This window comes from Oreochromis niloticus, linkage group LG10 (genome assembly GCF_001858045.2).
Source record: "Oreochromis niloticus isolate F11D_XX linkage group LG10, O_niloticus_UMD_NMBU, whole genome shotgun sequence".
Classification (NCBI taxonomy): domain Eukaryota; kingdom Metazoa; phylum Chordata; class Actinopteri; order Cichliformes; family Cichlidae; genus Oreochromis; species Oreochromis niloticus.
Window position 1 is genome coordinate 11,898,525 of NC_031975.2, and position 115,242 is coordinate 12,013,766.

The following is a 115,242-nucleotide window of genomic DNA, read 5'->3' on the forward strand; positions in this document are numbered from 1 at the left end:
AATCAGATTACTAAAAACACGTAAAAGTATGATGATAAGGCAGGAAGAAATACACTCGCCAGCCAGGTCATTAGGTACACCTGTTGTTAACACAAATATCTAACCAGACAATCACATGGCAGCAACTCAGTGTGCTTGGGCGTTTAGATGTGGTCCAGACGACCTGCTGAATATCAAACTGAGCATCAGAATGAGGAAGAAAGCTATTTAAGTGACTATGAATTTAGAATGCCAGATAAGCTGGTCTGAGTGTTTTAGAAACTGCTGATCTGTTGGGATTTTCCCACACGTGTTTACAGAGAGCAGATCCAAAAAAAGAGAAAATATCCAGTAAGCTGTGGTTTTCTGGGCCTTGTGGGGATGCTAGAAATCACACTAGGAAGCAGGTAGACAAGCAACATTCGTTAAAATAACCACTTGTTACACTGAACGTATGCAGAAGAGCATCTGTGAATACACAACGCATCAAACCTTGAAGCAGATGGCTACAGCAGCAGAAGACTGCACCGTGTGCTACTCCTGTCAACTAAGAACAGCTCACCAAAATTGGACAATTGAAGAATGGAAAAAACTCGCCTGGTCTAATGAGTCTCATGTTCTGCTGTGACATTCAGAGGGTCGGGTCAGAATTGAGTGTAAACGACATGAAAGCATTGATCCATCCTGCCTCGTATCATTGGTTCATGAGGATGATGTAATTGTGTGGGGGATATTTTATTGGCGCACTTTGGCCACCTTAGTACTAACTGATCATTTAAACACCACAGCCTATCTGGGTATTGTTGCTGATCATGTCCATCCCTTAATGACCACAGTGTACCATCTACCGATGGCTGCTTCCAGCCAACATGCCAAACCACAAAGCTAAGGAGAATATCAAATAGCTAACACAACAGAGCATTCATGAAAAGTTCTTGATAAATTTTTGTGTTATAAATCTATCTGTGTATTCAGAAGCAGTATTTTGCATCCATAATAATGTTCTATATCTGCTGTCTACAGTGTTGCAGGTAATAGTTGAGGAGTGAATCCATCCTTTTTCTGGAAAAGCATGATTTAAAACACCATCACTTTGCACTGAACACTAAAACCATTTACATCAGAATAAAATGTCTCACATCAACAGGCAACCAGAATCAGTATGATAGTTTTATCAAACTTTTATTCTATTCACAATAATTTAAAAAAAAGTTTCTAATAAATATAGCATCAAATTATACAAAAAAATATAAATAAATAGATATATACATGTATATATATGCATGTGTGCTTATTGACTGCACAGGTTGGATATTGCACAGTTTAGTGAAAGGACACATGCCAGTGTTCATTTATTGTTTATTATTTATTACTGAGAACAAAAAAGAATCATTACACACACCTCATCCTATGGGTCAGGTGCAGAGCTGAAAAATTGGGGCAAAGAAAATGAACGAATGGTTTGCACATTGCAGAACTCCAGATTCCTTAATTGTTGTATCTGGTGACATTTGAAGCACTTCTGCTATTCATCAGACAATGAAAAACCAAGCAGCACCATCTTAAATCACAAAATCAATGAGATAAACACGTGCCTTGTTTTTAGGCATTTGTTTCCCTCAATATGCATCACATTTTTTTACTTATTGTTGGTCCTATATCCTCCTGAAAACTGCAGAAAACCACAGACACGTTGACACTGAAGTATTTTAGCATGTGGAAGATCTGTGACCGTGACACTTGACCAACTTGAAAATGCATCCAAGAAACAGACAGCTTAACTTCCTGGTTGTCACTTGGATCAGCTGAGCAAGCACCGTGCGGTGACAGGCTCTGGCCCTGACAGTTCAAAACTCCACCATAACAATATCAGCTGGCAAGTCGGGGCGCAGTTTTGTTTGTCGAGATGCTCTCTGTCATCACACATCCCACAGGGAACTGAAAGTGCTGACAGTGTAAACTACACCGCATATTGAGTTTAATCTGGCTCATGTTTTGAAATAACGAGACCACATTCGCACTTTCCCATAACTTTCCTTCCTCGCGAAGGAGAAACAGCACATCCAAGCAGACGAGCATGTTATTGCTAAGGAGGTGTAATGTTTCCCAAGTTCACCATGTTAGTTTAGCAAGGCAGCACCTCCTAATGAACACTCAAGTGCAGATGAGGCTGATGAGCACACCCATACCTTTGCATTTTTATTCGTTAAATCGGTTTTATGGCAGTCCATTCAATAATTTCTGACACATCACCGAAAGCCAGAAATCAGACAGCATTAGAGGAACAGACAGGAGATTGTCTGGCAACCACGGGTGTGTTTTCCACATTTCAATTCAATCCAAGGAACATTTTTAATACTTCTGTTGTGATCAAAGTGCCGAGCTGATTAATGAGCCGAAATTATCATGCCTGGACTCCCTGCTGCACTCTTCACAGCGCTTCTCATAATCAGCTGCTCAACATGTTACCAGTTCCTTACACAACACCAAAAACATTCCCCATAAAACCTTGTATCTTTATTTATTTAATTCAGGATGTAACTATCATGCATTTAGGTGACACATTACAGCTTTAATCCTGATTTGCTGCACATTCCCGTCTCCCTGAACTGATGCAGGGTGAGCTAAGACATACATTTTCCACAGCTTGCTCCACAATCATAATACAGCACGACAACATGATACAAACATTTCCCAGGACTTTGTCCTCTGGAAGGCTTTCCTAAACACCAGCCTGAGCAAAACACTTAATCTTCCCTGCTCTGACACCAGGAGGAGAACTGATGACAACAATGCGCTGGTCTATGTCTTTATTTGGGGTTGGAGAGCAGGAGTCTTCACTAGGGGCTACGTGTCACAAACAGCTCAAGGGCTTAGCGCCAGTTTGACTCATCCGTGTTCTGTAAATACAGAGGCGGCGTGTGTGTGTGTGTGTGTGTGTGTGTGTGTGTGTGTGTGTGTGTGTGAGAGAGAGAGAGAGAGAGGGAGAGTGAATGTGTGCGTATGCTGTATATTGGATTTTAAATGGCCAGGCCACAACAAGTACATGAAGCCTGCTGTAAGTTTGCAATGCCCGTGTAGACTTCCTGCCATTAGTTAAACTAAACTCACAATAGATGAGTCACATTCAGTAGATTTGGTGATTTGCTATCCATCTATAAAAACAAAAAATAGATGGTTTTCTTAAAATGTGTTTTAAAATACACACAATAGTTTATGTAGGCAGGCTAATGTGAGCCAGTCTAAGGTTAAATGGAGGATTTGTGTTTTGGAAAATACTCTTGCTCGGTTGGATTTCACTTGGACAGTAAGTGAAAACACATATTTTAGGGGTATCTCTAAAATAAAATCTAAATCTTAACAATTTAAAATACTAGATTTACTCAGGTTGTGCACTCCATTCTTTTTTGATTTAATGCACACATATGGACAAATGCAGTAGTTTTGTAAAGCAAGCAGTCTGTTAATAAGTGATATACCTCATAAAACAACACCTACAAGTCAGTGATAAACTAATCCGAGTCCTGCCAGCCTGCCATAAACTCTGGAGTTAAACATTAAAAATGAAAAACACCAGGGCGCTGCAGGCTCTCCTTTTTTTTTTCATTCTCCTGAAGTGAAAATGGGTCTTTTTTTTAAGGTCTTAATTTTTAAAAGAAGACATTAGCCAGACCGCTTCTATCGTACAGTCCATCCACATTTTACGCAAAAGGGTTTGTGTGCTTTCTGGAAACCTGGCAGGGAGGATTACTAGCAGACCGGACTGCAGGAGTGTTTCTTCATCTTCACCCTGTTTCTGGAAGGTCTCCATGTGACAAGTAGTCTTTGTTTCTGCATACAGAGGATCCATGCACACTTCTGTCATTTTTATTTTGCATTACTTCAAGAACTGGGAATGAGAAAATAGGGAAGAAAAGAGAGAAGTTAAATATGTTTTCTTTTTCAAATTCAATCTTCGTCAAAGCAGAAAATCTGAATCTGAAGTTGAGTGTCCTGAAATAAAATTTATGACTTGAGTCGAGTTTTTTGGTGTTGCAAACGAGCCACGTGACTCTTTTGGCTGACTTGTGCTAATAATAACAAAACTATATTATGTGACTTGTCAGGGTGGACATTTCCTGTGAGAGCGAGTTCGCTGGAGAAATGAAGCTTCGAAATCTCCTCCTGCCGCTTGCAGTCGGCAGGAAGTGGACACAAGGAAGGCAACATCTGCACAGCACAATGCAGCTTAATTAGTTAAGAACAACAAACTTTATGGGGAGATTAGCAAATAGAGTAAATGACTGCAGCTAATTATACTTTATTCAGTGAGGTCTCCAGTATCTCACTACCTTTATCTGGATGCTGTTGTTAGTGAGCTGGCCAGATGCATCACTACATGGCACTGGTATGGATACAAAAACAGCAAAAGCTGATACAGTGAGAACACCCACACACACTCCAATACACTTCTTAATTAACATAATCATATGCATGAAACCATTCTCACCTTGCTTTGTTTTGCAAACTCAGATCTTTGCTTTTAGTTTTATGTCTTTATGCTTTTTATAATTTTACCCAAAGGCCAAAAAAGAAAAGAACAAAACACCTGATGATGCTGAGGGACACAACTAATGATTTTTACCATTTAACATCTGCTGGCAACTCGTGGAGAGCTGATCTTGTGTAGAGGACCTTCAGAGTTAATGGGATTGTTACCATCTTGTTCTGTTATTTGAAATCTTTCTTCTTGTGCAAAGTTCACCTGGGGTATAGACTTAATATTTTCCATGATGGGTGTTGTTCTGGCTGGTGTGATCAACTCACAACATGGTCTCTGGTCGGCTCCTGTCATTGTTTGTTTGGGCTTTTTGGCATACCTAAATGTTTTACAAGGAGGGAAATGAAAACATTTGCTAGCCTTGGATATAAACACATTTTGTTCTCATAAGAAACATTCTGATGTTTTATTTAAAGAAAACTTTAATGGTAGCGGAAAAAAACACCACTTCTGTCTTTAAAAAGTTTTCTATCCATCCATTTTTTAATATCGTATCCAGTGGGGAGAAGGGCTATCCCACTTTACAGAGGGTACCTTGAAACAACCACATCACTTTAGCATCAATTTAAAGCCGTGAGTTAACCTAAAATTGCATTTATCTGGCCAGGAGGAAGCTGGAGTAGTCAGAGAAAACTCATCAGGTTCAAACCTGATTATATAAATGATGGATGTGATGTTAACCACTGGTCATCTGGACTTGGGTTTGGCATTTTGACTATAGCCAACTTTCTTTTCTCCTTCTTTTTTTAAACCAGACAGGATAAGTGAGGGGTGGATCTGAAAGCCGACCGCTCTGCATGCTGATACGATAGCATGAGCATCGAAACGATTCTTTAATTTCCAATTGTATTCTAAATGGGAACATAGTTTACAAAATGAGCATTGTGTTGTATTATAGAAGATGTGAAATAAGGGATAGAGACCATAAGGTCATAAGATAAGCATTTGCTGAGGTCATATATAAGGTGAACTTTCCTACAGACTTAAATACAACTTGACCTGTTTTGTGCAAAGACAGAGTTGCCCCCTGCTGGCTGTTTCTGCACTAGTTGTGTCAGACTGCTGATGCTTGTGGGTAAGGGGTTAAAAGGAATTTATGAATGATGTACTATAGAAAATAAATTACCTATTTTATAAGTGTTCTTGTGAGTCTGAGTCTTGCAACTCAACTGTCTTGCAATATTTTTCAATCTGATATCTAAAAATCACATTTCGAAAAACTGATTGCAGCTTCTACTCGTAAACAGAAATGTGTTTTCTGTTTACAAATAACTTAATATCATGCATGAGAGATTTTTTGATCGATTATAGGTTAACAAGTCATTTACAACACAAGCAATCGTTTTATGACAAATATAAATCACTGTTTTGCAAGTGACGGTGGTTTCAGAGTGCAGTGGTTTGAGCATTAGCTGGTTTGAGTCAAGTAGGATGTCTGACACAAACACAAACAACAACAACAAAAAAAGACAACACCAAATAAAACCCAACTATCAAATCAAACATGCAGAGCTACCTGCTGTGGTGACCCTTTGTGTCAAGGGAGCAGTCGAAAGTAGCTTTGTGCTTTTTGCCAGGTTATTACTTCTGTTGAGGCCTATCTAGCTCCTCCCTGGCTCCTAAGGAGGAGCTATTTAAAATATTAAAGGTAGTGTAAGTCATTTGAAGAGGTTATTTAATATAAAGATGCTGTAATGCATGATGTAGGTATTAAAGGTAAATCATATTTAATCTAATCTAAATCTATCTCGGCAGCACAATGGCATGGTGGTTAGTACTGTTGCCGCACAGCAAGAAGGTCCTGAGTTCGATTCCACCATCAGGCCGGGGTCTTTCTGTGTGGAGTTTTGCATGTTCTCCCCGTGTTTGCGTGGGTTCCCTCTGGGTACTCCCGCTTCCTCCCACTGTCCAAAGACATGCAGCTTGTGGGGATAGGTTAATTGATTAGTCCAAATTGCCCATAGGTGTGAATGTGGGAGTAAATGTGAGCGCAAATGGTTGTCTGTCTCTGTGTGTTAGCCCTGCGACAGACTGGCGACCTGTCCAGGATGCGCCTATGACAGCTGGAATAGGCTCCAGTGCCCCCCACGACCCTGAAAAGGATAAGCGAATGGATGGATGGATGAATCTATCTATTAGAGTCTACTTTTTCACGTAAATGAGGAGTCTTCCTCACAGCTTCTAAGTTCAGACAAAACTGAGGTTATTGTACTTGGCCCTAAAAATCTTAGATATATGGTCTGGATAGCATTACCTTGACCTCCAGTAACACTGTGAGGAATCTTGGAGTCATTTTTGACCATGATATGTTGTGTACATATTAAACAAATATGTAGGAAGGACTGCTTTCTTTCATTTGAGCAGTATCTCTAAAATTAAATCCTGTCTCGGAATAATGTTGAAAAACTACTTCATGCATTTATTACTTCTAGGCTGGACTACTGTAATTCATTATAATTAAGATCTCCTTCAAAATCCCTGAAAAGACTTGAGTTGATCAAAAATGCTGGAGCAAGAGTACAACAGTGACTAGAAAGAGAGAGCATATTTCCCTTCGTTGGCTCCCTGTTAAATCCAGAATTGAATGAAAAATCCTTCTCATCACATACAAGGTTTTGAATAATCAGACCCCATCGTATCTTAAAGACCTCATTGTATTGTATTGCTGCAATAGAGCACTGAGACCCCTGCTCTGAGACCTCAGGTTTACTTGCGGTTCCTCGGGTAGAATGGGAGGCAGAGCCTTCAGCTTTCAGGTCCCTCTTTTGTTCAAGCACCTCCCATTTGGGATTCGGGAGGCAGACACCCTCTCTACTTATAAAATTAGACTTAAAACTTTCCTTTTTGATCAAGCTTATAGTTAGGTCTGGATCAGGTGAAGCTGTCCCACCTTAGTTATGCTGCAATAAGGCTAAGGTGCTGGGGAGGTTCTTCTTTACTCACCTTTTTTCCCCACTCACTATGTGTTTATACACCACTTTGCATTTAATCATGAGTAGTTGTTAATCTCTGGTTCTCTTCCATAGTGTGTCTGTGTCCTGTCTACCTCCCCTCATCCCCAACTAGCTGCAACAGATGGCTGCCCCTCCCTGAGCCTGGTTCTGCTGGAGGTTTCTTCCTGTTATGAGGGAGGTTTTCCTTCCCACTGTCACCAAAGTATTTGCTCATAAGGGATCATCTGATTGTTGGTGTTTTCATTGTGTTCTCTCTGTTATTTTAGACTCTTTACCTTACAGAAGCTCCATTTCCACTTTATCCTTTTCCTCCTCACTTCAAGCCTCATCTCCTAAACTGAAGACAGAGCTCTAATACACCAAAATGTGTATAAACATGTTTATTCATTCCCAGTATTCTTGCAGTTGCTTGCAACCTTGATGTATCTGGACAGCTGAAAATGAGCTGGCTAGACAACAACAACAGCTGGTTATAAGTTAGCACCAAATGCTAACTTATATAAGTTAGCCTAACAACTAATGTTAGGCTTGAGTGTCATAAAAAGGACACTTTCCCTCTAATAAAGAGTTTGATTATACTCTCACATCTTAAGAGAGTTTATTCACTAATTATCCAAGTCTGAAAATGTTATATCCACTTCAAAGAAGGATATAACATTTTCCCCTTAGCATAAACAGACATGGACACTGGCTGAATAAACAGCAGACCTAAAGCCTACATTCACCAGATTTGTTTTTCCTAGAGCGACTACTGTAGATAAGATTATGTAACTGAAGTGAGAGGAAAACAGAATTCAGTTGACTGCAATCTGCAATCTGCAATCTACTGACATCTAGTGGCGAAATTTTCCACAATGTACCTTTAAAGAAAAATAATTGCATGTACAGTATATGCGATGTGTTTGTTTCTTCACTTGTTATTATTATTATGTGTTAAATTTGTTGTAACTTCTGCTGATTTCTTTGCCAGGGCTCTCTTTAAAAAGAGATATTAATTTCAATGAGACTTTTTACCTGGGTAAATAAAGGATAATAATAGTAATAATGATGCATGCAGGCATTATGGAGTGTTTCACATATATTACCGGTTTGGGTTTTTTTGCACATTTCAAATTATAAACAAGTACAAGAAAGAAAATATTTAGAGCCGCTTAAAGGTTCCCTGGATGTGAAAGTGATTATTTAAAATACCATAACGCATTCGGCTCCAGTTTCCATCATTCCCGGCTTTGCACCCCCGTAATTAGGTGAACCAGGTGCGCTCAGCCAATCAGGTGTAGACAGAACATTTCCCCAGGGGACGTTAAATCATGCAGTTCTTCTGGAGAGGTGTCCGTCACACCTTGCAGTGTTTTGCTTTAATAAGCCACAGCTCGCAGCTCGGAAAAGTGGAGATATCAACCACATGTCATCTGCTCGACATCATCTGCGTTTGTCGTCGCCTGGTGGCCGCACGGGGGAAGCCCACAGCGTGAGCAGACAGGCAGAGCGAAGGCACACAGGGCTCAGAGCATGTCGCCTCCTGTTGCTGCAGCTCACTGTGGGATCTGCTGTCGACCTTTCACACTGTACACATGAAGGCAGAAAGCTTTTTCGCGCCTCTCCTCGCTATGTGCGACCCGGACCTTTGGAGGAGTTTACCAGCAAAACGTCTCCTCTGAGCGTGGAGGGGGGGAATTAACAAAAACGGGTTTGTCGTTTGCGGGGATTTTCTTTTTCTTTTTTTTGATACAACTTGTCAGAGAAGTCGTTTTCTGCTCTTGCTACTACAGGCGGTTTGTTCGGAGCTGCTTGCGGTGTAAAAGTGTGAAACAAGTAAAAGAGAGCAACAGATGTTTCTGGTGGATATGCGGCCGGCTGAGGAATGAAAGCAGCAGCGAGGCACCGGCGGCCCTTCCAGCGGTTCTGCTGCTGTGGAGTCGGGCTGGTCGCCGTCATTTGGCTCGCGCAGGTCATCCAGGCACCAGGTGAGACCTTAATATAGACACAGAGGCTGAGCGCGCCTGCGTGCGTCTACTCTATAAATCCGTACAAATATCAGCTGTAGGATATCTGTAAAACACATTCTTTCTCTTCACATTTGCAGTATAATGAATCTGACTTTCCACGCATGTGTGTTGGCCCTCAAGAATGAGAAATGCCGCTGCTGTGCCCACTTAGATGCTGAATTATTATAATCTCGTTCTTATATAAAGATATATGATGATTAACTCCCTGCATCCTGGCAGCGAGGAGGAGAAACCAGAAGGAAATTGTTTAAAAACGCAAACACACGCACTTAGATGTGTATAAAGGTAGTGCTTCTCTCAACTAGAGCCACATGAAACTAGTAGAAATGCTGCATAATTCATGTGTTTGGCTTCGAGAAAAAATAAAGATGTATGTATTACATATGTATACCTGTGGTACAGCTGCAGATGCACGTGTGTAGAAATACATGTACATTATTCCAACACTTAATGATGATGAATAAGTAGGAGAGCAGGCAGGTGCGCACTGGATTGATTGTCAAGTTGAAATCTGCAGCAGGGTCTGTTCACCCTGAGGGAAGGTGACAGTTTGATGATTACATAAAGCAGTGACAAACTGTGGCATGTTTAAATCCAATCACTGCGGATAAGGTCATTTATGGGTTGGGCGTTCAATTTATATTACATCTTCATCTCTGAAGAATTACTGTATACAACAGGGCATGTTTAATTTTTCGGGGCATATTTGCCTCATCCCCAAATAGACCGCCTGCCCTGTTAGTTTCCTCCTGTTCCCAGGCAGTTACCCGAAAGCAGCCAGTGTGGCTTTCAGTAGACAAAATAAAATGTTGCTAAGTGTTCTTAATTAATAGTTAAATTAATCTAATTTGTCTCGGTTCGTTTCTTTTGGCAACATGTGACATAACTCATATCCCCTAGGACTGATGCCTGCAGCCTCCAGGGTAAAATAAACTTACATCTATAAAAGGACATGTAGTGAAGGAAATGTCTAATAAGTAATTGGCTTTATAATTTGTGTATACACACACACCTCCATCTTTATGTGCTTCCGTCTCCTTAAAACGCAACCCCTCTAAGATTATGCGATACTTCCAGTTGCATCAGTAGCCGCTAAGTTAGATGCGTTATTCTTATCTAACAGCATTGCACCTAAAGGCATCACCCCACCCCCTCACCCTTGTCCTCCTCCAGCTCATCATCATCATCCCCTCATCGCCTTTGCTGATGTGATCACTCACTGTCACGCACACTCATCAGCACCAGCAGCACCAACTGCGTCGCACCCCTCCGCCACCCTTTGTGCGGATAAAGATTTGAATAGATGAACTTTTTGTTCCATCACTAGTGTTTTTTTACCCTTGGGCTTCATCCCGGTAGCGCAGGACATCCTTGGTGGAAGAGTGTCCTTCTGAATGAGCCGTGTCATTAATATTTATACTTCACCTTTAAATTATGAGTGTGCCCATCAGCTCTGAAGAGGGTTTCCGAACTGAGACCAAGGCTGCTCAACTTAAAAACCATATAAAAGCACAAAGCGCTGGGCAAAGCATGTGTCCTGCTGTTTGTAATGATGACAGGCAGGTTACTCTCACAATAGTTGGAAAATATTACACATACTGTAGCATCCTGAATACCACTGCTCCTATAACCATTTATGGATGTGTAGCTCTGTTACTATCAGTCTGATACTGGGGTGGGGAAAAGAGAAGCTTTACATTGAGGACTGGAAGAATGCATTACAATCAAAAGCAAACTATTGTCATGTATTTCTGTGCAAAATCATGTTTAGTGTGATTTTTGCCAAAGAAAAAGATTAATGGTAAAATATGTGTTGTTTTTAAGCAATGCAAAACACGAGAAACACCCTTCAGACACCAATATTACCACATGAGCAAGACACTTCCAACATGGGAGCTTGTCTCAGTTTCTGGGAAGATGTAAATAAGCTTAGCAGGTTTAGTGAAGTTTTTCTGTCAACTTTGCAGCAGTAAACATAATATGTAAGCATAGTACACACATGGCTGTACCAATACTGCTAATTTATGTAACCAGCAGACATGAGGCAGCTTTGGGATCATTTAGAGCTGTGTTTGTGTCTACCTGATGAAATTCAGCCTACATGTGAACTTTTAACATTACAGAGTTTCTGTAAAGTGAAACACACATTTTGCCCTTGTTTCTGGGCATCTACTGCACCGTGGGTTCATCAAAGCTATGAAAATGGCTCTCTGTTATGGCAGAGGCCATGGTGGATGAGAGCACTGAGAATCAACCAATCAGTTTTTTTTAAGATGCATAAACCTGACAAAATGCTCAGGAGTCCCTCCACATGAAATCTTCATGCTTTTCCTTCAACATCTGCACGAAGATTACAATTCAATTCAATTTTATTTATATAGCGCCAAATCACAACAAAAGTCGCCTCAAGGCGCTTTATATTGTACAGTAGATCGCACAATAATTACAGTGACACATCCACGTATGCAGCTCTCGAAAGATTGAACAGCTCAAGTATTTGGATCCTTTACGTAAGTAAAGGTAGCAGTACTACGGTATAAACACAGATAGTGATGTTGCTGCTCACACAAAATAACGGTGACATTTTAGGATAGGAACATTGTGCACACGTCCAGATGCCTGTCGTTGAGGTGCTTAGAAAAGTTTGGCACGTGTTCTTCTGTTATAAAAAATACTGTGAAGCTGTGATCATCCATGATTTGTTCCTAACTGTCCAACTCTAAAATGTCTCCATGCTTTTTTTAAATTTTGGATTTGGTGTTGTCTGCACTCAGATGTTAATCAAAATGTGGCTGAGGAATAATTCAGGTCAAATTTAATGTTTATCAGCTCTTTGTTTAGCGACACAGGACACTTACTAAATGTGCAGTGTGAATGTCAAAGAGACCCAGAGGACTACAGCATTATCTACGTGGAAACATTGCAGTGTTTCTGTGTAGATAACAGTGTTTCCATGAGAAGATTGGACTGCAGATCTCCCCCCAGACGTTTTACCTGTATTGCTACCTTTTGAGGATTTCACTGTCAGGCACATTTACTACTGCAGACTGCTGTCGTCTGGCCTTGTGGAGGCAGTGAAGGTGTTTGGGGTTAGATCTCAGGAAGCCAGCCTGTCAGTCATTGTGTGATTGATGGCATCAAATGTCTTGTTTCCGCCAAAGAAGGCGATACTACTAGGTTTTCAGAGAGGGAAAGAAGATAGCGTAGGGCCTTGTTCATCGGTATCCTAAATAACACATTGTTGTTTCAAGCCAGACAAAGGGAGGAAAAAAGAAGCTTTAAAGATTTGTGCTGTAGTTACACCATTAATCCCAGTTTAGCACAAGTTACGATTCAGAATATTTGATTTCTTCATCACATTAAGACTCAAACCAAAAATAAACAAAAGAAATCATAAATTATGCTGACATAACTTGCTTGGACATTTCCCACAGTCTGCACTGTCATACAGTGAGTTATGACCAAAATTATGTATTTAAAGGTTATGTGTTTATACTGGGCCATTTCTCAGCAGGATAAAGGTATTTCCATTCAAACACCTCATTTCTTGTTCCATCAGCTTTCATCACTGATCAGTCTGGTTCCTCCTTCCTTTATTTACATGTAAATGTTAGGGCCTCTAGCAGACAGTCTTATCTACTGTAATAGTAAAGTTGTCTGAATTTAACACCATTGATCGTTAAAGTAAAAAGCACCTTCTGTCGAAAGGTCAGCGTGAAAGTAAACGCTGCGTTCTTAATGCGTGGAAAGTGTGTGCATGTGTAATTTCTGTTACAAAACTTGTAACTTCAGGGTTATCTTTAAAAAAAACGTTTAAAAAAATGAAACACTAGAATATTGAGGTTTAGCACCTTAGAAAACTTTACAATATAGTGCATTGAAAACTGTCCATGTAGTTGGAATGTGAAAATCTAAAGTGATAAATTCAGAGGCTTAATCAGTGTTTGTTTGATTTAATTAGAGTTAGAAATAAATTTGCTTTTAGTTATATGAATGCTTATATTTAAAAGTTATATGCGCTCATTGGCCGCTTTGTTAGGTTCACCCATTCAACTGCTTGTCGGCCAATCACATGACACCAACTCAGTGTATCCAGCAAGCTGCAGTTCTGGGGTAAAAATACCCTGTTGATCTCAGAGGTCAGAGGAGAATGACCAGATTAACTCAAATAACTGCTTGTTACAACCAAGGTATGCAAAACACACACTCAACACATTAAACCTTGAAGCAGATGGGCTGCAGTAGAAGACCACAGCACATGCCACTCATGTCAGCTACAAACAAAAACACTAAGGCTACAACTCACACACAGGCTCACCAAAATTAGACAGCAGAAGATTAGAAAAGTGTTGCATGGTCTGATGAGTCTCAATTTTCTGCTGCCACATTCAGATGGTAGGGTAAACATGAAAACATGGATCTATCCTGCCTTGTATCAACAGTTGGTGCTGCTGGTTGTGGTGTAATGTAGTGGGGAGTATTTTCCTATCACACTCTGGGCCCGCTTCTTATTGTTTAAACACCACAGCCTACCAGAGTACTGTTGCTACACACGTCCATCCCTTTATGAGCACAGTCTACCCTCCTGTGTACCATCACGTACAGTGTATATAAGATTTCTGTAGTTACTGGACATTACACCAGCCTAATAAAAGGTCTATTTGTAGTTCATTTGTTTGCATTTGGTACCTCAGCTCTCCTACACTCCATAACTCGTAACACTTTTGTTAGACCTGATGTTTTTATGATGTGTGCTTGATTTGATGCCCTAGTGAACTACTTTGCAGGGTAGATTTTGAAGCTTGCTTAATTAATTATTATTGATTTGATGATTTTAAAAGCATACTTTTATAAGGAATTATTGACCATGTACATCTGTTTTCCTATAATATAAACCTATTTAAAAGTCATAGGTTTTTCTTCAAGGTTTATCTAACCTGGGTAATCACCCTTGTGTATCATCCTGTATTTTTCCAGCAAAATAATGCACCGTGTCACTAAGCTCAGATAATCTCAAAGTGGTTTCCTGAACGTGACAATGAGTTCAGTGCACTCAAATGGCCTCCACAGTCACCAGATATTAATCCAATATAGCACCTTTGGGATGTGGAGCAAGCAATGAATAAGCAGCTGTGTGGCCAAAATCTCAGAGGAATGTTTCCAACACCTTGTTGAATCTATTTATGAAGACAAAAGGGAATCTAACCCAATACTAGCGAGGTGTATCTAATAAAGTGGCGAGTGAGTGTATTTTTCCCCACACTGGAAGCGATTGCTTATTCAGTATTAAAGATAAAACTGATATTTGCTTTCTGGTAAGGAGGTGTGACAGTTTTTAGATTAATAAACGGACAAATTAATTAGTTCTACTGTAAACGGCTTTTAAAATACCTACTCTTCAAAACCCAGATATATGATACAGTTAGTCAAAGAGCCATGCTGTGTGCAGATCATAGCATGTTGAGATTACAGGAATAAACATCACATATTTATGTCTCCTTTTTTTAATGAGCCAAAATGTTGGTTTAGGCATTTATAGATGTGTCCCAGTCAGACGTGTGAAACGCGGTACAGAGCCATCTGTGGCAGAAACCTATTTGAATTTCACACGAGGCGAGCTCCTCTTGATACCTCAACATGAAAGCCTTCACGTCTCTTCTGAGCCTCGACCGCTGCCCTCGTGAAATGGGCTCATTGAGCTGTAAGGTACAAAGGGACACGACAGCACCCGGCAATCACGAAATGCATCAGAGGCAGACGCCGAGCGGCCTCATAATAAAAGGACGGCGTGTTGTAGAGAGCGTAATAACTCCCTCGCTATCTTCTCAGCCTGTAGTGGACAGCTCTCAGTGGGTGGTGGTGAAGGAGATCTGTATATATATTTATATATATATATATATTTTCCATATATATAGATTGTAGAGGCAGATTTATCTGATGGGACTTATTCAGCTGTCGCTCTGCCAAAGCTATAAAAGGAAACCCACACATTTTAACTGTTGAGGAATAAAATACACAACAGAAATAGACACTGTAAAGATTTCAGCACTGATGGCTGAGAAATAGTGAACATGCTGTTATCTCCCACAGACAGAAACACAACGCTACAGTGATTTTTTATTTATTTATATATTTTTGCTAGACCCCCCAAAAAAACCCTCACAGTGGAAATTACAGTAAGATTGCTCGTCCAGCTTCCGAACTGTTCGGAATGATGGTGGTTGATAAAAATGAACAGTTTTTAGGCAGCGCACACGCAGCTCTGAGAAATTGCGACAGGTATTTTAATTCAGCTAATTATTTTCGTTATGAACTCTGACTATTTAGTTTCATTTTGGGGAAAAAAAATATAAAATTCCAGGAATTGTTACAGCTGATAGATGTAAACCAGCAAGTGTTTGACATTTTTGCTTGAAAAGATCAATAACCAGTTTGTCCTGTCGTCGGCTAATTAAAGAAACAATCCATCCACATGCAGTGCAAAACAGTAGTGGAAATAGTTTTCGGTATTCACTCTAAATCAAAGCACCTTCTGAATCTGGAGTCCTGTGAGGCCTGTTCATTTGGCTGCTTTTGCACTAAAATGGCTCGTGTTGTTTTGCAACAGAGACAGAGTCTTTGGGGTTTCAGCCAGGCGTGAATGGTGAGACGCTACAATGGACACGAAGGTTAATGCAGGAGAAGTCAGACAACCAGAGCCTGGATCTGGATCAGCCCCGAGCAGGTGAGTCACCATTCTTTTCCTAAATAGATGCCGCTTGTTTCTCCAGGACACACCAGCAAGCTCCACAACACTGTCTGCACTTCCTTCCACTTATTCCACGTAGATAATGCCTTAAAAAACCCCTATATGCTCTATAACAGTGAATTTTTACATTTTCTTAAAACTGAAATAATACAGTTTTATACACTGAGTCATTAGTTAGTTAGGAATATAGAGAGCAAGCTATGCTGTCTGATTGTGTATGAGGGGCGCCCGCCCCACCTGAACAGTGACCACCACCACCTCTGATTCTCCTGCTCCCTGGAATTCCCACCTTTCCACCTGGAGGTGCATATTTGTATTGGCTACTGGATCTCCTAGGATGAAGTGAGCCAAAACTTGTAGGAAGTACAGGTTGTTGGCGCTGATTGTAATTTTTTCAAACAAAAACATGTCTTTTCAATGAGCTGTGTGCCAGCACCACAATTCAAGTCATTTGAGACAAATGTTCTCCCAGACTTCTTGGGATGTTACAGTTGTGCTCTGTGTTGAAAGTGTGACCCCCTCTTTTGGTGTGGACACTCCCTGATCTTTCAGGTGCAAGTTTGAACCCTGTGTTGAAGTCACAGGAGGTCAGAAGAGGACTTCAAGGAAGCAACCCACAGTGAAGGCTGTGTATTACTGCAAAAGCCAAATTAATTTGGGGTTATGGATTTTGTTTGGTTATTTATAGGCACAGTCTCTGATCTGTCTTTATTTATAGTGTGCAGTGTGGAATTGCAGAGTTCATTTGAACAGTCTGAAAAGTAAGTCCGAAAAGGTTCAGCAGTTATTGCCTGACAGGAGTTCTTATGTATTTGTGTGTGTGTGTGTGTGTGTGTGTGTGTGTGTGTGTGTGTGTGTGTGTGTGTGTGTACGCAGCAAAAAAAGAAGTCTACTAGAGATGTGCTTCTCCCCTGCAGGTGAACTGAAAGGTCACACAGAGTAGGCATTGTGTTTGTTGTCATGAGTGTGTAGTTTGCGTGTCAAGCTCGTGCACTGAAAAGAAGAAGAGATGGATGACGCCCATAAGAAGACCGGCAGAGTGAAGATCCGATTAGATTTTCTGAGGTAGTCTGTCTCTAACAAATGCCCAGTTACTTTCTTTGCTTCCTTAGCTTTGGTCAGCCCTGAACACTTTGGATGGATTCAAACTGCCCTTCATGAAATTATTACTGAGACATGCAGCCGCTGAGCAGCCGTAATGGGACTTCTGCTTCTCTGGTTCTCAGGCTGATTAGCTGGCTGGCTGACATGAGCTGCATTCATCACAGCTGACAGTTTTATTATTAAAAATTCAGATCGGAGAGGAAATCTCTTCATTGTTGTGTGGGGAGAATAGCACAGAGTAGATAGAATAACACGGCTGCTCAATGAAAAATCTGTTGCCCTTCTGACAGAATACAATTCAGTATCTCTGTATCATTTGCATTCCCTCTATGGCTGTTCTAATATTAGGCTGTCAGTCACAATCCTGTATTGTATGCAAACTGAACAGTTATTGTTGAAAGCTGAGGACAAAACTTCAAGCTTGGTCTTTGGGCAAGTTATGCTAATAATATTCCATGCAAATGGCCTGCCAAGACCACACTCCTCACTAAATGCCACCCAAAAACTGTTCTGCCTAATCCGGATGTGCAGCTTAAAAATAAATAAACACAGTACAGGGTCATGAGTAGTGGGCCACACCTCTTCATCTTTGAATTCAGGTGTCATTGCCACAGGTGTATAGGGTCAAGCACCTGGTCATGCAGTCTGCCTTCACAAACATTTGCAGAAGAACGAGTTGTTGTAAAGAGATCACTGAATTTGAGTGTGGTGCTGTAATAGGATGCCACAGTTACAACAAGTGAGTTTGTGAAATTTCTTCTCTCCTTGCCCGAGGAGTTCAAACGCTCCTCTGGCACTGACATCTGCACAAAACCTGTGCTGACCAGGGGCAAGACTGCTCCTCTGAAGCCATGTTGAAACACCTCTAAGCAGCAATTTGGGAAATTATTTTGAAACAGTAATTTAAGATAAAAACAATATACCACCAGTTATCGTCTATTTATTTTATAATGTCTCTGCAAATCCATAATAAGTGCAAAATCTCATCTTAAATACACCCGTCAGTATTTATAGCCTCCAGATTGATAGTTAACCATGCCTTCATCCCAGGCTGTCAGAATTAATCAACGCCCCCAGCGGACAAGCACCCATCAATTTACATATAAGAAAATTTTTTTAAATTCATTCAAGTTTTTTTTAAACCATTAAAATTGATTTTTTTTTTTCTTTGTCGTGATGATGAAAACAGATATACAGGTGAGATACAGGTAGCTCACTGTCCCTCACTCTGCCACACACCCTCGTCTCTGATGTTACAGTAGAGGTGCTCATACTTCGCACTCCTGAGATAAAATAATGAGACTCATTGTATCTCCACCCCAGTGCTCCGTTTGGTCTTTGTAACCATTTTTGTTTTTTTTAATCTGATGACACATGACCTTTATTGAGTTCCTGGCTGCAAACAGATCTCCCTCATTATCTCTTACAAAGGCACAAGTGCGCATGGGGAAGGTACTTGGCTGTGCTAATAGACTGGAGACATGAAGATGTAAAAAGGCTGGACAGGTAGTATAAGGCACAGCAGTGAGCACGGCCCGAGCCTCAGGTTGCAGTCCTCCTTCTCAGCCGGCCGCTTGACAGCAATTGCATAATCTGGAGTGTGATTAAAAACCCTGCCCTGGACCTCGGGGGATATTATCTCGGGGATTGCACAGTAACGTTCAGCCCTCCGGCTCTCTTTTCATCCCTCTGCTTCTTAGCAAGATGGAGACGGTGTGATCCGGCTTCAGCTGACAAGCCTTGAGGAGACTGTGGTTGCTAGGCAACTGAATGCTAAATTTTGAAACCCAGACAATTCAGTCTTTCAAGCATTAAAAGTGCAAAGAGCTAAAAATAGACAGCTGGCCTCGGGTGGGGGTTTAGGGTTCAAAGAATCCAAACGATGTAAATGAAGTAAATGGCTCAGGGTGCGTTGTTGTCGAGTTTTGTTATGTTTGTTTTGGCAAGCAACAGTCGGCTTAGAATAGTATTTTTCCACAGCCATTTTTGGAGAGGTTTTTTTTCAAGAGGGAGGAAGTGTTGAGAAAGAAAAACTGGCAGATAATCCAACTCAAATTGTCTTCAAATGGTCCTGGACTGTTATCAGGGCGCTTACATTATACAGTCGCTAATGAAACTGGAGAAGAAGCTTTGCAAAACAGCAGATATGGTTCCTTGTTCCAGTTCATCTTCTGTACATTAAACACTCAGCGTTTTAGGGCTGAAAGTATGTTCATCACACTCTCCTTTAAAAGGAGCTGTTTATGTCTCAAATCAAATTTGCATGTATCCCTTCAAGTCTGCAGAGCCAGTTATCCATCTGGAGTGCTCTTGAAGTTGCTCAGTTTTGGAGATGTTGACTGCAAGAAATTTGTCTCCTTACTTTTAAATATATTGAAACTTTGTAGATACTAACAGGCATATATATACATTCTCACATGAATACTGTGTAAGTATATTCGATTGTAATTATTTACATGCATAACTGCTTACGTATATACATACTTAATTACTTACATACTTACTGGCATATATGCTGGCTTAATAGCTTACTTACATGCTTAATTTCACAGATACATACATAGTTAGATGCATACTTACATACATACATGGATGCTTGCATACTTGCTGAAATACATACTTAACCCGTTGAAGCCTGAACCATGAAATAAATAAATGCAAGTCTCATAAATTCTCAAAAACACACAAAAACCCATGTATCAAATATGGTGTACTTGGCTTTAAAGGGTTATTTTCTTACGTACATATTACATATAGTGACATACTTACTTATTTGCTTGTTTACTTACTTCCCAAATGTCAAGAAAAGGTATTACATTTCCTTTCATAAAATCAGTACCTACCTAGTACCTAAAAAAAAATCAAACACTCAGTCCTTGTTGTTAGCACCTTTGTGTCTTTGTACTGAGCTACAATCACCAACCATAGGAAGTGTGCAGTGAGCTAACAGTGCTGCTCAGCTCAGAGGAACTCACAGGGCTCTAGACTAACCTTTTGCCACAGTTGCACTTGTGTGCCTAACTTTTTTTCTTAGGTGCACCAGCACAAAAGTTAGGTGCACCCAAATTTATCAACTGCATTGCTTAACCCCACTGTTTTACATGTTCACTTTTTTTTTTTTAATTGCTGTCCATACAGACAACATTGATTTGTAAATGATTAACTAACAATCTTGTCAACACAAAGTTCATTATTTGGAGCACAGTTCTAAAAGAAAGATAAGTTACTGAAAAAGTGCTTGTGCTTAAGTGCGTTGGCACTCTTTGGCAATATTGTAGACAATGTTAAACTCAATCATCACATCAGCCTCCCCTGACGACCTCTTCTCCCCACCGCTCAAAGGCAGTGGGGAGAGGGGACACTTGGGCAGTGCATTTATCGCGGTATATAATGTGTTTTCTCGATACACTGTGCTTTTTCAGCGTTCAGAAGTTGATGGCTCCATCTCAGAGCACTGGCTATGAATTTCAGATGGATCAGGGCTTAACTTAATGAAAAAGTTATCAATCGTTCTTTTCATCTTTTCTCATTACCCACAGCTACATCCACTTCTGTCGGGCCTAGGCTGCTCACTAGAGCTGGGTATCGTCACTGATTTCTATAATCCATTCGATTCCGATTCACAAGGCCCCGATTTGATTCAATTTTGCCTCAGACAGTCAGAAATATTATAATTCTGATCATTTATCAGTACTGATACATGTGAGACTTCATCAGAGCATCACAGCAGATGCCTTTGTGTCAAAGTAACTGAGGATAAAACACAGAAAACCATGAAGGAGATTTCCCTGGCCTGGCTTTTTATACCAGATAACCGCCTTAAAATATTCTGCAATTGAACAAAAACTGAAGAAAACTACGAATTGAAGTGAAGCAGAGCAAAGTTGCAGAGGTTTTATTAGAGACACAGCTAAGCGTTTTGCAGTCTGGCATAATTTTAAAAAGTTTTAATTTCTTCTATATTAAACAGCAGAAATGAGGCTTTCTTGTCAGAGGTCATTTTTGGAAAACAAAAACAAAAAAGAAAACAGCGGCCGACAGCACTGTACATGACTTGTGTGTAATAAGCCAACAAATAATGCAGAAAACCGAGATTTTAGATGGGAAACTGTTCTTGAAGTACACTGAGAGAGAGTAAGAGCTGTGCAGGAAGTGTGATTTTTATTGTGGTGGAAGAAAAACAGCAGAAGTAAGAGGGAATTCATGACGATGTTTCTCAAATGTGAAGCGTAGTTTAGATCTTCTTTTGCTGTTGGTTCAGTGAATTTTGGTTGGAGTGACAAAACCATCAGAATGTAGCGCAAAAAAAGATGTAAACACAAACCGACGCATCAGAATCTGTGAGCTTTCAGCTTGCAGCCCCGACGGCGTGTCCGCGTGCGTGCCGTCGGGTGAGAAAGCTGACATCTCACTAATTCTGATGCGTCGAGTCAGCGCTTTGTTTTTAAGTCTGCAGAATCCGTTTACCTGCTCTCATTTGCTGTTTTTGCTGTTTGGTGGTTGTTGAAATAGTTTTGTGAGCTTTAACATGAGATTCAGGTGTTTCTGGCAAAATACATTTATATTTAAAAGTTGATTCAGGATTTAATGGATGGATATCGCTTTATTCCTCTCTCTATCCACCTGCACTTTCAAACGAACACTAATGTAGGACTACAGGAATATCTGGACCGCGGCCCATCACAGAGGTCCCGCCCCTGACTATCTCTGATTTGTTTAGACCACGATATGAGTATAATGGCCTCCCAGTCTCCTAGTTGCGGAGACTAGGATTTTTTTTAGGTCTTCTTTCGAGTTTAGTAACTAGGTCATGATTTCTGGAAACTCATTGCTGCAGTTTCTCAAACACTTTTTGATGGTTTGAGCACCACAATGTGAATACCATTTACTTTTACTGTAGAGAAGCAAAAGCCACCATCTCTATGCCATGGATAAAATGTACTAAGACCACATTTTACTGTGGGGGTTGACCGGGTTCTTTTAAAATTAGTGATTAATTTGACGTTTTGTGTTTCTCCATTGAGTTTATTGTCTTGCTAATGATGCATCGTGTTGTAATTTTATTGAGTGAACGTACACCCCACAGTTTTCTTTTGTTCTCTGCTATCAGAACAGCGTAAAATGATGTTCAGTGTTCATTGATGCGAAAGGTGGTTGTTGCAGCTTGAAGCCCTGCTGCTGTTTCATCAGCTTTGCATTCAGTCTGCCTCAAAGGAAAGAGAATCAAAGAACAAATGCATAATTGAATTTACTCTACACACCTGGATAAAATATTTATTTTTCTGATTCCTCATGAAAAATGCAGCTGTTTTGCAGAGTTCTCTCTCTCTCTCTTTGTTTGTGTGTGTGTGTGTGTGTGAGAGAGAGAGAGAGAGAGCAAGAGACTATACGCCAGCGCCAGTCTGGTTGGTGCATGATATGACTTTACTCGATATGCTTGTCAATACCGTAGCTTGACTCCAGGACACCCTGCAGACTTGCAGATCGATAACATTATCCTGTACCGCCCACTGTCCATCCATCGACTCCGCTGAAGCTCCATGGAAGTTTGATTTTTAAAGCCTTGTGCAGAATTTGCTCGGCACTGACCTTATGCTTCAAGATCTAATCTGCATGGCCTGTTTTTGATCTGGAGCGAGATAAAATACACATTCAAGAAACAATCTGTCCTCTCACAATGCAGATTTAAAAATAGACTAAGGTTGTCATCTGATGTCATTATGCTGTAAAGTAGCAACTGGATGATTCGTCCATTCAGTTTGAAATGGAAACATTATTTTATAATGGCTGTAAATCTTGTAGAGGACTCAACTAAAAGCTAATAAAGTTTTATGCTGTAGATATTCAGTGCGTTGAGGATGAAAGCAGACACACTAGGGTCAACTTGCACTTGTCTCTTTACAAACATGCTAAACTATACCTCCTGGTTTTTATTGTGCTTTAGAGTTAATCTTTAAAATTTATGTGCTGACCTTTTTCTTTAGCGACTTATTTTCGGCTATAAATGATTGCGTTTTCCTTCTATGCCAATCTCACTCTGACAAACTTCAACAAAGCAAAACTGTCGCTTTAAGGTCAACATAAATCTCACATCTGCTGGATAGTCTAGAGCACACAAAGAGTGATGAGTAGATTCATGGCACACAATCAGAGCGTACACCTGTCAGCCACAAGATTAAAACCACCAGTTTTATAGTGTTCAGCCAGATTAGCTACGGGGGCGGGTGGTGGACCAGATCTACCAGTTCTTTTGGGTTCTGTGCTTTGCAGGATAGAGTGGCCAGCCATGTGTGGCCAGGAGGTTAGACACACACTCATAGACCTGGCTAATGATGATATTCTTGGTAGTGGGAAAAAACGACAAAAGAGAACATAAATTTCTTTGCCACCCCAGTGGAGATCCCTAAAAAATGATCTGACTCTGCTGGTGCCGCCCTGCTCTGTCAGCAGTTTTGTAGCGTGATGGGGCACATTGTCCTACGAGAGAAGGCTGCTGCCATCAGGGAGTGCCATTTGGGTGTTTTGGTGGTTAGTTAAAGTAAGATCCAGATAGATGCCCAAACCCAAAGTCTGAAGTTGCTGCTCATCTGTGGTGTATACTGTATAACACGGGGGAAAATCTTTTGCAAAAAAAGGTTTTAGGTCTTGAATGACCAGCGTATCATCAAGTTATTGTTAGGCTTGAATTTGAGTTCTGTCAGCGTACATAGCTCATCTAAAGCCTCACTTGTGTTTTTTGTTTTTTAATGTGAACAATTTATGTATTTGTATTTATACAGAAATTTGAATTGTCCACCCATAGCATATCATTTGCATTTGTGCATCTGAAAGTAGAGAAATGTTTTGTTGATATGAGCAGTTTTTAATTTGCACATAATTTAAATGATACTCGCAATCTGATATTTCCAATTGCCACAGATCTTTGAAACGCGTTTGGTGATTAAACACATTTTTGTCATTAAATTGTATCCAGTACAACATATAATTATTATTTTTAGAATGTATTGGTCCCTGTTAAGATTTGGGAATGATCTGTTTCTCTAATGCGTCGTCTTTTGGACTAGTGGAAATACACATCTATTGTTTTTAGTTTACAATTTATCGCTTGGATTTTATAGAAATAGATGCATACTCAAGGAGATAACTCACTTCATTCAAACATCCTAAATCAAACAGTAATTTATTAATCTTAGTAATATGGTAATGACTTTTTTCCGGTAAAAATGTATATTTTTTGTACTTCAGAAACATCTTGGTGTAGCAGTAAGGTGTCATAGTAAGGAAATTTGTTGCAGGGTTATTTCTTTGTTGTAGCAATGCTCCTTGGCAATAAATATTATACCGTCGGAACGCCTGTTCATTTCCCTTTAAATTGAGCCACTTTTGTAAGGAAAATGCATTTATGGGTTGAGCAGCAGAGTTGAGCGTGAGGGTTACGCCCATGAAAAACTTGGCAAATCTTCTCTGTCAATGCCAAACTGCTTATTCTGCTATTGACTCTTAATTGGTGTCATGTTTATTGAAGAATCTTCACCAGCTTGAAGTTCCCCTGTGGCATGGGTCCTTTTTTAAAAACAGTCAGACATGGTATGCTTGGAGCAGACACCAACTGACCACTGTAGCAGGATCCATGCTCACAGGTGCTGACAATCACCTGACAGCACCTGTGGTACCAAAAGCTCAAAAGAAGACTCAATAGCAGAATAAGCTGAAGATTTGGTGAGTTTTTTATGGTCAAAACCCACATGCTCAACTCTGCTGCTCAACCCACAAATGTGGCTCTGTTTAAGAGGAAATAAACTTCCCAACTGTATAAGATTTATTACCAAGATGCATTTTTACAACAAAGAAATAATCAACCAAACACAAATCTCCTTACTTTTTATACTATGTTTATGTACCAGACTTTACAGTTTCATTCATGTTTGTATTCTCAAGGTTTTAGCTAAAAGAGTTTGTCTATATATCAGTCAGTTTATAGATTTATAGAGCATTTTATCCCTAAAGACATGGCTATTGACAGTATTTTCAGATTTGACATATTTATGCTGTGTTTAATACCCCACTTTTAAAAACCCTTTGGCTCTAATATGCCAACAAAATGTAACAAACTACCAACCCACCACATTTCTGTTCAGCAAAAAGGAATAAGTTAATTTTATACCCTACTTAGCTGTAAAGTATTACAAAAGCTGTTTGGTTTGGTTGTGCTAGTTCAGGCTGTGAAGAAGTCCTTCCTGTCAGCAGTACAATGCATACTCGTGTTTCTGACAGTCTGTCACTTTACCAGCAACCACACAGCGAACTGAACAGATCTGAAGAGAGTCTGTTCTTTAGCAGTACTGCTTGTGGAGGAGTGCAACAAAGATAAGTGAGCTGCTGTGAACACTGTGACAGACAGAACTGGATCAGAGGTGAATGAGCTGTGGGAGCTTCTTGTGATTCTGGCAATAAAAAACACTGAGCCCAGAGAAATGATATATAGACTATATATTCTCAGAGTAACCGCACACCAGCACTGCTGTCCACATGTTCCCGAGTGATTAGTAAACTTGTGACTTTACTGCTCTGACGGCGCAGCTGGCTCAAATGCCCTGATTGGGAAAGTTGCAGATGTGCGATCATCTTCGACCCTCTGGTGTTTCCGTTTGTGGCCTTGCACTGTGAGACCACAGTGTAAGACTCTTGGCAAAAGCACATTCAGCAACCTTGAGGAAGCCAGTAGACTGTTTGTGTCTCTGTGTATCTGTGTGCCGTGCCCCCCCTCGCTCTCTCAGACCTCTCCTGAGGGTTTGTAAGGAAAAATAAATATTTTTAGACATTACAGTCCAGAGCTGCTGTCACTTTTTTTTTTCCTTTTTTCATAGACCCCAACCATGGGAAACACATATTCACCTCCCCTTTTCTCACTGCTCACTCAGTTGCCTTGCCTATGGCTTCCTACTGCCACCCATCAAAAAAAAGCTGCCCCCAGGGAGCAGGTCGCCATAGTAACTACCTTCACCAGAGCAACCCCTCAAAGGGTCCGTCTGAGCTACATGTTGAAGCCCCTGCGTTTCCATCCTAACCTGAGAGTTTGTGTGTTAGAAGTCCTCCAGAGTAAAGAAGGCGGACGAAATACAGCACACATGTCCGACAGCTGACAGGCCGCTTGAGAAGGTGCATGAGGAGCTGCTTCAAATCCAGCCTCTTTCATTCGTGAGATTGGGTGACAGAAAGTTTACGTGCTAAGCCTTGACAGTTTATTGGACGAGCTGTGCCCCGCAGTAACAGCTGGACCACAAAGGAGCTTTTTTACCTCAGCCCGTCCACAAACTCATCTCGACTCTTAAAAACGATGCACAAGAAGCAGTTCGTGGCAGAAAAATGCAGAAACGTCACTGCACAAACATTTATTTTTTCAAACTGAACAAATTTCTGTCCCCTTCCTCGGGACCATATGGCCTCCTCCTCCTCCTCTCGATCTCTGCCGCAGCAGAGTCAAAGATCAAATCTCATATCCCTGATCACAGGGGACCCTCTTTTAATCCATGCAATCTGTTGTTCGGTTTCCATGCAGCCGAGGTGCAGCGTGTATCGTGGCGGCTACGCTGTGCTTATTGTGTGCTTGTCGACCCGCTGTTGTCTCACAGAGCAGAAGGGCTATTAATAGCTTCACGCTCCCCAGTAGTTTAAATTCATCCAGCTCGGCTCAGAGTTCTAAATTGGAGCTGCACCACACACTCAAGGCTTTCTTTCGCAGTGTCGAGGGAACAGAGGGGAGCTAAGCTGTCATTAACAGTTCTTTTTTTCCCCTTTTTTTTCTTTAAACTCGAGGGAGGACAGGAAGCAGCTGCCAGTTTCACTTCCACCTCACTTCCTGTCTCATTTGTCACTGCAAAACGAACACTGCGTCTCTGTGATGCTGCAGTTTGTAGCTTGTCTGTCAGAGATCTTACCTGAAATTGGTGGCACAGGATGATGATGATGATGATAAAAATTATATATTCATTTAAAACGTGTTTACAAATGATGATTAATAAAAATAGACTCATCTGGGGGGGGGGGGGGGGGGGTTTCTTTCTGTTTTTTGTTTGTTTTTTGTTTGCAGGTTGCAGGTTTCAGTTTTTAGTTGGCATTTATTTAATAAAACGTGTGTACCTTGCAGCCATCCATGAGTTTCCAGAGGACATCTTCACCAAGGAGCAGAGGAAGAATGGGGCTGTGTGTCTCCATGCACTCTGTGTGAGTATTTCTTGCAATGTGGCCTCAAATCTGCACATTTTTCCTCTCCATTTATAACCCTGAGTCATAATGCTGACACCTGACATCAATACAGAATAAACGCACACAACAGGACGACATATATAGCTGGTTTATGTTATGTAAAGGCAAGGTGTGTATGGGTCCCTCTCTTCCAGGCCATCTACATGTTCTACGCTCTGGCAATTGTCTGTGATGACTACTTTGTTCCTTCCCTTGAGAAAATATCTGAGGTGAGGAAAACCAGCCCCAGCTGGCCTTCAGATATAAATTTATTATTTTAAAATATTATTATCGGACTATTCAAACTGTTTTTTAATTTAATTTTCCAGAACCTTCAGCTCAGTGAAGATGTAGCCGGGGCCACATTTATGGCTGCTGGAAGCTCAGCTCCAGAGCTTTTCACCTCTCTCATTGGTTAGTAGCTCAGCCAGTCTTAACCAAGTAACAGCTCTTTCCATTCAGAGAGAGCATGTCAACACTTGTTTTCACTGCTTGTCATCAGATTAAATGAGAAAAAGTGATGTTTGTCAGCAGACACTGCCAAAACCTGGTGAAGTGGAGCATGGGTAAAAGAATTGCTTAACTTTCAAAATAAAGCAAAGCTTTTGGGAGAGGATTGGCTCTCGTCAATGCTCTCGTGCTTTCAAAGGTCCTGATCTAAGTAGGTACCGGACATATCCAGGAGATGTCAGCAGAGTCCAGTTTAAAGCAGCACAATGATTTTTCTTAGTAGATCATATTTTAGCTTGTCGATTCTCATCTGGAGTTTACGAGCATAAACAGCCCCTAAAAACACAGAATGACAGACGGATTTTATCTGACGTCAGACAGATCCTCTGCACTTTTTCAGGTGTCTTCATCACTAAAGGGGACGTTGGCGTCGGCACAATCGTGGGCTCAGCTGTCTTCAACATCCTGGTCATAATTGGTTTGAGTGGAATCTTTGCAGGCCAGGTAGATTAAACTAGTGACTCTTACTCACATCTTACAGCCAGATGTTTGTCACATGTGGTGTAACTTTTCTTTTTCCTGCTTGTTTAAAGGGAAACTGTTATGCTTTTAGATATTGCTACAGTGGTGATGTGTTTGTTAAACATTATTAAAGTTTCAAATGAGTTCAGTTTATGTGTAAGTAATCCCCGACTTCAGACTGCTTTAAAGGTTCGGTCTTCCACAGTTTTTTCCACTCCACTGCCAAACAGAGGGGTTTAGTCTGAGCGTGGTCATCTCAGGACAAAGCAACTTATCAAACTGGCATAAAGAACCTTCATTTAATCTGGCTTTGAAATGGAAAATTGGCAAATGTTATTAATAAAATTTAGTAGAAGACATTGCAATAGATGAAACCTGTTCACACGCAGCTCTGAATAATGCTTAATAAAATATTGTAACACTGGTATCTGTTCTCCACAGACGGTGGTTCTGACATGGTGGTCTCTCTTTAGAGATTCCTCCTACTACATCCTGTCAGTACTGACTCTCATCATGGTGAGATACACATTCAAACAATAAAGATTAGTTCCTCTGGGCTCCGTGTCATCCTTTTTGCTTTTAAACTGTCTTTTCTTTCTCCTTAGGTCATCTATGATGCCACAGTCGTCTGGTGAGTCCACACAGCTTTTTCATTTTTAACGGTTGTTTTAAGAAATGCTCAACTCCCTGTTTTTGTGTGCGAGCCAGTACTTTACACTGTTTTCACTGCTTGTACAAATGAGCTCAGTTTGACCTTTGAGACTCGGTGTGTTTAAAAAGTCTGTCAGGAATATGATTAAATGGGTTGGATTGCAACAGGAGCTGACGTTCCTGTTGACATGATTTTATTCCTCGTTTGTGGTTTACTGATGACGAGAATTGTAAATGTCACAAAAAATGAATTTAAAGCGCATTCTTTCATGCTCTGATTGATGTCACAACCTCTTCCTCAAGTGATTTTTATTACTTTTTATTAGTAGTAATGGCAGCATTCTAGTTGTGATAACGGACCGTGGTAAATCTAATACGTTTCTGATTTATTCTTGAAAAATGATAACATCTGAACAAATATTTATAATCAGAGGCAGGAAAGGAAAATGTTACTAAATTAATTGGGATTGATTTCTTTTGGAGGTTTATGCCATCAGTGGCACTCATTTCAGTCATTTGCAGCTTATTTGTAAGATGGATTTGAGACTGGTTGTTAGATTGATTTCTTTTGTGTAACTCTGCTGTTTTTTTCCGCTCTGGATGCCTTCTTCACTTCTCTTCCCGAGACCTTTAGAGTAAAAGAGCTTTCCATTGTTCGCCGTGTTGGGATTTTATTGAAAGGGTAGATTTATTCAAGGATCTAATGTCCACTGTGGCGCTGAATTCCTTCGTGATATATAGCAGGCTGTTTATTGAGTCCGAGGCAATCTTGGTGTATTTCACCTCAACGCTGTTTGCAGCGGCGTCTTTTACTGTCAGTCCTGTTTGTTGGTACGGATTGTATTTGAACTTGTTCGCTGGCATCCTAGCGCTCAAAGTAGTTAAGAAAGGACAGAGCAGACTGCAGCACACTGAACTTATTGTGCTCTCTGTGTCCGATTCACTGTTGTCAGTCATAGCTTTATTTATTCGCAAATCTGGGAAAGTAGAAGTAACTTTATCAAATATAAAATAATTTACTGGTATCCTTCTGGATTAAACAAACTGGGTTTAATTAAGGATGCTATATGCTGCGAATATAAGACAAAAAGAGGCACTTATGTGCATGCACGCGAGTGTGCTAAAGTTCTTCTGTTTTGGAGAGATCTTTATGATTGTATGGGCCAATGGTTGAAGTGTGATTTGCCTAGATCACCAACACTGTGTCTCCTTGGAGACAGTGGTGTCATGCCACAGCTGAATAAGTATGCAGCGGGCCTATTGAGGGTCGGGTCAGGGATTCGTGCCTGACTAATTCTCAGGTTTTGGAAAGAATCTCAAACTGTGACAGTGAAAATGTGGCAGTGATGTTGGGAAAGCTTAACTGTAAAAAATAGAGATGGCCAAGGAGCAATGGGACAGTTTCAGTGAATTCATATTCAAAGACAAAGAGAAAACATGCATAACCTGAAGTGAACTGGACAGTGCGTACTAGACGTTTGGCAGCTTATTTTACAAATTGCCTTGTATGACTCACTCTGTGTCAGTGTTTCTGAACTGCCTTGTTTTGTGTTGATGTTTTTATATATAATTCAACTAAATTTATATCCCTATATAAAAAATTATTCACAAAACACTTCTTCTCTTTGACCTTAATGGGAAAAAGCCATGGGGTCAAGGAAAGATATGAAGGGGAATTCATAAGGACTTAGCAAAAGAGAAATGCAGTGTTAGGGTGACTAACGGCAGGCTTTTTAAATGCATTTTTAAAGGATTTATATTCTAATTTTTATATACAAAGTGAAATGCAGTGCTTATAAAATTGAGATTAGTTGCTCGTCTTCTCTACTCATATGTTCTTGTACTTTATTTTGTATGCATTTTTTTTATCCAAGTTACGATCTTCTCCACCTTCATGTTGTAATGTTCATAGCTCATGTGTGGGTTTAAGAACCTGTTGAAGGTTCAGATTGAAAACATTTTTATTAGTTTCAAGAAAGTTGATTCACTTTATCCAGATTTAGTGTTTTCAGTGGGAGAAACTTTTCATCGCTCAACTAAGAAGCAGAAGCTGCAGTCAGGTGAACAGAATGAACTTTATCAGGGTTTCTTTCCCTGGATTAGTGAGCATGCATTGAGACATATCAGCAGAGTACGGCAATGAAATGGAAAATGGAAAATAGGTTGGATGTTTGTTTGCACACTCCATCACTTTGGATTGCAATTTAATAAATGATGCCCAAGTGTCTCCTCTGCTAAAGGAGGCATTACAGGAAGCGCTGAAGTACCCCTTCTTAGTATTTAGAAGATCTGCTACTGTCATGGCCTCTGTCCAGATGCTTCTGGGATACCTCACTGAGTTTGGAATCTCTCTGAGCAAAACTGACTACTCAACCACAAACTATAAAAGACTATAAGAAGTTGGTTTAGAGCGCTCCTATGTTACTGAGTCCAAATGACAGTCTGTAGGTAAAATCTGAATGATAATGGACTTTTAAAGCCATGTTTTTGGTGGTTTCTGGTAATTCAGAGGTTCAGAAGACAAAGGTGACTTTCATCATGGGCATCTGATCAAAGTTTTGGAAATGAATGAAAGCCTGAATTTACAGTTAAACACTTTAATTTTCAAAATTCTCATAAATAAATAAATAAATGAATACATAAATTTATAAATAAGTAAAAAAAATATAGTTATAAATATTCAAACAAAAGGGGGAAACATAAAAGATAAATGCGTCCCACATTTCTATCTTTAAAAAAAGATTTAATAAATAAATACATTTCTTTTGTAAGCTACCAAAGACTGAACTGCTACACTGTGACAGAGTGAAACTGTGAATAAAAGGTGACCAAAGAAGAACACAAACCAATCAGTGAAGAGGAGGACGTGTGGTCATGAGAGCTGGATAGATGTAAAGTTAAATAAACAGCAGTTTCTGTTTAATCAAATTATCCTAATTAAACAAAGCGATCCAGGGTCAAGAGACTTTTCACGCTGAGGAAAAAAAAAAAATCAGGGTAAGGCACACTTCTTATTAGGAATTATGGAGAGTTTGAGGTCCATGCTGTCATTAGTTTTCTAAAAAAAAAATAAGAAGAAGAAGAAGAACTTGGGGATGGGGATGAAAGTAGGAGTGATTATAGATGCTTTCATTGTATTTAGCAGGGATATTTAAATTCCATTATAAAAAATGGCTCAACTGCTTGAATTTGGTCCTCGGTTTTTAATATCACTTAATATCTAAGACTGTGGGTCTGATAATATGGACTCCCTGGAGTGTAGTTAACATAGAAAGTTTGAAATCTGTATGTGGCATCTCTGGCAGCAGTTTTTGAGGTCTGTAGAAACCACAGAGTTTTATTACAGCTTGAGATTTTTTTTTAAAGAGTTTAAAACAAGTGAAGGATTTTAGGGATATTAAAGCTTGAATAAAACACACTCAACATTTTCATCTGAAAATAGTGTGATAGTCCTCCTCAGGCAAGAAATCTCTCTTTTTCAAAGTTTCCATCAGTATTATATGAAGTATTTGTAAAGGTGTTTTCTCCATCATTTTCCCAATATGAATTTTTTTAAAAATAGTCACGTTACTGTTCACATTTGGAATACAGATTGAATAACCCCCCCAGAAAAATGCAGTGTACAGCATTAGCTAAATCTTAGCTTTAGGTCCTCTACTAATTGGAAGGCTGATGGTTCAATCCCTGGCTGCTCCAGTCTTTGGGCAGGATGCTGAACCCCCAAGTTGTTCCGAATGCATTCATCGGAGTGTGAAAGTTGGGCAGAAGGCACATGCGTGTTGTAGGTGAATGAGGAATGTTGTATAAAGCACTTTGACTGCTCGAGTAGAACAGCGCTCTATAAGAACCGTTTGGCCATTCCTCTGGAATTTTGATCGTATTTCTATATATTCACATTCACATGCCTGCCTTCACACTGATTTTGTGAAGTTCTACGCGGCAGACTTACATAAACGTTCTGCTCACTGTGCAGGTGGGAGTCCTTACTGCTAATGACCATGTATGGAATCTACATTATCATCATGAAGTAAGTTTCCTGAAGACAAAACCTCCTCATCAGTCAGTAAAGCTCCATGTGTGTGAGTTGTAAGAATACTTGGATGGTGTAAGATGGTGGTTTGCTCTGTCACAGGTTCAACTCCCAGATTTTTGTGTTTGTGACACGTCGGTTGAGGAGCATCAGGCCGTGCTGCCTCCGATCAGAAGAACGGCGAGACAACAAGTTGGGAGAAGACACCTCGGCGTGCAACACATCTATGGTGCTTCTCAACAAAGGTTTGTTTTTGTTCTTTTAAAAATGATTTATGTGTCGAGTGTAGTAGTTTTATATGTTGTGCGTTTCATTGCCAACATCTCATACACAGGCCAAGCCCATGGTCAGGAGGCTTCTCCAGTCGTCATGGTAGATGAGCTTCTCATCCTCAACCCTCACAAACTGTCCTTCTCAGAGGCCGGCCTGCGGATTATGATCACCCCCCACTTCTCACCCCGCACCAGGCTCTCCATGGCCGGACGCATGCTCATCAGTGAGGTATTTAATGCTCACATACTGTGACAGACTCACCCACAAGAAAAAAAAATTCTAAAAAGTCTTTTTTTTGACCGCAGAGACAGAGACTGCTCCGTATTTCAAAAAATCAACGGGACGTTGACGCCGGACTCGGGTCAAGAGGGGGGTCCACCAGCAACAGTCTGAAGAGGACAGCCTCCTGCAGTCTGGAGAACGGAGGCGGGAGACCCGGGATGGTCGACACAGAGTCAGGAGACAAGCCAGGGGCCGAGGTGTGCCAACAAGAAGAAGAAGATGAAGACGAAGATGGGATTTTCAGTCCAGTGCGCATTCCAGGTGAGGAATGTATATTTTAGACTGTATAATCAAAACAGATATAAGATATAAGATGAGCTAGATAGGGGTAGGACTTCATAAACATTTGCTTCCTCCTCCTTTTCAAAAAGCAATTGTTCAATTCTGTTAACACCAAATCACGACAACAGTTGCCTCACTTTATATGTAAGCTAAAGACCCTACAATAATAACACAGTATTATTAGTAACATAGTAACAATGATGATGATAATAATAATAATGATGATAACTAATAATTAAATGCAGAGTGGTGTATAATCACATAGTGAGTGAAAAAGAAATGCACAGTGCATCATGGGAAGCCCCCAGCAGCCTAGGCCTACAGCAGCATAACTAAGCATAACCCTTAACTATATGCTTCAGCAATAAAAAAGAGAGTTTTCCATGTGAATATGATGGCTCTCGCTGATTTTGTGTTCATTTTTTAATGTGTAATAAAACGTGTTGCTTCTAAGTTCGGCATAAAGATTTGATTGATTAGCTGATTGACGATTATGCTGTAATGCTCATTTCTTACTCCATACTCTTTTGCTCTACTAGAGAAGCGCTGCACGATTCAAGGTTAAAAATAATCCTTATTCATCTCTGTGCAGCCCCTGAGTTTATCCACTTACCTCCTGCCTGTTTAAGGCCACCCTGCTTCTAAATCAACTTTCTTCTGATTGGCTGCCCCTTAAAAACAGAAGGTTTAAACGCCAGATGGGGTGGACAGAGAGCTGTGCGCCTTAGATAATCATATTAAGGATATCATGAAGCCCCAAGAGTAATCACAGGGATTACTTGTGCTTTCGTTGGCCTCTGAACAGCCTTCAATAAATATAGCTGGAATTTGTCAGTTTATTGTTGCCTTAAACTGATCTTACTCCTCTATCATGTTAACCCCTTGATTGCTGATACAGTCCAAACACTGTCTCATCACAGATGGCTGGTGTGCGCGGGTAAAGTGGGTGATCACATGGCCTCTGGGCCTCTTGCTCTACTGCACTGTGCCTAACTGCATTCTGCCACGCTGGCACCGCTGGTTCATGGTCACCTTTGTGGCCTCCACTTTATGGATCGCTGTCTTCTCCTACCTCATGGTGTGGATGGTAAGAGTTGGTCTTCTGTCTACAGTATCTCTTGTATTCTCAGACACCTGCTGAAACTGATGTGATGTACATCTGCATGTTGGTTTGTAAATTAAAACAAAAACAAAAAACTAAGCCAGTTTGAAGGTTTTATAGGCCAGTAAGATAACTTTATCCTGATATTTTCTATATGTTTCTATCAGGTCACCATCATCAGCTTCACACTAGACATCCCAGACTACATCATGGGCATAACCTTCCTGGCAGCAGGGACAAGTGTGCCTGACTGCATGGCGAGTCTGATTGTAGCTCGACAAGGTAAATGTGTCCAGCGTGATGTCTCTCTCTTTCATTTTTATGTCTCTTTGTGAGGCAAGTACTTAAGCATTTCTCTGTCACGTTTCCTGTCTTTACTCAGGCATGGGGGACATGGCAGTGTCCAACTCCGTAGGCAGCAATATCTTTGACATCCTGCTGGGTTTGGGCTTCCCCTGGGCTTTGCGTACACTTGTGGTGGAACACGGATCAACAGTAATGCTTACGTTCATCTTTATATAACACCTATTCAAACTTCTTTCTTTCCCGGGTTACTAATTTTTCTGTGCGAGTTATCAGAGCGGAGGTTTGCAGCTTCTCACTTCTGCTTGATGGTCATAAAACTGATGTTTTTCTTTCCCACAGATATCCATAAATAATAAAGGACTTGTATATTCTGTCATCCTGCTGCTGGCGTCTGTGTTTCTGACAGTAAGTAAATGCTAAATACCAAAGGTTGCACAGATATATGGGTGTTGATGTTCAGAAAGGTGTAACCAGTATAAAGTGTACAGCAGAGAGCTCTGCCAAATTTGGGTTTTTAAAAAAATCCCACCCAGTACATTTCTATATCAAACAGATTTAAAGTCATATGAATCAATAATGCTATTAGATCATTCAGCCAGCTTTGGGGCTCTTTGAGTGTTTTGGTTTGCAACATAGCTGCAAAGTTAATATACACTCACCAGTGTGTGTTTGTTAGGCTACAAAATAACTCTGTTAAATCAGCCGTGCATTGGGTGCTCAGCACCAGTTGCCACACTAACAAAGTTGGCAAACATGTGGAGCAGCTTGCAGCTAATGAACCAGATGTTTCCCTCGGGATGTGGTGGAGAGCAAAGCTTGCAACATGTTGCACTGCCCCCTTGGGGTTGAAACGTATATAAATAGAAAGCTGTCCAGTTATGTATTTTTTACTAAACAAAAACTAAACTAAAAAGGTAGATACATTAAAGACAGTTTTATTTAAAATAAATAGACTCTAGGTGATTCTGTCCCTGATCAGCATGTCTGCATGCTCTGCGTCTGCTTGCAGGTGCTGAGTGTTCATCTGAACCGCTGGAGACTGGACCGTCGGCTGGGTCTGTGTCTCTTGTTTCTCTATGCCATCTTCCTGCTCTGCTCTATCCTCTTTGGGCAGATGTGAGGCTTACAGGTCAAAGGCCAACCCAACTCAGACACCATGCTGAGGATCTACCTTTCTACCACACGTCCTCTTTCCTGAAGCCAAAAGAAAGTGACGGCATTGATGTGTTCCTCTTATTGATTCCTCTGCACCTCAGTGGGACTTTTTAGGGTGATACTGTACACATGCAACTACACAAAAAGTTGTAGCTTTTTTTTTTTGTCCTTCTTGTACAGTGGAGTGTTTAAAAGCAGTCTTTAGGTATTAAATTGGGTGATCTAGCAGAAAATGTAGGAATGTGGCAGATGGAGGCAGCAGATCTGTTGGGCCTTTGGTAATATTAAAAAAACACGCAGAAGTTATGTAACTTAAAAAAATGTTGAAGTCCTGCTGTTGCACAGTGGTGTGGTTATTTAATGGCCAATAATTTGATGATAATTCTACAGAGAACTGAGCTGAATTTTTGTTTTTCTGTTACAGCAGCCACTCTGCTTTCCTTTCCTGCTAACGTGCTATTACAAAAGCTTTATGGTCGGTGCTTGACTGATGATTGGCTGTTCTGCTGTCAGGTGATGGATGAGGCTCATGATTAGGTCATGTGGCAGCTAAATTTGTCAGCTGTGGACTAATTTGCTAAATTGCTTTAAAAAACATTTTAAATTGGGTTGGAGACGAGGTGCACCAAAGGCCTGGGTTCTGAAGCAAGTCCACCTTAAAAGGGATGTTTTCTTATCTGGCTTCAGTTATCCTAACATCAGACAACCCAATAAATCTGACATGGTTAACTGAGAAAAGTCAGCCCAGGGTTTTTTTAAATTAGCAATGAGTGAGTTCACGTGAGAGGGACTGTGTTTGCAGATGACCAGTCATAAACATGGACAAGTGTATTGACACTGTTGCCACGTTTTACAAAGATTAAAACTGTAATATTAAAAGAAAAAAACAACCAAATCAGATAAGGTCAGACTTGATAATGCTAAATGACCTAAAGATAAAATGCTTTATGAGTATAAGCCATTTATAGCTAAATACAAGATACTCAATCACTGCTCGATCATGAAGGTAGAAAGGGTTTGGGTGTAATTAGGCTACTACTCTCCATTACTTTAAGGTGCTGGTTGCCTAAATGAAGGTTCCTCTGGGGTTTAGGACAGTTTTGGCCAAAGTCCTTCAGTTGCAAACTAGTCATTGTTACATGTCTGAGAACAACACTGGCTCATCACAGTGTAACACAAAGTCATTTAAACTTCTGGTCTATCGCTCTGTCCAGTTAGGAATCACTGCGAATACATTTCACCTGTTTTGGTGCAAATGAAAGTGACAACAAGAAGATGATGCTCAAAGAGCGGCTCTCTCTCCTGACTGATTTTTCTCTAGATTCGCCTTTTGCCAACTTCCTTGTCACAGTAGTTGCAGCTGCATTCAAGGTTGTCCAGCTTCAGCAGGATGACACATTGTTTGGTGCTTTTGTAAGGAAGGAAGTGGACTGTTGCATGAGAGAGAGCACTACAAAACTCATCAATCCTGCTGCAAGACTGCTGTCTTCTCCTTTATACAATGAGGAAGAAGAGTACTTCTACAGCACTGCAAATGACCTCCAATGGGTTACGCTTGCATGTCTCTGACCAAGCTGTCTGAAACAGGTCTCCTTTAGCGGGACCTGTGCTCACAGACCAGCCCCATGTAGCCTGAATGGGCTTCAGGTATCATCCCATGCTACCACTAACAAAAAGGAGTCTAGCAGAAAAGCAAAACTAGAGAAAAAGCCCTCATGAGGGGTAACCATTCATCTCCACTGCACTGGTCACTTTCACCAAAGCAGATTCACAGCGGTTTATATTTATGACTCTGTCATACTGGGACGATTAAGCGTTCACTTGTTTTATTTTCTCAAGCAGCGTATGAAAATAATTCAATCCAGTTAGTAGGCTTAGCTGACTTGCAAATTTTACATAAGGACAATAAGTACAAAACTTAGCTATAGCTATATTAATAATTATAGAACAATGAAAAATGTTTAGATTTGTACAAGTTACTCCTGCTAAGAAGTGAACTGCCTTTGTAAAACTAAAGACTCAAGACCTTAATCCTGGATTATAGTCCAGGACTCTGAGTCATGAAATATCCGTTCATCTCTAATTTGAAAAACAAAATAACAACAACAACAACCCTAAAAGAGCAAAGTATTAATCTCTTAAGCTCTTAGTACAATTTTTTATGTCTGTATTTAGTCTGAAAATAAACTCAGAACTAAACCTGTCAAGAAAACGCAGAGACGTAAATACTTTTCTCTGAAATACAGAGGTGTATAAGTGCAACTTGTCAAAGTGGAAATGCTGACAAACTGCCATTGATCTGGAGTTTTGGTTGGCGCACTCTGAGGGCATCGCTTCAAAAACCCTCTACTCTTAATGAGACTCCTACGCACAGTGAAAGGGCTAACAACCAATCACCTCCCCCCAGCTGATCCAGTCCAGCACCAACCAAGATTTATTTGGAGATAGATGTTAGCGACCCTAAGAGCAGAAAAATCTGCCAAAATTCTCCTAGATATTTTTCAGATCTCACTGTTCTCCATTCATTTTAGAGCAATAGTAATACAGCAAATTTACGTTCTACTTTTTTCATTTGTTTATATTCTCAATGGTAATTCAACCAAGCTAATTCATGACAACATCACTACCTAGCTGACTTCACCATCGCAACAAGCACAAATGGTTTCTGCGAGGGTTCATTTTACTGACCTGCGTCTGATACTGAATCCACATATTTTCACACAGGAATTCAGGGTTTTTTTCTGACTACAAAAATCAAAGCGGCTGAGAAAGGTGTACACAGCTTGGATGGAGGGCAAAAATGATGCATCAACAGTAAAAATCCTACTCTGTATACAGTACAGAAAAATGTCTTTATAATACGGAGTAAGATATGTTTCTTTCCCCACAATAATAGGGAGAAAACCCCAATAATCAGGTGACCCCCTCATATGAGCAAGGCGATAGTGGGAAGGAAAAACTCCCTTTCAATAGGGAGGAACCTCCAGCAGAACCAGGCTCAGGGAGGGGCGGCCATCTGCCACGACCAGTGAGGGGTAAGGGGGAGGGACACAGAACATTAAAGTCACTGTGGAAGAGAGGCAGAGATTAATAACTACTGATTAAATGCAGAGTGGTGTGTAAGCACATAGAGAATGAAAAAAGGTGAGTCGGGAATAAAGACTCGGTGCATCATGGGAAGCCCCCCCAGCAGTCTAGGTGTATTGCATCATAACTAAGGGAGGCTTCAGGGTCATGTGATCCAGCCCTAACTATATGCTTTATCAAAAAAGGACATTTTTAGGCCTAATGTTAAAAGCAAACATAAGCAGGCAAATAAAAAACAAGAAAAATGACTGCAGTTTTGAATCTTACCAACAAGAAATAACTTTTCAATCACATCACAGCCAGTTTCGCATCATATTGGCACAATTTAAGCAGATCATTTCAAGTCATTTTGTCCGTGCTGCGAAGAGATTACGAATAGAGATTTTCGAATAGCCTCGTATTTTCTGAATGTAGCTGACGTTTGTGTGAAAATATTTACATGCATTCAAATGTAGCAGCTGGCACTGAGTTACAGCAGAGCACGTCAGACGAGAAAGTGGGTGCTTTTTAGTCCTGCACTACAGGAAACCATACATGCGTCAGACTGTTTCTAATACAGCCAAAATGAAATGCACAGTTTCACAATATTTTGACAATTTTGCCTGACTATTCTAAGCACCTGTTGCTGCAGCTTACTGTAAGTAAAAAGAGTAGCAGTAGAACTACGTTTTGGGGTTTGTTTGTTTTTTCATTTTGAGGTCTTATTACTATGAAATCTAATATATATAAAAATATCAGTGTCACCGATTTTAATGACTTTATGTGCAGGTTACTAGTAAAACGTCACGTTTAGGTACGACTATCGATGTTTGTGTTTCTTGTACGTTTTATGCGATTGTGTCACTTTGGTGGAACATTGTGCAGCAAAGCAGCCGATCGGGACAGACACGAAACAGCGCGCACACGCAGAGACGCATCTGTGTATTTATCGTGGCAAAAATCGCCTTTGAGTTAAACAATATATACTCAGATACTCGCACAGTGTAATTGTTGGTTTCTGAAGGACAAACTGTCCTGTTTTAGCTTGTTGTGTGAATTCAAATCTTAAATGTTCCAGCAAAGGGATCCAGGTGATTTTTTTTCTTCCTTCAAATGGCTGTACAATTATTATCTTTGTCTATTCGACAATACTTTTTACTGTTTGTAAATGTTAAATAATTTACATAGTTTTACAATAATGAATGTCCTACAGAGACTAGTTTTGTGGTGTTTTTAAATATATTTTTTAAATACATGATGTAAAGTTAATTGTGAGTTATTGTAATGGAAACGAATGCGCGTTCTGACGGTGCGTTCAGTGACCTTTTTATGGTGGTAATCTTTTGTTTCATGGCTGATTCACTGACACGGCTGGACTTCACGTAAGAGAGCAAAGACGACGACGCTCCCATTTACAGGTTTAAATTCAGTGAGGATTTTGAAATTTGTGAGCAGAAAACAGTGAATTTCTTTTATCTGTGCCAAGTTGTTTAGTTGTTTGTGTGCAGTGGAGGCAAATGAAGCTTATTTTTAATTAACTTTAATTGACTATTAGACTTTTTACTTTGCCTTTTAACTAGTTAGGTGTGTATGATTTTGGATGATGACATTGTTTTTGTAATTATGCCTCTGTACACGACCACGTCTGCAGCCAGACATTGACTGCAAAGGATTTTCATCCAAGTATTGAAAAAAAAAATATTTAAAATGCTGTCCAAATCATTTTAATATTTATAAATACAACTGTAAAAACCCTGTTGAATCAAAGCCTAAAATCTGCATTTTAATCACATCTAGACCGTTTTCACAGCACCACAATGGATTTTACATCAGAGGTGAAATTACAAAAAGTGTCAATTATCCAAATATTTATGGGCTTAACTGTATATTTCAGATCACAGTAACAGTCTTGCATGTTATCAAAGTCTGTTTTTAGATTGATTTGCTTTGATATTTTGTCGAATTAATGAGCCGGTTCCAAAGATGGTGGAGTGCAGTCAAGGTTCAGAGGTCTGTTTTTGTGCAACACTCACAGTGAAAGGGAAACGTTTACTCAATGCTGAAACTTTTTGTTTAAAAAAAAAGAAAAAGAAATTAATCATCATAATAATTGCTGACATATTAAGCTGCTATTGCGTATTCATCGGCCAACACTGGCCTTGTTCACTTTTGTTGGCATATCAGTAAATAACATGTCATTGGCTGACATTAATGTTATAATTTTTGTGCAAACTTTCAAAGGTAGTGTGATGAAGAGCCATGATGAAGATCTTTGTTCTTTTCACACAGGAGGGACAAATATGTAACTAAAACTACAGAAACAGGTGATATTTATAAGGTCAATGATTTCCTCTAAGATTCTGATTTTGACTCTGTGTTGTTTGTAATGTTTTCCCAACTCAATCTTAATCCATTCTTCTTCTTCTTATTATTATTATTATTATTATAGAAAAAGGTATAGATAGGCTTTCGTCTTAGAGCCACTAAAGGCAAACAGGGATGAAATGTTGGGTGAAAATTTGCCTCATAAAGTGGCCGCCCCCACAGTCTGAGTATCACTATACTTAAAGTTTAATTGCCAATATGAGCACAGAATATCAGGTACCGAGTGCATTCAACTTTTTCCTATCATCTCCATCCTTCATCCATCATCCATCATAATTTGTCATGTTTTGCCAGCAGTTTACTTAAAGCAGTGTGTGACACCAGTCTTTTTTCACTCCGCTGTAAGCTCCTGATACACACCTCATAATAAGCAGCGTCAGAACTGCTCGACTTGCTGCAGTACTTGTTGTGGTTTCACCGCAAAAAAGCAAAATTTAAAAAAAAAAACAAACAATGTTCTGGTTATTCAGCTGTGATGTTGGAAATAGAAGATATTTTAGACTACAAATTTACTGCTATAGAGATTGTATTGGATCATAGAAGACTGTTCTTGTATCTTGAGTGCAATAAAAAAAATGTGCAATAACAACTGATTTGCTTAACATTTTTTTGTAAGAAGCAGTGATCCGCAAAATGATGAAGGTGCCGCTTTACGTGGTCAGTCCCACTGGACGTCTAGAAGGGAAAAGGTTTAGTGTGGTGACCAGCGTCTAATGGAGGAAACCAGAAAAGAAATTGGGCCACGGCCAAACTAGGTGATTAACACAATTTTGCTCACTTATTTAACTGAGAACTAAACTGAAGGTGAATTCTGGAGAAATGTTTAAGCTGAAATAAACACTAATACCATTTTCGAATCTCCCAGCTTCCATTACTTTTTCCCCATCCGTCACAGTGAATCTCACAATGTAAGAGGAAAAGAAATAACAGCAGACTATAGTGCTTAGTATTTTTATTTTCCTGAAGATAAATTTTCATACAATAAAACATTCCATCACAATCCAAATCAAAATCCACCCTATGAGAATTCCCCTACTATGTAAACCTATGACCTCGATTTAACCCTTTCATGCACAAATTATGGGAATTGTGCTAAAAGTTTTTCCTCTTATTTTTAATAAAACCTCACTGCCCACACATGTGGACACCATGCAACACAGGAATAAAAATGGGTAAAAGCCAGCGCCGACAGCATGCATGAAAGGGTTAAATATGTTATTACTATAGTTGAACGCGTCTCACCCAAAGCTGGAAGCAAGAAAACCCGAGTCTGATATTAAAATGACACAAGATCCGTCTGTGACAACAAAAGCCGAACACGTGCTTCTTGTTTATGTCAGTTTAGTTTGGATGTTGGCTGCTTAACCGCTGAACGCCGTTATCCTCTTAATCACATTATGGACTTTGCTTCTTGTTGTGGAGCTTTGGAGGAGAGCGGCTCAGTTCAGACCTGGATCACAGGATTAACTAAAAAACAACTTCCGCTTAAGTCCCAAAATGTCCCACACATCAGGTATGCAAACATCACTGATGAATACAAAAACAAACACAAAAAGAAAACAAAAAACCAACAAACAAAAGGAAAAAAAACGACCAGCAAAATATCCTAGTAGCCACTGTCTCTCTAGATAAAACAGTAAGTTTAAAACGTGATGAGAAAATAAACCAAGTTATACTTGTGTAATGCTTTAGTAATTGTTAGTTGGCTATTGAAACATGACAGCATGGTTAATTTATATTACACCACTTCCCAACACCTTTGTCGGCCTAACTCTGAGACAACTATGGAGAAGACGAGTGCTGACAATTACTGAACATGCACTTGTTTAACTGTAAGATTATGCAGTTATTGAAGCAGATGCTGCAGCTGTCATGACTATTTATCCCTCGGTCTTTGTGCCATCTATCTACAGCATGTTTCAACCCCTAAAATACTGTTTCTGTGTGAGGTAAAGTTACTGCTTTTAGCAGTTCAGCCAGACTTCCTCTCACCTTGACACAGAAGGAAACCATTGCATAATCAAACTATGAAAGCAGTGACAGAAAGAGCCATCTCCCCACATTATACATATACACATTATAATCTCTTTTCTACAGTATGGAGCCATCCATAATTCTTGCCACAGTCCACTATCTGTAATAGCATTTTCTGATAAAGAACATTTACAGTATCGCACATTATCTCGCAACAGAGCCTAAACAGACTCACCCATGAGTCCCTGTCATCCCTCCTTAAAAGGGCTCTTCTATTGCTTTTACATTGTCAGCAAGTGACCATAATCGAGGTCACATTGTCCTTAGATTAAAAAAAAGAAGAAGAAAAAAAAATCTAGTGGTGTCACAACATCAACAGAACGATGGATATGGTGCATCATCAGCAAACTGCTAGAACACAGCGATTATCCCTTTAATCGGGCTGATAATGCAAGCGGGATTTGTATTTGACTCGACTTTATCACATCTGTCTAACACAGGCCAGATGTGCAGCCCGGTGAGAGATTCAATATCAAGTTTGCTTTGGAGAAGAGCTGACAGGTTGGTCTAAAAGCCCCCAATGCCTGAATAAAACTAGCACATTAGTAGGTCTTTCAGCAGCTCTGAGTGCAGCACAAACACGAGTCCGTCACTGGACTTCAGTCTAACTAACGTCCCTGAAGTCCTTGAGCCTTTGGAGCCACCTTCAACGAGCAGTTTCTCTGTGTACCTTTATGTGGCCGCAGGCAGTGGATGACATGGAAAAATTATTTACAGTCTCAGCAAATCCCTTTGACTCTATCGAATGACCAGCCAAATACAGTTCAATAAAACAACACCTGGTGCTGGATGAAATGGGCTCTAAAACATATCATAACCATTCTGTTTCCAATTTGTACACACTCAACACTAATATATATATATATATTTATACTATAGAAATATATAAATATTATAAAATGTCTTTTTTTTACACTATGAGTGAGCATTGGCATGCTATTTGATATCAATGAGCTCTATTTATGCTCTAGTCATAAAATCAGTACACTGACAAGGTTTTAGCAACTTTGCATGTGTAAAAAAAACAACAAATTAAAAAAAAAAGCTGAACATGAAGGGATTATTTGGCTATTTATGCTTCTATCTGTGAAAATGATTGGTGCTGAAATTGCTTATGTGGCAAGGCGGTGAAAATAAAAATCTGTGGGACTGAATCTGAGGTTGGAACTGTGTAACAGTCGTATCTGATGGTAACCGAAGCCAGTCTGGTAAAGGTATACCTCCCTTTATCCATGTCCAGAACACACTCTCTCTGAGGTCAGCTTGTCGGGGAAGTCTGTCATCTTATCTTGAAGGGTAAACAACGCTGCTGCAGGACGGCTGGGTGATGAGTGCGTGCGGGCCAGAGCGGCCATCACGACGGTGGGGCGTTCTGGTTTTGGTATATAGATGCCTTGTCTTTCAAAAGGTCCAGACATAGATGACAGCTCCAGCTTCCTGAGTACCCAAATAACAGAGAGAGGAGTTAAAATCTGATGTTAAACTGCATTTAAACAGGAGAACAGTAGAGGCCTCTAGATCAGCGGTATCCAACCTTTTTTGTGCCACGGACTGACAATATTTTCACGTACCGGCCTTTAAGGTGTCGCAGATAAATACAACAAAATAAAACCAGTACCGGTACCAAAAAAAGAAGATTTATTCATAACACACGGGAAAAGACCCAGGGAAACTGTGTTAACGATAAAAACGATTTTTAAAAAAACAAACAAACAAAAAAAAAAGCTAAATGCTGAAAACTATAAATTTCACACCAGAGCCTCAACTCATGCAGCCCAGTACCAAACGACTCATGGACCGGTACCGGTTGGCACTGAATAAAATAATAAAATGTATTTTTTTTTAATCAAACAGTACCTTAATTACAAAAGACTTGGTGTTTTCTTTGTTTAATAACAATGAAGAAAAGCTCACAGAGACACAACAGCTAGCTTTTCAGAAGCTGCTGAGAGAAAAACTCGATAAAAAAGCAGACTTATTTCAGCTTTGTCTGAAGGCTTCGTCTGGGTTGTGTAAACTTGGCTCCCTAGGTGCGTGACCGAGATTTGCAGATATTTTATGTCCTTTTGGTCAACCTTAAAAAAAAAAAAAATCAACTTTGTTGGATTTTTGCCATGTTCAGTTATTTAAAAATCAATACCAATTATCCATTACCTACTCCTACATAATGTTTGTGTAATCAAAGCAAACATCTGTCATGCTACCCTAAAGTAAACAATGCCCAGAGAGTGAGCTGCCTTGGCGGAGGTTTGTGCTCTCTGAGTGCTGCTTATTATCAAGTTCTAAATTGTAAATAAAAATAGAAAGCAATGATTTGCAAATCACATGAACCGTATACTTAACTGAAATATTACATGGCACTGAAACAGTCAACTATTTTTTAACTGGGCTTCTACATTTCAGTAAGATTCACACATGAACTTTGGACATGTGTGATTATGAGAGAATCAGGATGTGACATTTTCCACGGCTGTCCTGTCTACATTTAGCACACAGCAGGAAATAATCCACGTTCGCATTACTGGAAATACCCTGTGTGGTAAAAGCACTCTTCTATTCACACATCGGCACAATCCGACATCACGGAGTCGTTTTGCACAACGCAGCTGACAGGTTAAAGACGAGCTCATGTCCAAAATAAATGCCTCAGACATGTAATCTCACATTCACCACCTTTGAGTGATGTCTAGAAAATACAGCTGCAGGTCATCTGTGAAAAAGTGCTTCAGATTCATTGTTTTCTAAGAAGTAGAAGGAAAAAAAGGGGTGGACTTACCCTCTGGAGGTTCAGACATGGGGGGGTTGAGACAGTACATGTGATAGCCTCTATCGCAGTCATCGCAGAACAGAAGCTGATCCTGGAAAACAAAAACACTCCAGTTCTCTGCACAAACAACCTAGATCCCACTTTAACCCAGAGACAAGCAAACAATCTCTGAAGACGACTCACATCATTCTCCGATGTGCCGCACATGTTGCAGCATTTGCACTCTATGCACTGCCAGCGGTACGTCTTGACGGCGGCCATCATTACGGGAGTGAACTGCAGGCAGGAGGGGTGGCCTGCGTTGAGAAAAGCGTTTAAACACGTTACATCTTTCCAAGAATACTTGCTGCGTGGCTTTTCTCATATCGCTACTCCTCTTTACCTGAACGTCCACAGTCAGAGCAGGACACCAGCTCCTCTGATTGGCCGGTCTTGTGATTAGTTTTGGAGTCTCCCAGGCAGAAATCACAGTAATTATTAGGCAACGCGAGCCCATCTGGACCTTTCTTTGGAGCTGTAAGGGAAGATGAGAACATGCAGACCAATATCAGTGTTCAGTTACACCGGCGCTGTGACCTCAGCAATCAACTGACGACTCCTCCGAATCGACATCGCGCCGCTGTCGCTTACTTTTCGGCTCCTCGGGCAGCGACATGGCGGGCTCGTTCATTTCCATGTCGTCTTTCTCCTCACCCTCCTCCTCGGCCAGGTGGGAGTGGGTGTAGTGGTAGCTCAGGCCAGGACGGTTCTTGTAGCGCTTCCCACAGACTGCCACCAAAACCACAAAATACGACATGTATGATATGAAAACAAAGAACAGACCAGTCAAATCAGGTGTTTCTACCAAGTCAGTGGAGGAAGGTGAGGGTGACTCATGGAAAAAAGGACTATTCTTTACAGTGCTATCATGGGACATCTTAAAGCTGATGAGGATGGTGAAACCCTTCCTACTGTTCACATTATCATAATTAGCATCTTTAAAAGTATCTTAAGATGATCAAAGGACTCTTGCAGGAGTGTCCTACTTACAATGTAGCCTCTTATCATGTACATATTTAACTGCTGTAACTGAAAAACAGTTACTTTGCAATTATTGATACAATTATTAGTATTTCTATTTTTTTTAACTGACACAATGCCTTTGACTATGTGAATAAAGGAAAAAATTAGACACAACATAGACTAGTGACACAGCGAGACAGAAAGTTACGACTCTCGTATGGTGGTTTCTCTCAATACATGTCAACAACTTTTTATGTGGTAAAGTGATGATGGGGGAGGGAGAAGAGAAATCACTAAAGAACCCACCAGGTTCCTGAGGTCTCCTGCTTTCTGTTGAGTATCAAAATCGGCACAATGACATGATAAACTGGCGGTGAAATAATAGGAAAGATGAACAACATGCTTTATTTATGTATTTATTTATTTACTTGAGACAAGCTTCCTCTTTGCTCGAAATCTACAGTAAAGCACAATAATAACACAGCATCTCGACCACTCCTGCTGCCGCACAGCTGCAGCTAATATGCTGGAACTGCTCTGATCTTGGCTTTAGCTTCTTCACTTTAAGGGTCTTAGAAGCATTGACAGTGTTTTGACTCGAGACCTCACTGCACTGAAACAAAACTAAGAAACGCATGTCACTATTTCGCAAAACATCATGTTTCTGATTTGAACTAGTATTCTTTTAAAAGTTGAGAAAGCCAGTGGGATTGTGCAAGGAGGATTTACTGACTTAAAGGAGAACAAAGATGGCACTGTGTGAAGCCGTTGTCACAGGGAGGGTGTGATGTTTGTCATAGCAGTCAAACACAGAACTTCTTCTTTCACTTCCACACTTTCTCTAATTTTCATTTCCTCAAAAGTCCAGCAATCCTAGGTCTTCGACTTTCGGGAAGCATCTAACCAAGAGGCTAACAGCCAAGCATAAAATATTTTTTGGGTGGGTGGGGTTGGGGAGGAAGAAAACAAAATACTCCCCATAAAGTCAAGCAGACATTAAAGTGACTCACAAATCAAGCGAGGGGCATTTCTAACACATGGAACATGGAATGAGATTTTACAGGATGCAGAGGTGGTGAAGAGGAGAAATGCAGTCAAAATTTACATAACACAGGGGAAAAAAACAGCACACACACTCACAAAAGGGGAAGGAAAACATCAGCAGCAGGATCTAGCTTCCAGTTTATCTAAATCTGTAGGAGGTTCAAGCCCAGATTGGGTGGAAAAAGTTACTTTTAAAGGCCACTGCTAATCTTCTGTAAGCTGAGATGGCTCGTATATGTGGCTGATTACATGATTACAAACTACACTTTAGGTAAAGCATATAATAACAGGGCATTTACGCTCTCCAAATGTAGTTAATTACAATTCAGTACGATGTGTGTAACAGAACATTTAATTTATGAACTGAACTACACAAAGAGCAAATCTACTTGGTAACAGACAGAAAATAAAAACAGGCAGCAAAGACAAAAGACACGGCAGACTGGAGTGAAAAGGAATGAAGAGAAGTATACCTCTTTCAGAAGGTTTTGAAATATGCTTTTGTTTGAGAGTGTCTGAAAGAGAGAAGAGAAGAGAAGGAGAAGAGAAAGCACAGACAGAGACTCAGAGACCGACAGAGGATCAGTCAAGTCAGTCGGCAATGACCTACTGAGCACTGCAGCTCAAAGTGAAAAGGCTCCACAAAAGAGGAAAAAACAAAACAAAACACATCAAGCAGTCTGACAACACCAAAGAAGAGGAAGACATTTTTTTCTCCCTGCACATGGAAATACCTGTAAATTAAAGTATGACATCATAGTGGCAAAAATACAGATCGACTAGCGTTGTAAATATCAGATATTAGAAGTCTAACGAAGAACAGAGAAAAGATGGAACACATGAAAAGAAAAAGAAGAGGGTGAATTAAAATGTGATAGATAATGAGGACTCGAGCTAATATAAACATTACAGCTATGAACACCTGCGGTGACCTTCTACTCCGAGCTGTATTCACATGCTCTACTCTCAGCCAACAGGACTCACTGTCACAGGCGTACGGCTTGTCTCGGTCCTCCAGTGCTGCCGTGTCCAGCTTCTTCCTGCTGCTGCCCACTCCTCGACCCTGCGCACATTTTTAGACTCAGACGGGCCCTTAAACGCATGCTTGGGATTGAGAAATCACATCAATCGACAGACGTTATTTACCTTCCCTTTCCCTTTGCCTCTTCTTTTAGGCGTGTCTTCCTCATAGTCTTCATCATCAAGGTCGTCCAGGAAGTCGTCCGGCTCGAGGATTCTCTGTGTTGACAGGGATGAGGAAGGCGTTACAATGGGGTGTATTATATTTCACTTTTCCATCTACAGCAGCTTTACTTCAAATCCCAAAACAAGAACCTTTCTGATCCGGGCGGCAGGGTTCAGGCCTCCGGTGTAATCACTCATGTTGGAATCCTCCTCAGAGCCTCGGAGGTCTGCGGATGTCCTTTTGTCCAAGGACTCCCCCTTCAGCAGGGCCTCCAGGCTGCTGCCATCCGATGACAACAGAGCATCCTTCTTCAGTCCTAAATCTAGCTCTATGAAAAACAGGAAGGGCAAAACACAATATAGTATACCAGAAAATGTTAGTGCCAGACATTTAAGCCGGTTAAAATAATTAGTGATATTCTAGTGAGGTAAAACCAGCGTCTTTTGCAGCTCTCTCTCTCTGTGTTGTGGGAAACAAGATGATACAGTGAGATACCAGCATGAAGCAAGTTTCTGCACTGATCTAGAAAATGAGCGGTTGTGTGTACGCAATGTCAGAGTAAACTGCCTCAAAACCAGCCGTCTGAACGGTGTGTGACCACATTCTGCACAAGCACGAGGATGTTAAACCACAAGGAAAGAAAACTGCTGGTGCTAGCACTGCTAATGTCAGCCACACTCAGCAAACCAATCAGATATAAGGTGTAAGCTATGTTATGCGTGGCACAAAGAGCCACACATGTCAACGACATTCAAATACTTGTTTGCTTCGTGATTAGGATCAATTTTGAGTCTTTTCTGACTTTTAAACTAGTCGACATAACATGTTTTCTCCTGCTTGGTCAACAGGAACAACACCAACACTGATACATACAACTGTAAGCACAGGTACAATTCAAGTTGGACTTAATTATTGATGGATTGCTGTTACAAGATAGCACCACATGTTCATCCCCACAAAGCCTTTGATATCCACCTTAAATGCTGACACAGTAAAATAGGAGAATAAGCTAAGCTGCTCAGAGCTGCTGTGCTACCTGATTTAACCGGAGGGAAGATAAGCCGGGGGTCTTCTGGAGGATGAGATCTTCGTTTCTTCCTCCACCTCCTGGCTGGGTAAGTGTACAGCTGTCCTGGAGCCATGCCTGAGGGAAGGCAGAACAGGAAGGCGTTCACAGTTATCAGACAGTTCTGACACACTGGCAGGGGGAAAAAAATCCACAGGCTCTGTTTGAATTTTCTTAGACTGTCCTTTTCAGAATCGGTTATTTTTGCATTTAAACACGAGCAGGCACCACCTGGCTGCCAGGGAGTTGCATTAAGTACACCAGCTCTGTTTGTTATTTTAAACATGCATGCATGGTGTATTTAGTTGTTTGTTTTGAAGGTGTTGAGGTTATTTGTAGCTCCTTCGAGAAATTCTGATAAACAGCGGAAATGATGATTCATCTTAATCACTTAATTACTCATCTTAATGACGAATGCTTCACAGCGTCTCTGCAGTTTCCTTTGAATCACTTCTCTACTGCTCATTTTGTCCAGCTCTTAAAACCTTAAACCAACTTTAAACGCGTTTAGTGCAGGTGAGCAGTTCGACGCTCACGTATGGTGCCTCACCTGGTCCCCTGTGTCTTTTCTCCATCCAGATATAACAGTTGCTCTGAGCCACACCGGTCTGCGAGTCGAGGAACGGCATCCGAACGCTCCTCTCGGCGCACAGCCTGGCATTGTAGTTGTGACACTGCTCCATGGCATCTCTGTAGTACTGCTCTCCCAGCCTGATGAAACAAAACCGGAGGCAGATGCTGGTTATTAGGTCTATTATGGTTCCAAGACAGAAATCAGCAGCTGTTGCTGCTCCAAAACAAGTGCAGTCTCAGTTTATTTTAAAACTGCTTGTGTTTTTCTGCTCTGCTGCCTCCTACTAAGCAGTGTCTTCGTGCTTCAGACTAAATGTTTAGGGAAGGGTGCAACAGCAGGTGCTCTTTTGTTGGTGCATCAACAACAACAACAACGAGCTTTGGTAGAGAGCACAGGCACAGCCAAGTGTTCAGTGTTTATAGCATAAATATACTGTTAGAGTGCTGCATGCTTAATCTCTTTTAAAGAAGCTGAGGGCTGAAGCTACTCAAACTGAGACAAGAAGACATCTTACAATTCCCTCAAGCTATCAAGTGTCAAAGAAAAAAAAGGGGGTGGCACAAAGAACCTCGTGATGCAACAACTGCACCTCTTGAGGCTGTCAGGAAGCCCCAGAGGGCAGCGGTTCAGTCCTGATGAGATAATAAACCATGTAATTGTGTTAAACCTTAAAGAAGCTTTTCAAAGATTTCAATCTCCAGTTAAAGACTTCATTATTTAACTTGCTGTAAGGCCATAATAACATTGCAAAAAGCTGTCTGTGCTCGGTGGGGTCCAGCCGAAAATGAACACTTGCTTTTCTTTCCAGAGACATCATTTCAGGCATGGTGAATTAACTAGAAAGAAGCCGTCACATATGCGTGAGAGCACAGCAGATACACACATGGGTTGGCTAGTACTGATATATTCTAGTAGCGGCGTATATGTTGTCTGATTATTTATGTAAAAACGACACCATTTTCTGTGTAGAGTTCGCATGTTCTCCCTGTGTTTGTGTGGGTTCTCTCTGGCTTCATCCCACAGCTCAGAGACATGCACAGAGTGGGTTTGGGTTAATTGGTGAGTCAAAATTTTACATAGGTATGAATGTGAGTGCGGTTGTCTGTCTTTCTGTGTTGGCCCTGCATCTCGCCTTATGGTAGCTGGGATAGGGTCCAGCCCTAATTGCGACTATGATACACCACAGAAATGAAGAAATACTCAGAGCAGCAGAGTGGCTCTGGTTGTATTATGTGTAGCAGGGCACTTGTAACAACTAATCTGATTGATGTGCCTTATTCCTGCAAAGGAAAAATTAAACAGCTGTGGAGTTGCAAAAAAAGATATATTTATATAGCTCCATTTCACAAATGTTATCTCAAAGGCTCTTCACATGGTACTGTAAAGAAGAAAGCCAATGACTGCCTATGAGGATTCACTTGGGGTCAGTGGAAAGGGAACAAAATCTCCCCTCACTAGGAATAAACTTCTGATGGAAAAGGCTCTTTGGGTGGGATGAGGGGACAGAAATGGACAGAAATATATTCATCTGATTTTGTTAATGTAATAGTGCATGAATAAAGGATACCAGCTCATTCAAATCAGCACATCTAGCATGTAAACAACAGTTTATTTATATGCTTTTGGCAGCACAGACTTGGTTTCAAGATTACATCATCTTTCGTTCTTTGTCAGTATTATTTCACTTGGAAATTAAGTTTGGAAGCAAATTAAAATATTTTGATGTGTGTCGGGTAAGTTTTATATGTTTGTGCTGCCACAGTTATCGCAGGTAGAGGTGCAGCGTACGCGCGTAAAAGCTGCCGTGTGACATTAACCCCGAATCGGGCTGTACGGCTACACGATGTAAGACAACGGAAATGGAAGCACGTTAGAGCACAATACAGTGTTCTGGTCTTTGAAACGTTAAACTTTATAAGCGGTTCCTTTATGTGAATCGGAAACACCGGCTATGGCTCCGGGCTCTCGAGTTCAAATCTCCAGCGAGGGATTTTCATTCATTTTAAACTAGTCGCTCCAGCCACTCCAGCCTTCGCTAACGACGTTAGGCACAATTACACTCTCTTTAGCTTGTTAGCGTGCGAGACACCTAGCTGCCATACTCAACTGACGTTAGCACCACGGCGTTTGGTCACAAAAACACAAGTGACCGCCACACCGCCAAAAATACACGAAGGATTAAATGAACACAAGTTCTTTTACATTGACTCGTGATTCATGTTTCAGAAACGTCAGCTGCGTGTCTGCTAACTAACACTTCCATTCCAGGATGTGAACAGACACGACGGTCCGACACCTCTGGCTAACCTTACTAAGTCAACTGGAATGCTGCTAAGCTAGCTAACGACAGCGGCAGCGGGTGTACGATAGTACAGCCGTTACGATGTGATGGCTGTGTGTGTCACCTGCACACATGTAAGGTAAGTAGAAAAGTCCAACACTTACAGTTTGACAACATTCTCAACAACAGCTGCCATCTTGCTTCGATACACTGGGAAAGTGGCTGCCGGGTAATGTGTGCCCTCTGTCAGGACTTGTAGGCAGATCGTGGAGTAAGGTGAAACACATTGCCCCCTACTGCTGGCCCTGTGCCATTGCAAGGGGTTTTATTATTCTAAACTGCAAATCATGTTAGTAATGTTTTAAATTACTTCCAAAGCTTCCAGTGCACAAAATATAGTTCAGTGTTCTTTATACACTCATCAGCCACTTTATTAGGTACACCTTCATTCAAATATCTAAACAGCTAGTCATATGGCAGCAACTCAATGCATTAAGGCATTTAGAAATGGTCAAGACAGCCAGCAGAAGTTTAATCTGAACATCAGAATGGGCAAGAAAAGTGATTTAAGTGATGCTGAATGTGGCAGACAGACAACCAGGTTTACTGGGAGTGGCAGTTTTCTAGGTAAAAATGCCTTGTAGATCCTGGTGAGCGGTCAGAAGTGAATAGCCAAACTGACAGGATAGCAACAGGAACTCAATTAACCACTCACTGCAAACAAGTTATGCAGAAGAGCATCTCCGAGTGTCAAATCTTGAAGCAGATTGGCTGCAGCAGCAGAAAACCACACAGGTTTTTTTTCTCCTGTCAGCTAAGAACAGGAAACTGAGGTTAACAATTTGCACAAACGTGTCAGTGTCGTATGAGTCTTGATTTCTGTTTTCATTTAGATGATAGGGTCAGAATTTGGCCTAAACAACATGAAACATGATTGTGTCAACTGCAAACTGAGCATCATCTAAACACCACAACCTATTTGAGTATTGTTGCTGACCATGTCCATCCCTTTCTGTGTACCAGTCTTCTATTGGCTACTTCCAGCAGGATAAAACACCACGTCATAAAGCTCAAGTCATCTCAAACTGTACTCACAAGGCTTCCACACCCACCAGATCTAAATCCAAGAGAGCCTTTGGGATGTGGAGGAACAGGAGATTTACATCATGTATGTTCAGCTGACAAATCTGCAGCAACTGTGTGATGATATGTCAACATGGACCAAAAACTCTGAGAAATAAGAATTAGCCTTTGAGGTGAATGGTGTGACATGTGTAGCAGCGAGGTTCAAGATCTGCTGGAAGAGCAGAGTACAGTCTGCTGTCACTCCAACATTAACATTTATTCAAAGCAGTTATGTGGGGAGGCTGTGTGATAAAAGTGACGGTCAGTTTTCATGTTTCATAGAAGCAAAAGGTCACAAAAGAACATAGCAATTGTGCTTTTGTCATAATTATGCTGGTGAAATCACTTTAACATGCTCATGATTCAGTACCAAATCGATATCAAATAATAACAGGAAACAAAGCCACACCTAGGGTGGCTGAGTGGTTAGCACCATCACCACACAGCAACATGGTTCCTTATTTAAACTCTGGTTGGGGAATTTGCATGATCTTTCTGTGCCTCTGGGTACTCAGGCTTCCTCCCACAGTCCCACAGTCAGTTTAACGCATGATTCTAATATGAATAACATACTTGAAGTGTAGCAGATGAAGTACTGTATGAATATATAGTTTTTATTCCTTAAACTCAGCCTAACAAAAGCACAATCTGTCTAAACAACCTGCAGTCATTGAAAAAAGAAGGCTTTCACGGGAATCTGTGCATCTTCAGTGAAGCATTATATTTGCAGAAAGATGGAAAAAAGGCTACAAAATATTTCTGAAGGCCTCTGTGTTCATTGATCCACATTAAAACTCATTTCCTACAAAAGAATGACATTCAAGACTGTTACTCAAAGGTAACAGCAAAACAGTTGCAGAGATGTCTACAACTTGATGTTCATGTGTCTACTGAAAGAAATAACACTGAATAAGACACTGCAATTCCCCAAAGCTTGTTATGAAGCAGTCTATGGCCAGAAGCTTTGGAGATGGTTAATTGATGCAATGAGGAAACAAGAAAAACAACAGCTGAGTGAAGAACTTGCTGTTACATGAGCAGAAGATGTCTGTTAAATCAAGACATGCCAGAAATCAGTTAGATGAAACTGTAGCAGCTGCACGACATGTCTGATGGTTTTTGCTGCTAAAGCAAGATCTGTGAGTTGCTAAATAAAGACTTCATGCATGCAAAACTGTGAATGATAATCCTACATATTCAATAAAGACAAAAAAAGGTATAAGTGAGGTTAGTCAGACTGTGTTGTGACAAAAACAATCAAACATTCAATTCACAGCGCTAACAGAAAATCATGCATTTTTTTTCTTAACAAAAAAGATTCAAAAGCATCACGTTCTTGATTAAACCATGTTTTATTATTCCTAATATTAGATGTAGATACACAAGTCAACAAACATTATCTTCAATTTGTAATGAAAATGCTCCACAGCACACTGACATCGTGTGGAAAGGTCTGATATTACAGACACGTACCTGAAAATGGACAGCAGTTATAATTTTTGCAATAAGTTGCATTAGTAACAGTAGTAGTAATAGTAACAACAGTAGCAATAATGATAATAATAGCAATTAATAATAGTAGTGGTATTAACAGCTCTGAATTACAGAGGAAGGAACAGACATTCGTCAAAAGAAATGAAGGTAGGTGGACAGGCTTATCAAATGCTGCAAGACAGACCACTGGATGAAAAAATACAAGCTCCCACTAGACAGCAAAGATCCTGCCTTCTTCTAAAAAAGGAAGCTCAAATTGTCACCAGTCTGTTTTCAATCATGTGTAATACTTAACAAGTTGGTTTTCTGCTTCATTAAGTACTCCATCGTTACAATACTCTTAGAATCAAAACGTAACTCTTTGACATCAATAACACATACTTCTCATGTTCTGGTCAAAGCTCACCAGTAGCACAATGTTATTTTAAAAGGATGCCATTTGCAACATCAAATCACAGCCAGCTAAGGACGTTTCCACAAGACTGGTTTGCCAGGGTCATTCTGCATTAAATATACAGGGCAGTATCAATGTGTGAGTGTGTGAAAGAGAGAGAGAGAGCTTGTGTACGGTATGTCAAGTATGAGAAATATTTTTGCTTCACATGACCAATTTGGCCAAACTGGTTTGAATCATTCACATTCAAATGAGCGGATAAGAAAATACACTGTGTGACCTTTGAACTTGGACCGCCTAATATCTGATGGAAGCTGTTCAGAGCGGTCGTCGCTGGGACAGCTCATCCACTGGAGGGGGAAGGACTCCTTTATTCAAAACTGTGCACAATGTCTGCAAACTCCATTGGCTCGCTTATGTATGCAATGACTTTATTCACCTGGATCCCACATTGTAGTTCAGACTGAAACTAACTGGGAGCTCCACCAATCACTCAGGAATGCAAACTCTCACAGTTAGAGACGAGGCAGGTTTGATAAATTTGGACCGCGTGCTGTTAACTGAACCCAGACTTGTTGCGGCATTCCTATGAACGGACCACTCTTTTATGAAACTGTATAGCCATCCAAGCAATAATCAGCTTTAATAAGCTACTTTCAATATCAGTGCAACACAAATAGTTACTTGCAGCTCGTTTGCTTTTATGGGACTCCATCAGATGTTTTATTGTTAAACCGTTGCTGAATCTTTGCTGTTATAAGCAGCTCATTCATGCTTGGTTATAAGTAACTGACTACACCAACCAATTAATATGAAGACAGAATGTCAGGTTTTAGTGTCTTCATTTCAAATGTACAATATGTGAGGAGACTAGCAAACCTAACACCTATCATTTGTTTACATTATCTGTAGTAGGTCGCCATTTGATTTATTTTCACCGCCAACTGATTATTACTTGCTCTCCACTTATGAAGTCCAATGTATGTGTATATTAACACATGTAGATGGCATAGATTGGACACTTGGAAGTATAAATCTAGCTGAAATCATGCCACATATTCAAGAGTGCAAGGCTGATCAGAGAGTTGAGGGCATTCTTCTATTTCTGGGGTTGGTGCCAAATCAATCCACTGACATACATGAGGTCATTGCCACAGGTCACTTTTTAAACAAACTTTCGTATCTTTTTATAAAACTTCCTTGACAACTGAATCGTTTGGTGTGTAAAAAAAAGAAAAAGAAAAAGGGGGTTTAGTGTATTTGTAGTGGGTTCAAGTAAGGCTCAGGCTCATATCTCTTTGTTGTAAAGCACACAAAGCGCATTCCTCAGTGCCTATCCAGTCTCACCTTCACGCACCTCACTTCACCCGTAAAGCCATCTGTCAACCGTCCTTTTGTCCTGCTCAGGTCCCTGTGCTTCAGTTTTTTATCTATCCACACTGCCCCCGTGCCTTCACATCAGTAGGTGGAGAACGGAAATAGATATCAGATGACTAAAACAAATAACAAATTGTCTCGAAGATCATCGTTAGTGATGTCAGCTTAAGATATTTTAAAACCGAAAGAAAAGCAAAGCTCTGGGAAATCATTCCAGTGATATTAATTTCTGTTTCTGCCCGGTTTACCGATTCTGAGTACCGAAAAGCAGCATCCATCTGGCCACGCTTGATCCGAAAAAACATAAACATGCAAAGTCCACAGCACCACAACTCACACACACGCACCCACGCACGCACGCACACACACACACACATGCACACGCTAGAAAACTAATCTTCTCTGCTTTGTACAGAAACAAGAAAGAAAGATGAAACTCAAGCAGAAAAGATCACTCAAAAAGAATCAAATACAGGCAAAATTAGAGATAAAAAAAAATAATAGTAAAACCACTTATTAAATATATATATTATTTTTCCAAGGAAAATTGTGATCACTTACTGCACACTGCTAAAATTCAATGAGCTTTATTTTCCTGTCAGAACACCTCATAAACTGTCATTCCTAAAAAAAAAACAAAGGAAAAAAGGAAAAAACAAAACAAAGAAAACAAAAAGATATAGTACATACAAGGGCAAGCTGACATTCTCCACAAAACCAAATTTGCTTCTCTCAACAACATAAATCAAGATTATCTACCATCAAATTAGTCTTTGTCAAGCCAGCAACTGAAAAAGATAAATAGTAATAATGATATCAATTATATTGAGATTAATAACATCAATACCAAGAACAGAAGAAGAGATGTAATGAGATCCTTCCTAATAGAGAGCAGTTGAAACTGGGCAAATGAAATCAAAATGCAGCAGAGTGGAAAACCATCATGTTTTTTTTTCTTTTTTTCTTTTTTTAGAGAAACAGTATCACAACAGGGTTAGCTAATCAAGACTCACTGAAGAGCAAATATTCCTACAGAGGAGAATCCGGTTCGCTAGACTGGAACTGCACCGGGACTGGCTCCCTGCTAATGCCATCCAGCCCCGGTTCTGACTCAGACTAATGACCTCTGTTGGTCAAAACAGGGTGAGGGCTCTGATTGTTGGGTGCAGTTAAAGTGAGATGTGGACTGGATGAATAATATAATAAGTGACACATAAAACCAGCAAAGAGGGAGAGAATAAAAGAGAGAGAAAAAAAACTTTTCTCAGCTACATGACGCAGCTGTTGACAGATTCCTCGGGGCTTGCACAGAGAGCAGTGTGTTTGTATGACCTGTTTGTACTTTCCTTTATATCTGCCTCAGTTTGTTGAAATTGTGACAAATTAAGTTCCCATCCATGATTTTACAAATGTTTTATTTCTTCTTGCCGAAGAAGCTGAACCTCTTCTCGCGATCCTTGTCTTTCCCATCCTTGTTGCGCATGGTAACGCCTCCAGCTTCACCTGAGCTGGGCGAGATGGGAGGCATCGTCATGGCACGGCTGAGGGGCCGTTGAGCTCCAGGCGAGTCTCCCGATCCTTTTGGAATGGCGCTAAGGATGGACTGAATCCACGAGCTCATCTCCGCCTTTCAAAACACAAAAGAGGTTGGTTATGTTTTATATTCCCCTAAATGTGTATTTACTGATCTGAGCAACATAAACCTGTTATGTACATCTCACCTCATCCTTTGCTTGGAACAGGTACTCTTTCCCATCCCCTAACCTGCAGTCACAGGGTTGAAAGGGTCAACACTTTGTCAGGGGTAAATTTAACGTCTAGTACACCAATCTTACTATTTCACTGTGGCCTTTAACTTTCAGACACCTCATGCCGTCCGTCTCCTCACCTGAGCTTGAATACATGTTTCCTCTTCTTATAGTCATGGGCTATTTCACACACAGCCTCTCCCAAGCTGATGGGAACTTCTCCGTGGTATGGAATGCCGTTGCTAGCACTCTTGCCGTCTTTATAGAAACCAATACTTCCTTTTCGTAGGACACAATACACATTCTGCCAGGACCTGTGGGAACAAATGAACATGATAAAAGTTAAACTGTTCTACATACAGATTGATACTGCTAACTAAAGCCACATCAGCATTTGTCTGCATTTCTTCTTATAATGCACGTGTCCAAGTCTTCTCATAGCAACCCTCACCTGCTAGCTGCCTTTTTGCTGTGAGACTCCATCTCCTGTTTTCGACAGAGCATCCCCTCCATGGTCTCTGGCTCCGAGTCTGCCGCGCCTCTGCTCGGTAAAGTGGCAGACGGATCGACGCGAGACGATGCCAGTCCGCTGTCTCTGCCCGGTCCGTTCACCGACTCAGACTCTGAGCCCTGTGGTTAAAACCAGGACATGAATGGTGGTGAGGGGGGCAGGAAAAAAAACAAAAAAAAAAAAACACAGCTGGATGGAAGTGGTGATTAGCAAAGCAGCCATTCACAGCCATACACGAAAAAGCCATGATGACGTCTGCTTTGACAGCACTGTATGATTACCTGAGATAACAGCAGAGTGAGGGTTCAGGAGGTCTACATAATCACACAGCATTCTGACATTGCACAGACAGATTATAGTCGCTCTTACAGGTAAAACACACAATTAAAATAACCAAGCATACAGGAAACACGCATGCTACACTAAACTAGATTTTCAATTAATTTAAACTGCTCCAAAGAGACCTAAAATCCAACTTGTGAATACATTTAAATATTATCTGATGGTAATCTCAGCTTCTTCAGTCAAATAAAGAATATAAATAAATAATTCTACACTATTGCTCAATTACAGTTCACCTCTAAGACTGGAGATGTTGAGATCTTAGAAATACTGCAGCTCAAGTGTTGTGGCTTTAATTTATCTTATAAACCTTAAAAAACATCCACAGACAACAGGATTTCGCTTCTAGTACTGCGACTATAGTAGGAAACGGAAACTCAGGGCACCTTTTGTGTCACGTACTTTTCTACAAAGGATTCTCACGTAACTCCATCAAAAGACTGACACTTAAAGGCGACTCACACACATGGATAAAGACTAAAACAAACTACATATAAATTAGCTTTGAACAGCTACATTTATCACCACATTTACTTTGGGCTCCACATTTACAGTCACTCCTGTCCTGGTCAATATGAGCACATATATATATATAACTGCATATTTGATCCATGAAAATAGTGTGTTCATGAATCTGCATCATGCCTTTAAACAGCGATGGGGCTCGTTAATGATAGCTGTAGCTCATGAATCAATAAAGCGATGGTTGCATCTGTGACAGAGAGCAATGGCTTCTCAGTAGAAGGAAAAAGGCACTGCAGTTGACCAGGAGCTGAGCGGAGGCTGTGAAGGGGACGAGGGGTAGCTACAGAGCTGACCGTGACTTGGTACTCACACGCTCCTGCTGCTTTGGCTTACACACACGTTTAGGCTCTGATTTCTTTCCCACTGACAACGATAGCGATAATGACTGCTGACAAAAACGCAATAAGAAATTGTTAAGAAGTCTGGGGCAAAAAGATGAACGTCAGGATACGGCTTGCACTTCTAGAACTGCAGAAACGGTTCTGGTTCATTTAGTGATTCTTCTCTGTAGTATCAGTTGCAGAGGTTTGCAACAGTGCTGCCCACAAGCAGCCAATCCATCACCTCTGACACATGAAGTCACAGGGTACTTGTTTTCATCTGCCACTGAAGAGAATCACTCATATAACATGTATGAATTTAAAGTGTAACACAGTTTTCTTTCCAGAGCCTAACCCAAAGAGTGGCTTCATATAATAAACATATTTGTCAAGCAAAACACAACTGCTTGTTAATATAAAGCTTGGCATTACACTTCATAAGTTAGATCAAACTATCTGATGGATATGAATTTTAATGACCTATCTAATAATGTGGGAGATGAAGGAAGACAACACGGTGGACTACATGTTAAATTATGCTGGAAACTTGGTAAAATCAATGAAGCACTTGAAGCATACACACACAAAGCGTATCTTACTTGTGATGTGTCATTGTCGCTGTGTACTCCGTTCACTGACACGGACTGATTGAGAGTGGTCTGGTCCAGACTGGTTCTGTGTTACAGAGGGAAAAGAAAGCATGTTAAAGTGTGTTTTTGCTTTACACAAACACTGTTGTGCTCTACCCTATCTTCTCTTTGGTGTACCTGGCTGCAGAATCATGTGGTTGACTTTCTGTCTCAGACTGTGGCACTTCTACTGGTGGAGGAGTAGGAGGTCGCCTCGCTCTCTCCTCTTCCTCCCGCCTCCTCTGAATTTCTTGCTCTTCAAGCTAAACAGTGGAAAACCAATAGTCATTTTTCAGTGTAATACCCAGGGAGTCAAGTTTCTATTGTCTAAATTATAGATGATGCAGAATGTACTAATATCCTACACATCCTGGATTTACCAGTGTACTCCAGAACAAGCCAAATCTCTCTACTTACTGTAGTGAGCTTCTCCAGCTGCACGAAGCGCTCTTCCCAAGCCGTGGCGAGTTTCTCAAAGGCTTCATGGCGCTTAATTAGGCTCTCTACTTCATCCACATTTGAGCCCAACTCTGCTGCGCGCACCAGAGGTTCTTGTCCAGCCAACCACGACTCTGCCACATAAGCATCACGTCCGAACTGCAACACCTCCAGCACTGAGATGAAGATGACCAAAGGCCACAAAATAGAGAGAAAAACAAAGAAAACACAGAGAGGATGAGGAAAAAAAAGAATTATAATTCAATGTACAATGCTGCAGTTGCATAAATAGACCTTTAAACCGGAGTTACCGGTTTGCATATTATCTACCATCTCTTGCGTGTAGCAACTTGCCTACAACACCATGCACTTTTGCCACGGCTCTGTTAGCCTAAATGCACCCGTGTGCAGTCCAAAAATGTGAAGCATGCATACCAATTTGTAAATGGTCCATCTTGTCTTGCCATTTTTTGTTGATCTTATCTCTTTTTTCCTGGAGTTGAGTCAGTTTTTCTCGGATCTGTAAATAGGTGAACAGGTTCTTAGAAGACTGAGCACTTTAAGTAGACATCAGTTCTTGAGTCAACATGTTTATTTGTTTTTGTAAACATGCACTGTTCTTTCTCAAGACAACCGTAAATGTGACCCACTGCAAAATACCTCATCAGATGCATAGTGGTTTTTGTTGATCAAAGTATTTCCCATCTCAATACAAGCAGTGAAGCTGTCTGTCCTAGCATCAATCTCTGATCTGATGTCTTGATGATTGGCAATTACCAACCCTGCAGAAGATACATCCCTATAAAAAAAAAACAACCCCACAGGAGATAGGAGAGGCAGGTTAATATATGAATAAACAAGTTATTTTTGAAGTTATTTTATAGTAAGTGGAAATTTAAGCAAAGAATGACATTTACCTTGGGCTGTCATGTGCATCAATCTGCAGGTTCACACCATCCATCCAGAGCATGAGGTCTCGCACCATGTTGAAGAAGCGGAATTTCTCCACGGTGTCCAGCAGGAGGAGCCTGCGAGCCTCACCAGCCTCGAGCAGGCCCTCCCAGGCAGAAGTCACAGCATGTTCGCTTCTGTGAATGTCATCTGCTTTCTCACCAGCGTAGGCCTTCTGCAGACGTGCAGCATCGTCCTGCACTTGATTCACCTAGGAGTTCAAAGGAGCAGAGGGATATTTGGTCTCGTATTCACATATTAGTTTCGCCATCTAAAATGAGATCACTGTTAGCAAGCGATAACTGACCTGTCCGCTGAGGGCCTGGATGTCATGTTCAAAAGCGGTGTGCTGTCTGTGCAGATGCTGGACAGTGTTAAGGTCACGGCCAAGTTCAGAAGGCAGTGCTTCCCTCTTCTCCTTAACACGTCCAAGCACCTCCATGGCATCTTGATGGAAGCGGTGCAGCTCATAAGAGGCTGCCAACATTTGCGTGCGTGTGTCAATCAGCTCCAGCAGGTCAGCCCAGGCCTCGTTTAAACCGTCTTTCCATTCAGCAACACTGGCATTCTCAGGATGACCCGACTCAATCAGATCATCTGCCAGCGCATTTACACCATCCACACGCTCTTGGCCGATAGTGCTGGTGTCACGAGCAAACTCCCGGAACTTGTCCCTCAGCATCTGTACAACAAAAAGAAAAAAAACAGGGCAAAAGTGAGCAACATAATTAATTCAGCTAAATCTCTTTGAGCTTTCATGTCTCCAAAGTATGCTACTGAGAGGGAAAAAAAACTCACTGTGACATGTTCATAGTCCTGTCCTAGTTCATGGGAGCCAGCAACCACCTCTCTCTCTGCAATCCACTGTTCCAGGTCATCCACCTCCCGCTTCAGCTGGGTCAGCCTCAGCCTCTCCTGAAGCCGTCCCCGACGCTCCTCAGCAAGGTCCTTCAGACCTGCGTACAGCTTGTCAACTTGGGCTTGTCGTAAGGTGATTCTTTCGCTGTTTAATTGAAAATGAGAGAGATGCGGTTATGGGTGTCCTGTTATATTTATAGAAGGTGAAGTGCCACATCTGAAAATGTTCACAGCGTCTTGTGCTCTCACCTCTCTGGGTGTTCATTGTTGACCATGAGACGACTGCTGTTGGCCAGTTGGTGGATGGTTTGGGCGTAGTCTTCAAGCGCCTGCTCAAGAATCTGGTGCTTCTTGACCATCACTAGAGCACTTTGCTCATCCTGAGAGAAAAAGAGAAATTATCAACTTTCTTCAAGCACAAGATGTAGGGGAAAAAGCAATTAAAAAAAAGCAATTCAACCTCACTTTACACAAGCTTACCTTGGCTTTTTCTTCCGACATCATGTGCAACTCTTGCTCTCCCATCCAGGCCTCTGCCTCCGCAGCATCGGCATAGAACTGCTGGGCACGATTAGCCTCTATTAGACGGTCATGGCGCTTGTCTGTCTCAGCGATCAACTGGTCCCAAAGGCTCTGCAGTTCAACTAGGCGATCCTCCAGAACAGACTGGCGTTCACCATCTACCTGGGTCTGAGTCTTGCCTCGTCTGTGGATGTCATCGATGCGAGGCTGATGGCCTTGGATCTCCTTCTGCAAAGTCTGATTCACAACCAGAGACAATATTCAACTTTCTTAGTTGGCTAACATTTCCTACTCTTCAAAATCTCTCTAAACTCAGTCCAAGTGTCTGTTTAAAGTATTTAGATTCTTGCATGTCAAAGTTTGGAACTTGATTACCCAGATTGGAACTTGATTACCCATAAAATTATGTCTTATCTCTATGACGGTGGTCAGTGTGTTCAATAAAAACATAAAAATACATCTATCTTTGTATTGTAAATTTATTCAGGCTGTTCTCGACTGTGACTTAGATGAAAATGAGACCACATTTTATGAGTAATCAATACCACGAAAACCTTTGCCCTTTTTTAAGCTACTTACAATGTAACACCTAAAAATAATACTGATAATTTGTAACTTTGTTACGATATATGGAAAAAGCTGTAACTACCTGGTTCTTCTTGATTAGCAGCTGTACAGTGGGCAAGTCTTTTCCATGGTCTGTGGAGGTTGCTAGCGGCATCCTTTCTGTCACCCACAGCTGAGAGGCAAACATTGATTATTAATTATCTGACTATCAGGATATATTTTGTCAGAAACTGTTTATTTCATTGATGGAATCATTAAGGTTATCCCACTCACAATTTCATCCTCCAGGTCTCTGTTGAACTGATGTGCTTCTTTGGAAGCGAGCAGCTGCTGTCTCCTGAGGTTGAGTGGGTCCTGGAGGCTGGCAAAGCTATCAGTGACACGCCTTTGCTGACCATCTATCTCAGCCAGTCCGGCATCTTCCTGGGATAGAGCCAGAGCCTGAGACTTCAGGGCCTGCACCTCCTTCTCTCTGACCTCCATTTGATGCTCCAGCATCTACACAGAGACAGCACAAACATTAAAGAAACAAAGGTATAACATTTAGCTCCACTAAGCAAACATGGCTACTTGCACCACATTCATTTGATTATATGTAATATTGAACATTTTTAAAAAGTGACACTTTTTTCGCCCCTTTTAAAAATGTATTTGTAAGACTAATTTTGACAGTGCTTTTCTGCACCATGTAGTGTACCTGGTGCTTCTTGAGGAGGATGTTCACGCTGGTCAGATCTTTTCCATAGTCATCACTTTGCAGCTGACCTTCAAGGTTTTTCAGCCAAACATCTAGAGCGGAACAGCTCTGTGTGAAGAGCTCTGCTCTGTTAGCATCAAATAAGCACTGAGCCTTCGTGCGAGTTGTGCTTTCCAGCTCCTCCCACTGACGCTGCAGGTCCTCCAGGGTCTGCTGGACAACAGGTTTCAGCTCAGGCTTCTCAGCAACCAGTGCCTGACCCTCCTGTTAGAGATGAGACACAATAACAAACTTGAACGTTATTAAATGTCCTATTTGGTTAAAGTTTTTCTAAAGTAAAGGTAAATAAAGGAATTAAATTATAATGATATGGATGTTATGATTATATATTTACTGATTAAACTGGCCACACCTTATCAATTTTGTCGAGCCAGTCTTTGTTGGAGGCCAGCTCTGCCATGAATGCCTGGTGTTTCTGCCACTTGCTGTGAAGATTTCTAGCCTCATCATAAGACATGTCCTGAGCCGTCAGCATCTTCTCATTTATCCACAAGGTGAGCTATGGAAAAGACAACAGCATAATGGAAGTTTCAGTTTCAAAGTAAATATCAAGATGCAATAGTTTGCACTAGTACTCAACTAAGCCATATTCTTACCTCTTGTCCATCTTGGAGGAAGTGCTGAAGTTCCCGGTTATCCTTAAGCTTGGTCAGCAGCTCATTTGCAGCCTCTTTATTCTTAAGATGTCTGGAGAAAATAAACGGGAAAAAATGTTTAGCCTTCAAACATCTAATTAAAAATGTCAGTAATAAAAAGTTACATAAATATCAGTTTTTCTCCCTTCTTTTACTCTAACCTTTCCTGGATTGAATCAACTTTTTCCTGGATCTTATCAGAGTTTGCATTAGAGTCATTAATGAGGCGCCTTCCAGCTTCCACCACACCAGTTATTTTCTCTTCACTGGCCTCTGTGGTGGTGAGGAAATCCTCATGCTTCTTAATGGCCTCCTCTGCTGCCTGAAGACTGGTGGGCATCTCTGTGTGGGACAGCACGTACTCCTACGCAGAGATGGACACAAAAGGAATGTTAAACATCGTTTCATATGCAGTTTTCATTGGCAATTATCTAATTCCAGTGATTTTTCCTTTTTTTAGGTCTTTTTTCCAAGTTTATTTATTTATACAACAGAGTAAGACATTTAAAAACGTGTGAACTGGTGAAGAAGAATTTTTCATAGAATATCAGATCCATTTTCTCTGAAACGTGCAGTTATTTGCTTTGCACCAATAAGGCGAAAAGTTGTTATTTCATTGTCGAAGAGTATTTTCCTAACCTGGCTGTTAAGGAATGCCTCTGCCTGCTTTGCATCTCTCAGGAAAGTCTGGAAATCGAAGGCTTGGGCCAACAGGCTGTGCCGATTCTCCCACATGCGCCGCAACTCATGCCAGCCAGTGTCCAATGCCTGGAGCCTCTGGGCCAAAAACATGTGCTGGGCATCTGTCTGACCTTGGGTGACCTCCTCACCAACCGCACGCATCTTTTCATAGTCCTCCTTATAGTTATCCACCTCGTTCTTGATGCTTTCATGCTGGGCTAGCAAACTCTCAGCCTCAGGCAGAGAAGTGGGAATGTCCTCTGAGGCCACGGCTGTCTGGGTGCGGGACAGCCAGGACTGGAAGTCATCCAAATCCCTGAGGAAACCCTGTAGCTTGCTAGCTTCTCCCAGTGACTCTTCCCGTCGCTTCATGGTGGCGTTCAATTCCTCCCACACCTCTTGAATCTCTGCCAAGCGTCCTTGGATCTCTCCTGCTTGATCTGGATGTTCCTTGGCCAACTTTTCTGCCTCATTTCTCAAGTCATCTAATTTTCCCTGAAAAGACAAAGAAAATATTTAAATTGCATATATTATAATAAAATACCTCACCACAAAACCCTAAATAATACTATATTCATTTTGCTTTCACTGCTGTTCTGGTCTCATCCTCCACCCATTACATTTACACCTCCCATACCTGGATAGCCTCAAGGTCCCTCTCCATGCCAGTGAGTTTGCGTTGTAGTGCCATCACTCCCGCCAAGTCATTGCCAAGACTCTGAGTAGATTCAATAACTTTGGTCTTTTCCTTCATCCAAGTCTGGATCTCATTACACTCGAGGTGATAGTTCTGGATGTTGAGAGCCGACTCAAGATCTTGTTTCTTTTGTCCAGCCAGTTGCTGAAACTCCTTCCATCTAGAGACAACACAGGCCAGGCTTAAAATGCTACCTGCATGCCTTTAAATAATACACATTCCTGAGCAGAAATAGGGTTACAATAATTCATAAATGTAGCTCTGACCTGTTGTTTAGTTGGTCTGTTGTCTGGTGGATTTGGTCTTTGTTACAGCTGTCTGAGTTCAGCAGCTGCTCTGCCACTTGGTTCACATCAGTGACACGGGTTCCTAGGTTGTTCATCTCAGGTTCCAGTGTCTCAAATCTATATCCATAAATGAAACACCATGATTAATTCACTCGTTCTATCTAATATAGACATTTCTATACATTATAGTAGATTTAAAAACACTGACTGTTTACTTTTAAGATTAGAGCTTAGATTAATATAATGTACAATTTTCATCTTTGCTTTATGCCATCAACATTCCCGCGTTCACATGTATTTGATTTTTTTGTTTCTGTCATTTCAGAATGTGAGGGAAGGCATTCTAACCTTCCCTCACCCACAGACTCACCTTTGCTGTACGACCTCCAAGTCCTCCAGCTTTGTAGGGATCTCCATGCTATCTAACCACTGTTCCTTTTCCTCCACCCAGAGCTGACAGGCACCAGCTTCACTGAACATGCGGTAGAGGGCCAGGGCACCTTCCAGAGCCTGGCGTCGAGCTGCTGACAGGGTCTCCAGTTCTTCATAACGTTGTTCAATAGCAGGCAGACGACCATCTACCTACAGTCAGCAATAAGCAGTAATTTAGTACTACAAACAGCATGCAATCATTGAAGAAGTATGAAAAAGAAAGCACACGTACTTCAGGGTAATGTACATAGGCCTGTGGCAGTGCTTGGACCTGCTCGTGCAGGGAGTCGATTAGGGGGTGGTGACTCTGGATCTCCTCTTCTATCTCCCTCTGCTTGCGAGCTAGAGTTTGGGTAGAGAACTCATCGTGGCCCACCTCCTGACTGGATACCTGTCTAAGTGTCTCCATGATCCATGCCTCCATGTCATTGGCATCCGTCTGAAACTGATGCAGGGCCACGGCTTCCTTAAGGCTCTGCTCTCTTTGCTTAGTTGTCTGAGAAACATCGAGAATAAGAACATTATGAGTAAAAATGCAATATTTGAAGAAAGCACCTTAGAACTGATAATGAACATTTACCTCCTCCAGATGGGCCCACTGTGCACGGATGTCTTGAATCCTCTCAGTTACTTCGGAAGCTCCAAAATGCCCTTCTTTAACCAAATCTTCTCCAGCAGCAATGCTGTTACTCAGGGGGCCATACCGGGCTGCCATCTCATCCCTGAAAGCCTCATGTTTACTGAGTAGGTGAAGGGCAGAAGTAAGGTCACGGCCACAATCTCCACTAGCCAGGATCTGTTCCTGCTCTCGGATCCAGGCTGCCTCCTCTCCGAGATCCCACAGGAACTGCCACAGACGCCGTGAGTCCTCTAGGCGCTCTCTGCGATTCGCAGCAAGCTGACCAAGTTCTTCATAGGCTTGACCCAGCAGCTCGACCTTCTCACTAACTAGTCCAGGCTCACAAGGTTTATAGGCTTGCAATTAAAAAAGGCAGGAATACACAGAATTTAGATAATGTGCACAAAGGGTCAGACTAAAATGCAGACTCTGTACACAAAACGTGCAAGACCATTTTTGAAGACTTACCCTGCTCGTGGGAAGTGAAGCGGTTCGCAGCTCCTTGCACTGCCTTGATCCTCTCTGCCTGAGCAGAAATATCAGCCTCTACCAGATTGTGCTTTTGCAGTAGGTCTAACACATCATGCAAATGTTTTCCGCTGTCCTGAGACTGCAGACGACCCTGAAAACAGAAAGCACAGTCCAGTAGGATATTTCCCAGTTTTATCTTGTGAAAATCGACATTTAACTAAATATATATTCAATAAATAATGATTCTATTTCAACTTGCCGCAACATAAATGTCATTTTTAAATAAAAAACGCTAATAAATCTTTAGTGCTTGGTGACTTCTCAGATATTGGGCTACAAAGTACTGAGGAAAGCTTACAGTCACCAAAGTTAGGCTGCAAGAGAATCCATACATACACATCACTCAGAGCTATACACAAGTCACATCCAAGTAGCTGAGATTTTATACTACCCCATTCTATTGGTTACTTATTATATCCTTATAGGGTCAGGTCAGCCCAAAATTATATCTACAATTTTTTTTTTTATCTCTGGCCTTCAGTGTCATTTATCCATTTAAATCTGCAAAACCTGTGAGTAATTTCATTTTACTTTACGTTTTACCAACCACAATCTCTCTGGAAAAGAAAGCATCCGTTTATCAGAGATAAGAGGATGAGGCTAGTGACAGCATGACAGAATCTAAGCAGCTGGGCTGTAACGTTAGCTAGCTGCACATATGTAGACAGTAAAAAGAAAATGGTTCCTACAGGAAACTGCTATTCCCATTTCTACTGCCATTCATGGAAGTCAGGTTTTAGTCCGTTTGGATTATACAGTATAAATTACATAGCATAAATGATACTTCACACTGTTCAGCTATTTAAACCAAACAAGGGGTCTGATATATTGGCAAATATTGTGTCAGTGGCAATCAGGCATTACTGGCACTTCCATTGGCCAATCAAAATGTCAGCACATTTAAGATAACTCTTTATTGTCATTGCACAGTCATACTTAGTACAATAGTACAACGAAGTTGGAAAACACAGAAGAAAGGCGTGTACTTCTAGTCACTGGAGTCTACCTCAGTCGACCTCAGTAAAGCCAGCAAAGAAAGGTAACACCAATCAGGCTAGGGCTACACAAAGCTAATTACTGCTATAAAGTGCTGACACGAAAGCTGTCAGGGACATACGTGAAAAACAATTATGTTAATTGAGGATTAGCAAACTCATTTTTGCTAATTAAAACCTCAAGAGAATGCAGGAATCAAAGCAGTAATTCAACACAAAGCGCAGTCAAATTTATGTAAGCTTCTGTTTCTTTGTGGTAGCTTTACCTTCTCATCTGCCATCCAGTCCATGATGTAACGCATCTCCTGAAACAGCCTCTGTAGGTCACGGTGGGCATTCAGACGCTCTCTGCGTGCAGCCAGAAGCTCTTTCAAGTATTCCCAGAGTCGAAGCACATTATCCCTTCGTGCGAGTATGCGCCGCACATCATGATATCCCTCTGCCTCCAGCTCTTTGGCGACAGACTCCACTGCGGCCACACGCTCCCAGTATGCCCCGATGTCTGTCTCAATTGCCTCGTGTTTACGGGTGGCAGCTTCCACTGCTCCCAGGTCAGTTCCAAAATTATCCTAATAACAGAGAAAAAAAAGCCCATGATTGTAAATCTATTTACTGCATTCAAATCAGGAATTCAAATTTTGTTTGTGCTTTTTAATTTTACCTGAGACACCAGTCTCTGGTTCTCACTCAGCCATGTCTCCCGCATAGCGGCTTTCCTGTCAAAGCGAGCAGCGAGCATCTCCAGTTTCTCCTGGCGAATCAACTCATTTCTCAGTGCCAGCTCACGTTCATGTTCTGCCTTTTCCAGTCGTTCCCATGCCTGCCATGCAAATATAACGCAGGAAGCCTGTATCATCCAGAATCTACTAAACGAACATTGAGTTTGAAAGCTGTACTTGCCTTTTCTAGAACAAGCCATACCTTATTGATGTCAGAAATGAGTTTTCCCTCTCTTGGCATGTAAACCTTCTGATTGTTTGCTCTCATCTTGCTTTGGATAGTAAAAAGAAGAACCTCCAAGTTTCCTTTCTCTGTAAATCTGAGGAGATCACACACTGATAGTTAACATACTGCATAGCGTCACCATTTTGGATTATAATTGCTTAACAAGCACTGACTCATTCACTTAACCCAGCTGACACTCACTTGGGAGGTTTCTCCACAGTCCTGTAGGAGTTAAAAGCTTGGAGCTGGTTCTGTACAGCACTCAGAGAGTTAGCCAGCTGCCGATCATTGAGTGTCACTATGGTCTGCTCGATCCACTGCAGCAGCTCAGAGGCCAGGGTCTCATACTTCTCTATCAGCTGGTCGGCCTCAATAGCATAGTCAAGCACCTGAAGTGCAGAGAAATGTATTATTTGAACTGGGGACATAAACTCAGTGTACATGTACTCACTTTCACTCACATAAATGTATACACACAAAACTAACCTTGCCAATTCTTTTGCCCTCCACTGCCAGGGCTTTCATCTTGGAGAAGTAATGATAGTAAGTTGCCACATAGGTAATTATAGACTTTTCATCAGGCTGATCCACATTGACATCTTGAAAAAAATAATAATAATATGGTTAATATGAATATTTACATGGTATTTATATTATATATACTAGAATATTTACATCAAAATACTCTGAATAAAGTGTGGGAAAGTGTTTACATCTTTAATCATGCTTTTTGTTATGTCACTATAGCTGACTTGCTACAGTGATGCAGTGTTGCCTAATCTAAAATTAATTGCAGTAATCCTCTATAGCCAAACTCTCGCCAATCTGTTTCAGGCAACAGCTTAGTGCCTTAGCGGACAGATCAGGCCATCAATGTGACTTACAAGAGTGCTTTTGTTGTTGTTGTTGAGGCTTTAAACACTCACCTTCTGGGTCCAGCAGCTTGGTAAGCCCCAGTTCCTTCTCAGCCACATTGAAAGCATTTTGGAGATTGTAGTGAGCGTTGGACCTCTTCAGGTTGTCAAACTCAATCAGGTCGGGTCTGCAGAGGATTGGAAACAATTGTGACTTTAATGAGAAGGGATTACAGAAGAGAGCAAGGTGCAAGCAAATAAGAATATCGGCTGACTTATTGCAACTTGTTGTAGTACAGAAGAAAATATTTTCAATCCAGGGTGCATAAAATGGTAAATGGCCTGTATTTGTATAGCGCTTTACTTAGTCCCTATGGAGCCCAAAGCGCTCTACACTACATTCAGTCATCCACCCATTCACACACACATTCACACACTGGTGATGGCAAGCTACAATGTAGCAACAGCTGCCCTGGGGTGCACTGACAGAGGCGAGGCTGCCGGACACTGGCGCCACCGGGCCCTCTGACCACCACCAGTAGGCAACGGGTGAAGTGTCTTGCCCAAGGACACAACGACCGAGACTGTCGGAGCCGGGGCTCGAACCGGCAACCTTCTGATTACAAGACGAACTGCCAATGTTCCTCTAGAACTGGTTAAAGTCATCTGCATGAAAAAAGGCCTCTGATCATGGATAAAAATCACACCTGCAAACTAATGCCTGAATGATGCTTTCATTTACAGTTGCTAAGGTTGGTGGTAGAAAAGTATGAAAGTGGTTCGGGTGAGTGTATTTTATTAAAACCTATAGGATATTATAGCATGAATGCATTCACAAAAAATAAAATGAGGATAAAAAAGACTAAGCATAATGTAATTTCTTGCATGATAATGTAAACGACAGACAGCTCAGTGGTTTGCGTAACTATCCTACGGCTCACTGACTGCTCTGAAAGCAATGTTGGCTTTCATCTATCAAGTATCACCCTTATCACCCTCACAGTATGCAGTCATTGTAAGGAACGATAAACTCTCCTCTGTTTGAGTCATATGTGTTTAGGCTACACCTTTGGCTCCTATTTTACAGCTCCATTTAAATGTTAGCTATTCATGACAGAGTTACCAGCAGAGTGTGCAACTGGGGTATCAAGTATGGTTCTTAATAGAAAATAAGTGGGTTATAATTTCTGTGATCTAGGTCATCTTACTCCCTATTTATTTTCATCCTTTCAGGCATACTGCAGACTGAAGAATGGGAGGAGCAAGTGGAGACCTAAATAGAAAAGGGGATAAAAACACCCCAGAGATGGGAAATGGTTCTGCGACAGGTGCTCCTCATTACGAAGGGAATGAAAATCATTAAAATACAAGACTCCCTTTTGATTTGGAGGATGACTAAGTTATCTAAAAACCTCACAGTAAGAAACAAAAACTGCAATTAAACTGAATAAGTAAATGCATAAAAAGGGCTGCTTTTACTGTAGCTGGTATCAGTGATGTGAAATACATGAAGAAGTCAATGACCTGTGTTTGTGCACGATGGCATTGAACGCTAGACCATCTCTCCAACTGGTAGTGAAGTTGTGGATGTTGACATTTGGGTATCTGAAAAGGGCAGATAAGAATTCATTAATCATTAGCTCAACAAAGAAAGATTCAACCCTTAAGCAACAACGTGAACAACATAAAACACAGTACAAAATGAAAAAACTGAACATTAATCATCTGTTTCTCTTTTACTCCTCCTTTCTTACCCAGCAGTTTTCATTTGGCACCAAAGCAGCAGGGCATCTTTAGCTGATTTCTTCTCCTTGTTGTCCTCAGTTTCCACACTGATGTCTTGAATCTGTAAGTATGGTATACATTCAGTCAGGTCAGAGCTTCAATAATAACTGACCTTCAAATGTTATTGCAGTAGTGGAGTGTATAACATTTAAGGAAGTCAAGTACCAACAGTAAGTTCATAACTAAAATGATGGCATAAAGAATTACTTTGTAAAATTATGTTAACTTTTAATAATTCAGTTTTTCTGGGCATGGCTAAATCCAGAGACCTGACATCCCAAAGCTCAAGTTCAGCAACATGGTGACTGAGGTGAGAGGGAAAATCTGTAGAGCTCATCACAGCTACTTTATATGTTACCTGGAAGCGAAGGATGATGGTCCAGATGAGACCCAGGGTGAGACGGTGATTCCCATCCACAATGTCATGTGAGCCCATATTTTCCAGATGGACTTTTTGCTCCTTAAGAAACTGTAGGGCTTTGTCAACATTTTCAAGGCAGTGGATACGCATGCGGCCCTTAGTAGGTTTTGGCTAGGGGAAGCAGCAGAAAAACACAATTTGACATAGGTTGACATTGTGTGAAGAAAACAGGGGTTCAAAAAGAGAAAAACAAGTAGAAGCAAAAGAACTAAATCACATAATTTAAACCCCCCCCCCCCCCCCCCCCCAAAAAAAACAAGAAATGAAGCACATGATTTCTCCTTCCTCCTGACTTGTGAGGGTCATCTTGAGGGTATGGGTCAGGATTGGGACACAAAGCAGTAGTTCCTCTGTGATACTAACCAGCTGTTCTCCTGAGAGCACTTCCAGAAGGCGGATTAGCATGCGCCCATCCCGTAGGTCGGTGTACAAGTCACCAATGCGACAGGTTACTCGGCCTAAGTGAGAATTTACCCATTTGGTAAAGGTTTTCTTCTGTACTGCTTCACGCTCATCTGCAAAAGTAAAAAAAAAAGAGAGGAGGGTTAAAGCCTTTACACATTACAACAACATAAACTTGACTTCGAACTGTCTACAGTGCCATTACTCTTTAGGAAATGCATATTTACAATAAAAAAAACAAAACAAAACAAATGTCTACAGTTTTGATCACATCTGAGCTCAGCCAGGAGACAGTAAGTCATAAGGACTTAAGCCCTTGCCCTGTGCAGTTCATTTCACAGACAAGCTATGCCATTAAGGCTTTAGAATCACTAGTGACAGCTTAGTGAGAGGTGCTCCCCCCACAGATCACAGTTTACTGATAGCTCTGCTAATGTGTGCATTGCTAATTACTCTGAAGACGTCAGTTTAGAAACAAGACTGTGCAAAACCAAGCATGAAGGTAATGGCATTTAGTGAGTACTTTTTATTGTTCCTTTGAAAGAGCAGGGCTGAAAAAAGGAATCACAATAAATTAAGCTGTAACAGCAGCTGAGACATATGGACCGGGGGAGTAAGAAGCTAATCCTGCTCCACCACCTAACAAGGTGACCTCATTTCTAGGATACAAGGTCTCCCTGCCTTTTCAAAACACTATTCTAGCACTGTACTTACTGCACTGCACCTAATGCAAGAACAACTTAAAATTAGACATAAAACAGGGCAGAAGTGCAACTCAAATCTAATGAGTCAAATTTAAGAAACTCTCCATTGCAATCTTGCGTCCTCTCGCTAGAGAGGTCAATCAATTTGTTTATAAGTTAGTAGTGTATTAAAAAAATTCACAAAGGCCTTGCTTGTGCTGCTGTTCAGGAGCACTGTTTGTTTAAGAGACTGTATTAGTTGCTGCATACGCTGAATTTGCATTTTGAAAACATCAACACTTGTTCATTTGTCAAAACTCCCCAAACAGGAGGTAAGGCCTGGCAATGCAAACTACTTTATTGCTCCAATGAAACATTATGCAAAGCTGAGACTTCCCACTCAAAGACCTGTCCAATACCTAGTCAGTTCATGCAGGAGTGAGAGGCTGCAGTCAATAAGCTTAACAGTCATATTAAAAGTGATCCGTGAGATTAGAGGTCAGCATCCCTATGGTAACTTTAGTGGACTAAAAAAATATATAAATACATATTAAGCTGACTTCATAACCATTTGTTTGCACAACGTTGACTGAAATTGACCGAATTACAATAAAAGAAAGTAGTGGAAGGATTACTGAGTCACTTCGGGGTTTAGTTATTTGTATTTCTGATTATTAGATGGACGCTAAGCTACTCTGGAATCAGTGAACAATCTAAGATGAACAAGCTGCAGTAACCAAAGACTGCTGTTGTGTAATCAACTTGCATTAACGGTCAACTCAAAAAGCAGAACATTTTTGAAATCTCATGCACATCTCCTTGGGTGGAACATCAAATCAGTGGTATAATTATTTCAGACTGAAGGTGCTTCATCCACATTGCAGACAGCACTCTTTGTTTCTTGTAATGTTGCGCGCACAGCAAACTCCAAGTAATCTGTAATTAATTGTCCATTTATAAGTATTTTCATAAGTATAATTTTTTTATTAAGCACGGCCTCTAGCAACCAGGTCCATGTGGTGTTTGTTAATATTATATTAACATGGTATCAAGGATGTATATAAATCCCATGAGCCTCCGACTCGCCACACTGCCAACTACAGAAGGACAAACTTGTCGAGTATCATTTTGCCCAGTGAGACTCATGTTACAATGTCTTTCTAGCCGTTTCACAACCTTGAAATGAAATCTCAAGGACTGATCACATTGCCAACAAAACATCACCAAGAAGTATTTTTTATGAGCTTTGCTCAGTGGTGAAAATGAAATGTAGATTACCCCCTCCTTCACTCACATTTCTCTTAAGGGCACCATGTGCCAAAGTGAACTGTCCAGCAATAACAACACTAGAGAGGCTAGAGAAGACTCTGCATTAGCCTTATGGCATATGGACTGCATGCTCAACCTAGTGAGCTAAACCGCCACTCCAGTTTTTATACATTTTTAATTAACTGATTAACGTATTTATGTTTTGAATACATTTACTTAGCCAGGAGTTTTTACTGAACCATCAAGTCTACTGAGTGTCTCAACGAACATTTCCAAATAACAACAAGCACTTATCATGTCAGAATTTCACACAAAACCACAAGGGAAGATGAAAGGAAGTTAAATTTACATAGAACTATAAAGTGTTATTTACTGATAATGTTACACCCTGTTTGGTGGGGCAGCAATTACCAGGAACATGCGCATTAGAGTCACTAGAGCTCCAAATAAATAAACCAATGAGTTATTACTCAAAATTATAACACTGAAATCTTGGTACAGATTGCCATCTGACTGTGTTCACTGGATGCACAAAAAACATTTCACTTAACAGATACAAAGATACATATAAGAAGTCAGCAGAAATTAAATAACAAATCAACACACTGAATGTTATGACAAAACCAAACCAAATAGTTTGTAAAGCTACTACCACTAGAACTCTAGTAGTACTAGGTCAGAGTAATACTAGTAAAGGAATAGTACTCTATTGATCAGGCTATTGTCTTAGAGTGGATAAACAGAACTCACTCTTAAGTTAAAGATATGACACATGAGTACATTTAAAGGTTACAAAATTTACAAAACCTAATTCAAAAGCAACTCTGAGAGTAATACTTAACTATATGTGCAGACACCTGGCATTGTTTATTACATGGTTAATACCATTCTTAGACTAGTCAGAACTACGGAGAGAATGAATTCTTCCAGACACACAGATCCTTAAAGAATACATGCAACCAGAGACTGAGACCACCTACGAACATGACGGTGAACAAAAACATACAGCCAGCACAACAAGTCTCCGATTTTCCCTGAGTTGCCCAGCCAGAGCCGAAACAAAGTCAACACAACACTCATATTACACCTATGGAGAGAAAAGAAAATGCTTCCCATCCAAAGTAAATAAAGGTCTTTACTTTTGTAATTTAGAGATTTAAGTTTTAGATTTTTAAAAACCCCAAACCCCCAAAACAAACAAACATGTTTACAATTAATGATACTATAAAACCAAATGAATGAATGATAGAATGAAGAATCTAATTCAGTTTAAATAAGAGGTGAAATGTTTGCTTTTTTTTAAACTTGTTAAATTTTTAATAACAGAGTTATACAAACAAAGTCAAAAAAGCAGGTTGTAGAAAGAAATGTTAACTCAAAACAGCTGACAGGGCTGGCTGCAGCCATGGCCTGCAGGCATATATGGTGAATAGCTGGAACTCAGGCTACCATTTCAGCTATCAGCCCGATAGTCCGGAGGATAGGTGTGTTTTTACCAGTTTTACTGGAACTTAGGAGATACGCTGACAAACAATTAATAGCATTGTCATCAAGCAGCTACTCAGTCAAAGAGCTTTAGTATAGGATAGTTCTCTAGATGTTGCCATGGGATGGGCTAGTAGTGGATTGTGGTTTGGCCTTTGGTTCTTACACCTTTTAATAATAGACTATAACAAAGCCTCCTTTATTTGTTTCCCCATATTTCTCGTGTCTAACACTGACAGATTATTCAGTTATTAAAGGATTGCTAATCAGTATGAAGTTGTTTAATGAGCCAGAAAATAAGGACTTCTGTTGCACAGGAACGCTGTGGAAGTGACTACATTCCTCTTAAGGCTTGGTCATGTTGTGACATAGCACCCAGCAATGAGGAGGAGGCAGTGGGTTGGTGGACAGGGGTCCTAAAAAAAACAAAAATTCTGGTACCTCGCCTGTGCTACACTCCTAATAACAATGCTGCAGAACAAGAAAACCAGACAGACAAACACAGACATCAGTGTCTGACGTGTTTGCTCATTCAAAGCAGGCAAACACAAACCTGTCATCAGAGGTGGATATGGTAGATAAGTGCAAAACTACTGCAGCTGTTGCTTTTGCGAGTGCACAGCATGACACGTCAACTGTAATGTTAGTTCGTTCACATCTAATTGAGATTTTACATTTTACTAACCTGCTTAGCTTCCACAACAGGAAGTCTGGTGGTGCACTATGTATTTTGAGTGTGAACACTGATGCATGGAGGTGACAAAAGATAAAGAAAGCTCAAACTGTGCTCTACTTATAGAGTCAAATGTCTCACGTCATGTGAAACACCTTCAGGGTGTTAGAAAATTACACAACAGATAATATGAAAGAAGAGTGAGAAAATTGGGGCTTTAGAAGCCAAGTCTGATAATTACTAGTTTGTCTTGCATTGTCTTAGCTCTCTTTTTCAAATAAAAACACTAAAATAACTTCGGAAACTTCACAGTTTAAAATAATTGCTCTCACACTACTATTCATTGTGATAACACCATTTGATCTACTTGTGTTTACATACCTGTAATTAGCACTAAGTAGACAGATAGTGCTCTGAATGTTATACAAATCCTAGCATATACCCCATGTCAAATGAGGATTCAATCTACTACTACATTATTTATTTTTTTATTCAAAAACATATTAAACTGGATACCCTACCACTAAATGACTTCACGGCACATGTGTCTGACATAAGAGTAAAATGTACCCGTATTTAGGTATCACTAAAACGAACATTATAAATGTAGATTTAAGATCCTGACTATCATGAATTTCTTGCTCACTCTTTTGGAGTCTCTTTGTGCAAGCTAGAAAAACAAGTAATTAAAATTCTAAATGTCATGTTTTTCCTCTATTGTTTACTAATAACAGATCAAAACCTGTGGTTAAAGTCATCGCGAAATGTTTCAAAGGCACATTTGGGCATGTCCAGCCACTTTGAACATGTTCGTGTCTGGTAGTAAGCTTTAAGTATATGTCAGAGTGAGGGAGGTGAGGGCCTGTCTCAGCCAGTGCCCTCTTTACAATTGAAGGTTCGGGGGTTTAGCTCGCTGCTGCTTTTCTATTTTACTGTCAAATGAACTTGGGCACTGTTGATAACGATGATTATCTGCAGGTAATCTGAACCAATATGCCGCCAGACTTAATCCTGTCTGTGTGGCTCATAGTGCCTGGGATCATGTTTGGTGATAACATGGAGACAGATACAACACTAACACTGACTTAGTGGCCCAAGGCTCAGAAGGAAAACCATAAAGACAACAGTCTTTATCAGCAGTGGCAGTTTATGGGGTCATATAAAGTTTAGACATCATTTGCAGGAAGTTATTGTTTTGTTTTTTTTGATGTGCCAGCGTATAATGTGCTTTTTTAATTCAGTGGTCACTGGTGCATCAACGTGTAATAAATAATGATCACAGAAAAAAAAAAAAAAATCACATGACTGTGAACATTAAAATATGTTTTTTTCACTTGCTGTGACCCCGCAGTGTGCAGTGTAACTGAGACAGAATCCTGTTTGGCTGGACATTTCACACTCACACACACTGTGTTCAGTTTGAAAAAAAAAAGAGAAGGACTGTCCTTTCAAAAACAGGATAGCCCATATTTGCTGCAGCACAGCATGTTCATCATGATGGTTGCCATCTTGGCCTGTCAAAAAAGCATTCATACAGCAAAATGTACAAAACATTTAAAATAACCCTGAAATAACAGGCAATAAATCAACTGAACAAAATCAGTAATCATCACTTTTTGATTTAGACTTTGTCAGCAGTGGATAATAATCTCAATGTCACTGATAAAAATTAATTTCCTTTACAAGCCCACGTCAAGGTCAGAATTGTTTGTGTGTGTTACTGTATACACAACAGAGACTGGAACAGGACTTAATGCCAGCACTGTTTCTGACCCTTAAATCATGCCCCCGTCACTCATCAAATCTTGTCTGTTTGTACTGTACATCACGAAGACAAAGCATTAGTGAGGGGGGGCAGAGGGCAACTTCTAATTATCCTTTAAAAAGGTCAATTTGCTTTGTTTCCTATGAATTCTGCATCCATGCACTGCGTCGGATGACAGTGCATTCTAGACTCCCAGTGGCATCACTTTTGCACGCTGGACAAGGAGCGACTCCATCCATAAATAACTTTCCACAGTAAGCACTTCAGATAAAAGCAAAAAATGCACACTGCAGATTTTCTTCACCTTTTCTAAGTAGGATCACCCACTGTCAAACACACTGGGCCACTGTGTTGCGATTTCTTTACTTACTCATAAATTCAGGCCCCTTTTCTTTGGAACCAGCTCCCAGTTTGGATTCAGGACACAGACACTCTCCCTACTTTTAAGATTAGGCTTAAAACCTTTCCTTTTTTGACAAAATATTTAGTTAGGACTGGATCAGGGGATCCCGAAGCCTCCCTTAGTTATGCTGCAATAGGCATAGGCTACTGGGGGCTTCCCATAATGCACTGAGCATTTTTCTTCTGAACTCACCTTTTTGCACTTGCTATGTGTTTGCACACCACTCTGCATTTAATCATTAGTTATTCGTAACCTCTTTTCCACAGTGTGTCCTGTCTTTCTCCCCTCACCCTCAAACTAGCTGTGGCAGATGGCTGCCCCTCCCTGAGCCTGGTTATGCTAGAGGTTCCTTCCTGTTGAAAGAGTTTTTCCTTGACACTGTCGCCAAGTGCTTGTTCATAGGGGGTTGTGTGATTGTTGGGTTTAACTCTATTACTGTAGGGTCTTTACCTTATAGTGTAAAGCACTTTAAAGCGACTGTGTTTTGTGATCTACAAATAAAACTGAATTGAAAACTGTATATGTAGAGTAAATGAAAAATCAACACTAAACTACATCAGGATTGTTCGGTATGTATAAATACATATTACTACAATATGCATACATTTATTTATGGATGCATGTCAAGTTTTATACTTGATATCTGTCTTTATAACATACTGCATATTTAAGTAATTCTGCATGAATGTATAACATGGCAGCTTATCAGAGCAGGGTGGTTAGCACTGTTGTCCCACCTTCTATGTGGAGTTTACATGTTCTCCCTGTGCCTGTGTGAGTTGCTGATGTTAGGTTAATTAGTGATTCTAAGCTGCCTGCAGGTGTGAATGTGAGAGTGAATGGTTGTCTGTGTTTTGGCCTTGTAATAGACTGGCGACCTGCCCAGGATATACCTGGCCTCTAACCAAATGACACCTGGGTGTCACACACTTTTTGGTTCCATCACAACCCTGAACTGGATAAGCAGTTAGGAAAAATAAATGGATGGATGGATGGGTGGGTGGGTGGATAGGTAACTTTGTGCCAAATCCAGAAAACAGCAAGATATTTCACATTCTGTGTCGCAATAGTGACAATCATCTATGACCAAAATATTGTTGGTTGCTGCAAATAAAATCATAAAATTGCAGGTTTTACCACTGAAAATTCTAAAACACACGCAACAATCATACTACGGCACTACACGGGTCATTTGGAACTAATCTGGAAGCGCCATGAAGCTCAGAAATCTATAGTCAGTGATTGGCTTTAACTGTTGGCTATCTGAAATTACAGAGTAGACCCAAGGCACTCATTAAAGAGATACCATGAAGTACTTAGAGAGAAAAAAAATAACTCCCACAGACAAAAGCAGCTTGTAATCTTTGTGGTTAGTGGTTACCATTCTGCACTGACACCAGTGGGTGGTTTCAATCAACACTAACTATGGTGTGGGGTGCCATGAGCAATGCAATCATTTTACAGAAGTTGTGGGAGATGTTGGTGTTTGTAAATATTTTTCTACCAGTACGGGGAAAATAACACATGATGTACTCATTACCTGGAGCCACCAAGCTAAAAATTAACGCCACATTGGCAGAAATCTTTCTCAGTCCCACGCTAATCATTTTTCCACTGCAAGTCAAATGTGTTTCTACACGTCATTTCACCACTGCTTCTTCAACTTAAGATATCCATCTACTTTGAAGTCAACAATTTAAGTATTAGCTGTTAAATATCTACAGTGTCGTAGTAAATGTACCTGCCACTGTTTGTCTTTACTCATTCTTTGCATTTTTGTGTGAAACAGAAATGTCTTGTCTGTGCAAGTGAGCGAAACACAGATGCGCATGCTTTCACATTTTTCTCCCTATAAAAGCGGAACTTCCCTTCTTTCACTTATAACTTTGAAACTAGGGCTGTAGTAAAACCGCCGCCTTGCCACATGTGGCATGAGTTATTCTTGCACTTTTAGCAGCTTGAGGTTGCAACTTTAGAAGCTTGCCCAACTTTAACGGGTTTGTTATTACAACTGACAGGGAGGGTATGACAGAGAGACCTCCACTCCTTTTTAAAATCGTACTGATGGAAGTGATACTCTCCTTCAATCACATTTCTTTGTGGCACTTTCAGCTGCACGTGATAATAAAGGAAGATGGGGGAAATCTAGACTGGGCAAGGCCAATCCCATGAGAAAGGAAATATAAATAAGCATCCCTTAACGATAACTTCTGGACCCAAATGGCATGTAACATGTAAATAGGACAACATTCATTGCACCATTGTTGTCTAATGACGTCTTTCTTTCTGCACTGTACAAACAAGGAAAGTTATTGTGCATGTCTGCACCTATGTTATATCTTCACCCTTGCTGATGTGACTCTCAGTTACAGCCAGAGGCCACAAGTCACTCAGCTTTCACTGAGACTTTTATCAGGTTACAAACATTCAATAGTGTCTTGCTAGATTTGATATTCGATCAAAACGCACCACTGATGTCCCCCAGTATTAACTCATTTTTTTAATAATGCAGAAAAATTAGATAAACACAACAACATTGGCCACTTCTTTATGGAGAGTCGACAGATTATATGAAATAAATTAGTAGAGGAAATGCATATCAGGCTAAGAATCAATTATTACACACTACAGTGAGAAATCTGTGGGTTCAGTTCAAAATAGCCTATGCTGCAAAGTTTATATGGACACTTTGTCACTTTGTCTGTTTTAAGGCTTTATAGAAAAGTCCTTTCGGTTTGAACAATGCCATGCTGCTAAGGCCTGCTGAGTGACAGTACTGCCAAAGTCCACAGTGGCTAAGAAAGTGACCCTTTGGACCAACACTCTGTTGTCTAAATTCCCTTTTACACATTTCCATTAACCTCACAGCATCTGAACCTGTTAGCTTCAGTCTGACTAGGCACCCTGATCCCTCTTGTAAAAGCAGTCTTACTCGGCTGAACTTGGTAACACTTATATATCACGTTCAATACAAGCACAAGTTTCGACAGCATGCAGCCGCATAAACAGGGGCATACAGTTCAGAGATAGACACAAGATTACCACATACTGATATACTAAAGCAGGCGGACGATGTGACTTTTGTGGCTATCAGAATGAAGCCAGGGGTAACAATGACGTAAAAACGAAATGAAATGAATGAATGCTGTCACTAAAACAACAAACCAAAACTGATGAAACAATGCCAAGTATGCCTGTCTGACAAATTATCATTCTTACCCTAATTACTGATGAATTGGGATAGTGAATAAAAAATATTCATCTTGGCTCCTGCCTGAAGTAAAAGGCTGAACTTTGGTATAGATTTCCTCCAATGTACTTTACACACAAAAGGCATCATAACGCCATGGAATATAATACACAATGTGATCTGGGCAACAGAAAAAAACTTCCCTCCAACCTGTAACAGAGACTACTGACAGAAATGGCGCAAACCATTAGGCCTGGTTTTTCATTAAACATGTCTGCTTTGACCACTGTAATATAGTTACTCGGTTTAACCTTTACCACTTGGCCATCACTTACACAACAGCCAGAAGATCCTAAACATGACTTCTTGTTGGACTGGTACTGGGCCCGATAAAATATTTGTCTTTGTCTGTGTGAAGATTTGTAAAGTAACTGTAGCATATTGCACAACAGAGATGACGTTTGTGTATAAAATGACAAAGCGCTAATTTAAGCTTGCACAAACTGAAAATTGCAAATGAATGACAAATATTTCTAATAAATGTAAATGATGCAATGCAAAACCTTTTTGCAAATTGGTGCTATGACAAAACTATGTGACTGCACACCATATCCTTCAATTACACCATGATTCAACATGAGGGAGTGACACAAAGAATGAGCCGCAAGGGTAGTCAAACTGGAAATGCAAGTGGGTGTTGACAAGATGTGTTAGTGCATTTAGATATGTGTGTATCATTGCATTTATGACAAATTTTACCCAAAACACATCTATGCACAAACACGTCTATCAAAGTAGAGGTAGATCATGTGTAGCTTATAGTCATCTCTCCAACACATTAGACAGAAAGTATCTTTGTTATAGGGAATCATTGCTACTAGCTTGATGACTAATCTCTGAACCAATACATTTGCCTGCGAGTTACAGGCTGGAATGCACCCCTAGCTTACCGGTGAATGTGGGTGCAAGATCGGTTTAAGAAAATGCAGCAACATTTATATATTCTTAAGGAAGGTGATACCATTTCTTATGTGGCTCTTATCTCCAGTGAAAACCAGTGGTGTTTTGAGTTAAGATGTAGACATTACTTCACAGACAAGAAATAAACCTTCTTTCAACAGAAACCATGTCTATTCCTGCGATAATCTTGCGATAATGTAGATATTGCCCAACGTGGGACGTGGCAGACTGTTGGTGTGCAACAAGAATGCCAAACCTGCAAAGAAAGTAGAAAGTAGACCTGCCCTTCAAGTAAACTTGAAGGCAGTTCTCCATCCCAGATGGCAACCAGGAATAGACTGATCTTCATGCACACAAATGGCAGGCCAGTGTCACACACACGACACACTTATGTACACATTCAACTACCGTAAACCTCCACACTTTAAACTGTTTTCAGGTAATCATGTTAACTGCTATTTAGCACAAGCTTTTACAGACATTAGTTAAGAAAGTAATTGGATTAGTGGAGTTAAGAGATTAATTTTAAGGGAATCCTGTAAGTTTTAGCCTAAGATTCTTTTCCCATGGCCTCTGATTTCTATGAGCTAGATCTCATAGACTTGGCAGGCTTCAGTGAGTAACAGAGCTGTGTATTGTAATAAGATAAGAACGGACAGGTGGCGCAGTGATCAGGTGCCAGACTGACTGCCTGCTTTAGATATGAGCCGAGAGCCTACTGTATCTCTTCCTCATTTCTCTCCTAGGAGCTCAGAAAAGGTTCATAACTAAGACGAATTATTTCAACCTCACACTAATAATTACCTTATCCAGGGGAAAAAATAAAGTCTTTTGAGGCCTTAGTTACAACTCGAAGCACCTGCACCCACAACTACTGCATGCCAAGTAGTAGATTTCTACTCAATATTTCCTGTTTCAACAAACAACAGGATACGTGTTCGCTACTGGATCTAGAACTGTTTTATCACTATTTGTAACATTAAAAACTGTTTTCATAAGTAACACACCAACACACAATGCCAAAACTCTGGTGTATCAGAGTGATACATCAGAGTTATCAAGGTATCAGCTCAGTTAAAAAAAATGTTTAAAAATTAAAATATAACAACATCATAGAAACGTGTGGTAATTAAAAAGGATCTTCCCTTTCAATGAGATCTAACTCTTACCTTGCAACTGTTTAAATCTTCCTTCCAGGATGTTAGAGTATTGCACCTGATTAACAAAAGCTGCTGGGGACAAGCAGGAATCTCTTTCCCTGTGGTCCCACTCCATGTTTTTTTCGTCCTCAATCCGTCTTTGTGAAATATTCCTCTCAGACACAGAATGAATGGGTATTCTCCCACATAGCACAACAGAAGCAAACTTTGGGACTTTTAAAAGAAAAACAAACCAAGATCAAATCCTTTAAAAGGTTGTCCAAAAGATACTTTTAGTGTACCACAAAATCCTTGGTATATCCTCCTCTTTTATTCCCACAACACAAGCTGAGAAATGTTGCCGCCTTTTCTTCTCTTCATCCACCGTAAGGTCCACCTTGTCCAATGACACGCAGAGTGAGTGCAGCGGTGGGGGATTTTTTCAAAGAATCATTTAACCAAAACTGAGGAGCAAAAAGTTCTCTTGTTTCATTCATTTCACCACCCCTCTGGCCTCTGAGCAAAGTTACACTCCCTTGTGGTTCTAGTGAGAGAACAAAAAAAAAACCTGGGTATTCCTTCCCTCCAAACTCTGTGCATTTACTGGAGCAGAACACAGGAGCTGCAGGCAAGCTAACCGGCCATAGTCGGATAGCTGTGTAAACAAAGCTTGCTGGGCTCTCTAAAAATTGTGCCATTTGCATAAGGTGTGTTTGAAGGAGGAGCACATAGATAGAACATGGTGGAAGCGAGGGAGGAGGTGTGAAGGCGGACTAAACCATTAAAGTCCTCTGCTCAGTGTAGCCCTAGGTGGATTATCTAACTCCACCTTAATTCCAGAGAGCACCGGGGTGTGGCTTGTGTGAAAGGTGCGTCACAAAAGTCCTCATCATTTTACATGATCGTATGTTACTTTGTAAGACAACGTTTAATCTTTTCTTTACTGTATGTGGGGGCAGCCTTATGAGAAGGGCGTTAAGACAGGAAGGAAGCTGCTGAGAAAGTCTCAGAAAGGCAGCAAGTGTTTCCTGCCATAACAAGATTCAAAATCTGTCAACTTGGGTGTTACTTCATGAGGCAGAGGGGGTGGAAGTGAGTTGTTAACTCTTAAAAACTAAATGGTTTAAGCAGATCTGACTTCTTACTAGTTTAGAACCAAGTACTAAAATGATTCCTGGCAGCTCTTCAAGAAAATCATTAAATTAATTTCATTACAATCACATTAGGCAAGCATTTTCAAGCAGTCAAGAACTCATTCTCACCATTGTATAGTTGCTGAATACATACTTTCCATTATTTCCATTAAAGAGTTTAATTTGTGTAATACAGACTAAGTTCACAGTTAACAAAGAGTTTGGATTAACAGGAGATTATAAATAGTAAATAACATTGAATAGAAACTTCACCTTTAAAATGGAATGTATATTTCATAAACACCAGCACAAAAATAACACAAAACTATAAACTCAGTGAGGACAAAGGTCATATTCTTTCAGGCTCTTTTAGTCTGGTCAGGGTGCGATCATTATGGTCTGGTCTGTGTTTGTCCTGATGAGCTGGCAGCATCTGGATTGTTCTCATTAGAGGACCAAATGCCCCAGGCTTTCTGTAACTGGGTGTTTATGGAGGGGGGACTGGACTAATGAGATCCAAAGAGGACACACTTCCTCTTGAGGAACAGCGACTATGCTACAATCAAATGTAGTGAGAAAAATAGTGCACCAAAGTTATCCCACTTAAAATCCCATTGGGCACATTTTAAACATCGCAATCACATAAAAATAAAAAACAGATAAATGTGAGCATTACCTCGCTATGCAACCCACGAATGAACAAATAAAGAAACAAGATTAGAGTTACTTTTGTGAAACATGAAAACTGTCTAAATGACATGTGGGAGAAATTCCACACTGAACAAACTACAGGCAGTGACAATGAATAATGAGCTGGTGTGGTTAATTAGCCTGATAAGACAGAAAAACCAGAAGCTGCTGGGGGAGTAAGCACTAAAAAAGGGGAAAGAGTAGTGTTATGTATGTTTGCACTGATTGCCGATCACGCTTCAACTGAGTCGTCCTCGGTCAGAAGGAATGGCACTCCACAGTGATGCAGTTCAAGTAACTTTAATAAGGAGGTGGCAGATGACATCAACAGGATGTACAGCGTCGGTGGGGAAGCGATTGCATTACAGCATTCACATGCAGGGAAAGGGAGTGTGAGTGTGTATATGAGTGTGTGTGGTCATCTGTCAACAGAAAGAACAAACATTTGTATTAACCCCTATGAATAGCAGTGTACCGCTTCTGCAGTACTGTGGGTTTCCAGCGTAATGTTATATGAGCTGCCATAACCTCATGGCCACTAGATGGCACCCTAAGACCATAAATGAATTTCTAGCTGGTATATACATTAGCAAACAGGATCTCTACAGATTACAACGATTCAGATAATAAACACAGTAAATAGTTACATCCACCTCCAACCGCAATGCTTGACCGTAGGTCGTATATTAAATGAGATATCAGCTGCGAACAAGGCTGCCTGTAGTAGGCCAACAACGTAGCTTAGCGATAGCAACGGGACTAGCTTCTTACGTAGCAAATTACACAGAGCAGATTACACAGATAAAGTCAAACAATTATCACTCTCATCTTATAATACTCACATGATAAGCACGCACACAGGGTTAACACACACACGAATGCAAGGAAAAACGTTAATCCTCCGACACCTCCGACACACCTCTCATCTGTGCAGAACTGCGCTGAACACGTTCCCAACCGGAAGTACAGATACCGAGGTGCATCATGGGTAACGTAGTCTAAACAGTTAAAGTGACCAAGCGGACTTTTAACAGCCGCCCCTGTATTTGTATGGAAATACACACATGCTAAAGTCCTTCTATTTTGAAACAGTATCATCTGAGTCCTCAGGAACTTTGGGAAGTTCCACCAGCTTAGTTACCGGGCGAACATAGATACTGTCTTTAACCTTGACTTCGGCAGCTCGAACAATGCCATCAGTCCCTGGAAAAACTTGGGAAATGGTACCCACAGGCCAAAGGCCTCTAGGCAGATTAGCGTCCACAATCATAACAGCTTGTCCCACGGCCATGTTGTCAGTGGACTTCCTCCATTTCTGTCGGAGTTGCAGTCCTGGGAGGTAGTTCTGTATGAACCGCTTCCAGAAGTGGTCGCTGATGACCTGACTGTGTCTCCATCTTCTGGTTGAAAGAGTGCCTGAGGGGCCATAAACTGCCTGGGGCAGTGCTGAATCATGCCGCCCCATCAAGAGAAGATTTGGTGTGATGGGATCTGGGTCAGCTATGTCAGCTGATGCATAGCCGAGTGGTTTTGAGTTCAAAATGCTCTCAATCTCTATGAGGGCTGTGAGTAGGACTTCTTCGGCCACAACTTGGTCCTTCAGGACTACTTGCAGAGCTGACTTCACTGCTCTGATTTCCCTTTCCCAGGCTCCTCCGAAATGAGGAGAGTGTGGGGGATTGAAGCAGAAGTTGATAGTCTGCTTGGCTAGCTGCTGCTTGAGGTCAGGCTCCATGTTTTCAAACGCCGTTTGGAGTTCTCTGTGACCACCTCTGAAATTGGTCCCTCGATCCGACCACATCTCGTATGGCTTTCCTCGGCGTGCGATAAATCGGCGTAATGACATAAGGAAGGAATCGGTGTCAAGACTAGGGAGGAGATCGAGGTGCACGCATCTGGTTGTAAGACACTTGTAGATAATTCCCCAGCGTTTCTCTCTTCTACGACCTATCTTTATCGTGTACGGTCCAAAACAGTCTACGCCCGTTGACCAGAACGGGGCTTATAGAGTCTCAGCCGTGATGAAGGTAAGTCAGCCATTTTGGGTGTAGAAGGTGAGGCGCGCCATCTCCTACAGTCCACACACTGGTGCTGGTGTTTCTTAATGGCTTGGCGTCCTCTGAGAATCCAATAGGTGCGCCGTATTTCCGCAAACAGCCTCTCTGCACCTGGATGAAGGAGCTGGTCATCATAAGTTTTTATCATGAGCTTGGTCAGGGGATGTTCAGCTGCTAACACAATGGGATGAATACTGTCTGGATCTAAGTCGGCGGCTCGACGGAGGCGGCCTCCGACTCTGATGAGACCGGTAAGACTGTCATATTCAGGGGACAGCACGCTAAGACGGCTGTCCGAGCGGACTGGGTGACTGATCTGGAGGGCTTTGGCCTCCTCTGGGAAGCTGTCAGTCTGAGCCGAGCGAAGCAGCATGGTCTTGGTTTCTAGTTGCTCCGCTGCTGTAATAGGAGTGTCGGCCGCCCCGTGTAGGGTACGGTGTGTAGCAGCAATCAGCTCATCTAGTGTGGCATACTGTGTTGGATCTGGTAAGGTCGGGGATACCGAAGCGTGCCCACAGAATGCAGTCTTCCTGAGCTCTGCCTCGCTGCATGCCGGGAACTCTGTTGGCAACTTAGGCCAAGTGTCAGCAGTTTGTGACAGGAAGGGTGGACCATGTGACCAACGATTGGGGACTGTTAGGTCGGCGAGATGTTTCCCTCTGGTGATGTCATCAGCGGGATTGAGGTCAGAGGTCACATACCGCCACTGTTCAGGTGATGTCAGCTCCTGTATTTCACAGATTCTAGTCCCCACAAATACCTTATAGCGACAGGAACTAGACTGGATCCACTGCAGCACCGTCGTAGAATCTGTCCACAGGTAGATCGACTGCAGGAGGATGGTGAGCTCTGTCTGGAGTACTTTGGCCAATTGGGCTCCTGTGAGTGCTGCGCAAAGCTCCAACCGGGGCATTGACACCTGTTTGCGTGGGGCCACTCTGGAACGAGCCAACAGGAATGATGTGGCGATGGGCATTTGTTGCTCGATTACTCGGAGATAAGCCACAGCCCCATAAGCCTTTTCTGATGCGTCACAGAATATGTGAGCCTCATATGTCGCATTGCTGGAGTTGTGAGGAGGAGCGTAGCAGCGGGGAATGGTGACGTGCTGGAGGTGTGACAGTTCACCTTCCCACTCAAGCCAGGACTGAAGTAGATTCCCTTCGATGGGCTCATCCCATCCTCTCTCGGTGCTCCACAGGGCCTGTACAATCAGCTTGGCCCTTGTAGTATAGGGACAAATGTAACCTAGGGGTCATACTGGGTAGCTAGTACCTTGTACACATTGCGCAGCGTGACCGTGGAGTAGGTTATAGGGCGGTGCTTATATCCCAGGACATCTGTCGGGCAGTGCCAGCTGAGTCCTAATGTTGACTCTTGTGGGTCGAGACTTTTGAAGTTCAGCCAAAGCTCGCAGCTCTCTGATCTAGCTGAAGCGGGCAGGTGAGCAACTACTTCGGGCACGTTGCTCGCCCACTGTCGTATCTCAAATCCTCCTTGAATAAGTAAATCTCTCATCCGGTCGATGAGCTGCTTTGCCTCTTCTGGGTTGGACAGGGACTGTAAACAGTTATCCACATAGAAGGCTGTGTGGACAGAGTCGCAGATGTCCCTGTGGGTGTCTTTGTGCTCCCTTGCATGTCTCTGTAGGGCGAAAATAGCACAACAGGGGCTACATGTCGTTCCGAAGGGCAACACTCTCCACTCATATACGTCTGGGGGCCGGTCAGTTTCACAATCCCTCCACAGAAACCGTAGCAGAGGACAGTCCTCTGGGAGCAGCCGAATCTGATGAAACATGGCTTTGATATCTCCACTCACGGCCACAGGGTGTTGGCGGAAGCGGAGCAATACCCCAGCAGAGTGGGCCCAAGGGAGGTCCTGGTAAGAGGTAGTGGTTCAGGACGGTCCCCTGAAACTCAAACGAACAGTTGAAGACCACTCTAGCCTTATTGTTGTGATGTACCATGTGGTGGGGTACATACCATGACTCAGAAGAGCTATGTGTCTCATCTGGGCTCAGCTTAACAACATAACCAGAATCTACTAACCTGTGGATCTCCTGGTTGTATGTGAGGGTCAGATCAGGGTTCTTGGCCAGCTTACGTTCGGTAGATCTGAGGAGGCCTTTTACTGCTTCAGGAGAGACACACATCCGTGGAAAGTCCCTTCTTCTCAGCAGCGGAGTGGCGTATCTCTCGACACCATCTACTGGGACTCTGATGGTCTTTGTTTCCAACATAGCTACTGCCTCTCTGTCCTCCTTCGACCGTGTGACCTCCTTCTCTGTCCTGTAGGGGGAAGCATCTAGTTGCCACAAACGCTTCACATCTTGATGCAGGGCCTCTGCAGGAGAAAGGCACATGTTCAGGCACTGCAGGTCCCCCTCAGATGTAGGCATACTACTGGCCGGCCCCTGGATGGCCCATCCGAGCTTGGTGCAGACGGCTACCGGCCCTTTGGACGACCCCGAAGGACAGGACGGATGGGGGTGATGAGATGAGCATTATCTGAGCCAATCAGCACCAAAGGTTGGACCTGGTTGAATCCTTCAATCTGGGCTTTCTGCAAGTGAAGATACTTCTTCTTCAGCTGGTCAGCTGGACATGACTGAGTAGCTAGACTCAGCTGGTCGGCTGTGAAGGCATGTGTTACTTTGTGCCTCACTTTGGGCTTAGCCCTTGGTGACACCTGAAATGAGACAAAGCCTCCCTTCATCTGGATTACATCTCGACGGATAGTTCTTAGTGAGAGTGTTGCTTCCTCCTGTTCCAAACCTAGAGATTTAACTGCCGCAGGAAGCACAACAGTCTTCTCTGAGCCGTCATCAAGCACAGCAAATGTGTCCAGAGATTTGCCACCATGATGTAGTTGGATGGGTACTACCTTAAGCATAACACGACCTGAGTGACTTGAATAGTCTAGGTAAACCATACTAGTACTCACAGTTAGTATGTTAGGGTCCCGCTTCTTGGCCTCAACCCGGTCATGGAGCACCGACAAATGCTGGTCACCACAGGTGCTGCACGGCTTCTTCAGAGTACACTGCTCTGGAGAATGTTTACGGCCACAGCGCCAGCATTTGGCCTTCTCGGTAATCCAGGTAGCCATAGCTTTGAGGTCTAGCCTTTTGAATCCATCACAGCCATTCAGATAATGCTCTGTCCCTTCACAGTATGGACAATAAGGTTTGAACTTCTGTCTCTTCTTAGGTTGGACTGTCGGATCTGGAGCTGTAGATTCTCCCTCTTGTTTTAGCTTGGCTTGGGCTGGATTTGGGCCGTAGTAGATGGACGCAGATTTGTTGTGTGGCTTGAGCCCTGCTGAGGCTTTGAGTAGGTTCTTCTCTGGACGTGGCCTGTCAGGGGGCATTTGAGAGGCTTGTCTGGATAGCTGAAGGACTTGGGATTTCCGTTCCAGCCATTCTGAGAAGTCGTACATGTTGTACGTTCGGCTGCTGCCAGTGCGGATGATCCCCGGGTGATACAGTACTCGATGAAGCTGTCTCTGTAGTGCAGGGGGAGCTTGGTAAGCAGTCTGTCCACATGTGAACCACAATGGAGCTCACTGGCTGCTACTTCATCCATGGTACTGAGAAGCCCGACCAGGCTGGACACAGACAGGGACAGGTCTTCAATAGCTTGAGAGTCTCCGGTTCTAATAGGGGGGCAGTTTAATATAGTGCTAAGCTCACTTTGGACTAACTGCCTTGGCTGTCCATACCTCTGCTCTAGCGCCCTCATTGCACTAGTATAGGGAGTGCGGTCGTGAATGTAGCGCTTGGCTACCTGTAGGGCGCTGGGATGCTCTAGATGATCTAATAGGACCTGAAACTTGTAATCTTCTCCCAGATGAGAATGTGGCCCTAAGGTGCTGTCCAGCCCTTTCTTTAATAAGGCGAAGTCACTCTCTCTGCCCGCCCTGAAGATCACCAGCTTAGGCTTTGGAATGCCATATGAAGACGCTACCATCATCTCCATCAGGTTTGGTAGAGGCGTTCCTGCTGGGTAAGTTGTGGCAACCTGTGGATTATGGTGTTCAGCAGAGGAAGATGATGGAAAGTTACTTCCTGAGGGATAAGGAACATAGTATTTGCCAGCTGGATCATGCAAAGCTTCAGGATGCAGTATGTTGGGCACAGGGCCATGAGCTTCTGCCCACTGTGATGGCTGGGTCGCAAGTTCTGGTGGACGTGAAGGTTGGTAGGTAGGATCAGCAGGATGTGGTGGTTGCTGCAAGTACACAGGATTAGCTGGATGTCTGGCTTGGAAGACGGGAGCAGCGGGATGTGACGTCTGCTGCAGACTCACTGGGTCCACAGCCTGTGATAGCTGGTGTACTGAAAGATGAGCAGGTTGTAGTGGCTGATCAGCTGGGGATGCAGGATGTAATAGCTGCACTTGGTCTGGCCTGCTTATAAGGAGCTGATGTTCCGATCGCTGATATGAGAAGGGTTCAGCAGTGCATCGTTCAGGTCTCCTGAGTGGCGTCGATGCGGCTACATAAGTGGCAGGGTGCAGCACGGGCTGAGTGTGAAGGCGCACTTTACGAGGAGGTGATGGAGCGGATGTTTCGAATGGCGTCAGCATGTTCACAGGTGTTGTGGTGTCCTGCTCTGAGGGTATTACTGGCACAGTTACTGGCTCTGTGGTGTGATGTAACACCTCACTGCTAGGTTGTAGTGGTGCAACTTCTGTTATGGAGGAACTAGGTTGGAGTTGTTCTAACGCTCCTGTTTCTGGGGGGAGAGGACTGCCAGGTTTAGAAGCCTGCTCCAAACGCTCCACCCGCTTTAGTAATGTCCCACGAGTTTCCTCCATAGATACCTGCAATTGAGTCATGTGATGGAGGACACTGTTCCAGACTGATTCCATCTTCTGCCATCTCTCCTCCTCTTCATTATCGGAGCTGCTTGAACTACTTGGAGCTCTAGATGGCTCGGATGGCTCAGTTAGGTTGTGCTCATAGTCCACCAGATGTCCCGGAAGTTTCTTCTCCCGCTTTGGACGGGGGCTACTCGATGCACCTCTATCCTGAGGGTTTGCCATCTCATTAACTCAGCCAAGGCAATCCGGCTCGAAGGACCACTTGTTATGTATGTTTGCACTGATTGCCGATCACGCTTCAACTGAGTCGTCCTCGGTCAGAAGGAATGGCACTCCACAGTGATGCAGTTCAAGTAACTTTAATAAGGAGGTGGCAGATGACATCAACAGGATGTACAGCGTCGGTGGGGAAGCGATTGCATTACAGCATTCACATGCAGGGAAAGGGAGTGTGAGTGTGTATATGAGTGTGTGTGGTCATCTGTCAACAGAAAGAACAAACATTTGTATTAACCCCTATGAATAGCAGTGTACCGCTTCTGCAGTACTGTGGGTTTCCAGCGTAATGTTATATGAGCTGCCATAACCTCATGGCCACTAGATGGCACCCTAAGACCATAAATGAATTTCTAGCTGGTATATACATTAGCAAACAGGATCTCTACAGATTACAACGATTCAGATAATAAACACAGTAAATAGTTACATCCACCTCCAACCGCAATGCTTGACCGTAGGTCGTATATTAAATGAGATATCAGCTGCGAACAAGGCTGCCTGTAGTAGGCCAACAACGTAGCTTAGCGATAGCAACGGGACTAGCTTCTTACGTAGCAAATTACACAGAGCAGATTACACAGATAAAGTCAAACAATTATCACTCTCATCTTATAATACTCACATGATAAGCACGCACACAGGGTTAACACACACACGAATGCAAGGAAAAACGTTAATCCTCCGACACCTCCGACACACCTCTCATCTGTGCAGAACTGCGCTGAACACGTTCCCAACCGGAAGTACAGATACCGAGGTGCATCATGGGTAACGTAGTCTAAACAGTTAAAGTGACCAAGCGGACTTTTAACAAGTAGACATCTCTTGCTAAACATGTATATTTTATCTGTCTCACAGCACAACCCCAGCTGAGCACCCATGGGAGGACGGAAGAATGAAGCGTACTCTAAACTTTGATCTGAAGGGGAATTCCCCTAAAGAAGGGTGAACTACTCATATGAGTCCACAAATGTGGCCAAATTTACACGGGCCAAATACAAACACACGTGTCTGTGTTATGTTTCAGTTGATTATAAAAAATATCCTACTAAAAGGCCTACTTTGAATACAGTTCAGGTTTGTTGTGTCTATGATAATTATGCAGATCTATTACAAAACTGAACACAAAGCACGCAGATATTGTGAAATCAGTCAAATAATTTTCAAAAGCCATGTGTTCTAGCTGTGGACGCACTCTCAAGTGAACACGCCTAACTGTTTGCGTTTGAAGCAAGCCGTTGGTTTCGAAAAATGCAAATTTGCACAGCTTGCCTTGCTGCCCACACGGTACAGTAAAGTAGATAAGTGGTTATCTGTAAACGAAAATGATCTTAAAACAAGAGAAGCTCTCCACTGTAAGAGGTACGCACTGCTGTCACATGCGAAATAATTCACACTGGAAGATGTGAGAAAGAAAGCTAATCATGTTACACAGAGACAGGCACAAAAAAATTTGACAGAGATTGTGAGGAAGACGTGTAAAGAAAAAGCACCTTAGTGACTGCACAAAGTCTTGACATTTGGGGAGAAGTCATAAACGGTGGGCCTAAGCTAAGCCTGGGGGGGAATAGCTGCTAGAGCATGTCAAAGAATGTGCACATCAAGTCCACACTTGTAAAACTTAGACAGTATTTAAAGACATTCACACAGAAGCACACACATACACACACAAGTTCTTGTTTGATCACACGTGCAAACAATACTACAGCATACTGCCATAGAATAAAAAGTTACATGACAGGACATGACTGTTTATAAAGTGTAATTTCTATATAATGGCAACTCCTAAAGGAAATGAGCTGGGGTGCACCCCCCCCTCTCTTAGTAAAATGAGGTGTGTATATGAGAAACACATCGACTACAATAGTGCTCAAGATCATTATAGCATGTGGTTTTTATGTATGCATGTGCATGTTTGTGCATGTATATGTGTGTTGGCGACTGCCTGTTGCTCCCCTCTGCTGGGTTCATTATGACACTGCATCTTGTTTTTACTATTAACAATAGAGGTTTTCATCTACAGAAGGTGAAGCCAGGCCAGGGGAGTTAAATAAACACACACAAACACACCTCCAGCAGATCTGATAAAACAGCCAATAATGTGTCACCTTATTTGACGCTTCCAACAATGGCAGACTGGCCTGTGTTTGCACAGCTTTGAAGCTTTGGAGTAAGCTACTGAATAAAACTGTCATCAAAATTATTATTATTATTATTATTGCACTCTTAAAAAGGATAGCATCTTAATTCATTTCAGTAAGATCACTAATCAGACATAACACGAGTTTAGATGCAGAAGCACTGGTGTGAAAAGAACCTGCACAGAAACAGATCAACCTAGCCAAATTTCTCCTTGCTCAACAGACTATACAGCTTCCTGGTTTTGTCCTCCTTTTGGAAGTATTTCTGTCTTGCCCTATAAAGAGAGAACTGAGCCTTTGGGGACAAAAAATAATGAAACCTGTTCCCCAGTCTACAGAGATTTCTGCAGTGTTAGTATCAGGACTGATCTCAACTGAATATTGCTAAAACTCTTGTTGGATATTAAAACACATGCTTTACAAAACAGTTTCAACATTGGTGTAAGTGAAAAACGATCTTTCTCATAACATATTGGGAATAAAAGAGCTTTTTAAACGAAACTCAAAGAGCTCAAGACTTCACTGTCGCAGGTTTTCTATCCTCACCTTCTCATTAATTGTTTTACAAGTTGCATTTGGCATTGCTTTTAGCCATAATACTCCTCGGGGTAAATGTCTTATTTTCCTCAATGAACCTTCTTCCCTCCTCTCCCGACTACTTCACCAAAGAAATTGGTAGGATAAAAAACTGTCAAGCCTCTAAGAATTGTGCTGTCAAAACCTGTCATGTCAGAACATTGTGAGGGCAAAAAGGAAGCACAGAAATATCCCATAATAGGTCTGTTTGCAGAACTGTTATGGATAGATGTAAACTGCCTGCTAACCAAATCTTGGCATACAAGAGCATCAGCATGTTTGCAGACACTTGATCTATAAAAGTCTTGGTAAAATTCAAAACATTTTCTAAAAGGTAATAAAAAATGTTCCCAATCCTGTTTTCTAAATCTATGGAATGTCACCATCTTTAAATAAAGACTTCTGTCTCATGGCATATGGCAGCATTTTGGTATTTGAGACCAAACATCATTATTGAGTTGTATCTTTTGTTTACTTTTTATGTCATTTCTTTGTACTTTTTTGATCGTCACACAATTTAGATCACTGTTAAGCTCAGCATACTTTAATGGATCCATCAGTGCAATTTTTAAAACAATCCACTCAACAACAACAACAACCTTAGCTGCTCAAGCATTCAAAATCAGTAGAATTTAATTCAAGTCTCTCCTGGGCAATTTTTATCCCTGGATACCTGGCATGCACTGGTGTACCTAATAAATTGTACTTACAACTTTAGTGTTACAGTATCCGGCCTCTAAGGAGACATGTGACACTCTTGTATTCAATTGTGACAAGATGTTTTAAACAGAAAGAAATGCACGTACATGGGTGCACGTTGACAAGCAACACTGGCAAGAATGTACACTGATGTATAGCCTACCTGCGAGGGCCTTAATACGAGACCGTTCAAAGAGACGTGCCGAACTGTTCTCATTGTCCCAGTCAGTCTCTGCTGCCAGGTCCCAGCGATTGTTGATGTCATTGTACTGCTGCTGGATCTCCAAGCTGTCGAAGTCTGTTGGCGAGATTGTGCTCATGTTGTCCAGGCTGGAGAAAAACGCATTCAACCTAGAGTTCGGACACAGAAACGCAGACAGTCAGTGCATGCACAGCAGGGAGAGTTCATTGCATAATACAACAAGCTTCACAACACTAACCCTTGAAATGTTTGAAAGACAAAGTTTGAATATTAAATTTCAGAAACAAATGGTCCACTTCTATTTTCTATATAAAACAAAAAAAAAAGGAAAAGACTATGCACGTCACCCACACACTGAGCACACAAAGCCTGCCAGCTGCACTCTAGTTTTATATGCTCAAATGTAAGTCATATGCAAATGTAAGCTTGGACGGTGCAACTGCCAGTGTGTAACAGACTTTGAGATAAGTTTAGCAACTGTCATGAAGTCGTTATGCTAGTCGATTAAAAATGAGAGCTCCTGTAACTCCAGTAATGTCATTGTATGCTGAGTCATAATGGCACAGCAATGTCAACCTACTTAGGTTTCAACTTTTGCTTGAGCAAAACATGAGTATATAACTATAACCTAGCAACCAAAAAAGACGCACACATACGGCAGTATAAACACACTTACGCAGTGTCATACTGCATTAAACCAGGGTTGTAATGACACAAAAGATGTACATAAAAAAGCACTCTCTCAAGAGATTATTCATCGCATGGCTTCACTTCTAGGTAAATAAAAAACTGCTTATCTGCTAAAATGTCAATACGTATTGCATCATTGGAGCAAAACTAAAATTGAGTGTTTTTACAAGATACTTTAACAGAAAAGGGTTTATACCAGAAATCTATTCTCCCGCTTTTGTAGTCTTTTTATGCCATTATTGCGTCTTTGGAAAGAAACTGCACTGAACTAAAAATCTTTCATTATGTCAGTATGATATAACAGTTCAATTATGATAAATTTACTGAATTTCCTAGAGGAACTTACCCAAGGGATTAATAAAGTTCTGTCTATATATTTATTTACCCACTATTCTAGTTAAATAAGAAAGGTTAGTTAAATGGCACCTGTTAAAAGAAAGTCAGTCCGTTAACAGGTGTGGAGTCATGGAACTGAAAGACATTTTGTTAACATTTCACAACATAAATATGAGATATGTGTCATTCATACATTCCTGTGAAAGTGCTGGTAGATTATATCACACAAACAGTAAGGGGACTCATCAAAACATTGCTCTACATCACCACAGCTCACCAAGTGGTCTAAACCCTCCTCAGAATAAATTAGTCACCTCGGTCCTTGAATCACTGCTAAGCATGCAATATCTTCCCATCCTGCTGTTTGAACGAATTCAGCATCCAGTTATAAAAAAAACAAGGCTTCCTAATACGGCAACAATCAATACTTCAAACAGAATGAGGTCAATCCCACCCGCTTTCTCCAGCTGGCTAGCTCTCAGAGTTTGATCGAGAAGCAGAAGCATCTTGTCTTTTCTATTCAATCGAATCCTGAGTGTGAGACAATTATTCTGCACAACTACAGCACAAGAACTGCTGTACAGGCATGGTGATTCACACCTTAACCATTTGCCATGGTAAAAATTCTATATGTAAAGGCTTTACTGTATACAGCACTAACCAGACACACAGCTTGTCTTTAGTGTTATGCACAAATACACACAATGGGGGACCTACATTAAGATTAAGCCTCCTGCAATAGAGACCCATTAACTAACTGAAGCCATTTGCTTAAGAGCATTGAACAGATTAATAGACAAGGTTGAGTAGTCAGTTTGTTAATACCTGTGAGTTTAGCTTTTGTTGTGTCTACCAGCTGTGGCTAACTTCATCAGTGAGCCTTTAGATGAGGAGCAGTGATGGGAAGAAATGACAGATTTTTACAAAAATAATTGTGCTGTTAAAAGTAAGTAATTAAAGGCTAAGCATGATTGAGAACTGCTGAACCCTGTCCTTTTGTTCAAGGTTTCATTTATTCATTAAAGGATGCAAACTGCCCTTCCCAAATATGGCAACATAAATACTGTCCATCAGGCTTATGTTTTAGTTTGGTCATTATTAGATCGTGTTTTACTGCAAAGAATAATCAGGCCACATTACACACAATTAGTATGCAAATTCAATTTCTGAGTCACCCAGGTACGACTTAAAAAACCTGATAGCAGCCAATGGAATAGATTTATCTGGTTAAATGTAAAGCTGCCGTTAATATATCTGGGAGAACTATTCTTGGACTTGTCATACTTTGCCAAGTTGATGTATCCTCTAAATCACACTGGAAATCAATAACAGACAGCTACCAGATGGGCCCAATCTGAGTGTACACAAGAAATACAGGGCCAGATTGCATCTATACATATTCCTTCCATCACTGATTCTAGAAAACACACAACAGGCAGGCTATAACATCCCACAGCAAAGTATAATAAAGGAAAAAAGGGCACATTTTAAAAGCCTAGCACCAACTCTAAAAGGAATCAGAACTGAACTTTTGTATCTTAAAATTTTAAAGACTGTTCACTCCTTAAAAATCTGTGGCTACACTGTAGCAACCTACTGTGTGACACAGCAAAAGTATAAGGCTTCAGTCAGTTTTGTATTTTCTTTAAAAATATGTTTTTCCTGAGGAATTTCACATTTACCAGTTTTTAGTATAGCTTAAGACAAAAAAGCACAGAATAGATGCTGGTGTTGCACTTTCTGGTGCACTGTTGCATCAATATTGGGATATTGCTAATTATGATTTTTATCATCGTTTTTAGATAATTTTGTTCAAGTCATGCACAACCATTTCTGTTATCTAGCAGCTCTGTACTTTAACATAAATTTGATTATGTAAAATATAAATAAAAAAACAAAACAAAACAAAAACAAAAACAAATCCTTGGAAAATCCTATTAGTGGTTGATTAAGAAACTGGATGGGAATAGAAACTAAATGCATGGATTAGAGAAGCAGGAAATACAATGCCTTGGAACTGCTCCTTGACTTGTCACCTATCTGGCACCCTAGGACTTGCTTGTCTACAACTCACTGTATGCATAAGTAGTCAGGTATATCACGTGCGAGTGACACTGAGTCTTCAGTTGAAGATTGGAGAGATGTTAAACTATTTGAACTATGACACAGTGATTTCAAAAACATCAAAAGACTGCTCTCCTCCTTTTCAATTCATGCTTTCTTCTTTACTCTGGCATATTATGGGACTACTACTACTAATAATAATAATAACAATAATAGTAATAACAACAATAGAAAAACAAAGACATGCCTACACATTAGTGACTGGTATGGTATCAGTCTAGCGTTATTGATAGGTAGCTACATTTAAGATTTCTACATAGCCTAAATTATAAAAATGCCACAGCATGGAAGCAGAAGTCACACAGAAGACAGACTATCCAGGACAGGCCTGGCAGTAATATAGTCCAAGGCAATCTGTTTGGGGGATTGGCAGGAGCTGGAGAGGGGCAGGACCAGTGAGGTCACAATAGTCTGGCAGCGATAACAAAGCGCCAATCCTCCCCTTGTTGTGAGTATGAAGAGGCTTGGCTCAGTGTCTGGACTAATCGCTCCTCAATGGATCAGACTAACAATCCCCTGACCTACTATGATACAGCCTACTGTACTCATCCTCCCACACACACATACGCACAACACCGGGTGACATAAAAACTGCACATGCAAAGCTGACCTGACCTATTACGGCACACCACCCCCAACAACCCTTCTACATACAGTATACACATGATGCTTTTGAAAGTGACACTTACAAATCCACCCACACAGCATGCAACCATATCAGCATTCAGCACACAAAATAGATTGGTCCAACACCAACAATTATGTCAGCCTGAGTGATGTGCAGCCACCTCCCCCAGTCCAGACAGAAACAAAATCATATAAAGAAACTAACCCGTAAAAATGCAACTTTGTAAAAATGCCATGCAGGAGCCTTCAACCTGATTTTTTTCCCCTAAAAAAAAAGCCTATTTTCCAAACCTTCAGACATAAGATTTAAGCCCCAAAGCTACTTAAAAATAAATAAATAAAAATACAGCCTGGCAGACAGATGTGGCACAAAAAGGTCACATAAAAGAGGTTCTATGAAAGAAAATCCCCCCAAGGTCTAATCCACAAATACAAAATAAAGACAAACATTTGTGTATGAAATATTTAGAACCTGTCACAGCCTTTATATCTTAACATGCTTTTGAAAAATTATTACTGTAATTAAAGCAAAACAATGTACAAATGAAAGACACATGACACAGATACATAGTGCTTCTGAACAATGGGGAAAAAATTAAAGTAGGGCACAAAGGAATGCCTCGTGGCTAAATCGAGCTCTATACTGGGCAGACACACATCAGGCTATTACTCACAACAGAACGACACTGGTTAAGAAAGGAAGGCAGAGCTAGCAGTATGATAGGCAGCGCCACCACCTCTGCCTTTTTTTTACTCTGTGTCACCCCACCTCCCCTCCCAGAGCTGCCTCCCTTTGCCCAGCTGGTCTGTTTGTCACTGCACCCGTTAATCAGGGAGAGAGGAAAGAGAAATAGAGCCTGCAATCAGTCACCCTCCGGGAATTAGGCTTGTGCACATTAACCAGCCAAACTGCTACCTTGCACCAGGGGAATAGGGTAGATGGGGACACACACACACACTCCTTATAATGGCAGACAAAGGGGTGATACAACTCATAACAATAACATGTTAAAACACAGTCATTCAAAACACACAAACATAAGATTTTTAACATTTTACTAATTTCATTGTAAAAATCTTTAAGTGAAGGAAAAAACAACAATTAAAGAAAATATTTTGCTGGCATTCTTTATGAGTTTACCAAATCCATGAGCTTTGCATTAATGAATATTAATATATTCAAGTGAATGTGGCACCTCTGTGTTGTCCCAAATCAAGCTGCCTGTGATACTCAGATGAGCCTGCAGGGTGTGGAGGCAGATCCCAAAAAGCAGAGGACAAAGCGTGCCCTGCCAAAGTGGCCCCACACAATGGAGAGTCAGCAGAGGGATGAGGCCAGCCGTTCAAGCCTTTCCTGTTTGCAGAGATGAGGCAGCCAGAGGCACATATGCATCAGAGGCCCTTCCACGGCCTGCTGATCCTGGCCTGAATGCCCTGCTGAATAGGACAGCAGAGATCCTTTGTTGACCTGTAGCATCACATTTATCAAACACTCACGCAGCCAGCATGCCCTCCACATATCGAGGTAGATATCAGCATAACTCTAGATAATATTTTGTTTTGATGTCATTTTATTCTACATCTGTATTATCTTTTATATTGCATTATAATTTTCACAAATGACACACTAAATTAATTTTAACAAGTAATCATATTAACAGTCAAACTAATTTATTAATCAATGCAACATGGCAAATACAGAAATTGGTTTCCACAGCTGAATTACTATTCACTGCAAGAAGTCACATTTCCCTGTAGTCTTGGAAAATGTCATCAAACTCAGTGACGGTTTACAACTTTCTTATTAGTCTGAAAATACAGAAGCACTACTATATACTTTAGGTACTTCATGGACAAAAACATAATGATCTAGTTTATAAACAATGTCAATCCTCCACATGACCTCTATATTATTGAAATCTGTATTATCTGACAGAAAACATGGATGCCTATGACCTACATCATCTTCAGTGATTTGTCACATTTACAACAAAAAAAGAATAATTAATAGTCCCACTGGTATCGTTAATGTTCAGTAGAAAGAGATGCAGCTACACAGGCAAGTTAAGGCCCAGTGAGAATACTGGCCCATCCACAATATGGCTTATTAAGTCTAATACTAAAAATAGGCAAATGCTATACTGTTTGTGCTCTTCTCTTGCTGCTGCAGCTGAATGAGTCCTGGGCTTAGCCTTCATTTCTAAATACATTTGGCTGGGAGTTACAATAGCATCAATCTCCCAAGCTGCCAGAAATACAAATTAAAAACATCAGTGAATTAATTATTCATGCCATTTTAAAACACACAAGAACAAATGCAGGCACGAGCTCGGGCATCATGCCTGCAAGTGCTAATACACAGTGCTTCGGATTCATACCAGATCATTGATATCAGTGAAAATAGCTTCAGCCAATCAGAAAGCTTGACTACTTTATGGACAACTGGCCAATACAAAAATACCTGGAACCAACAAGACTACCCAATATATGAATAATGTGTCTGAATGTAAGCTATAATAAAAAAAAAAACAAAAAAAACAAAGCCTTGCTCTCAAACATTTCACTGACCATTAAAAATCCTAATGCGCAAATATAAAAAAAAAACACCAGGATTTTCTTTTAAGATTTCTATCAGTGGTGTAAAATATTTTTGTACCACTTTACTTTTTAGTTTCTAAACCATCTGAAATGTAAAGTTTTATTTAGCAACATCCTCTCTCTGTAGGAGTTTGATAATAGTTACCCCATGATTAACAACAACCTCATGAAATATGTTCATTTGGGTGACAGAAAATAACACATATTTAAGGTCTGCGGCAGATTTAAATCACCACGTTGGTGTTACTTATAATGGTGGTGTCACACAGCTGTTCTTTGAAGTGTTTTGAAAAGGACTAGCAAGCATTCATTTAGCAAATTGCAACCTTTGGCGAAAACGTGATCACTTTAGTCAAAAAGCAGTGTTGCTGCACTAAGATGCTGTAGTTCCTAAATGTAATTTCAGAGTACCCCGAGAAAAGCACGAACTGATAAGCTGAACGCATACACTGAAAGGTATTCATTTAATTTTAAGATAAGTGATTATCAGCAAATGCTTCTATCCAAATACTTAACCACTGTCCATATCAGTATTGCTTGCTAGCTCTATGATTTGAAGTGGCAGTGAGACTTTGTGCTTTCAGATTTCTGTGGGGGTGTGTAACACTTTGTGACCTTGTGAAGCACTGGCGAAACAACTGTTCTCCATCTAAAAATCAGCCCCCATAAGTGGTGCTGACAAAAGCCTTCCAGACCTCACCTTTAAGAGAGATATTTATTCATTAAAAGCCTCTAGATGCAGGTTTAATAGAGTACAAGCTGTCATAATAAAAACAGCTGGAAAATGTCATGTTAAGAGTTGTGTTTTCCCTGTTTTCTACTACATCTACTACAACATCAATGCTTCTGGCAATATTATAAATAATATAAAGAGAGTGCTGGTACTCGTTCAGTTTACATAGTTGGTTTTCATAGAATCTGAGATACTGTGTAAAATTTAACTGAAAACTGTGTAAGCCACACATAAGGAATTTTGATTTGATTTGATTTTTTGTATGCTAGTAACCTGGAGCATCAGGATCAAGGACATCTGTATCACTGTGGTGCATCTTAAAAACAATCTATAAGCATTAAGTTCAGTCAAGTCCTTGACTACAGTCTGGTCGCCACATTATACCAACCACACCCAAAAGCAAGCAATTTATATTACCCTCTTATTAACTGATAGCTGATGATTTACTATAATAGATTGCTTGAGACAATAAAACAATGGTCATGATCTGGTCATAAAGATATTTATAAATCTGGTTTTTATAAGAGCAAAGTGCAGAGCTGCTATTGTACTGAGTCCATGTATGACTTCAAGAGCAGAAAATGGCTGTAGCCACTTGAAAAGTGATAGAACTGGAGCATCTTTAAGTGCTACTTCATACTGGCTGCAAAAGTAAGTCAATTCCCAAAGAGCCCCAAGTTAAAATGCACAACTTTACAGCATTAAAAAGAATGTTTAGAGCCTGGTACAAAAAGTATTTTGTTCTCTATGGATGACTTCATATATCTAGGCAAGGTAATTTTGTTAATCCACCTGGACCCTGGAATTTATGTTTTCATTAACAGGTATTCCAGCACAAAAAAAAACTGGGAACTAATCAGTGTTTTCTAGGCTTCATGTTCACTAAATAAAATCACTGAACTGGACCTTTGTAACTCGTTTGTGCTACTGATACATTTTATGGCTTGCAGTGTGGCACAGACTGTCCAAGAAGTGTATCCCTCACTTTGGTGAGGGAAATGTTAGTGTTGTGAGTCCTTTAGTTAGCACTAATTAGCAGATATGTATATCACCATAGATTACAGATGCAGCTTGCTGAACAGTGTTGTTAGCATTAGCTTATTAGCATTAGCATTAACGCCACCCTCTAAACCACATAAAGCACTTTTGTGTTCCAAAACCCCAACTTGGCCATGGCCAAAAAAGCTAGCACAGAAATTCAGTGGGTGATTTCATGGGAGTTACGTCCATCTTTTATATTTCATTACTGTGGTTTGATTCTCATCTCTTCATTTCTGGTTTTGCTCAAAAATATCAGCATTGTAGTGAGTTATGCTAAAAAGTTAAGATAAAAGCAATGTTGTCCATTTCCAGACCACTTAATGCACATTTAAAACTGAATTAAAGCTGAAAGACCACTGTAGAAGCACTGCAGAAGGTTCAGTATTAATGGTGCCCTCGCAGATGTGCACATTGCTATTCTACATGAACACACTTCCATCACATCAACTAACCGCCAAAAGCACACAAGGCCTAAGTTGACACTAAACACTGGCAGAAACGTAACCATATGTGAAGATATGATGTGAATAGCTCTCCAGCTGTTATGTATCTGTGCAAACTCCTGTTGGAAGTGGGGATAAAACTCCCTGGTGTCTATGTCTCCCTCCTCCTGTGTGCAGAGTAGTAAGTTAGCAGTCCTACTGCTGTGTGCCACAGCTAAATTAGCAATTAGCATCCACATAGCAAAAAGATATACAGCAGTATTAATTTTTATCATTTCATTCGGTATAATAACATTTTTTGGAAATAGGGTTTGGAGATAACACTAAACTTTATGTTACACAGAAAAGTTACAGCTTGCGAGATGCTTTTAATGATTATAAAGTCCACCCAAAAGCACTTGGACAGTTATTTTGAGTATTAACTAAATTAACTTTAGTTTTAATGGTCACAGTGGCGTTAAAACTGCATGCAGAGAATCACCAGCCAAATCTGATTAAAACAAATAAGTTAGGCAATTCTAGTTTACAATAATGTTTTAACAACTTTTTCCCTTAGAAGTTAAAACTGTCATTATCTTGGCTCTTGGATAATTCTCTTATAGATTTAAATTTAGAACCATTTCAGTGCCACATCTTCAGCTGATAATGTCTCTGGCTCTACACACCACATTTCTTTGTTTTAAAATACTTTAAGTTGATAATCACACAGTTGTTCAGAGAAGCGGCTATATTCTAATGAACAAAAACCTCAATTTAACCTTAAAAATGTAAACTGCTTAGAAACACAACTTGAACAGCATTAATCTATTTCTGCCAGGTGTATCCAAACTGATTCAACTTTAGAAATGATTAAAAACTAGCACATATTATATGATTTTTGTGGTCCCCTTGAACAGCATGTTGTACAAAATACTAAGTATTTTAAAAACCTATTATACATTCTTTACCAAAGATTTTATTTAATCTTTGTATCTATTCTTTCTTAAAAATCAGATATAAAAATCATCATAATCAGTGTTTTAAATTTGTATCAACTGTAGAAAGACTGGATAAATTAAACACGATAGATAAATAGATTCTATATTAGTCCACTATATCATGAGATGCTCCTGTAGTTAGACCTATAAATATGAATTGTTAAGAGATGCACATTAGAAAGCAGCCATAAAAGGCTTACACTGGGTTAGTAATATGGTTCACTGCCGCAAGATAAAAGTGTGAATAGCATGAATTGAAAAAGGCTTGTCCAAGAGGGATTTTGAGAATCAGCACTACAGGGGGCCCACATTCAAAGTCCCATTCTATTGTTGAACACTGTTCATCGAGGCAACCATCCAGCCAGCTAATAGCAATTTCTTATCCATCTATATCATCCTGTCTGTGTCTCCATCAAAAAAAGCTCCACGTTTTTTTGGTGTTTTTTTCATCTTCTGGTCATGAACACAAAAAAAACAGTATGATCTGGATTCCATGAGGTATAAAGGATCAACAAGCACATTTTACTCCAATGAAAGGATTTTAGTGCATTAATCTATTTTGTTTTGTTATTTCTTCTTCCAGGAAACAGGATACAGCACTAACTGAAACATTTACCACAATGTCTAATTATACAATAATTGAGAAAACTTTGACCACAACAACACAAGCCTCTTTCCTGAACATAAACGCTTATTCAGCTGAACATGGCACTTTAAAAAAAATATTTTTAAACTCCTCCAATAAATGATATATGTAGAATTACTGGTTAGCTATATCAGTTACTTGAACGGATTTCATAATAATTTGCCAATATATTTTACGTATATATGTATGCTGATATTTTCTCCAAGTCTAGCCAATGCCCCGATTAAAATGTGTATTAGCAGTCCAGAAAGAGCCCATTTATGTTAATACATCTGAAGAAAAGCTACTAACAAAGACAAGAAGACTGACCTATTCTTCAAATTAATCATATGAAAAGCAAAATTTGTTTGTAGCAAGAACAACTGGGATCAACTCCACAAAGAAAGAGACAAGCAGAATAACTGGCTAATGCTGAATAATTAAATTACTGGCTTCATATTCATCTTTTTTTACAATATAATGGTAGGTATGATCCAATTCTGAAATGTTAGGTCAATTCATGTGTTTACCTTTACAGCTTTCAATGGCTGACAGCAATATCTTTGTTTGTTTTGTTACTGTTGTCATTCATTTCTGTTACATACCACGAAAAAGTGACGAAAATAACTTTTTTAGTCTTGTTGTGATTGTGATGTAACAAAATTGTCAGCCACTGCCATCTGTAAATGTGTTTCATTTTTTTATAAGTGGCTAGTATTGACTGACAACAGCATAAAGCCAATATATCAGTACTTCCCTATCATTTAGGTATGCAGGATTGGTCCTGTTTAGTTTTCAATCAACAACAACATTTTCGTTCATCAATGGCCATAAATAACAGAAAGTGCAGAGATGTATGTTAAGTAAAGTAGCACCGACTCATTGCCTCAGCTACATACATGCCAGTCATGTTTATGTGCCTAGTCACCCCCTTAAGGCTTATTTCAAGCCATAAAAAAACCTTAGTGTGGCTATTTAGAGACAATAGTTGTACAAGCCTTAATACCAGGGATAGAAAACATATGAAGTGTAGAACGGCACAAAATCCAACACTGTTTCATAACACACTGCTGAATGTCAAACACTCACCACCAAATCATCTCTGCCATAAATTTGCCTTTTACAAAGCTTTAACATATTCAGAGTTGTCACAGTAAAAATCATGATTACGTTTATTATTGAGGTCGTAGTGGGTTTTAATGATGTACTGGACTACCCTGCACTGGAAACTGTCCCTAATTTTTTTGTGATGAATATGAACTGAGGACATGCAGAATGATTTCAGGCCTAACTGACAGGAAGGGTCTTTACCAATTAAAACATCCCAAAACCTAGATGAAATTAAAATGACATTTTATAATATATTTTACTTGTTATTTTGTGTTGTTATAGACATGAATGCAACAACAACCCAAAAAAAAAAATCATATAATTATATCAAACATTAACATACGAACTAGTTTTCAGGCCTATGATACAGGAAAGGGGGAGGAAAGGTAATAGAAATATCACAGAATTAATCTGCTTTCTAACCTACTGTGTAAAGCTAGAGAATCAGTCACTGAAATATAAACTGAGCCATAAACCAGAGGTGTACTGTGCTGAGAACAACCGGATGACTGTCTTCTAATGAAGAGATCCTCACTTTGGTTTCAAACCTATTTCCTTGCAGACTCTTCTGGCCCTAACAGCAGTTAAGTGACATCAACAAACTCCTTAGCTACTGTGTGGATTTGGTTTACAACACCTAAACATTTTAGCCCTGTTTTACTAATTTGTGCTTTAAGGTTTAAAAATAAATAAATACGTACATAAAATCAACAAAAACACCCCATCATGGGTGTTACCCATTACCCACGTTAGACAAAAACATCAAATTGCAAATTCCTCATCAAGAATACTGATTACAATAAACCATATATGCCATGTGAGGTTTTTTGTTTTCCAACCATTTTCAGTGCAGACGTTTCTGGGCCAGTGAAACATGGATCTACACGTGGTGGCCAGTAAATGCCAGCTCCGTGCTATCTGCTAGTTAAAAAGTGAGGCGCTTGATGTCCATGTAGCAAACTTGCACATTTCAAAACAACGTGTTCACTGGCCTTTGATTACAATCATCTCTTCCCTAGTGAGCCCTCATTTTTACTTTTACCTGATGCATCCCAAGCTATGACTCACAGCCTAGGCCAGGCACGCAGAATAAATCTCAAATGTCATATGATAACATAACATAACCACGAAGCCCATAGCTTTACAAGATGCCAGCACTGTAGCATATCATGGTATGGTACGTAAAAAACATAGCCAGGGGCAAGCGGCAAGGCTTGGTTGGTGTAGAAGCAGATGCTGAATCAAAGATCCACAGGCTGGCTGGCTGACTGGCTGTGCACAACACGCAGATAAAATGTGGCTGCATTTGACATCGATTCAAACAAAGGCAAGAAGAGGCAGACGTACACAGAGATGTTCCCAACGACTAACACAACGCGCTGCAGTTGGACACTTCCCAACCAGGCAGCTAACATAACAGAAATATATGCAGGCTTATCTCCAGTCACAGAAATGTAAAACAGAAAACGTTGTCTTTTGGCATGAAAAGCTAATAGCAGTGGCAAGCTAACAGCAAGTCACCTGAATATCAGACTCCCCCCCCCTCATTAGCTTTGTTACGAGTGGCTAGCCTGCTGGTGGGGGAAAATAAAGAGACAAAAAAAAAAACAACAACAACACACACACTTACCCCTTATTTTCTCTTCTGTTTAAGAGGCTCTCGATGTTTTCTTTTTTGTCCTATCGCGTCGCTATATGCGAAATTTAACCAAACATGTGAAAAATCTTCCTTTGCTCTCGGACGCGTCCGGCTACGCTAAATTAGAATTTTAACGGTTTAACAAAAATCCCAGGTGGCACTGATAACGTCTTCCCTTTAAATCCGCATCCTCGAAAAACCTCTTTCCCTCCGCGCTGCTAGCGGTGCAGCGCGTTACGAAACCAGACCGGGCTCTCTCTTTATTTAGCTTTCACACAGCAAAACGGTCTGCTGGGGGGGAAAAACATATACAGGCTGAGAGGACCCCGTTTTGAGGCAGGTATGAGACGGATATCCGCAGCAGCTTCTTCTCCCCCCCCGGCAGCCGAGCATCCGAAGGGCCGTCCGTACCTCACTGACTCCAGCTCCCTGTGCTAACGTTCAACAGGGAGAAGAAAGAAAAAGTAGATGTGGTGGTGGTAGCTAGGGATGTGCGTGGGAGGGGGTTAGGTGGCGGGTGAGTGGGAGGGTGTGTAGGTTGGGTTCTGACCCTTCACAGTCGCGCAGTATTCTCACAGTATCAGTATTCTCAACAATAGCAGGAAGATGATGCTCTGTCCTTGTGTCTGGTGCTGTCCCTGGTGCTAAAACGGAAAGCTTTCACTTTCATATACCACGCTTTTAATTAGACTCTGTCTATCTACAGTACTGTGCAAGTGTCAAACCAGCCCCCCATTTCTTTATATTATGCTAGGAAAATTGTAAAGCATTTCATTGAAACGTACAATAATTCTTACTAACCTGAAACATAGTTCTTCTAGGACTTCCCAGTGCTCTCCTTTGGATGTTGGCTGCTTTTTGTTGGTCACTCTGTCAGGATGATCCCACACTGCTTTGGTATTGAGATCTGGGGAGGCCAATCCATGACTTATTGTGAGGCATGAAGATTCTATGTAGGTATGCTTTTTTGAAGGGGGGGTAGTTTATCTTTACTAACCCCAAGTTGCTCTCTGATGGGAGTGAATGTTAGATGTTAATGTTAGAAAACACATAAGCATAGAAAGGGGCTTAAATGGATGGGTGAATGAGGCTAGTGGTATAAAGTGCCTACTTTATACAACTTTATACAACATACTTGTCATTATGATTCTTATATAGAACTTTTCTAAGAACATTTTTATAAAAACCAGTTCATTTACCATTTACCGTACTGGCAGTGTGTCTGAGGTGTCATTTGTCATGCTGAAAAATCCCAGTCAAATGTTCTCCAATTGACCTGACACTATTTGTTTTATCAGTTCTGACCGGATCCCCACCACTAGCTGAAATGCAGTCCCAAACATGACAGAGCCTCCACTGTGCTTTATGGCTTTATGGCTGTAGATACTCACTGTTGTACCTCTCTCCTGGCCTTCTCCATGCATACCGATAGCAGTTTGAAGCAAAAATGTCAAATTTCATCACTTATTCATCACTCCATAAGACCAGCTGTCACTGATTTTCAGTCCAGCTCTTGTGAAATTTGGTACACGTCAGCATTTTCTCTGTTTCCCTTCCTTAAGAATGGCTTCTTGACAGCCACCCTTCCTCTGAAACTGTTTCTGATGAGGCTTTGGTGATCAATAGATGGATCAAGTGAAGGGCCAGATGCATCACTCAGGTCCTATGTTGGATCTCTGCTGGATATTTTCCTGTTTCTTAAGGACATGACTTTCAAATGCTGTTTATCTGCTGTAGATAGTTTCTTAGGCCTGCTCTGTGTCAGCGCCAGAGCATATGAACTGAACAGGCAACCAACTTTGACAAGAGGGCATCTGGTTCAAGTCACTTTGCTATTCCATTAAAAAAAGTGCTTGCACTCACATACACTTTGTCTAGAATTTATAAGCAAATATGTACAGCAGTATCTGTTACATTTACATTTTAAAGAGTATTACAAGAGTCAGTCTTCTGTGATTACTAAATCTATACACTGTGCCAGTCTACACAATAAATTTAAGAATAAATGAGCCATTTTAAACCACAATCACGAACTGGTATGCATAATAACAACCATAGACCACACTCATAGAAAAATGAATCCACAGTTATAAAAGTGTAAAAATATCTGTCTTAGATTGCAGAAGCAAATTAGGAGACAAGCAGAAGACACATTTTCTCTAGGCGCAGAAGTGGATCCATAAATCACTCATGCACAGACACTAGGACAGCTGACTGAGAGCACAGACTATCTTCAGCGCATTTCCATTT

General features: G+C 40.9%; 3 protein-coding genes across 12 annotated transcripts; 1 reads left to right on the top strand and 2 right to left on the bottom strand.

Annotated features, from left to right (window-relative positions):
• Positions 1-8,806: 8,806 nt before the first annotated feature.
• LOC100696094 (sodium/potassium/calcium exchanger 3) lies at positions 8,807-42,669 on the top strand. Its single transcript, XM_005472076.4, has 17 exons — positions 8,807-9,440; positions 16,090-16,206; positions 27,482-27,558; positions 27,735-27,809; positions 27,909-27,993; positions 28,430-28,533; positions 28,993-29,067; positions 29,157-29,182; positions 33,176-33,229; positions 33,335-33,477; positions 33,567-33,733; positions 33,811-34,048; positions 34,990-35,156; positions 35,339-35,453; positions 35,554-35,666; positions 35,817-35,882; positions 36,487-42,669. The coding sequence occupies exons 1-17, from the start codon at positions 9,338-9,340 to the stop codon at positions 36,595-36,597; spliced, it is 1,836 nt and encodes a 611-aa protein (XP_005472133.1). The 5' UTR covers positions 8,807-9,337; the 3' UTR covers positions 36,598-42,669.
• A 349-nt stretch (positions 42,670-43,018) lies between these two features.
• dpf2 (double PHD fingers 2) lies at positions 43,019-54,351 on the bottom strand. Of its 4 annotated transcripts, none has more exons than XM_025910690.1 (13): positions 54,202-54,351; positions 51,733-51,893; positions 51,153-51,260; positions 50,266-50,444; positions 50,077-50,169; positions 49,915-49,993; positions 49,404-49,445; positions 48,193-48,216; positions 47,515-47,652; positions 47,267-47,398; positions 47,068-47,180; positions 46,894-46,969; positions 43,019-45,554 (listed from the first exon to the last, which is right to left on the bottom strand). In XM_025910690.1, the coding sequence occupies exons 1-13, from the start codon at positions 54,231-54,233 to the stop codon at positions 45,472-45,474; spliced, it is 1,260 nt and encodes a 419-aa protein (XP_025766475.1). In that variant the 5' UTR covers positions 54,234-54,351; the 3' UTR covers positions 43,019-45,471. The 4 variants fall into 4 exon arrangements, with proteins under 4 accessions (XP_025766475.1, XP_025766474.1, XP_013127779.1 ...); XM_025910689.1 differs by having other exon boundaries at positions 46,894-46,975; XM_013272325.3 differs by lacking the exon at positions 48,193-48,216 and having other exon boundaries at positions 46,894-46,975.
• Positions 54,352-56,652: 2,301 nt separating this feature from the next.
• Positions 56,653-113,488, bottom strand: sptbn2 (spectrin, beta, non-erythrocytic 2). 7 transcript variants are annotated; one of them, XM_025910625.1, is made up of 40 exons: positions 112,984-113,488; positions 100,011-100,198; positions 75,841-75,992; positions 75,415-75,588; positions 75,026-75,117; positions 74,796-74,876; positions 73,344-73,459; positions 72,904-73,016; positions 72,619-72,806; positions 72,394-72,511; positions 72,134-72,292; positions 71,739-72,041; positions 70,415-70,568; positions 69,908-70,302; positions 69,560-69,823; positions 69,266-69,477; positions 68,875-69,012; positions 68,549-68,768; positions 67,870-68,406; positions 67,392-67,594; positions 67,192-67,282; positions 66,948-67,094; positions 66,536-66,799; positions 66,112-66,336; positions 65,921-66,010; positions 65,230-65,508; positions 64,999-65,129; positions 64,690-64,894; positions 64,199-64,573; positions 63,858-64,102; positions 63,601-63,739; positions 63,376-63,460; positions 62,920-63,116; positions 62,641-62,765; positions 62,473-62,548; positions 61,864-61,938; positions 60,627-60,805; positions 60,316-60,489; positions 60,149-60,191; positions 56,653-60,054 (listed from the first exon to the last, which is right to left on the bottom strand). In XM_025910625.1, the coding sequence occupies exons 2-40, from the start codon at positions 100,165-100,167 to the stop codon at positions 59,842-59,844; spliced, it is 7,134 nt and encodes a 2,377-aa protein (XP_025766410.1). In that variant the 5' UTR covers positions 100,168-100,198; positions 112,984-113,488; the 3' UTR covers positions 56,653-59,841. The 7 variants fall into 7 exon arrangements, with proteins under 7 accessions (XP_025766410.1, XP_025766408.1, XP_013127784.1 ...); XM_025910623.1 differs by having other exon boundaries at positions 61,864-61,941; XM_013272330.3 differs by lacking the exon at positions 61,864-61,938 and adding an exon at positions 87,477-87,584.
• Between the last annotated feature and the right edge of the window lie 1,754 nt (positions 113,489-115,242).

Bases quoted from the DNA above. Each gene is read 5' to 3' on its own strand.
- LOC100696094 (XM_005472076.4), top strand. From the start codon at position 9,338: ATGAAAGCAGCAGCGAGGCACCGGCGGCCCTTCCAGCGGTTCTGCTGC. The intron at 9,441-16,089 runs GTGAGACCTTAA...GTTTTGCAACAG, and splicing joins GCAGGTCATCCAGGCACCAG to AGACAGAGTCTTTGGGGTTT. The intron at 27,810-27,908 runs GTGAGGAAAACC...TTAATTTTCCAG, and splicing joins CCCTTGAGAAAATATCTGAG to AACCTTCAGCTCAGTGAAGA.
- dpf2 (XM_025910689.1), bottom strand. From the start codon at position 54,233: ATGGCAGCTGTTGTTGAGAATGTTGTCAAACT. The intron at 50,445-51,152 runs GTAGCACAGCAG...TGTTTTTCATAG, and splicing joins CTTCCCTCCGGTTAAATCAG to AGCTAGATTTAGGACTGAAG. The intron at 47,181-47,266 runs GTAAAGAGGAGT...TTCTCAACGCAG, and splicing joins CTCTGACTGTGGACGTTCAG to GCCACCCCTCCTGCCTGCAG.
- sptbn2 (XM_013272330.3), bottom strand. From the start codon at position 100,167: ATGAGCACAATCTCGCCAACAGACTTCGACAGCTTGGAGATCCAGCAG. The intron at 66,337-66,535 runs GTACACTACATG...GTCTCTGTGTAG, and splicing joins TCCTCCTCAAGAAGCACCAG to ATGCTGGAGCATCAAATGGA. The intron at 63,461-63,600 runs GTATTTTGCAGT...ACCTATTTACAG, and splicing joins ACCACTATGCATCTGATGAG to ATCCGAGAAAAACTGACTCA.